The 144,179-nt window shown below is 44.3% G+C and overlaps 1 protein-coding gene across 1 annotated transcript; it reads right to left on the bottom strand.

Moving 5' to 3' along the window:
• Nucleotides 1-59,667: 59,667 nt before the first annotated feature.
• On the bottom strand, nucleotides 59,668-120,018 carry LOC147689120 (DNA excision repair protein ERCC-6-like). The gene is made up of 2 exons (XM_086940010.1): nucleotides 119,706-120,018; nucleotides 59,668-62,323 (listed from the first exon to the last, which is right to left on the bottom strand). Exons 1-2 carry the CDS (start codon nucleotides 119,879-119,881, stop codon nucleotides 60,202-60,204), a joined length of 2,298 nt encoding a protein of 765 aa, XP_086796136.1. The 5' UTR covers nucleotides 119,882-120,018; the 3' UTR covers nucleotides 59,668-60,201.
• Between the last annotated feature and the right edge of the window lie 24,161 nt (nucleotides 120,019-144,179).

The raw sequence follows: 144,179 nt of genomic DNA, 5'->3' as shown, positions 1-144,179 counted from the left end.
GGTGCTGAATGGAAACCCGGGTTCTCACCCACTCATCAGCTAGTTCCCCAACTCTCTTGGGTCTGTCAGCTTAGAGTCAACTAGATACTGGTATAACTTTTCTTCTGCACCATGAGTCAAAATATGTTCCTTCAAAAACAAATTATACAATCCCTCATATGTGTCAACTTTGTTACCAACAATCCAGCCTTCCAGTGCCTTTACTGAAACATCCATAGTCTACCCAAGACTTTGAACTCAATTTCTGTGTGCCTCTAAACTTCACGCTGTACTGTTATGGAGTCAGACCAAATCTCTTGACTAAGCAGGCCTTCATCTGCTGGTATAATTCTGCATCCTCTCCCTTCAGGGTCAGGAGCCTATCCCTCCCAGCTACTGGAATTAACTCCCACAGGAGTGCACCCCAATACCTAGAGCGGACCCTACGCATTTTAAGGGCCTTCTCAAAAGCTGCTAGCCACCTGTCACTGTCATCTCCCTCTGTGTACTTGGGCACTATTCCCTTGGGAAGTTTAGGTTCAAATCTACCACCCCTGGACATCTCAACATCTTCTTCACTTTTGCTGCCACCATTCCTCTTCTCCTCCTCCCTCTCCCATTTTCTCCTAGCCAATTCCAATTTCTCCAAGGCAATCAACTCTAATTGAGCCTGAAGCTGTCTCTCTGCAAGATACTGTAGTCATTCCTGAGTAATGTTAATGTTAGGTATGTTTTATATAGCGCGCGGCTACTCCGAGGAGTGTCCCGGCGCTTTATGACCTACAACAAAAACAACTGGGCAAGCGAGAAGAAAAGAAAAAAGACCTACTGCACAAAAAGTAAGGGACCCTTCCCCACTCCCACCACCACCTTGATTCACTTGGCTACCACTAGTCACAATGGAAGAGGTCTCATCCTCACCCCCCTCCTGGGTGAGGTTGGGGGGGACATCTTCCCACCCCCCTGGGTTTTTATCAGCTGCCTCGGCCCAGGCCTGTAGGGACTCAAGCAACCCTGTCTTCTTAATCTTCTTGGCAGAAGGCAGCCCCCTACGCCTACACTGTTCCCTAAGATCAGCAAGCTTGAACTGGGACAGTTTAGCCAGGTCCAGCTCCAAGGCTCCCTAGTTTTGGGTCACAAGAACTAGGCACAACAGACTTAGAACAATTTGTAAAAACCAAAACAATGGAATAAATAACAGTTCAGTCCAAATTCCAAATACCAAACTCAAAAGTTGTGTTCTAATGCAATTTAGAGGATTTTAAAAAATCTTAAATCATTCACTGAAAGATGTACTTTTTACACACAAGTCCTTATTCACACCGCTGAGCACCAAATGTTGGAAAGTGGGTAATTGGTAGGAGCAAATGTAGGTCTGCCACTGGCAAGAAGGCTACTAACACATGATAGGACTCAGCATAGGTCTTAGAAAATATTCCTATGCTCAACTCTTGCTAACGTGGCTGCGAGCAGACAGGCTTAACTTCAAAGACAGGTATGTAAAGCATTTAAAAACACCATTTCAGTAAATAATTCAGATACAACACAATAAAAATCCAACACCAATCTATAAAAATAGGAAATAGTGCTATCTTTAAAATGACACCAAACAACAAAAACCAGTGTTGGGAACCGGAGATTTGAATTTTCAAAGATTTAATAAAACATAGCTTGTAGAAGATTATAGCACCATATCGGGATAACTGCTCGCGAAAGACCGGGCCAAAGTCAAAGTTTCAGGCCAGGCGTGATGGAGCCCTGAGCGGCTACAGCTAGCGGGGCAGGTCCCGGTTTCAGTTTCTACCTTCACACTTTTCTCCTAGAGGCCCCTCGAAGCTCCCAGCCAGTCCGGATTCAGTGAGGGTTCGCCAGATTGACTTGTGACGAGGTCCTGGTCAACTTCCCTGGAGCGGACATAGAAAAATGTTCAAGATTGCTTCAGCGGTCAACCCAGGGATCCAGGCCGGCACGCGATTAAAGGCAGGCGGATTGGCATTCGCGGTTGCTCTAGGACCTTTTCTACGAGCAGACTGAGAAACTTTTCTGGAACTTTTTCTCGCGAGGTCTCTCGATGTAGCCGGATCTGGTGAGGGTTCACCGGCTTCAGTTTTCTTCTAGTCCCGGTCAAACTCTGGAAGTTGGGCCTATGGAGCTTTTAGCGGGACGAACCTGGTTGGCATGGCTGGCTTGCGGTTGAATGCAGGTGGCCTGGCTGGCGAGGTTGAGTAGGTCCCTCTATGGAGATTTTTTCTAAAGTTGCTCCAAACTTCTTGAACTTTTTCCTGAACTTCCTCAAGGGGTTCCAAAGTGTCTCAAACTTACTCCAAGGGGCTGGGAGCTCCAAGATGGACCTTGAAAGTTGAAGACTTCAGTTTCCACAATCCACTGGTACAAAACCCTTACAAATCCACTGGTAGTTCTCAAAGGTTTAGATTTAGTTGGTGATGTTCCAATTGATCTCTTTTAACCTGCAGCTTTCAGGGAGTCCACTCTTTAGGTCTTTTTCCGCAAAATAATCCACAGGGCTGTAGTTTCAGATGGTGCAGTTTTCAGAGGTCAGGTGTAAGAAATCTTTGCACAGCAAAACTTCTCAGCTCAGCAATATCTTGCTTCAGTAAGTTTCAAGCAGCAGATCTGGAGGGCTCTGCCCCTCTCAGATACTTATTCCAAGTTCTCTGGGTCAAGCAGGAGGTCACTTCTGACCAATGGGAGCAGGGTAACGCCTCGAAGATATGACCACATCCTGTAGAGTGCGGCATTATTTTGTCCCAGAGTTCACCAAATCTTCCAAATCCATAATGGCTGATTTTCCAGCAAGGAAGTAAGAGCTGGCTAAACACACCCATAGCATTGCTAATATACTTAGACTATCCCCCCTGCATCTGCTCATACCTTCCTTAATCCTGCCATCTGCATAGGGTGGGAAAGTCACAGTTGTAAATGGCACTGTTCTCTGCTCTCCTCTTTGAAGAACATAGTTTACGACTTTTCCCCCTGGCCTGGCATGCCTATTCAACAGCACACTGCCCTGCCAGCAGAGCTGGTCAATCCCAGGTGCTCTTTATCACCTCTACAAGGCAGCCTGGATAATCCACTTAACTCTGACCAATCAGGGAAGACCTCTGAAAGGATGAATTTGGACTTACAAGCAAGAAGGTCTAATAACTTCTTGTATGTAAACTTTAGGAGAAATTCAACAATATGATACTTTTGGATTTATTAATACAATTCTGTGAAGTCTTTGAATGGCATTTCTAGTCCTCTCCTATCAAGAGTTAATAATCAATAACTTCCTACCATGTTAACCTAAGTAACAGGAGATTTGCAATGGGAAAAAGAACTTGGGCCGTTTTTCCAGCACCAGGACTTACAAAAACATTTTATAAGTATTGTCCTTATATCTACAGGAACTCCACCCCTTGGGCAACTAGGGGAGACTTTAGGGGTTCTGAATCTGTAGAAATATTGCAGATCCTACCTCCACAGTGCTCCTAGCATCAAAGTCGAATTTGAGCAGCACTTTATTAGTATAGAGGCACTTTATTAGTATAGAGGCACTGGGATGTGCTAATTTTAATGTGATAGGAGATCTTAATCTTCACTTGGACTGCCCGTCTTTGCCCGCTATTAAGAGCTTTCTGGCCGACCTAGAGGCCCTGCAGCTCTCTCAGTTGATTGACTCTCCTACGCATAGAGATGGTCATATACTTGACCCTTTCTTTACGAATCTTGAGGGAGTTAGGGCTCACTGTCCTGCCCAACTGGTTTGGACAGACCATATGTTAGTGAAACTGACATGCCCCATGTTGGAATCTCCTTTTATACCCCATGACAGACTTGTTCTTAAACGACATTGGAACAAACTTAGTCTGGAGGATTTTTACCGTTTGCTCGAGATGGCACCGCTAGGCCCTTTCACTGAGGTGGATCATGGGTATAACTCCTTTTGCGAGTGGATTTCGGGTGCCCTCGATTCTTTGATCCCCATGAGGTGGGCTAAGTGTCGTCGAAATGAGCCTAGTCCATGGTATGACAGCGCCTTGGCGTTACTCAAAAGAGCTTGTAGACAGGCTGAGAGATCATGGAGGAAAGCATACAACCCTGATTTGAAGGTCTGCTATCTTGCCAAAATTAAAGCATACCACAGGGCTGTGTGTAGAGCACGAGCTGCCTTCTACGCCCATGAGTTCCAGAATAACCCGAACCCCTCAAAACTTATTTTTAAGGTGTTAAAAGATCTGATGACGAAGAGGACAGTGGGGGCGGAAATCTGTTCAGATTCCCACTGTGAAGGCCTAGCATCTTTCTTTCGGGAGAAAGTATAGGCCATCTATCGTTCTTTCTCTACGATATCCGCAACACTAGAGCGAGTTAGCTGCACTTTGAGAGACAGCGAGTGCCTCATGACTCTGCCTCCCCTGTCTATTGAGGCCTTTGATTCTCTTAGCCTTAAAGAGACGGCCCATGGTCGAACACCTGCGTTCTGTGCTTGATGCGGGTCGAACGGCAGCACTGTTGCTATTAGATCTTAGTGCCGCGTTCGACACGGTCTCACACAGGATTTTGCTTCAGCGACTCGAGGAGGTGGGGGTTACAGGCTCCGCCCTGTGCTGGTTTCGATCTTTCCTTGCGGACAGGTCATTCCAGGTCGCGATCCCGCCCGGGAAGTCGAAAAGCCATCCACTAGACCTGGGGGTCCCACAGGGGTCATCGCTTAGTCCCACTCTATTTAACCTTTATGTGAGGCCACTGACAGCGGTCGTCAAGCAGTGGGGCCTGATGGTCTCATATGCTGACGACACGCAGCTGGCGGTCACGCTGAGTGGGGACTCAGACACAGAGGCCCTCAGGTTCTGTGACGGCTTACGGGCAGTGGCCAACTGGATGAATACCAACTGTCTCCAGTTGAATACCAAGAAGACTGAGATCATGGTAGTTGGCAAGCAGGCAGCCCTGTGGGATGACAAGTGGTGGCCTTCTGAATTGGGTGTGACTCCGTCTCCAGCATCGGAGATAAAGAATCTGGGGGTATGGCTTGACCCGTCCCTCGGTTTCATCTGCCATACCAAGAAGGTGGCAGCTTCTTGCTATGGCATTATTAGAGGGCTAAGGCCAATTCTCAAATTCTTCAATGCTCCCACCAGGCAGAGAGGTCTGTGGTCAGTTTAAACACGAAAGTGAGTCCCAAACAAATATGCTGTCAACTTTTTCAGGGATCACACCACAGCAAAAGCCTCTCTCTCAATTGCACTCCACCTCTGCTTTATGGCAGACGCCTCCTACTAATAAAGGCAACTGGCTGATCAAGGCCCTCTTCATTTAGCTGTGACAATACTGCCCCAATCCCTTGCTCTGAAGCATCTGTCTGAAAAACAAATTATTTTGTGTAGTCAGGGGCCAGCAGTACTGGTGCTGAACACATAGCAGCTTTCAGAGTGTTAAAAGCCTTCTGGCACTCTGAGGTCCAATACACCTTTTTGGGCTTCTTTTTCGAATTGAGTTCTGTTAGGGGCCCCACAATGGTCCCATAATTTTGAACAAACCTTCTATAACACTCTTGACAGGACCAGTTATCTGGCCGCACGTGCTGACTACATGAAAACTATTCTGTCAGCCAAATCCAAGTTTTTCTGTAACCTAATTGAACAGTCAAATAATAATCCCAAGGAAATTTTCTCCATTGTCAAAAAACTTTCGAATCCCAGTGGAACGGAGTCCAAGCCTGTTGCCAATCAAGACTTCTGTAATACCCTGAATCAATACTTTCTAGACAAAATTGCCACCATTAAATCCAGTATTCCTATCACTACTCTTGCTCTGCCTGTCCCCGCTCACATCTCCAACACCCTATCTCTGGACCATTTTCCCTCCCTGGACGTCCCAGCTTTAACATCCTTACTGAATAGGGTAAAATCAGGCTCTCCTCGTGACTGCTGTCCCCCCTATATACTAAAGACGGTATTTGCCGCTTTTCCAACTCCGGCGTTAAGACTTCTCAACACCTTCCTGCTCCAAGGGACAGTACCCAAATCCTTTAAGGATGCAGTCTTGTTGCCCCTTTTAAAAAAGCGGAACCCACTACTCTCTCGAATTACAGGCCTATATCCCTGTTCCCGTACCTGGCTAAGATACTGGAAGCGCATGTCACCTCCCGTCTTTCGAATTTTATTGAAGTCTGACGTTTTACACCCTTCCCAGGCCGGCTTCCGTCCAGCCCATTCGACTGAGTCAGTTATCGTAGCGGTCTTTGACTCTATGCGTCTTAATGCAGATTTGGGAATCCCTCAGGCGCTGGTTTTGCTTGATTTGTCGGCCGCGTTTGACACAGTCGACCACAACATTCTTCTCGACCGTGTCAGATCCGCGGGCATCTGCGGCCTGGCCCATGATTGGATCAGATCCTTTCTCTGCGACCGCACTCAGGCGGTCGGCTTACCCCCTTTCTCCTCTCACAAACTCCAGACCACCTGTGGAGTCTCCCAGGGTTCCTTACTGTCACCTTTGCTGTTTAACATCTACATGCTCCCGCTGCTTCAGTCTCTCCAATCCTTTAAAGTTACCACTTTCAATTACGCAGATGAGTAAACCCTGCCACACTTATGGGGGCCAAAAGCGGTACAAAAGGGGGTGGTGATGGACGGAGCATCTGAAACAATCAAACACTCACACCCAGTCAAAAGATCTGGGTCCATCACCATTCTTTAGCCCACTCTGCCACCCGAGGTGGCAGGGTATGCTCAGACTTGAGTCCCTTGCTCACTTTGCCACTGGATTCAAGCAAGCCGGGCTGAAGACGGCTGGAATGCCAGAAACCGGTCCTCGGTAGCTTGTTTCCAGTCCAGGGAAGACATGGCTTGGCAGTTCGGGCTGGACTGTTCCCATGAGGCACAGCGTCAGACTGATTTGCATATAGCCATGTCTGAACTGGGCTGGCAGAGTGGGCTAAAGAACAGTGATGGATTAAACCCAGATCTTATGACTGGGTGTGAGTGTTTGATTGATTCAGTGCTCCGTCCATCACCACCCCCTTTTGTACTGCAGCATGGCCTGAGGCACTTCCATTAGGTGGCTTAAGTGATCCCCCCAGGTAGAACTGAATACAGCTACATCATCAGGTAAGCTGCACTGAACTGTTCCAACCCAGACAAGACCCTATTCACCAACCTTTGGAAAGTGGCAGGTGCATTCTTCAAGCCAAAGGGCATTACCTTGAACTGATAATGGTGTGGAGAATGTGGACCTCTCCTTTGCTCCATCAGTGAGGGCAATCTGCCAGTAACCTGAAGTCAAATCAAATGTACCCAGGTACTTAGCAGCCTCTAATGTTTCAATGAGCTCATCAGCTCTAGGTATAGGTTGTACTATTATCCACTGTTCTTTATAAATAGGTATAAGTTGAGCATCAGTCTTTGTGACTGCATTCAGTCCTCTGTAGTCCACACAGAACCTTAACTCCTTGGGTCCCTCCTGGGGATTAGGTTTAGGTACCAGCAGCACTGGACTGGCCCATGGAGACTTAGACAGTTCACTTACCCCCAATTCCAGCATCTTAGCAACCGCAGCTTTAATGCTGGCTCCGACATGGTCAGACAACCTGTACAGTTTATTTATGACAAGTAGGCTGCACCCAGTGTCAAAGTGGTACACACACCACTCTGTGAGAGAGTACAACTTCCTACACTGACCAATCTTGCACATTAGTGGAGAGGAGGTCGGGCACACGCTCAGTTTCCTTCTCCACACCCTCATCAGTGACCAGTAACATGGTCATATCTGCACTGTCATGGTGGGGTTTCAATCTATTCAAATGCAGGACCCTATGAGTGTTCCTGGGGGTGCCATGGCCAACCAAATAGGTAACCTCACCCTTCTTTTCTAAGATTGGACAGGGCCCACTCCACTTGTCATGGAGTATACTCAGGCATAGTAGCATTTTGATCATACCAGTGCTTCAGGAGCTCCTGGCTGGCCTCCAGTGTCCTGTTTGCCTTGTACATGTAATCTGCCATTCTAGATCTCAGGCCTAGCACATAGTCAAGCACATTGTCCTTAGCTTCTTTAAGAGGCTTCTCTAAAGACTCTCCGCAGGCTCAATAGCCCCCTCACAGGTTGTCCAAACACCAACTCAAAGGGACTGAAACCAACCCCTTTTTGTGGCACCTCCCTGTAGGCTAACAGAACACATGGGAGGAGAACATCCCATCACCTCCTGAGTTTGCCTCACAACCCATTTATCATGCCCTTCAGGGTTTTGTTGAATCTCTCAACAAGACCATTTGCTTGTGGGTGATAGGGGGTGGTGAACTTGTAGTTAACACCACACTCATCCCACATAGCAGTCAGATAGCTGGACAGGAAGTTTGCATCCCTATCTGACACTACCTCTTTTGGAAAACCTACTCAGGTGAACATACCAAGCAGTGCTCTAGCCACTGCAGGAGCATCAATGGGTTGAAGAGGATTACTTCAGGGTATCTAGTGGCATGGTCCACTACCACCAAGATATACTTATTCCCTGAAGCAGCAGGTGGTTTAAGGGACCAACACAACAATGTCCATCCCCACATGTTTAAAAAGAACCCCAACCCCTGGAAGTGGTATTAGGGGAGCCTTTGTCTTGCCGCCTGCATTGCTACTGGCCTGACCAGTGACACAGGAGCTGCAAAACTCCTTTACCTTTTCAGACGTATGGGGCAGTAGAAATGGTTCACCAACCTGTTCCATGTCTTTGCCTGCCCCAACTGTCCTGCCAAGGGGATATCCTGACCCAAAGTCCGGATGAACTCTCTGTACTTCTGGGACACCACCAACCGCCTGGTGGCCGCCTCCTTGAGGTTTCTGGCCTCAAGATAAAGCAGTCCATCTTCCCGGTAGAGTTGGTGAAATCCACTGTCATCCCTCTCCTCTTGCTTGGAAACAATCCGCCTCTAGCCCTCAAGGGTGGGAAAGTCTTGCTGTCCCTGACTGAACTCTCTGGAGGGTCCGCCTGCTCTTGTCAGTTCTACCAAATCGGACTGCTCTGGCAGGGATGGAGAACCTCCCTTAGATGCCAGATCCTACCCATAAGGGTTAGATTCTTCCTGCACCTCTGGAGTTCCCTGGGCTTGCTCGCCAGGCCCAGTACCCATGTCCTTGGGTGCTTGGCCCTTTGTTCCAGGGTCAAAGTGTCCAGCCCCTCCCTTCTGGCTAGTCTATGACCTAGTCACAGCCCATACCCACTCAGGGAACTCCAATATTTTCATATGGAGTCCTCTCTCCACCGCGGACCACACAGAGGCTTCATGATCATTGCTCAGTAAACACTGGACTGGGAGCACCTTTGACACAGCTACCTTCATAGGGCCAGTCACACCTCCCCATTCCAAATCCACCACAACCATAGAATGGAGCTTGATAGTGCTGTCTGTATAAGTCACCTGGTGAAACTCACCAGGTAACAACCCCTCTGGAGGTACCAGTTCAACCATGACCATAGTTACACTAGCCCGAGTGTCTGATAGCCTCAACCTCAGTCCCATTCACTTTAGGCCTCTGCCTGTACTTGTCCATGTTTGAAGGTAAGGCAGCAAGTGTGGCAACATTCACCCCGCCCAGGGACACTAAGGTTGCTTCCATCACCTGACTACCCCTCTTTGGGGCACCACTCTCTATACCCCTACACTGACACTGGCAATTCCTGTGGATGGCCCCTTAGGGGGAAGCTTCTTGGCGCAGACAGCATCTCCCTGCTTATGCCCTGGCTGGTTACAGTCAAAGCACTTAATCACCTTTGAGGGATCAAAGAACCTACCAGGCTTTCCCTGAAACCCCCTCCCTTTGAATTTGGGTTGGCTCGGGGTCCCCCCTCCTTTTGCAGGTTTTTGTGGGTCTTTGGAGGACTCCTTAGGTTTTTGACCTTACTTTCCCTGGTCTTTTCCTTGGGCAGGGACCGGTCCTCCTTTCTTCCGGTCAGCCCCCTGGTGCTGAATGGAAACCCATGTTCTCACCCACTCATCAGCTAATTTCCCAACTCTCTTGGGTCTGTCAGCTTAGAGTCAACTAGATAATGGTATAACTTTTCTTCTGCACCATGAGTCAAAATATGTTCCTTCAAAAACAAATTATACAATCCCTCATATGTGTCAACTTTGTTACCAACAATCCAGCCTTCCAGTGCCTTTACTGAAACATCCATAGTCTACCCAAGACTTTGAACTCAATTTCTGTGTGCCTCTAAACTTCACGCTGTACTGTTATGGAGTCAGACCAAATCTCTTGACTAAGCAGGCCTTCATCTGCTGGTATAATTCTGCATCCTCTCCCTTCAGGGTCAGGAGCCTATCCCTCCCAGCTACTGGAATTAACTCCCACAGGAGTGCACCCCAACACCTAGAGCGGACCCTAAGCATTTTAAGGGCCTTCTCAAAAGCTGCTAGCCACCTGTCACTGTCATCTCCCTCTGTGTACTTGGGCACTATTCCCTTGGGAAGTTTAGGTTCAAATCTACCACCCCTGGACATCTCAACATCTTCTTCACTTTTGCTGCCACCATTCCTCTTCTCCTCCTCCCTCTCCCATTTTCTCCGAGCCAATTCCAATTTCTCCAAGGCAATCAACTCTAATTGAGCCTGAAGCTGTCTCTCTGCAAGATACTGTAGGCCTTCCTGAGTAATGTTAATGTTAGGTATGTTTTATATAGCGCGCGGCTACTCCAAGGAGTGTCCAGGCGCTTTACGACCTACAGCAAAAACAACAGGGCAAGCGAGAAGAAAAGAAAAAAGACCTAGTGCACAAAAAGTAAGGGACCCTTCCCCACTCCCACCACCACCTTGATTCACTTGGCTACCACTAGTCACAATGGAAGAGGTCTCATCCTCACCCCCCTGGGTTTTTATCAGCTGCCTCGGCCCAGGCCTGTAGGGACTCAAGCAACCCTGTCTTCTTAATCTTCTTGGCAGCAGGCAGCTCCCTACTGGGACAGTTTAGCCAGGTCCAGCTCCAAGGCTCCCTAGTTTTGGGTCACAAGAACTAGGCACAACAGACTTAGAACAATTTGTAAAAACCAAAACAATGGAATAAATAACAGTTCAGTCCAAATTCCAAATACCAAACTCAAAAGTTGTGTTCTAATGCAATTTAGAGGATTTTAAAAAATCTTAAATCATTCACTGAAAGATGTACTTTTTACACACAAGTCCTTATTCACACCGCTGAGCACCAAATGTTGGAAAGTGGGTAATTGGTAGGAGCAAATGTAGGTCTGCCACTGGCAAGAAGGCTACTAACACATGATAGGACTCAGCATAGGTCTTAGAAAATATTCCTATGCTCAACTCTTGCTAGCGTGGTTGCGAGCAGACAGGCTTAACTTCAAAGAAAGGTATGTAAAGCATTTAAAAACACAATTTCAGTAAATAATTCAGATACAACACAATAAAAATCCAACAGCAATCTATAAAAATAGGAAATATTGCTATCTTCAAAATGACACCAAACAACAAAAAACCAATGTTGGGAACCGGAGATTTGAATTTTCAAAGATTTAATAAAATATAGCTCGTAGAAGATTATAGCACCATATTGGGATAACTGCTCGCGAAAGACCGGGCCAAAGTCAAAGTTTCAGGCCAGGCGTGATGGAGCCCTGAGCGGCTACAGCTAGCGGCAGGTCCCGGTTTCAGTTTCTACCTTCACACTTTTCTCCTAGAGGCCCCTCGAAGCTCCCAGCCAGTCCGGATTCAGTGAGGGTTCGCCAGATTGACTTGTGACAAGGTCCTGGTCAACTTCCCTGGAGCGGACGTAGAAAAATGTTCAAGATTGCTTCAGTGGTCAACCCAGGGATCCAGGCCGGCACGCGATTGAAGGCAGATTGGCGTTCGCGGTTGCTCTAGGACCTTTTCTACGAGCAGACTGAGAAACTTTTCTGGAACTTTTTCTCGCGGGGTCTCTCGATGTAGCCGGATCTGGTGAGGGTTCACCGGCTTCAGTTTTCTTCTAGTCCCGGTCAAACTCTGGAAGTTGGGCCTATGGAGCTTTTAGCGGGACGAACCTGGTTGGCATTGCTGGCTTGCGGTTGAATGCAGGTGGCCTGGCTGGCCAGGTTGAGTAGGTCCCTCTATGGAGCTTTTTTCTAAAGTTGCTCTAAACTTCTTGAACTTCTTCCTGAACTTCCTCAAGGGGTTCCAAAGTGTCTCAAACGTACTCCAAGGGGCTGGAAGCTCCAAGATGGACCTTGAAAGTTGAAGACTTCAGTTTCCACAATCCACTGGTACAAAACCCTTACAAATCCACTGGTAGTTCTCAAAGGTTTATATTTAGTTGGTGATGTTCCAATTGATCTCTTTTAACCTGCAGCTTTCAGGGAGTCCACTCTTTAGGTCTTTTTCCGCAAAATAATCCACAGGGCTGTAGTTTCAGATGGTGCAGTTTTCAGAGGTCAGGTGTAAGAAATCTTTGCACAGCAAAACTTCTCAGCTCAGCAATATCTTGCTTCAATAAGTTTCAAGCAGCAGATCTGGAGGGCTCTGCCCCTCTCAGATCCTTATTTCAAGTTCTCTGGGTCAAGCAGGAGGTCACTTCTGACCAATGGGAGCAGGGTAACGCCTCGAAGATATGACCACATCCTGTAGAGTGCGGCATTATTTTGTCCCAGAGTTCACCAAATCTTCCAAATCCATAATGGCTGATTTTCCAGCAAGGAAGTAAGAGCTGGCTAAACACACCCATAGCATGGCTAATATACTTAGACTATCCCCCCTGCATCTGCTCATACCTTCCTTAATCCTGCCATCTGCATAGGGTGGGAAGGTCACAGTTGTAAATGGCACGGTTCTCTGCTCTCCTCTTTGAAGAACATAGTTTACGACTTTTCCCCCTGGCCTGGCATGCCTATTCAACAGCACACTGCCCTGCCAGCAGAGCTGGCCAATCCCAGGTGCTCTTTATCACCTCTACAAGGCAGCCTGCATAATCCACTTAACTCTGACCAATCAGGGAAGACCACTGAAAGGCTGAATTTGAACTTACAAACAAGAAGGTCTAATAACTTCTTGTATGTAAACTTTAGGAGAAATTCAACAATATGATACTTTTGGATTTATTAATACAATTCTGTGAAGTCTTTGAATGGCATTTCTAGTCCTCTCCTATCAAGAGTTAATAATCAATAACTTCCTGCCACGTTAACCTAAGTAACAGGAGATTTGCAATGGGAAAAAGAACTTGGGCCGTTTTTCCAGCACCAGGACTTACAAAAACATTTTATAAGTATTGTCCTTATATCTACAGGAACTCCACCCCTTGGGCAACCAGGGGAGACTTTAGGGGTTCTGAGTCTGTAGAAATATTGCAGATCCTACCTCCACAGTGCTCCTAGCATCAAAGTCGAATTTGAGCAGCACTTTATTAGTATAGAGGCACTTTGTTAGTATAGAGGCACTGGGATGTGCTAATTTTAATGTGATAGGAGATCTTAATCTTCACTTGGACTGCCCGTCTTTGCCCGCTATTAAGAGCTTTCTGGCCGACATAGAGGCCCTGCAGCTCTCTCAGTTGATTGACTCTCCTACGCATAGAGATGGTCATATACTTGACCCTTTCTTTACGAATCTTGAGGGAGTTAGGGCTCACTGTCCTGCCCAACTGGTTTGGACAGACCATATGTTAGTGAAACTGACATGCCCCATGACAGACTTGTTCTTAAACGACATTGGAACAAACTTAGTCTGGAGGATTTTTACCGTTTGCTCGAGATGGCACCGCTAGGCCCTTTCACTGAGGTGGATCATGGGTATAACTCCTTTTGCGAGTGGATTTCTGGTGGCCTCGATTCTTTGATCCCCCTGAGGTGGGCTAAGTGTCGTCGAAATGAGCCTAGTCCATGGTATGACAGTGCCTTGTCGTTACTCAAAAGAGCTTGTAGACAGGTGAGAGATCATGGAGGAAAGCATACGACCCTGATTTGAAGGTCTGCTATCTTGCCAAAATTAAAGCATACCACAGGGCTGTGTGTAGAGCACGAGCTGCCTTCTACGCCCGTGAGTTCCAGAATAACCCGAACCCCTCAAAACTGATTTTTAAGGTGTTAAAAGATCTGATGACGAAGAGGACAGTGGGGGCGGAAATCTGTTCAGATTCCCACTGTGAAGGCCTAGCATCTTTCTTTCGGGAGAAAGTACAGGCCATCTATCGTTCTTTCCCTACGGGATCTCCAACACTAGAGCGAGTTAGCTGCACTTTGAGAGACAGCGAGTGTCTCACGACTCTGCCTCCCCTGTCTATGGAGGCCTTTGATTCTCTTAGCCTTAAAATCAAATCAGGATCTCCGGCAGATCCATTAAAACCGGCCCAGCTGATGAAGCTATCGCCGTCATGCCGCACTCCGGTGCTCTCTGTGATCAACCTATCGCTTACCTCTGGGAGAGTTCCTGCCAGATGGAAGCAGGCTGTAGTCACACCTATTCTGAAAAAACCTACTTTGGACCCTCTCAAGCCTGAGAACTACCGTCCTATCTCGCTGCTTCCTTGGACCACGAAAGTCACGGCGGCCCATGTGAACACCATTCTGGTATACCATCTAGCAAGGGCTAACATTCTTGACCCTACCCAGAATGGGTTCCGTGCGGGCCACAGCACGGAGACGGCCCTACTCTCCATAGTCGAACACCTGCGTTCTGTGCTTGATGCGGGTCGAACGGCGGCACAGTTGCTATTAGATCTTAGTGCCGCGTTCGACATGGTCTCGCACAGGATTTTGCTTCAACGACTCGAGGAGGTGGGGGTTACAGGCTCCGCCCTGTGCTGGTTTTGATCTTTCCTTGCGGACAGGTCATTCCAGGTCGCGATCCCGCCCGGTAAGTCGAAAAGCCATCCGCTACCCACAGGGGTCATCGCTGAGTCCCACTCTATTTAACCTTTATGTGAGGCCGCTGACAGCGGTTGTCAAGCAGTGGGGCCTGATGATGGTCTCATATGCTAACGACACGCAGCTGGTGGTCACGCTGAGTGGGGACTCAGACACAGAGGCCCTCAGGTTCTGTGATGGCTTACGGGCAGTGGCCAACTGGATGAATGCCAACTGTCTCCAGTTAAATACCAAGAAGACTGAGATCATGGTAGTTGGCAAGCAGGCGGCCCTGTGGGTGACAAGTGGTGGCCTTCTGAATTGGGTGTGACTCCATCTCCAGCATCGGAGATAAAGAATCTGGGGCTATGGCTTGACCCGTCCCTCGGTTTCATCTGCCATACCAAGAAGGTGGCAGCTTCTTGCTATGGCATTATTAGAGGACTCAGGCCAATCCTCAAATTCTTCAATGCTCCCACCAGGCAGTTGGTGGTTCAAGCATCAGTGCTGTCTCGGCTGGATTATGCCAACTCACTTCTGGCTGGAATCAACCAATCCGAACTCTCTTGACTGCAGCGAGTCCAGAATGCTGCAGCCAGAGTAGTGATGGGTCTACCTAGGCGTAGCTCGGTCGCTAAATCTTTACACTCGCTCCACTGGCTTCCTGTACACCAAAGGATTAAATTCAAGGTGTTATGCCTGGCGTTTAAAATTCTCAAGGGTACATCCCCCCAAATCCTGGAGAATTTGTTGATACCGTATGTCCCCTCGCGAGCCCTCCGATCCTTAGGCCAGAATTTGGCTGTGGTCCCGCGTTTTAGACTCAGTAGAACCGGGTGGCCGCTCCTTCCGAGTCGTAGCGGCAAATTGGTGGAACTCTCTCCCGGCACATGTTCGAGCTATGGACAATCTTCTTCAGTTCAGACGGGCCATCAAAACCATTTTATTTGTTTAGCTCCCTTGCTGTGTTCTATGGTCCCTCTAGTATTCTGTGGTGTTGTGTTGTTTGACCTTGTCAGTGCGCCAGGACGCCCCTTTGCTGGGGCAGCTGTGCGCGATACAAATAAAAATAACATAACATAACTTTACCACAACGTGGGGAGTGAAATGTGAAATTTCACTTTACCCAAGCATATAAAAACTAATTTTATAAGGGTGTCCCTTATAAATACCTGACCCCTGCCAACCCCTGGGATACATATGGGAGACCCTGGGGTCCCTAATATGCCAACACATTGTAGGTTATCCATTTTAAGTGCCCCAAACACCAACGTTGAGTTTGGGCACAATTTACTTTTTAAAAGCAGTCCTGGCACCCATGGCTGTATTTAAACTGACCTCAGGCTTCAGCAGTGCACACATGCAAGTGCAAAAAGAGCTGCTGGCCTCCAAGCTGCCATGCCATAGGGTATACTCTGGGCCTATAGGGGAGGTCATGCCAATTACAGGAGTACCCCACCATACCATTGTGTACCCCAGGGTATGTAGGTGTTTTAACTGTATTCTAATGTGTCTTTCAGCATAGACCTGGGCCTGATTAGGCAGAACCCAGGGTCAGTCAGTCAGTTACCACCAGTATCTGTCAGCAAAAAGTTGGGGGGTACCCAGGGCACAGGATGACTTTGGAACAATGGGCTTTTGAGACAGGGTGCCAGTCTAGAGTGAACGTTTCTGTGTTAGATGCATTTTGGGGTTTTCCTCCTGAGAAACAGTAGTCTGTGGCCATTCATTGCTTTGTGGGATATACACAGCTTGAAACAGAATCTTCCGGCAAATGATAACCAGTGAAGGACTTTCAGGCATATCAAACTTAGGGTGTGGTCTCCCCACAAACCTTTTGCCTTACTCCTCCATTTTTGCTGATTTTGTTTTTGTTGGCCTTAGGTCTTCACCCTTTATCACTGCTGATCAGCATTAAAGTCCCTGTTCTCACGCCATAAAAACACAGTAACATTGTTTTACACCCAAATGGCACATTTAATTTACTTTAAAGTCTCTAGGAAAGAAGTACTACATAAATTAAATGCCACTTGTGGACCCGCAGCACTCATTGTGCCAAGCTCTTAAGAAGCCTTTTAAACCTGCCTCAGACCTGCCATTGCAGGCTGTGTGCAGTTTTAAACTGCCATTTCAACAGCAAAATAAACCTTTTGCCAGGCCTTAAGCACCCTCTTAATACATATAAGTCAACCTTAGAGTAGACCCTAAACAGTCCATAGGGCAGAGTGCAGTGTATTTAAAAAGCTGGCCATGTACTTTAGGGGGCTTTTCCCTACCAGGACATATGAAACTTTAAAGGCTTACGTATCCCATAGGATAACATTGTTGCCTTATTACATTCAATGTGATAACTTTCAATTTCTTGAATAGTAAATTTGGATTTTAAGTTACAATTCTGGAAAAATAAAAATTGAGAAAGTTGGCATTGTTCTTATCCCAATCATTTTGTACCCGTATCAGATGCTCCGTCCTTCACCACCCCCTTTTGTACTGCTTTGTTTGCCATAAGTTGGCAGGGTATGCTCGGAGACGAGTCCCTTGCTCACCTTGCCACTGTATTCAAGCAAGCCTGGCTGATTATGGCTGTAATGCCAGAAACCGGTCCTAGGAAGCTTGCTTCCGGTCCAGGGAAGACATGGCTTGGCAGTTCCGGCTGGACTGTTCCCATGAGGCACAGGGTCAGACTGATTCGCATTTGGCCATGTCTGAACTGGGGTGGCAGAGTGGGCTAAAGAACGGTGATGGATTAAACCCAGATCTGTTGACGGGGTGTGAGTGTTTGATTGGTTCACATGCTCTGTCCATCACCACCCCCTTTTGTACCGCTTTGTTAGCCATAAGTTGTCAGGGTATGCTCAGACGTGAGTCCCTTGCTCACTTTGCCAATGGATTCAAGCAAGCCTGGATGATGACGGATGTAATGCCAGAAACTGGTCCTAGGAAGCTTGTTTCCGGTCCAGGGAAGACATGGCTTGGCAGTTCGGGCTGGACTGTTCCCATGAGGCACAGGGTCAGACTGATTTGCATTTGGCCATGTCTGAACTGGGGTGGCAGAGTGGGCTAAAGAACGGTGATGGATTAAACCCAGATCTGTTGACTGGGTGTGAGTGTTTGATTGGTTCAGAAGCTCCGTCTATCACCACCCCCTTTTGTACGGTCATGATATTCCCACGGCAGGACATCTGGCACAGGACAAAACCTTCACCAGGCTTGTCCCCCACTTCTATGGGCCCCGGATGAAGACAGTCTTGGGTATATTTTGTAGTTCGTTCCACCTACCAGGCCAGCAGGGAAGAATGAGTTTCCCTGGTCCCCTTGTCAGTCATTGGCACTTCCTTTGAAAGGGTAAGCATCTACATTGTTGGTCACTTGGACCCCAAAACAGCCTTGGGCACAAGGCTCATCCTGGTTTTGGTAAATCACGCCACATGGCACCCAGAGGTCATCCCTCGGAGGTCCATAACTGCACCTGTGGTGGCTAGGGCATTGATGGGTATTTTTATCTGAATGGGGTTTCCAAAAGATGGTGTCTGTTGGAGGCACCAACTTCATTTCCACATACATGAAGTCCATGTGGGATGAGTGTTGGGTAACCTACAGGTTCTCCACATGCCATCCCCCTCAATTAAAGTGTTTGTTGAGCGATTCAAAAAGACCCTGAGGTGCATGATGGGCAGCCCGAGCCCATGATGTGGAATTTGGAGGTCCTCTTGCCATGCCTGCTGTTTGCCTAAAGTGTGGGACCACAGAGCTATGTTTAGCCCATTTTGGCTGTTCTATGAACACCCTGTCAAAGGGCCTCTTAGCTCTGTGAGAGGGCTCCCATTAAACCCATCAGGATGTAGTCTGCTACATGCTGGCTCACCATAATTAGACGTAGTGCTTTGAGACGAAGGTTAAAAACAGTCCTGAGGCCAGTCAAGAAGTGATGAAACTAATAGGACCAGAAGGTCACCTTGGTGGAGTTTAAGTCTGGTTCATGGAGCCTGTAGAGCCCATAGCTCTCCAAGACCATACACACCAAAATGAGGTGAAGGAGCAGAAGGCGAACACAACCTACCTGGTTTTTGTCATGACCCCTAGAAACCCCCCAATGGTGCTCCACATCTACCGCCTCAAACCCCATTTTGAGAGGTCTGAGGTTACCATGTCCTGGTGAAAGACAGAGTGAACTTCTTTTTGACAACCTGTCTTCCAAGGAACACTCTGTGTCAATGAAGGGTATTAACTTGTCCCCTACTCTGATCTCAGAGCAGCAGAGCAACTGTGATCTGTTACTGGGATAGTTTACCTCACTGTTCTGCCTCACCCTGGCCTTACACCTTTGTGTAACCACAACAGATACTGGAGACAGTATGCCTGTTGAAAACAAAACTTACAGGTTGTCGGATAAGGTTAGAGCCAGCATCAAGGAGGTCTCCAAGATGCTAGCATTAGGCGTGATTGACTCCTCCAACAGTCCCTGGTCCAGCCCTATGGTTACCCAAGGCTTTCCCACTAGGAACACACCAGAACCTAGGTTCTGTATGGTCTACAAGGGACCCAATTCAGACACCAAGACTGACTCCTACCCAATCTCCAGAGCTGATGAGCTCATAGACAGGCTGGTTGCTACCAAATTCTTCAGTACTTTTGATCTCATATCTGGGTACTGGTAGATTGCTGTGACTGAGGGGGCCAAAGAGCGGTCAGAATTCTCAACCCGAGGGCCACTTCTAGCTTCAAGTAATTCCCTCTGGTTTGAAGAATGCCTCAGCCACCCTCCAGAGAATGATTAACTGGGAAGGAGGCATTCTGTGCTGCCTACCTAGTCTTCAGTTCCAAATGGGAGGAACCACTGTACCACCTTCAGGAGGTGCTTCAGGTTCTGCAGCAGGTGGGCTTGACTATCAAGGCCAGTAAGTACCAGATAGGGCAGGGTAGTTTGGTGGATCTGGGGCTCATTGTGGACAGGGCAAGTTGCTGCCCCTCAAGGGCAAGATTGAGACTATCCTGGTCTAGCAACCCCTTAAAACTCATACAGAGGTGAGGGTCTTCCTGGAAATTACAGGATGTTTGTTAAAAGATATGGCACCATTGTTACCCCCTTAACTGAGCGGACTTCCAAGAAGAACCCCAAAAAGGCTATTTGGACAGAGGCCTGTTAGAAAGCCTTGGACACCCTGACAGAGGCCATATGCACAGCACCCATACTCAAGAGTTCTCCAAGGAGTTCATTGTGCAGACAGACAGTCTAGAGCATGGTGCACTGGCTGTCTTAGTACAGCTAAATGAGGAGGCCCTAGACCAACAGGTAACCTGCTGAAGGACGAGAGCCACTGTGTCTCCTCTGTCTGAGATTATTTGGATATCGTCTTTGGCAGCAATGAGTGCCATTTCTGAACTGTTGTTGGGCTTGAATTCAGACTGCGTGGCAACAAGAAGCTGGTGGTTGCGGAGGTGGTCAGTGAGGTGTCGATTGGTGACCTTCTTCAGGACATTGAGGTTCTGAAAATTACGAATTCGTTCGTGCTCAGCCTCCATTTTGTGATCGCCGCCATTTTATGTTGTCCTCACTCAGGCAGCTCGGAGAACGCGATGTTTTTGTCGTTTCTGCCTTTGCGTGTCAGGTGGCTTCTTTGCTTATGTTTACTAACGAGTGTCAGGGTCTGGCCGAGTACACTAATTCCTGTCTGAGCTGATTAATCTCCGTCCGGACTACATGTTGGTTCACACCATTGCTTCCTTTAAGTTATCTTATCTGCTGTCCTTCGCTACATGTCCCATGCATTCTCCTGTTTCATGACTGTCCTTCTACAACACGCAGCTGTGTTTTCTCTACTTGTAAATCGAATTGTGTGGATTCATTTGTAATCTACTTAAGGGGTCGAGTGATAAATGGAACCGGGAACTTGAGTTGCCTTAGTCTTAAAACATTGTCTATAATGTTTGCCTATAGCTCATGCTCTTGTGTGATTGTATTTTGCATTGTATTGTATCGAATATAAACCTGTGCGCCATGGAGTTAAGTGGCAGTCTCTTTTGAACCTCGTTGTATAGACTACTTCTAAGACCACTGTACTAGCTGTAGCTAATAAATACCATCTTCTACGCCAGACGAAGTGTCCATGTCTCTGTTTTGACAAGGCTGGTGAATCTCGGGGATTTCAGGCGTACCCTGCGCCGCCGGGCCTTAAGGCTGCGGTTCTTTAACTGGCGCCCAACGTGGGGCGACTTCAGTGGTAGCGGTTGAGCCCGAGGGTCGTGAGGAGCCCCGCAAGAAAATTCCAGAGGGAGCGCACCACGTGATCGACCCCTGTATGTCGGAAGTGGACCGAAGGTCTTTGACAGCGCGGCTACTGCTCTCCAACGGCTGCTGACGACTGCTGCCCTGACTGTCGCCCTGCCTTGGACCCTTCTGATGATGTTCGGTAAAGCGAGACGATAGACGGACCTTCGTTGATGTAGAACGATCCTTAGTTAAGTATTTGGTGGGTCGCTCCCACAGACCTTTGTTTTGTTTTTGGGTTTTTATTCAGGTGTTGCAATAGCTGAAGCCATGGGGTAAGTACGATTGTACTGTTTCACAGATCTATACCCCTTGTTGTTTGTGGTCAGTCTAGAGAAGTGAGTGTGACGATGCCTGGGCTGAGTAAGTTTAAAAGAATTTGTTGTTTAGGTTGCACCAGGGATTCCCAGTTGGAGGAATCATGCCCGATCCCTCCAGTTGGAACTCCCACTTATGAGCTTTACTCGAAACACAAAATTGGTCCCATTACCTTTAACGAGACATGGGTCCGATATACGAAAAATAGTGGAGTTTTGAGATGGCCCCAGATGGTAGTTTTGACCCTGCTATATTAGACAATTTGGAAACGATTTTGTTTAAAAGAAAAGCCCGGCTGGCCATGTTTGACTCCTTTCGCCTTTGGCGTAAAGAAGCCAAACAGAAAGAAATCAAACAAGCAAAAAAGGATAAGAAAGCACAAGACATATCGATTTTACAGGCTGCCCAGCAGTTTAAAAATAACGAAGTAGATGGTGCGAATGAGGTACTAGAGAGACAACATCGTCTGGCGATAGATAGATGCTATCCGATGCTGCCTATTTCCTCTTCAGATAAAAATAAGGAATTAGAAGAAGATGCCCTAATGTCTTGTTTATTGAATTCCCCTCCGCCTTATGTCCAAAATGCTAACGCACCTCCGTTACCCCCTCCCGTTGCTCAACAAGTGGTTGCTCAACTGCCGATTGTCCAGCAACCGGCTCAGCCTATTAATGCTTCTTTGCCTGCTTCTGTTCCATCCTCACAGTCTGTGATTCAGCCCCCACCTTCTCCCGCTCTTACTCTTCAGCCTGCTACGTTTCAGTCTCCGTTGCCTTCTACATCTGCAATGCCTCCTATCCTCTTGAGGGATTCTCCTACTTCACAGAGGAGGATAGCAGATTCTGTTTCAGATTTCTTTTCTCCTCTTCTTGGGTCTTTAAATTTGTCTCCAGCTTTCTCTAAACGACAATCTCGTTGTCAACTTCCTCTTACGGACGAGAAAGTAGTTTTGGATTCTCTCGCTCGTAAATGGATTGAGCATGGACTAGAATATAGTACTGAAGATATGAGTTGCTTCGATCAATGGGTAGAGCCCATGCAGAGATATGTTTTTAATGTTATGAGTCAAACTCTTATTAGAGGTTGGGAAGATATGGAGTCAGATACAATACCTTCGGAACTACTGAAATTACAAGCCGATTTTGATAAATGTTTTATCGTAGGACATAGAGTTCACGAGGCAGTGAATAGACTCATTGCGTTTCGAACAATGTTTTTGTCCCTGTCCTTTTCCGTGACTAATCCCACTAATAAACAAGGTAGTAAGAATTATCTGATGCGTGAAGTTCCTCCCGTATGAAGAGAAGAGGTGATTGGTCCAGCTCAAGTCCCTGCTCATTTCCAGCGTATATGGGTCCACGAACCCTGGAAAAAGTCTGAAGTATTGGGTCTTAAGCAAACTCTTCCAGACCCCCGTAAAAATCCTGCTGGATATTACAAAGAATTGTCCCAAACAGTTGACGCCTGTATTATGAATTTGGACGACATTGATATGTTATTTGGAAATGTTGTTCCGCAAGGTATATGGGCACGGATTCGTAAGGAAAATCATGTGGCTGAATTAGGTGGTGATTGGGCTGCTATCAGAGCGGCGGATGCAAATCAGGTGGGTGGTACGAAACCAGAGGATTTGATTACGGCTCTTCCAGGTAGAATAATTGAATTGATGAAGACCATGATGCCTGCGGTGCGAGTAAATTGGGATAAGCTGGCTGCATGCAAGCAAAAGAAAGATGAAAGCGTCTCGGATTTCTTCACTCGCTTTGAAGAGACGGTTATTGACCACAGTCAGGATTTGAGTATAGAGGGTGGTCAGCGATTGATGGTAGACAAGTTTGTATATAATTTGCTTCCCGAGTTATCGAATAAATTAAAGAGTTCTGAAAGCGCATGGGCTGTCTCTTCTCCTGCTAAAATATTGGCTACTGCACAGTATTACGAGAATAGGGATAAGGAGGAGAAGGAGAAACAAGAGAAGAAAAACAGAGAATTAAAAACAAAGGTTCTTTTGCAGCAGGCGTATCCGCCTCGCTCGAATCAGCATCAGCAACCTTCCCAGTTTCAGCAGCCTCCGCAGTTTCAGAGATTGTCGCAGAAGCCCGAATATTTTACGACACGACCTTCGTTAGGTCCTAATCAATGTGCATATTGTAGGGAGGAAGGACATTTCAAGAATAGTTGTCCGGTTTTATTACAGCGTAATAATGGGATGTCCGCTCCCCGAGGTCATGGTAATTTTCAGACAGGATCTAGAGGTAGAGGACGAGGTGCGTCCTCTCAGGAGCAGCGTTCTTTTCCTCCCTCTACCTCGAATTACTTTGACCAACAGACAGTTTCGTCCACACAGTATTACAATGATGATCATCACGTTGAAGATAGGGCTGCCGATTTTCAGATTAAATAGGACAGCCATGGATGAAGTAAGGGAGTTGTGTCGATTCCAGTAGATCAAAATGGGCCGTATGTTACTGTCAATACTAAGGGTGATTCAGAACCGTTTCTTTTGGATACTGGTGCGATGAGAAGTTCTATCATTCATTCTAAACTCCCTGGGGCACATTTGTCTGGCTTAATGAATACCTCTGTGGGATTTTCTGGCGCCCCAGTCCGTAATCCGGTTTCTTGCCCTTTGCCTGTCTCGATTGGTCCTTATGATTCACTAATCCTGACAACCAATTGTGGTGAGAATTTGCTGGGTCTAGATCTGTTGAAAAGACTGCATGCAACATTGTATTTTTCTCCTTCTGGTGTGCATCTTACGTTGGGAAAGAAATTGACGTCTTCCATGTATTTGTCCCGAGACCAGTTTCCACCCAAGTTGCTTTCTCTCCCTGAAAGTCTTTGGGCCACGGACCCGAATGATGTGGGTAGTCTTGCGATCCCACTGTATGTTACAGTTAAAGAGAATGTTAGAATGCCACGCATTCCTCAATATCGTATTTCTAGTGATGGAGAGAGAGCACTGTTGGCTATTGTTGATGATTTTATTCAGAAAGGTGTGGTCGAAGAGACCAGAGGCAATGTTTGTAACAGTCCTGTTCTTCCGATCCTTAAGAGAACAGATCCTTCACAGCCTCCTGTCTATCGATTTGTTATTGACCTGAGAGAAGTCAATAAAATACTGGTGCCGCAGTTCCCTGTTGTCCTGGACATTACAGCCTTATTGACTATGATCCCTGCTTCGGCGACTTGGTTTTCAGTGATGGACCTCAAGAACGCTTTCTTTAGTATTCCCATTGCTGAAGAAAGTTGTGATATCTTTGGTTTCTCTCTAGGTGGCCGAAGTTTCAGATTTAAAAGAGCTCCTCAAGGCTATTGTGAGAGAGTCCCTCCATCTATAGCAAAGCTCTTAAGTCTCAACTTGATGCTTTCTCTTTGCCTCCAGGTGCTACGCTTATTCAGTATGTGGATGATTTGCTGGTGGCTGCTGATACGGAAGATGTGTGTAAGAGTGTGACTGTTGCGTTGTTGCATCATTTGTCTGCTTTGAATCATAAGGTGTCACCCTCTAAGCTGCAATATGCCCGCCAAGAAGTGACCTATTTAGGTCATCTTTTGTCGAAGGAGGGAAGGCGATTGACCCCAGAACGTATTCATGCTATTTCACAGATGTCTGTACCTAACACACAGGGAGAAGTGCGTGCCTTTTTGGGTATCACTTCCTACTGTAGACAATGGATTCCCAATTTTTCACTTTTGGCGAAACCATTGGTGGCACTAACGTTGAAAGATACGCCCCATCCGATCTCTTGGATGGATGAATGTCAGAAAAGTTTTCTTGAATTACGTACTGCCCTGTGTTCTGCTCCAGTGTTGGGTACCCCAGATTATAGTAAGTCCTTTACATTGTACGTTCACGAGAAAGAAAGTTGCGCGTTGTCAGTTTTGACACAGCAATTCGGAGATAAGCAGAGGCCATGTGCCCATTTCTCCACTACATTAGACCCAGTAGCTAAAGCTTTGCCCAGTTGTCTCAGAGCTACGGCAGCTGCGACAATTTCTATTAGACAGTCTGCCGGGTTAGTGTTGGATAACACACTTATTGTTGTGGTTCCACATGCAGTGGATACCTTGCTGAATAGAACCAAGACGCAGCATCTCACGAGTGCTCGTTTGTCTGGTTACAAGTTGACACTGCTAGAGAGCCATGTACATATCAAAAGATGTAACACGTTAAATCCAGCTACATTGTTGCCGCTCCCAGATGATAAAGACGATCAGGAAAAGCATGATTGTTTTCTTCGAACAGAAGAAGAAACGAAGGGTAGGATTGATTTAAAGGACACTCCGCTCAAGGACCCGGATGGGATCCTATGGGTGGACGGTTCTTGTTTCAAGCTTCCGAATGGAGAAACTACTTCTGCCTATGCTGTTACCACCTTATGCACAATTGTTGAGACGGCACGTATTGGACATAATTCAGCCCAAGCAGCTGAATTGATAGCCTTGACTAGAGCGGGTTTGTTGTCGAAGGGAAAGAGAGTGAATGTGTACACAGATAGTCAGTACGCTTTCGGTGTTGCACATAGTTTTTGTAAGTTGTGGAGGGAAAGAGGATTCTTTACCTCCCACGGGACAAAGATTCAACATGGTCAGTTAGTGACTGATCTTCTTGAGTCACTTACCTTACCTACACAAATAGCGATCATAAAGTGTAGCGCACATAAGAAAGTTACAGATGATGTGGGTCGTGGAAATGCGTTTGCAGACGAGGTAGTGAAAACTACAGCTAGAAACACCACTAGTCGAATGTATGTGACAGGTCCTGCAAATTGGGTTAGGGAAATTGGAATGTGTGAAGACACGGTTGAGTGTGAAAACGATTCAGGGAGAGGCTACTGAGAAGGAATTGAGGACGTGGAAAGAAAGTACGGGAATGTTAGATTCGATGGGTTGTTGGACGGAGTTGTCGGAACATCAGCGATGGTTGTTTCCGGACACTTATGTGTTACCGGTTGTGACTATGGCTCATGGTCCAGCCCACATTAGTGCAAAAGGCATATGTAAGCTCTTGTCTCCGGTATGGCAGAATGAAGGAATTCCGAAACGTGCAGAAAATGTGGCTAAGCATTGTATTGTTTGTTTAATGCATAACCCAGGAAAGGGTACCCCAACCCCGGCAGGTCATTTTGCTCCCAGTCATATCCCTTTGAAGTGTTGCAGATCGATTACATTCATATGGATCGCTGCAACAACCTCAAGTATGTTTTGGTGGTGGTATGTGCCTTTTCCTGTTGGATAGAGGCCTACCCCTTGAAAGTTAACGCTGCTCTGTCGACTGCTAAAGTATTGATTAAGGAGTTCTTCCCCAGATTTGGTTTGCCGCGCATTGTCTGGAGTGACAATGGAAGTGAATTTGTGAGCCAGATTATGGAGAAAGTATGTTCTGGTCTTGGTATTAGACAGAAATTCCAAGCGTGAAGAACCAAATATTTACAATACTCCTTCTCAGGGGTCTTACCAATAAGTAGTCCATTCAAGAGTGGCAAAGAAATCAACACAGAATCTGAAATATGAAAAGACATCTTTATTATCATTAATTGTGAGGCTCCGTCGCCCAGCCACGCTTAAAGCAACTGGATGAGAGAGTCTGCCTGCATGGCCTTCGCACAGGCCTTTTATACAGAATATTTCGCTTTAAGCACACATTCCTGCTTTGAAGTGCATTATGTTGGAAATTCCCAGGACGTGCATACAAAGCACCACTTTCAGGATAAGTCCAGGCTAAGAAAAGAATTGCACACATGCTTGGTTTCCTGTTCCATCAGGCCGGACAAACCCACCATAAAACCCTTCAACTAGATCGATGAACATGTCTTAAAGGAAAAGCAGCAACAGATGGGACGGAGATAGAAGCCGTGGGAATGGTGCCATAAAAGGTCGGACATGTCCTGCTCTTTGAACTTTATTGCGCCAGCTGCTGAACAAGGAACTGGCTTGGGACTGGCTTGGGAGGTTAGCCTCGAGCAACAGGGTCAGCTGTCGTCAGGTCATGCAGAAGTCAGCACAAAACCCATGCTAAGGTTATGTCCTTTAAATGCTTACTCTGCCATGGGAGAGAGCCTACTGTAAGGGCAACAAAATAACATGGCTGCTATTTACAAGATGAAACCCAAGTGTTCAATGCAAAACCTTCAAATGCACAGTGAATCCATTGGTGTAACATGACGAAAATACTCATGAATAACGCATTCATTATTTGCGGTTCACTGATACCAAATTCATAACAGAGTCATGACATTTAAAACACAGGTTCAGAATGCCAAGAACCACAGAGCATCCTTTTGCCCTTACATAGGCAATAACCTATACATGGCTATATTCATCACTAGCTGGTGTTGATGTAAATACTGTACCAAAAGGAATTATCAGTAAACTCTGACCTAACCAGTTCATGTTCAGGTAAAATGTGAAACTCATGTGAAGAAAAAGAAAGAGTATGTTGGGAAGTTGGTGCAGACGTCAATAGTGTAGGGGAAAACATACCAAAATATAGTAGCCAATAAAATACATAAAAGTATTAAATCGTCATTCCTCAATACAATCTCCATTTTCTAATGTCGCTCACGCAATCTTGGTAGAGTACATCAGCTGTGATTATTAGCAGGTCATAGGGACACTGCAGGTCCTGCAGGCCTACTGCCACTACTCAGGTCACAAACTGAACCATTTGTACTCCTACGTGACCCTGCAACTGGCAAATGGTAACCAATCAAAAATTTAATAAAAACCATAATACAATTCAGCAAGGGAAAAAGAACAACAAAAGGTCAAATGCGTAATACTTGCACAGTCCTAAGCAGACAGCAAATCCTAGAATTTTCTAATAACGTTTTATATTGCTTCCTACGCATTTCAGTAATTCATTATATGTTTAAGTGAAACAATGGTGTTCTTGATCAATGCTCTCAGATGAAAAAGGGATACTCTTCCACAGAGAGTGGACGTTATTCTGCTTTTACTAAACAGAAATACTTTAAAACAATGCCAGCAAAGCAGCAAAAATTATTTTCCAAACTTCAAGTCTATATAAGCTCACAGAAAATACCCAAAGTCCATCAGATCCGCTTCCAGTGTTTTCTTCGCGTTGGGCCTCTTCAAGTCAGGCCTTTCATGAGGAAACAATACTGTTTAGTTGTAGTGCTCTCCGGTCAAAACACTCACAGCTCACTCGAAAGTCTCAAAGTCTTAAAACAATGCACCAGTGTCTCTTCTTTGTGGCAGACACTACAAATGATGTGCTGTTTATTGATCAAGGGCACAAAGCATCTCGTGCAGATCCAAGCACTGTCAAGAAAACTCCTTCAGCAACTCAGCAGCACTTCCAAGCTCCAACACTCATCATTTAGTGTCAGAGGACGCTCAAGCTGCTCTCTCCTGGGCACCAGAATGTAGTGCCTTTTTCCAAACGTGGATCCTTGGGTGCACTGCCTTTCCACTGGTGCAAAGCAAAAGAGGTGTGAATGTGGCCAAAACTCGGGCCAATGGCTCAAGGGAATGTACACTGACAGAGGTTTCCAGCACATACCAGGTACAGAGCCCAAACAACAAATAAACGAATCAGCTCCTCCTTTCTTCTGCAACGCCTTTCGCAAATCAAATGCCTTGCCTTGGAGGAATCACCGATGTCGCGCTGATGATCGTTCGTGACTTTCTTGTTGTAGAGCCAGGAAATCTGTTCATCTTAGAGCGGTCACTGATGGGGTGTGAGCTTAGTGTTGATCACGGGTCTGCAGGGAATCACTCTTCCTTTAACTCTGGAAGATCTTAGCAGGTCCCTAGTGATGCAGGATATGTAACACAATTGTTAGTTTCCTTCAAATCAAGCACAAAAAGCAGTTCATGTGTTTTAACAAAAGGACTGGCAAGCAGGTGACCTACAATCTGCATGGGAGTGACAATGTGCCATGAGCATAAAATACAAGAGCAAAGGCAAAAGGGCCAATCAGTATCTTTAGAATCTTCAGGTATGTTCTTTTCATTATTCTCTGTCATCTATAGCTACACAGGAATTCTATCAAAATGAATTTCCTCACATAGTGGCATTGTCTAATGGGGTAAATACATGTGTTCCCTCAATGACTAAGCCTAGGTGTTCCTAAATTCCTTATCTAGAACATCTCGAATAGAAAGATAACATCATTCATATTATCAAAGACATGAAGAAAAGTCCCTTTAAAAATGTGCATTAAGTGCACTATGCAATACAAAAGGCTAATGATCAAATGTGAAGACAAAGAACAAACACTAGAAAGTCCTGGTATTTGCATGTTTAGAACACATCTAATCCCACCAAAAAAATTAAAGCAGCAGGAACACAAGAAAGCTGAAAAATTAAAAATAGACATTGGAACCAACCTATCACTACCTTGACAGTCAGTCTGAAAAAAACATTTTACATAACATGGGGGGTCCCTAATACATAACTACAGTCTAGAAGTGTGCACATAAACAATACACCCATAATAATAAATGGGCTGACTGGTGAAAGTAATATGGGAAAAGGGGAAATGGAATTAGGACACAACTAAAATGCCTAATAACTAAGCATAATGCGACATTGGTCAGGGGCATTGGTCAGGGGCGGAACAACAAAAGAAAAATCTATAGGAAGAACAAGAGTGTGCTTGGGTGCCTCAGGCATGTAACACAGCACCAAGAGAATGGGGAATACACAAAAGACCAAAGTTACACAAATTCTAATTCTATGTTCCTGTTTTCTCTTCAGGGAGAGGAAAAAATGAAACCTGGCTTCCTTTCAAGGGGACAAAAGCCATATGCTATTTGAGAAACAAAACATAATCAAATAACGCAATATAAAAATTAGATCACCGTGAGTCACAGATCTATAATTCTATCCTTAGGTCCAATCAAGGATACATAACAATTTAGGGCTGCCTATTCCTTTAAGGGAATGTGCAGTACGTAACATCAGGTGATACACTTTGAACCTGTTATATTTGTTTAGTTATTTACTTTCAATACAGCCAAATGTATAGCCAAAGGTAGGCATGCACTGGTAAAAGTGCTGCCATCCTTCCTCACAGTATGCAAACCATATCTGTGAAATTTATCATTATACCAAATTCATCCAATACAGGAGAACTTGTGATGGTAACAACATGAACAAACATACAAAAATGCAGCACCATGGCATGTGTATTTTATGCACTTTAAACCTGCAGTCAAAAACCCAATATTTGGGCCTGTCTAAATTGTCAGGTCCAAACTCCATACAAACTCTATACCCAGCGTTTGACATTTGAGCACAACGCAGTTGTAGATCAATTGTCAAAATATAATATGTCATGACAGCTGTAAATACCGCAAACAGAAACATGTACATTTTTTTTTCTGTTAAAGAAATGACGCAAAAACACATCTTTTGTCAATTAGCCAAACTCACGTGTCTTCTCTTCTTAAGAACAATCCATGAAAAAATCTGTTGGCAAAAACAGAAAAATACACAACACAAAAACATTGTACCATACACAAAAAATAACTGTGTATTACTTAACTGTTAATGAGCAAATCTGTACTGAACGTAGGCCTGTAACCTATAACCTTCAAAATTGTGTGAAAAAGGCTGCATGTTATTTTTATCTAACACTGGATGCATCATTTCGTTTTCTGTAAAATAAAACACAGCTAACAAACATTGTATCAAGCATTTAACACGATGTTTAAAGAAACCCCTTTTCATCTCCCTGTTTAAATCAAGGTCTTTCATGTTACCACGGTGAAACCAGAAACCAGAAACCTCATCCTTAGCAGCCGTGCAGAGAGGTCATTCTGCATTCCTTGGAAACAAAGGCCTAATTAAAAAGGCTGTAAATGGCAACACTTGAGGGGCCTGCTCCATAATTTATGGGGAAACACTAAAAGAGAACATCTCAGCGAGCGCGCTGAGCCAGCTGTTGCAAATTCTCCCAGCCCCCAGCTTCTGCCACAGTGGAGCTGACAAAGCCAGTAGGCTGGATCTAATCAACAATAATTCAAGCTATTTTAAAAAAAAAAAAATTCTCTTTTTAGGCGCTAAAATGATCACTATTCCCATATTATTAGACTACATTCACTGTCAATGTGTCTCAAAAGCTGAAGACACACAGACCAGTTTTTAGAGTAATTTACTTGTTGCAATCCTATGGCACACACTGCATCAGTGTTAAATAAGCAAACTGTCCGTAGGCCTAGCTTGAAAGTAGAACCTCCAATCCTGATATTAAAACAAGCCTGTGTACTGGCACATTAACCCACTGAATCACAAGAAAGCACAACCTTATGTCAAAACCTAAATGCATGCATTTGCTTAAGACTGAGACACTTTAAGGAAAGCAAAAATGCAGTTTAAACAGTGATTTTACTCAAAATCGACTTTCTTATTTTGGGCATTACAAAATGAATATTTTACAATTTTCTTGCAGAATATGTATTACTAGAAAGTCTATTACATAATCCAAGAGTCAGGTATCTGAAAATAATAATTTATACGTTATAAAAATGAGCTTGCTTGCGCCTATGGCAAGCGAATTTATACAAATGAATTCTTGTCATTTAAGTGATGCAACATAACGCAAATCACATTTTAATGCTAAGAGGTCATAGCATGAGTGTTAAGCTTTATGAATATTAGAAAACGATTTTGGTAGCACTAATTTTTATGAATTATTTTTCCATAATTAATAATTTTTGTCTTCTAATAAAACCCAATTATTTCTGTTTGTGATTGTTTTTACATATAAGAGCCCGCTACATCCCTTGCCTATTATTTAGATGCATTAACTCACAAACCTGAGCGCATATGCCTAATTTAAAAAAAAGCGTCAAATTCTGCGTCACTTTCTAGGGCCCCTTTAATGTAAAAGGGCCATCATGCAAAATTCCACCCGTGTTTAACTACAAAAAATGCTGGCTGAAAAAACATTCCTATCAAATATATTGCAGCTAAAAACGTTTTGCCTGTGAACATTTAATACAGTGCATTTAAGTGAAAAACGCTGTAAATGCATTTATTTCTGCAAAAACATGTTACTTCGTTTTTGGCTGGGGCCTAATTTAAATCCATTAAATGTGAACCACACACATTGAGCACATTTCAGACATAAACAGAAAGTGTGGAAAACATTTAGGACACACAATACAGCGCTCTCCAACCATTTCTTGTAAATCGCGTCGTCGCAATGTACAACAAAACTCACAAACAAAATAGACATGTAAACACACATTTTAACCACGCATTCAAACACACATTTAAACCCACAAATCAACACTCAGAACGAAAACAGGACAGTCCGGACTATACGTAGCTGTAAGTCATATTTACAAGAAACACTGCTCAACAGTGTAAAAACCAAAAATACACTCAATTCACTAGCTGCAGCTGGCAGAACACCAAAAATCGTTCTGCATATCCATTCATAAAATTATACAGAGTAAAGCATCCTTATTATGTATTATTACATATTTTAATTCCCTGCGAATACAAAATCACCAAGGAAGAAATATGTTTGTAAATCTAACCTATTTAGATAAACCGGCTAATTCAAACGTATACAAAGTTGGCCAATACAAAGCTTCAAATTCGCTAAGATCAGGCATCTTATAGCTCACTAATCCAGCATCAAACTTCAAGGGTTACGGGATTTACCAAGTCCCTGCAAAGAACAAATACCCTCGGTTTTTGGCGTCTGCAGGCGTCAAATAATACAACAACAACAAAAACGCTAGCAAAGTGTCACCGACAAAAACACTAGCAAAGCGTCAACAACAAAAACACTCGCAAAGGTGCATACGACAAAAGCACCAGCAAAGTGTCAACTACTAAGGACTCTGGGAGCGACCCACTTAAAATACTTATCACAGCTGTACCAAAGAAATAGATGTCCAAATTCTAACTGCCAATTTCTAACTGCACTAACAGTCTCTTTAAAAAAACTTGCGCCAAAAAGGGTTGCTCAGTCAGGAGTGACATCTTTTGGAGAGTTTTAAGTCAGAAAAATCAAAAATATGCCAGGCCGCAAAGACAGAGAATCCCCCAGAACCTCCGTGCACAGAGTACCTCTTTCAGTAGATTCCTGTCTTGCCTTCCCCAGCATAGTTCTTTTCTCTGAAAAACTCTCCTCCAGGTATTCACTTCCATGATGATGCCCCTGTTGGTTGCGCCAACTGAAGAACCAAATATTTACAATACTCCTTCTCAGGGGTCTTACCAATAAGTAGTCCATTCAAGAGTGGCAAAGAAATCAACACAGAATCTGAAATATGAAAAGACATCTTTATTATCATTAATTGTGAGGCTCCGTCGCCCAGCCACGCTTAAAGCAACTGGATGAGAGAGTCTGCCTGCATGGCCTTCGCACAGGCCTTTTATACAGAATATTTCGCTTTAAGCACACATTCCTGCTTTGAAGTGCATTATGTTGGAAATTCCCAGGACGTGCATACAAAGCACCACTTTCAGGATAAGTCCAGGCTAAGAAAAGAATTGCACACATGCTTGGTTTCCTGTTCCATCAGGCCGGACAAACCCACCATAAAACCCTTCAACTAGATCGATGAACATGTCTTAAAGGAAAAGCAGCAACAGATGGGACGGAGATAGAAGCCGTGGGAATGGTGCCATAAAAGGTCGGACATGTCCTGCTCTTTGAACTTTATTGCGCCAGCTGCTGAACAAGGAACTGGCTTGGGACTGGCTTGGGAGGTTAGCCTCGAGCAACAGGGTCAGCTGTCGTCAGGTCATGCAGAAGTCAGCACAAAACCCATGCTAAGGTTATGTCCTTTAAATGCTTACTCTGCCATGGGAGAGAGCCTACTGTAAGGGCAACAAAATAACATGGCTGCTATTTACAAGATGAAACCCAAGTGTTCAATGCAAAACCTTCAAATGCACAGTGAATCCATTGGTGTAACATGACGAAAATACTCATGAATAACGCATTCATTATTTGCGGTTCACTGATACCAAATTCATAACAGAGTCATGACATTTAAAACACAGGTTCAGAATGCCAAGAACCACAAGCGGCAAACCATCCACAGTCAGCGGGTTTGGTTGAGTGTTACAATAGTACACTCAAGCTTAAGCTGGCCAAGATTCAAGCCAGTATGGATCTTGCTTGGCCTGATGCTTTGCCCCTAGCTCTTTTGTCAACCAGAACTACTGCGCACTCTCGTATGGGACTTAGCCCATATGAGGTGGTATTTGGACGCCCAGCTAATGTTTGGGGCACCCCCCCCCAAAAGATACTCAGACATACCATATCCTCGGTTAATTGACTATTTGCATGATTGGACTACTAAATTAAGTGTTATTCGCCAACAGGTACAAAGTGTTTTGCCGGAGGCTTCCACAGACCCAGGTCACACCATCTTGCCCGGTGACTGGGTCTGTACAAAGAATTTTCAATGGATGAAAAATTTGGAGCCTCGCTGGTCTGCGCCTACGCAAGTTTTGCTCGTTACCCGCACGGCTGTGAAAGTGGTTGGCAAGCGTAACTGGGTACATGGAGTGCACTGTAAAAAGGTGCCACTGCCATTACCCTTCGACCAGTGGATTCGTAGTGGTGTAAGGTAATCGGACACTGCAGCGGTTCCTTGTTTTGTTCCTTTCAGTGATGCTCAAATTTATGAGACTCAGTCTGAAAAAGCAGATGATGATATTCTGCAAGCCGCTGTGCCTGTGCATCATCGAATAGACACTACCGATCCAGAACCCTTATTCAGAGACCAGACCGTGCCGAGCAAAACACGTTACAACTTAAGACCGAGAGCTAACAAACAGAATTGAACATTTCTTTTTTAACACTTCCTTTTATTACTTAAAGAGATTCCTTTTTTGGTCCTTTTTGCTTCCTATTTGGTATGATTTTAGTCTTAGATGTGCCATCTGTCTCCGTCGCAGGGTCACGGTAGGAGACTCAGACTGTAACCTGATTTTTGTTCTTTTAGTAAGTGGCTAGGGCCTCAGGATATACAGAAGTGAGTAGCTGAGTGATTAAGGAAGATTGCAGTGAGCGACATTTGTTTTAGATAAAGATGGATGGTACAATAATCGCAGGTAGGGCAAATAGGAAGCAGGAAATGAGATCAAAGTATTGTAAATTATTGCGTAGTCGATTTGGCGTAACTTTGTGTGTTCTTATGTTTTTGTGTATTTTATTAGCTTGCACAGGTTGGATCGTGCATGTTTTGCAATCAAGAAATGTTGCTAATTCTACAACTTCTTTGCCTTCTCGTTTTTCTGTCTTTTTACACAAAATGCATACTCTACCCCCTCATGAACAGATAAGGAGAGCCGAATACATGAATAATAAGTTTATTCAGTTGTTGCACCAACATGAGTTGGATATTAAAATGACTGACTTTTGGGTGTGCGGACTCATGCCACAAAATACACAAAAGGGAATGCCACATCTCGTTCTTCCTTTCTCATACGAAGGTTCAGCTTGGGCCTATTTGACAATGTTTTAAGCCGCATACCACAACAGACTTAGAAGTCCTGTAAGAACTCCTGGGAATGGATTAGATTTCAGTCACAGCTCTTGAATTAAAGGTATAGTGGTAATGGCTAAGATCATAGAGAAGAATAAGATTCCATTAGATGAGAAGAGAGCTTTTGATGGATGGAATGTTACCCACTATGTCTCTATTCTTGGTGACAAAACTAAGAAGGGTGAGTCTTCTCCAGTATGGACTGTACCCCATCAAGGTAATTTTTGTCTCCAAGTCAATAGCAAGAAAGCTGACATCAAGCAGAAATGTTTATACAAGTACATTTTTTCGTCCTCTGATTTCCCTCCTTTAGTTCTGTCTCAAGGAACATATTTTGTCTGTAATGACCGAGCTTATACTTGGCTCCCTTCCAACTTTTCTGGAACTTGTTACATAGCTTTTCTCCATCCCCCTACATATACGGCTCCGTCAGACCACCACAGAATTAGACAAAGCAGAGGTGTATTTGATGCCAAAGACACGGCAGAACAAGAGGGAGGAGATTTCCTTAAAGGATTCCTTCCCTTTTGGGGCCCGATGATCAACAGCAGACACATCAGGCAACTGGTTCGAGTGGTTGAGACCACTATTAATGTTACTGCAGGTGCGATAGGTAACATTACAGCAGAGCTTCATGCTGGACCGTCTTAGGACGGTGCAAAATCGAATTGCGCTAGATGTGATCTTAGCAGACCGAGGTGTCTGTAGATTGATCGGATCTAGTTGCTGCATTTATATTCCAGATGACGCCCCGGCAGTATACCGAGCCATTTCCAAATTACCCACGGTCTCAGAGTCGATTCATCAGGACAAAGGAGATTGGTCCTTTATGGGATGGTTTTGGGGAATATTGTCAACCTGGGGATGGAAGATCTTAACGTTCCTTGGAGCAATTTTGGCCATCATATTCTCCTGTTACCTATGCGTCCAATGTGGTCCTGCAGTTTGTGGCCTGTTGGCTACTTAATGTGTTCCACAATCTGCGACTCAGAAGACAGAGAATATTAGAATGATGGTGCAGCAACAGCTTGAGGATTTCTTGAACATCAGTGTTGATTCCGACTCAGATTAGCATGAGTTGGTTTGTTTTTGCCCGAGTAATGGAAAAAGGAGGGTCTGAGGTTCTGAAAATTACGAATTTGTTCGTGCTCAGCCTCCATTTTGTGATCGCCGCCATTTTATGTTGCCCTCACTCAGGCAGCTCGGCGAACGCAATTATTTTGTCGTTTCTGCCTTTGCGTGTCAGGTGGCTTCTTTGCTTATGTTTACTAACGAGTGTCAGGGTCTGGCCGAGTACACTAATTCCTGTCTGAGCTAATTAATTCTCGTCCGGACTACATGTTGGTTAACACCATTGCTTCCTTTAAGTTATCTTATCTGCTGTCCTTCGCTACATGTCTCATGCATTCTCCTGTTTCATGACTGTCCTTCTACAACATGCAGCTGTGTTTTCTCTACTTGTAAATCGAATTGTGTGGATTCATTTGTAATTTACTTAAGGGGTCGAGTGACAAATGGAACCGGGAACTTGAGTTGCCTCAGTCTTAAAACATTGTCTATAACGTTTGCCTATAGCTCATGTTCTTGTGTGATTGCATTTTGCATTGTATTGTATATAAACCTGTGCGCCACGAAGTTAAGTGGCAGTCTCTTTGAACCTTGTTGTATAGACTACTTCTAAGACCACTGTACTAGCTGCAGCTAATAAATACCATCTTCTACGCAAGACGAAGAGTCCGTGTCTCTGTTTTGACAAGGCAGGTGAATCCCGGGGATTTCAGGCGTACCCTGCGCCGCTGGGCCTTAATGCTGCGGTTCTCCAACATTGGCCTTTTATGATAGTACGAAGACTCGTCTGTAGTGGCAGGCATGGGGGGGGGGGTCTCTAGCGTGGCATGACAATGGAGAGTTTCCATGGGTCCGTAAAGGAGTCAATGGAATTGTGGAGGATGGGTATTAGTGCTTCTCTTATTGGTAGTAGTCCTTTGGTGAAGGTGTGGTGAGAAGAAGGGTCAAATGGAGCTCCTAAGTGGATGGACTTAATGGTGGGTAGCCGCTTGATGTGAAACCAACTATTTTCCTTGTGGCACTAGAGTGCATATGGAGGTGCCTGGCTCTCACAATGGTCAGTTCTATCACCAGCATCTCGGAAGGGCGTTTTTTACTTACATGCTTTAATGTTTGGGCCCTGTCAGTCTTGATCTTCTTGAGAACTCGAGACAGGAGTGGTATTAACAGAAAGGCATACAGGAGTTCAGAGTTCCACTCGAGGAAGAACGCGTCTTTTAGCAAGAGATTCCTTGGATAGTTCAGTGCACAGAAGTGCCAACTTTAAGTGTTCTCAGCATTAGTGAATAGATCAAGCCAAGGTTCTTTCTGTTTGCAGAAGAGACTTTGTGCCACCTCTGGGTGTAACAGCAACTAATGATTTGCTAGGCGCAAGATGGCTCGTCTGGCCTGGCATTCAACGATCCTGGCTGGTGGTTCATCAGTAGGATAATTCCCTAGTAGTCATGTCATTTTCAGAGGTGGGAAAGGGTCTGTGACCCCACCCGGTTTGATACCACATGACAATGTCAGCTGCTCTGGGTGGGAGAGGGTTCTGTTGATGACCCAATTGTGATCCAGCAACCGCCACTGCAGGTCTTCTGCAGTCTCCAAGATCTGCACATGGTCGGAGTCGTTCTTTTGATGTTCGACCCACTCAAACTTCAGATCCCACTCCAGTGTCAAGTACCTGTACCAAATTCTTTGACCTGCCACAGGAGCAGATGATAACTCCACAATTCCCAAAGTGTGCTGCTGTGAACTAAGCTCACCAGCAGCAAAGAGGGGGAAAGGGGATTGGGAAGAAAAGAGAACGCCACTTCTTCTGGACTGGTATTGCAACAACATTCCTGGCTGTCTTCCTGAAACAAAGAACACCTTGTAACTACTATACACTTATTATTTTTTCATACATTTCTGCTTCCCTAAATTACCTATCCATACTAAGTGGCTAGCTGCTCTCTTGTGTTTAAAGTTTAAAAAGGTTAACCTTGCGTGTCGCAGCTCCCTAAATGTGATGTAGACTTCTAGTAGGAATCTGTAAACGAGAATGGGTAATGAATACTGAGTATTGCATGTATTGGACACCTCTCTCCCTTTCTATATAATACCCCTAATTACCTGCTTTTAACCTTTTAAAGCTCCTAATTCAAATATTAATTTGTCCATTATTTCTCTTTATGCACGTAGATGAGAGATGGAGACCAAATATCCTTTCTGCTCTGCTGAGTGTGTGTGAATGTGTATGTGCACATATGTGTACATATGTGTGTGTCCCACAACACTTCACGCCAACAGTAACCTTTCCAAGGACGAGAAGGCAGATTCAGTGCATAAAACGGGTTTATTCAAAGAATGCCCGCACCTGGGTGATAAGGCGCTCTATAAATCCAATGTACAATACCTCCGCCATAACGCGTTTCAGCAGAGGCCTTGATCACATGACTCCATCCACTCCGGATCTCCGACCGACCCCTGCCCTCACCACGTCTTCAACAAGGCCGACGCTGTCATCGCACCCCACCTGCGGGACATCATCAACACCTCCTTCGACACCGCAACCTTCCCGGAGAGCTGGAAGCACGCCAAACTCAGCGCTCTACTAAAGAAGCCATCAGCCGACCCCACCGACCTCAAGAACTACCGCCCCATCTCACTGCTCCCGTTCCCTGCAAAAGTCATCGAGAAGACAGTCAACAAGCAGCTGGCCGCCTTCCTCGAGACGAACGGATCCCTCGACCTCTCGCAGTCTGGCTTCCGGGCCAACCACAGCACTGAGACCGCCCTGATCGCAGCCACCGATGACATCCGAGCACTGCTTGACAACGGAGAAACAGCAGCCCTCATCCTCCTATACCTCTCCACGGCCTTCAACACTGTCTGCCACCGTACACTAGTGCAGCGACTCCGCAACGTCGGAATCCAGGAGAAGGCACTGGAGTGGATCATCTCATTCCTCGCCGGAAGGACACAGAGTCCGCCTCCCCCCGTTCAGTTCTGAAGCCACCGAAGTCATCTGCGGCGTTCAAGGCTCCTCGCTCAGTCCAACCCTCTTCAACGTCTACATGAGCCCCCTCGCAGACATCGCACGCCAGCACAACCTCAACATCATCTCCTACGATGACGACACCCAGCTGATCCTCTCCCTCACCAACGACCCCGCCACCGTCGGAGCCAACCTTCACGAAGGGATGAAAGAGGTAGCCGAATGGATGAAGAACAGTCGCCTGAAACTGAACTAGGACAAGACGGAAGTCCTCATCCTGGGATCCTCACCCACCGCCTGGGACGACTCCTGGTGGCCCCGCCCTAGGCAGCGCACCCAAACCAACAGACCACGCACGCAACCTGGGCTTCATCCTGGACTCCTCCCTCTCCATGACCAGACAAGTCAACACAGTCTCCTCGTCGTGCTTCAACATCCTGCGCATGCTACGTAAGATCTTCCGGTGGATCCCCACCGAGACCAGGAAGACTGTCACCCGGGCCCTCATCACCAGCCATCTGGACTACAGCTACTCCCTCTACGCCGGAACCACCGCCAAACTCCAGAAGAGACTCCAGTGGATCCAGAACGCCTCAGCACGACTCATCCTGGACATCCCCCGTCGCAGCCACATCTCCTGACACCTGAGAGACCTGCACTGGCTCCCGGTCAACAAGAGAATCACCTTCCGTCTCCTCACCCACGCACACAAAGCCCTACACAACCAAGGCCAAGGATACCTCAACAGCCGCCTCAACTTCTACGCTCCCAAACGCCAGCTTCGATCGACCGGCCACGCCCTCGCCACCGTCCCCCGCATCCGAAGAGCCACCACAGGGGAACAGTCCTTCTCCTACCTCGCCGCCAAGACATGGAACTCCCTCCCGACCCACCTCCGCCTGACCCAGGACCACCTCGCCTTCAGGAAACAACTCAAGACCTGGCTGTTCGAGCAGTAGCGAACCCCCCTCCCCTAGCACCTTGAGACCCTCTGGGTGAGTAGTGCGCTATATAAATACCTTGATTGATTGAGTTTCTGAACCATTTTTAAAGTGACAGTGCAAACAATCTCACGTGAAAAATGCATGTAATAATGAACCTGATAACTCAGAGCATTTATAAAATTAATCCCAACTGTGGGAATACAATAAATATGTGCAAAATGAGCAACACTGTAAATATTCATGAAGTCATAAATATTTAAAAAGCATGACAGAAATAAATAGTTCATTGGGTTAAGATGTTATTACACAGACAGTACTAAAATCACTGGTATAAAAAGGACATAAAAAGATCATATCAATATATACAATTTTTTCATTAATTAGAGGCCATCAAGACCCTTCTAAAAAATCTGTCAAAAACCAAGTAATTGCATAATAGTACATCTGTTCATACTTGCTCCAGTTCTGCTTGAAAGCTAGATTGCACACTCTGTTAGTTAAAAATCCTAGATTCAAAAGTCCTGCCCCAGTGGGCCTATAACCATGAATTACTATTCTAATACAAAGTTCTAGTGATAAAAAAATGTGCTCTAACCCTCTTTGAATCAGTCATTCAAAGATGTGAAATTGTATATAAAGAAAATTATTTGAAAAAATAATTTCATTATAATGTCAGTGAAGCGGTACTGATGCCAGCTGAAAGATACTGGATGTGAGAACAGGGTTATTCATAGGCAGGTGAAAAATTCCTCACTGATATTCAGACCGTAAGGTGTTTTGCAGTTAAGCTCCACAATATATTTGGTTTCGAGTTCTCTAAGGAGAGTCTAACACTTGCCACCCCTTCTAAGGGGCAAGACAGTGTCCACAGCAAATTACTTCAAATGTTGTACGTTGCGGTCATGATGTTCCTGGAAATGTCTTGCCCCTGGATAGGTGGCATCTTTATTGTTTATGGCCCTCATGTGCTGGAGTTTCTGTTTGTGGACCTGCAGCTTCGTACTTCCCACATGGCACAGACCACACATACTCTCCAGCATGTATACTGCAAATTCAATTTGCAGTTCAGGGACTTGGTAATGGCAACAGGTTTTGGTTTAAAAGGAATGGTATATGTTTTGGTATTAAAACCATGTTTACAAGCTTTGCAAGTGGCCCACTTGTAAAATCCAGTCCTGCTGCCCTACCAATTTTTCGTCAGCCACCTCGGGGCTACTTTAAACCGGAGCATTGCTCATAGAGCAGAATTTCCTAGAGGAAATGCTTGGAGTGGCTGTCAAACAACTACCTAGTACTGGGTCATTGAGTACCAGTGGCCAGTTTTTATTCACGATTTTGCGGAGGGTTTTGTGTTGGCGATTAAATGTAAACACTAACCTAGTTGGCTGTGACATAGATTAATTATTCACCTTGGTAGCTTTAGATGTTAATGCTGCTGAGCGCTGTCATTTGTTGGCCTTGTCCATGGCCATCATAACCACTCCCTTTGGGTACCCCCTGGCCAAGAACCTCTCCTTGCTTTCCCTTTGTGCCTGCATGCAATCATGATCCGTGCTGCATATCCTTCTGATCCGCAACATCTCCCAGTAGGGGATGCTGTTGATCAGATGGCTAGGATGGTGACTGGAGGCATGCAGTACAGTATTACCAGCAGATGGCTTCCTGTGGGGACAGGTTTCTAACTTGTTGTTCTCAACATATATCTCTACATCGAGAAACATTATGATGACTGTTAGAACTAGGGGTCTCTAGTTGGCAGAGGTAGGTACCACTGTCCAAATAGGGACCCTTGATTCTAGTCAGGGTAAGGAGGAAACCCTCTGGGATAACCCCTGCTCACCCTCTAGGTAGCTTGGCACGAGCAGTCAAGGCTAATCAGAAGGCAATGTGTAAAGTATTTGTACCAACACTCACAGTAACACAGTGAAAACACCACAAACTGACTCCACAACAGTTTAGAAAAATAAAAGGTATTTAATCTAAACTACACAGGACGAAAACGACAAAAATCCAACATACACAGTTCAAGAATATGGTTTCAAAAGAGTTCTTAAGGTTGCAATAAAAGTTCATTAGGTTGCAATAAAATAATCCACAGTTGAGTGAAAAGTTCAGTTGCGTCATGTTTCAGACACAGTACCTTTAGTTGCGACAAAGTTCCAAAAGCAGAATCTGGTGCAGTGGAAAACAAGCGATGCGTTGTTCCCGAGACCCTGAGGAGGAGTTTGCGACAGCCCTACTGCAGCAGCGGGCATGTTGCAACGAATGGGGTCTGTATGAGGAGGTAGGCCACTTGTATGGATTCCGGTGTAGAGGTTCCGTAGGAAGTTTGTTCTCGCAAAGGCACGATGCGTCGATCTCGTAGGGGCTGCGACAATCTCCCGGGCGACAATGCGCGGTCCAGCGGCGATCTCGCTCTCGCAGCTCCTCGATGCGATGGCTTCGGCGAGGACTCTCGCCGTGACGTGATGTGGTCTGCAAGCAGGCGGTGCGGCGATCTCACCCAGCGACAACAGGCTCTGCGACGACACTCGCAGCGATGTAGGCTTCCCGCACCGATCGGGTGTGTCCTGCAAATGAAGGATGCGACGGCTCTGACAGCGGCAACAGGCGCTGCGACGATCTCGACCTTCGTAGCGGTGGGAAACTTCTCGCACTGTCGGGGATGCGCGCCGCAGCGAGCGATGCAATAACTTCTTTAGCAAAGTCTCTCAAGCCTAGCTTCCAGCTTCCCAACACAGGTACAACTACCAGAGGCACCACACATGGGCCAAGCACTCCAGGAAGGACAGAACTCGCTCAGTAGAGCTCAGGGGAAGCTGGGTGTGCAGTCCTTTTGTTCCTGGGACTTCAGAACAGGAAGCCAGCTCTTCTCAGGCCCTTGGAGATTCCTTCAAGAAAGGGGACACAGCACAAAGCAAAGTCCTTCCCCTCTCCTTGGCAGCAAAGAAACAGCAGGGCAATCCAGCAGAGCAACAGCTGGACAATCTTCCTTCTTCAGTTTCAGCTTTCTCCTTGAGAGGTTCCTGGATGATCTAATTTTCTGTTGTCAGGGGTCCTGTACTTCTACCCCTAAAAGTGTTTGTTCTCTTTGTGCATGTGGGCCCTGAGCCCGGTCTGAACCAGTTCTGAGAGTTTGAGTACTTTGTTTTCCTGGCTTCTCCTTTCCTTTCGGAGTGAGGGGCAGGGTCGTAAGCCGCCCAGCAGGAGGTGGAGCCAGCATTGTGGAAGGCAGGCACAGACCTATTCAGGCCCAGGTGCTATCTCCTCCCACCACTCAAGTTGCAAATGCAGTCATTCAGCCTAGGGCTGACTCAGCCAGCCTCCTGGGGAATCCCCAGCCCCTGTCACTCTCAAACCAGACAGTCAATACACAACCAGGCCAAGGCACACAGAAGGGTCAGACAAGAGAACAGCAACTTTCTAAAAGTGCTGTTCTCAAACACAGGATTTAAAAACAACCTTTCCTAAAAGGTGTTACTAAATTCTGAGTTCAGGGATACTAGACTCTTATGTCCTATCTTGTTCCTATGGGAAGAAATGCTGGTAGCCACTGTAGCCAGCATCCCCTATGTTAACCCATGGAGCAAGATAGCCATTTTCGTTTCACTATTGTAAGGCTGCCTTTCACTACCAGAGCATGTCACCTGCACCAGTACACGCTCTACCTAACACATACACTGCACCCTGCCCAGGGGGGTACCTTGGGCCTTCCATAGGGTTGACCAATGTGCACAAAAAGGGAAGGGTTAGGCCTGGTCAGTGGGGACACTGACCAGGAGGACATGGCAGTTCACAGACTGCACACAGGCACTGCAGTGGCAGGCCTGAGACACCATTTTGGGGCTACTCATGTGGGTGTCACAATCAGTGCTGCAGGCCCACTAGTAGCATTTGTCATCATCAGCCCTGGCACACCCAGTGCACTTTACTAGGGACTTCTTGGTGATACAAATATGCCAATCATGTACATCCAATCATCATAACAATTTACACAGAGAGCATATGCACTTTAGCACTGATCAGCAGTGGTAAAGTGCGCAGAGTCCTATTGCCAACAGCCACGGGTCAGGAAAAATAAGTGAGGAAGAAGCCAAAAGTTTGGGGATGACCCTGCAAGAAGGGCCAGTTCCAACAATGACTTTTTACATCTGAGCTGAGAATTACAGGTTCAAGTTATTATTGTCGAGTTCTGATACAAATATATGCGCATCATTCACTGCGTTGCCAAACTAAAAACAGATCGATGCATCTATATCAGCAAAGTACATGGCTACCAAGGGTCTCACTGTGTTTTGCCATGAGGGCCCGCTCCTCCCACATGCCCGTATGCAAACAGGCATAACTGTGAGAAGCAGGCCCCCATGGCAACACCCCTGACCTGCTGGAAGATCTGATTGAGGAAGAGGAAAAAATGATTCTCTAGGCATATAGAAATCATATCTAACATCCGATTATGTGCATAATATTGCTTAGGTCTTATATTCAAATCGAATTCAACTCCTTAATACATCACAGTTCTGTATACTTTTCTACAGCGAGGTAACATCAAGCGCTACAAGTACACAGTAATCTTCCCAGTTTATATTCTGTATTTTGTGCAGGAAGTCCCCGTGTCCTAGATGTACGATGTGAGCTTCCTGACATATTCCAGAAGGAAGATATCCACATATTTGGATGCGTTCTGCAGTTTGCTACCCTGGGCCGATATGATGGGCCTCCCCGGAGGTTAATGCATGTTTTTGTGCATTTTGGGGATAACATAAATAGCTGGTATAACAGGGTAGTCTACTTTCAAAAATTTGAATTCTTGTGCACTTAGACCCGTAGATCTCCATGCCAAAAGTTTGCTATTGAATTCACCACATGCACATTTGACTGCTTGTATGGTATTCCTTTTGTAGCAGTTTTTATCATGAAGGTGAGAAAAAGCCTCATCCATATATAAGTGGATGGGTAAGGAATACTGAGAATTGCATCTATTTGACACCTCTCTCCCTTTCTATATAATACCCTCAATTACCTGCGTTTAACCTTTTTAAGTTCTTAATATTTAAAATATTCATTATTAATTTGTCCTTTCTTTCTCTTTATGTACAAAGATAAGATGGAGTACAAATATCCTTTCTGCTCTGCTACTGAACTCAATGGAAGAATTGGACGTGGAAGCGGTGTGTGTATATATAACCATAATTACTTGATGAAATTCTGTGTAGCCCTTTCTTCCAGTATTTTGAAATGCATACGTAAATTTCTTTAGCAGTCTGAGAGAATAGTTCTGATAACTGGAAACAAAGAATTCTCGCTCTTAAATAAGGTAACTCCTTTAAATGTCTCTAACCCTGTATGAGCTGAAGAACAGAATTGAGTAATGCTAGATAACTCTAGCCCTAAACTGGACTTCTCAGGAACCAAAATATAGAATAGTCTTTTAAAGAATTCTCAGATGCTATCCCAAAAACGAACTGGGAAATTAAGAATCCTCTGATAAACTCATCTTCAGCAAAATGCTGTAAATGGTCTAAAAAATAACTTTCCAATAACCGCTGAAAAACCTGCTAGGTTCCTGCTTGAAAACCGCAAGTTTCTTACCCTACTGGAAACAGGAATATTCGAAATATGCCACCACAGGTGAAAAACTCTACAGCTCACAGCAATACCTCAGTTGAAGTGAGCAATGAGCAGCACGAACGAGCACAGCTGCGCTGAGAATGCTGCCAAAGACTAGACTGCTAACCTACCAGGCAGCCATCTTAGAAATCCGCAATGAGATGGAGTGCAAGAACCGGAGTAAAAAGGAAATCATGCAACAAGACAGGACTCTACAGAGTCTGGGGTAGTAACTCTTGCGCCATCTAGTAACTACAGAGCCTAGGTGCCTGAATCTTGGTGCTCTAATCTGAGTGGATCTGACATCCAGAGCCAACATGTGCCATCTGGCATGCTAGACCAGCAGAATGCAGGAGGCTTTCTCCCTCCAGCCTCACTGAAATCCATGACTGAGGCTTAGAGGTCGAGGTCACAGGTGAATGTCGTGACAGTACCCCCACCAAAGCTCCCCTCACCACCTCTTTAAGGAGTTCTTAAGACTCATCCAAGTAAGCCTAACTAGCCTTGGAGCATGCAAATTGTTTTTAGGTTCTCAGGATCTTTCTTCAGGGCCAAAATCTTTCCAGTCCACTAGATAGAACAGCTTTCGCTTCTTAATCTTTGAATATAGAATTCTTTTAATCTCAAACTCTTCTTCAGACTGAATTAGCACAGAAGTCGGTGGCCCTTTACCCTCAAATCTGGGGGACTTTTCTTCAGAAGATAAACATTAAAAAGTGAATGTGTTTTTAACCTAGGGGGAAGATGAACCTTCACAGTCACTGCATTAACCATTTTCTCAACTTGAAAGAGACCGATATATCGAGGTTGAAACTTTTGGTTTCCCTTTAACCGCAGATTTAGAGTCAAAATCCGCACTTTATCTCCCGAATCATAAATCAGGTTAGTACCCCTTTGTCTGCTTCTTTCTTATAAGAATCTTTTGCCTTAATGAAATTGTTAGTTGCCAACTGATAAGCCTTTTGGAGTTGCTGAACCATTACCTCAACTGCTGGGAGATCACTCTCCTGATCATTTGGAATGATGAGATTTCCTTTGAAATAAGGCCTGGCACCTTAATTTCTCTTCCAGTATCTTCCTTGACCCACACACGGAGTTCAAAATTGTTGAGCTCGACGCAACTGGTCTACAAATTCAGGAAACAAGAACTCCAATTATCTTTTCCTTTGGAATGATCAACTCTCTCAATTATCTGCGCATCTTCAGCAGTGTCTAAACGAAACAAGGCGTTAGAACCAGGCTTATAAGTCCAGTGCCAGGGGGCAAGTGTACGTGCTGATTTTAAAAATGTAAGATTCCTGTGATCCGTAAATACCGTCACTTCTTGCCTGGCACCCAACAAATAGTGTCTGCACTCTTGAAAAGCATCCTTAACACCCAAAACCTCCTTATTAGCAACTGAATAGTTCATCGGCAGGAGCCAATTTATGTGATCGATAAGCCACTGGTTGAAGCTGACCTGTGCTTCTGTGTGTCTGCAACAATATTCCCCCAATGGTCAAGTTGGAAGCATCTGCTTCAACAAAAAAAGGTTCTTCAGGAGTTGGATGAAAGAGAATCGGAACCAATATAAATGTTTTCTTCAAACCATTAAATGCCTCCTCAGTATCTACTGTCCAAACAAACTTGGAACCTTTCTTTAAAAAGGCACGTAAGTGGGGAAACCTTTACTGAAAAGTTTAGAATAAAACGCCTGTAGAAATTAGCAAAGCCAATGAAACTCTGGCCCTCCTCCTCCTCAGCATAATCCATCGAGACTCCTTCCGGACACAGTACGAAGCCCAAAGATTCCACTTGAAGGGAATTAAAAACACTTCTCCAGCTTCACAAACAGTTGATTTCCCAATAATTTACTCAAAATTGCTCAGACATGCTGGATATGTTCCAGCATGTTTTCAGAGGAAAAAAAAGAATATAGTCAATGTGGATGACTACAAAACGGTCCAAAAACTCCTTCAAGACATCATTTACAAAGTGCTGAAAGGCAGCAGGAGCATTACACAGGCCAAAGGGCATGACCCGATTTTCAAACAAACCTAGACGAATTTGGAATGCAGTTTTCCATTAGTCTCCTTCTGCCATGCACACCAAAGCTCCCCTTAAATCTAATTTCGTGTACACCCTTGCTCCTTTAACTTGCTCTAACAATTTCAGAAATTAGCGGCAGCAAGTATCTGTTCTTGGTGACCAAATTCAGGGCGCGATAATAAATGGTTCTCAGATTTCCATCTTTTTTAGGAATAAAAAAAAAAGTGGGGAAGAAACTGGTGACTGAGAAGGGCGGATAAATCCATTTGCTAGATACTGATCTAAATACTCTTAAATGCTGGTTCTCTTTTTTAGAAAGAGCTTAGATCCGACTGCAGGGCTGCGAAGCTCCTGGTTCCAATTCAATTTTGCAGTCATATTCGATGAGTAGGCAATTTATTTGCTTCCTGCTCACCAAAGACAGGGGCCAAATCTAAGTATTCCAGCGGAATCTCTTGTCTTTCCATAACACAAATTGATTTGGAATGATCAGCCAAAAACTTAGGTGGAGAGGTATTCGGAAATTCGGTACTCCATTCATAACAATGTTTAGTACAGTAATCAGAGTCCATAGCAATTGATCTCTTGGCCCATTCAATCCTTGGATTATGTTCTGTGAGCCAGGGTAAACCCAAAATGAGCTGGAATTGGGGGTGCATCTATGAGACTGAATCTCAAAATGCTGACATGACTACCTGGCCCTTGCAACAAAACCGCCTCCGTATCATGAACAATGGGCCCCGAGGATAAATTGGTTCCATCAACAGCACAAACAGATTCTGGTCTTTCTTTCTTGCCAAATTGGATCCCCAACAAATTGGCGAACCCAATATCGCAAAAATTGCCAGTGGCTGCAGTCGATCACCACCGAAATTCCATCCAACTCAATTTCCAAACTTAATCAAGCCTGCAATAATTAAATGAGGAGCTAAGAATTGTAGAGTATTGGTATTGAGTTGAGAATCGGGAGTCAACTTGTCCAACGCTTCCACCAGGGCAACCCCTTATACTGGTGGATCCAGTCTTTTACCCAGTAATTATTCTTGGGTTTCTTGGGACATTCATTGACAAAGTGCCCCAAATTGCCACAATACATGCAAAGTCGGCCAACCAGTCTCTTCTCCTTCCTCCTTTTATAAAGGGCCTCAAACTGAACAGATTTGCATAGGTTCTTCCTCCGATGAGGTTTCCTTTGTCTTTGCGTTATCGGACCTAATCTGGTCAAAACCTGGAGGGAAATACTTAACATCCTTCCGTCGCTCATTCTTTGTTTCGCTTTGACACTGATCAATTTCAAAACTAGATCAATTAATTCAGAGACTTCAGTAGGTCATTTGGGGTATCTGTGCCAAACAGTCCTGTAACTCTTCTTTGAGTCCCCTATAAAAAAATGGAGGCTCTCTTGGCTTCAAGCCAGTTAGTTTCGACAATTCATTTATTGAATTGTGCTAAGTGACAAATCTCGATTGCCTTGCTTCAAATCTAGAAGTTCATTATAGGTAGTTTGAGGATTTCAAAAGCAAATTTTGGATAGAAGATCCATTTCTCAAACTCATACAAAATGTGATTGTTATTCACTAATGGCATCGACCAGGCTGCAGCGTCACAGCTCCGGTAGGACAATATGAAGGACACCTTGGACTGATCCTCCCTAAAAATAATGGGTCTAAAAAGAAAGAGTAAGGAGCATTGAGTGAGAAAGATCTGGGACATTGGGGATCCCCACTGAACCTTTCTGGAGCTGCCAAAGGAATAGTGGGTGACATAGCACGAATAACCTGAGTCATTAATTCTGCAGTCTAGGGAGCAGGAGTAAATGGCAGGGGACTTATTTTCCTTGGAACCAGAGATTGAATTAGTTGGGAATTCTTCAAATCTTTGACACAAAAACTGGGCTTTTGGACTAGATTTCCTAACCTCCTCCCGAAGAGATTTATTCTCCGACATGTTACCACTCAATTGTTTTTGTATCCCATCTAGAACGGTCGCCAAGGCCTTCACATCTATCACCCTCTGCCATTCTGCTCAGGCAGAAGTATTTAGTTGGCACTTCAATCTGTCAAGTACCTGTACCAAATTCTTTGACCTTCTGCAGGAACAGATGACTCCACAATTCCCAAACTCTGCTGCTGCGATCTAAGCTCACAAGCAACAAAGACGGGGAAAGGTGATTGGGAAGAAAAGAGAGACCGCCACTTTTTCTGGACTGGTATTGCAACACCGTTCCTGGCTGTCTTCCTGAAACAAAGAACACCTTGTAACTAACAAACTTATTTTATCATACATTTCTGCTTCCCTCTAAATTACCTATCCATATTAAGTGGCTAGCTGCTCTCTTGTGTTCCAAGTTTAAAAAGGTTATTCTATTTCTATTACTTCTATTAGGAATCTGTAAAAGAGAATGGGTAGTGAATACAGGGACTTGCATCTATTTGACACCTCTCTCCCTTTCTATATAATACACCAAATGAACTGCTTTTAACCTTTTCAGGCTCTTAATTCAAATATTAATTGGTCCTTTCTTTCTCTTTATGCACGTGGATGAGAGAGATGGAGTCCAAATATCTTTTCTGCACTGCTACTGGACTCAATGGAAGAATTGGACGGGGAAGCTGTTGGTGAGTATATATATTATTTTTTGAGTGAACATCGCTTGAAAACTGTAACCATGTGAATGAAAACGTGACAATACTCTAATTGTTTAAAATATGAAATCAGTTTTCTATGTGCCAATCACTGAAATACTCTAAATAATTACAATGCACTGCAATGATAATTTGCACATTCCAATATGGCACTTACGAATTACTTTGCACAGTCCTAGGTTTGTTTTTATGAATTTGTAGATATTTACTTCCGCCTCAAAGACGGCAAGCAGACACAGACTAAAGCTATGGCTATGGCTGAAACTAGTGTTTTATTTTTGTGCAATAAATCTGTATCGAGATTAAACCAACGAGAGTGCTGGTCCTTACTGTTCAACAGCAGCGGAGCTATATATCTATATCTATAATAACTTGACGAAATTCTGTGTAGCCCTTTCTTCCAGTATTTTGAAATGCACACGTACATTTCTTTAGCAGTCTGAGAGAATAGTTCTGATAACAGGAAACCAAATATTCTCTCTTAAATAATAATATGCAGGTAACTCTTTTAAATGTCTCTAACCCTGTATGAGCTGAGGAATAGAAGTGAGTAATGCTAGATATCTCTGGCCCTCCAGTCCTAAACTGGACTTCTCAGGAACCAAAATATAGAAGTCTTTTAAATAATTCAGATGCTATCCCAAAAACGAACTGGGAAATGAAGAATCCTCTGATAAACTACTCTTCACGAAAATGCAGTTAATGGTCTAAAAAATGACTAACCAATAACCGCTGAAAAACCTGCTAGGATCCTGCACCAAAACAGCAAGTTTCTAACCCTACTGGAAACAGGAATTGCCGCCGCGGGTAGAAAACGCGACAGCTCACAGCAATACCTAAGTTGAAGTGCGCAATGAGCAGCGCGAGCGAGCGCGAGCATAGCTGCGCTGAGAATTCTGCCAAAGACTAGACTGCCAACCTACCAGGCGGCCATCTTAGAAATCCGCAACGAGATGGAGTGCAAGAACCGGAGTAAAAAGAAAACCATGCTGCAAGACAGGACTCTACAGAGTCTGGGCTAGTAATTTTTGCACCATCTACAAACTACAGAGCCTAGGTGCCTGAATCTTGGTGCTCTAATTTGAGCAGACCTGACATCCGGAGCCAATATGTGCCATTCGGCATGCTTGACCAGCCGAATACAGGAAGCCTTGTCCCGCCAGCCTCACTGGAATCCATGACTGAGGCTAAGAGATCGAGGTCACAGGTGAATGTCGTGGACTGTCGTTACTGGGTGAAAGACACGGAACCGAACAAAGTCCAGTGTGGCTCAGTTGAAAGAGAGAATCAGAAGAAATCTGGTGGTACTGGTTCATTAATAGTGAGCCTCAAAGATGACCAGAGGTTTCCCATCACCTGGAGGTGGTGGACGACTTTATATAGTGCAAATTAGACCTGAAGGTATCAGTGTTTTACATATGTAACAGTTGAGTTACAGATGCATACATTCATCTTTTTTTGTTAGGCACGTAGAGATTAAGGGCCATATGTAGGTAAATCCCAAATACAGTTTCTTAAATACCGAATTTTACAGATTCGGTAATAAGAATTCGGTTTTGGGATGTAGCTAATAATTCGGTAAATACCGAAATCGGCTATTCAAAAACAGAAAAAAGTTAGGAATCAGCCAATCTGGTGCAACCACCCCTCCTTCAAACCAGGAAGTGGCCATACCCATGCAGGTGCAAACAATCTGAAGCTGCTGGGAGAGCAGAGCCCTTGAGCCACTGGGAAACTTTCTCATTGAAATTTGACAAATGGCAAGCAAATACACTGAAAGGGAAGGAGCAGAGCGAAAAAGGAAGATTAAATTCAGCAGCATAGAGCTGCAGGTCCTTGTGGAGGAGGTAGTGAGGAACCACCACAAGTGGTTCGGGAAGCAGTCCCTACAGGTGGCAGAATCTGCCAAAAGGAAGATTTGGCTGGTAATACAAACTAAGGTAAATGCCATAGGAGTGACTCCACGGGACATTGACGACCTGAAGAGGTGGTATGACCTCCGGAGTGTGACAAAGCCCAAAATGGCTGAGCTCCAGAAACAAGCACATCTGTCAGGAAGAGGGAGGAACAGGGCACCTGCCCTGACTGAGCTTGAGGAGCTGGTGGAGTCTACCATTGAACCCGACAGAGTCTGTGGGATTGGGGATGCAGACAGCTCAGACCGAGCTGCCCCCATAAAAGGTAAGAGGCATGCACAGCAATCACCCCCACCCCTTCTCCAATGTGGTAGTATGAACCCCACTCCAGTACAGGTTTTAGTATACACCAGCAATGCATTATGGGAGATGTAGGCAGTGAAACACCTACCACGTCAGATAACACACCAAACAAGGCATGCAACACACATCAGTGATGAGCAAGCTGAGGCAATAGCGGCAGTGTTTCAGAGATGAGAATGTAATTGTATAAGCAGGGCTGGAGGACCAAATAGCTAATGTACGATTTTCTGTCCACAGGCGAGACATCTTGCAGGCGTCCTAAGGACAAGGAAGCTAATGCACCACGGAGGGAAGGCACACATGAGGCGAGTACCAGTTCAGGGAAAAGCACACAGGCAACAGCGGCAACTCCAACACTGCCAGCCTCCCAAGACCTGCCAGCGTCACCACAGCTGCTGGCCTCCCCAAAGCGTTTGGACTCGCCACTACTCCTGTCCTCATCTGAACTGGTAGCGTCACCGGATGCAACAACACCTGCAGTCCAAAAAAGCAAGAGGCGTGTCGTGCCCAGACTCAGGGAAATAGAGTCTTCCGCAGGAGACACAGTGGGGGCGTGACACTTCAACCGTGGCAGTTGAGGACAGCAACGCCAATCAGCAGTCCACCACTGAGGGGTCCCACACAGGTGCCAGATTGCGCAGGACCAGGGACAGCAGTCAGGTTCACCATGGCGAGGTTACTGGTGTCTTCTGCGGAGTGGAGGCCAATATGGTCAAGGTGCAGCGCATGCAGGGGAAGGCCAGCCTGTCCAACGTCAGATGAAGCGCCTAAATGACAATGTAAAAATCGGGGATAACAGAGATGGCTGCAGGCATGCGGGACATGTCACAATCAGTGCTGCTGCTGTGCAGCAAGCTGGACGAAGACAGGGCAACAAGGCGCAAGGAGAGGCAGAGATTAGAAAAACATACAAGGGCAGTGAACCGCCTAGCCACTGCTCTGCTTTGCAGGCGCTGCGTTAACTTGCAGGAGGGACTGGCACACAGCAGCAGTGAAGTCTCCAGGGGCCTTGTGAGGGTGACAAGTGCAGTTGAGGTGCTGCTGACTGCTCAATCGGCAAATACTGTTGCTCTGGATGTAGGGGGGGAGCGAGGACACCACTAGAAGCAGCACGACTATCCCCCCTGTTCCTGACACAGAGGAGCAGCAGGCTCCATGGGGCTGGCACTGCCCACACATCCAGTGAGGACAGCCAGCCAATGGCATCCAGCACCAGTGGGCGTGCCGCAAACACTGATGCTGCCCACACTCCCTGACCTTGAATGGGTGAAGTAACCCAGGACTTATATGATGGATGGCATCTGTTGGACTGGGACATTTGTGCCTTCGTGTACTGGCGCAGTGCCTAAATATTAAAACTACGTCATGTACATAAAACTGGAGGTGTCTCCTTACTTAGAAATAGTTGTGTGTAATCTCTGCCCGTCTTTATCTCCCATCTGTTGCTGGCGCCACTCCTGCTGTGTTGGGCTCAGGCTGTGCAAAATCAATATCCTCAATATGTGTTAATTCTACTGCTGTTCCTTTCTTGATGGCAAGGTTGTGCAGCATTGCGCAAGTTGCAATGATTTTACAGCAGATGAGGGGTGAGTACTGACGTGGGCCTCCGCTTTTGTGGAGGCAGCGGAACCTGCTTTTTAACAACCCAAATGTGCGCTCCACGACGTTGCGTGTAGATTTGTGTGGCACGTTGTAACGTCTCTCCCTCGAGGTTGATGGGTTCAGGTAGGGAGTCAGGATAAATGGGTGGACAGCATATGCGCTATCGCCTATGGGGAAAAGAGCCATTAATCACATGCACAACGACACCTACATATGCAGTAACTATCAGGGTGTGTCACAGTGTTTTACCTAGCACGTATCCCTCTCAGAATTCCCCCGCTGCCAGGCCTGTGTAGATGCCACTGTTCGGGAAGATGTAGGAATCATGGGTGCTTTCAGGTAATTTGGCCACAATGTCTGATTGTGTTGGCAGCATCAGAGATCACCTGCACAGTAATGGAGTGGGTGGACTTCCTGTTCCTGTAGATGTACTCTGTTGCTGCAGGTGGGCAGATTGGGATGTGTGTGCCATCAATACAGCCGATGACATGTGGGAAGTTCGCCATTTGGTAGAAGTCAGTCTTGGTCTTTAGCAGTTCCGCATGTGTGTCAGGGAAGCTGATGTAATGATCTATTCTCTGCATCATGGCCTCCAGGAACTTCCTGAAGAAACAGGACAGGCAGCTCTGGGACACCCCACCTATTGCAGCTATCACCCCCTGATAACTGCCAGATGCAAGCAGGTGTAGGCTACTGAGCACCTGAACATGTGGTGGTATGGCGTGCGCCCTTGGTGTTGGGTGCAGATCCCTTATCAAGTCCAGGATGGTGTAGGGGTGTACACTGTACCCTTCATGGATCTCCGTCTCAGTAAGTTGAAAGAGTGTGATCCGCCGTCTGTAGACTTGCTCCTTCCGTCTCCAGATCCTCTCTTCTGCTGCCTAAAGCCGCCTTGCTATCACATAGAATGCTGCCATTCTGGTCACACTGTTGCATTTTGGGGACTATTTTATGGCCTGCACCTGGTTACAACCTGCTTTCAATCCATGGTAATTACAGACTCTTAAATACCGGTATTTTAGAAGATATCTACATCTCTATTCTCATATTTTCAGTTTCTTATTTACCGATTCGGTAAATATGAATTCGGTAAATACAGATTCGGTAATTTCGGATTCAGTAATGATGAATCGGTATTTACCGATTCATAATTACCAAATCCTTATGTTTGGCCCCCTACATCTCAAATGCCTAAATACCGGTCGGTAACGGCAAAAATACCAAATTTCGGCCATCACTGACCGGTATTTGGCTACCTACATATGGCCCCAAGTGATTTGCCCAGAATCACAGGATGGCGAGTGTCCCTGCAGAGACTCAAACCCGGTTCACCATCTTAGAGGTAGACCGCTCTAGCCGTAAGGCTACATCCTCTCCCCCAGTTTTCATTTACTGGATTCGTATTAGTTTAAATTTTACTAATGCCTTGCTTGCATGTAGGCTTATGAAATCCTTCGACTTTGCAACGTACCCTCATCCACACTTCTCCTCCCTTTGATACATCAATTCAGTTATTCAGGGCATCACAGCCTGCCCCCCAAACCAGACCTCCCTCTCAAACTATTTCACCAGGCTAAAGGTTTTCCTGTGCCAGATTCCACTAAACCCATATCAGACAAAGGCTTATCTATTTTTCAACGCTCTTTCACTCTGGAAAAAGTTGTATTCATATCCGAAATAACCAAACCTCCCTCTTTTTTATCCTTACTTTCTCAAACAATCACAACAAAGTGTTGCCAGCGTCCTTAGTGTATGAAACATACTAGCTCGCTTGGATCTGCTTCTACCAATCAGAGAGATCAGAAAATACCCCAATGGGAGATCAACCCAATATAGCAACTGGGTGTGTGGAGTCTACTATCCAAAAAGGACCAACGTTTCACCTTTGAAGCTCATGCCACTAGTGGAGACATACTGCAGCCAGAAAGAGAAACCTTAAAGCCATAATGATCGAGGGCTGCTCACTGCTTCAACATTTCCACCTTCCTTACCATCTACGTCAAACCAACTGAACATGCAGCAAACTGCATTAATGGTGCTTTAAACGCAATCCTAAGATAACATTTTTGATTCTTACCTTTCGACAAGGAAATCATGATTTCAAGAAAGGAGGTAGATTTATATGTCCACACTGTCCCTACTCTTAAGAGCTCATCTGATAGTATATGACATTATTGCACTATTATACACTGCCAGTTACCACACAATACTAATGTACAACATTTGACCTTTTAAGTTCACCTCGCTTTTTCCAGTTTAATAGCTCAACATTCTATGCTTCCCTTCTGGCTTTGGTCGCCTCATCTGCCCGATCCAGAAATATTCACCCTTTGCCCTCCCAGTGAGAAATATAGACTTTTGTTCTTCGCTTTCCTGTTGTCTATGCTTCAGGACTCCAGGTCGTGCAATCCAAAGAGGAAACTGCGCTTGGCCTGCGTATTTGAAGGCGCACCATTGAGTGAAACATTGGTCAAGAGGTCATTATCATCAGTCACTCCAGCGCAGGATGCAAAGACAAATGAGCGGTCCGAAATGAACAGCCTGCGTTTGAAGAGGCAGAACAAGAAACTGCAGGTTTATAGTAAGGTTTTACCAAGCCTCCCATTTTCAGTCCACCAGAGCCCAATTAAAGGGCAGGGGATGCTAACCTGAAAGTATTTTTAAAAAGAGCTAGATGTTGGTCGGTTAGTGTGCAACTGGACCACCTTTTTCCATGACTACTGCGCATTAAACCTGCTAAACAGTAAATGGGCCCTTTGGGATTCGAAATTTACATGTAGAATCTTGCCCACATTCAGCAAGTGTAAAAACTGAAGTTTGAATGCATTTTAGGAAGCAGGGAGTCTGTTGTAATATTCACCCTCAGAGTGAGGGATAAGAGGAATCTGAAGTACATTAAGGTCAAACCCCTAAAGGCCTGACATTTGGTGTAGCCTCTGGTGTCCTGACCATCAGCAGATTTTGTTAATACAAATAGGAAGATGAAAAGTACTCAAACCCGCAGTCTTAACAGGTTAAGCTGGCAGCAGTAACTCTGTGGGATGTGCAGAAATAGTCTACTTTTAGTCAACCGATTGCCTTTCAAACTTTGGGCAGAGAACACCAGAGCCAAAAGACCAAAGCGGATGATGCCACAGCAAGGACTGGAAGCACAGCTGATGCCAGAGTGGCTTCAAAGGGTGCACCAGGAAGTAACTGGGCAACAAACGGGAGGAAAACAAAAACAAAAAACCATTCCAGATATTTAAAAAGCCTCAATCTGGATGTGGTAAGTGCCACTTTTAGGGTTTCGAAGCATGACGGCCAATCTTTTACGAAGGAATCCGAGAAAAATTAACATTTGGTAGCTTCTCTTTTTAGCTATGTGACCAGAATGCCTGTTCTTGTAATATTGCTTGTGCTGCTTAAAAAAACTTAGATGAAAGACCAGCTTCACCTTCCAAGGCCAGTATCAATGTAAGCTGCCGCTCAAAATGCCTTTGGTACAAACTCCTGCCACACCCAAGATGTAGCATGATTCATCAAAGCATGAAAACAAAATCACTGACACCAAGCTCAAGGGAGTGGAACTCACCCCAAAAAATCTAGCCGTTCACGTCCAAGAACGGAGACCTATCTTGGTGACTGGATCCCACCCCTTTGGGAGCATAATGTAAAAGAAAAGAAAAACACAACTGAGGTTAATGTGTTCATGTTCCTGCATTCTTTTACAGTACAGCATGAGCTACGTCAGTAACCTTCCTGAAGACATTTTCTAATGCCTGGGAAGAAAGATCTAAGAAATCTGTAGCGGCAAAAATCAGTTTATTTTGATGCAGATTTATCTAGCGCAAACTCTACCCAGAGGTATTGGAGCGCTTTTTACATAAGCCCCAGTTACGTTACACAAGGACATTCATTGTTTTATTAGGGACAGGGACAGTGATTTTCCCAGAATCACAGGCTGTGGAGTCAACTCAGAAGCTCGAACCTTGGATTCCCAGCTCCAAGGTCAGCGGTCTAGCCGGGGGACCACATCCTCTCCCCAGTAAATACTAGCAGGGCAAGAGTTCGCAGCGTAAGCATGAAATCCATTTCAAGGCATTTCCATTGTTCTTCCTTCAGAGAGTATGTGATATGTGCACAAGCTCTAGAAGCAAGTAGCTCTTCTGCCTTTTAGGATTGGGGTTCATTTACCTCTATTTTAGTTCTAGTATGATGTGAGGGAAAAGGTTTGTCTTGACAAGACTAGGACAGCCACCAGCACAGAATGAAGACTATTTTGCATTCCTTGCCCCTACACAAGCCAGTTACAAAAGGACACATCCCTTCCAATTAAAAATAAAACAAACTTTAAAATTATTTTAAAAACACCCCCACGCCATACCAGATGCTTCACGGGTATCCACAGTTCTCCCCAGCGTCTCTTCCCATTCAGAATTAAAATCCGGTGTAAAACAATCAAAGGAGTAACATCCAGTCTGAAAATCTGCTAATTAAACACCAGTCACACTGTCTGAATTAGATACAGCGCAAATGAGGAAATTTGAAAACGGATTTCTAGCAATGCTTTCTGAAAACAAGAACACTGAAAGCTACACAGTAATTCATAATTACATGCAACCAATTTTGTAAATGTATTCTTATTTACAAATTGTACACACTATAAAGTGAACACAACTTTCCATTCTACGCAGGACTTAAATCAATGATAGGCAGAATATGTATAAAAATATTACTTTATTTTCAAATATATATGCTCTAAAGTTTATAGTTAATGACAGTAATAAATTATCAAAACATTTGCACAAGCACCAGACTGTGTGGCAGGAGTTGGTCTGAGGTCCACAATCATGCAGGTGACTGAAATATTAAAACCACTATCCACAATGGATTTAGAGTTTACTGAGTCCCATTAGCTTCAGTTTGCCAAATTGGTGATAAAAGCAGCTGTACAACGGATAGTGTTCAATAGCAGCACTTGACCAAAAACAGCGGGCCAATGGCAATTAGGCTTTGAAAAGAATCCAACAAGCATTCCAGTTTATACCAGAACCATTTAATTTTGATGGCCAAGCCCTAGGAGAGGCTTGTACGAAGAATATGGCAGCGATCAGTTCAAAACTAACTTCATCTGATGACATCCAGAACATTTAAGTTACAATTTAGGTTACTTGCAGATTTGAACTGGTTGTTCATCCTACGATACACAGGCTTTATTCTGTATCAAAATACCAATTTATTTGTGTTTTCTATTGCTTATCATTCTTCATTTCCTTTCACCACACCTCCACGTTTGCTTTGTTCATTCATTTTTTCATACAGCTGAGATTCATATTCCACGAGCTCTTGAGCTTGCTGAACTCGCTGTTCTATATACTGCTGCTCTCCAGCCTCAGCACCATCACCTTCCTCTGCAGCATAGGTATACATGAGGTCATGATCCGAAATACCAAATATCTCCAAGCTATGAAGAAACGCAATATGCTCATCCAGTTCTGGATCAGACTTCCTTTCAGCTGAATGCATGTCCTGCAGTTGAATCTGTGTTGCAGAAATTGTAGTGTCATCCAAGATAAAAAGCTCCTTCAGCTCTTGTTTACTAAAGTATCTGAAAGGATTCTTAGTGTCACCAGTGGTTTGCCTTATTAATGAATCTTTGAATACCTGTCTTCTATAGATCTTCTCTTCCACTGTGGCACAAGTAATCAACCTGTATACAACTACATTTTCAGTCTGGCCAATTCGGTAAGCTCGATCCACAGCTTGAGCATCAGTGGCAGGATTCCAACTAGGATCGAAGATGATAACTCTGTCTGCTGCAGTCAGAGTAATACCAACACCACCAACTTGAGTTGTTAGTAGAAATACGGAGTAATCTTTATTATTCTGAAAAGTGGAGATTCTCCGCTCCCTTTCGGTAATACTGGTTATTGTTCCATCAATACGAATTATCTTAAAACCCATGTTAGTCAAGATCCGATCTATAATGTCCAACATAACTCTTGATTGGGAGAAAACAAGAGTTTGATGTCCTTCGTCACTAAGCCTTTGTAAAAGTCCTATAAGAAAGGCCAGTTTCCCAGATTCTTTAATTAGGGTCTCATCAGAAACGTGATCAATTCTGGTAGGTTCTGATTCACCAGGAACCTGAATGCCATATTGTTGATCATCGGGTCCTTCGAGCCCGAGTTGGGTGCAAGCACGTGCAGGTAGTAACCTGGGGTGATCACAAAGTTTCTTTATGACAGTCAGTGCAGCTAAAGGCGATCTTGTGGTCATCAATAGTTCCTTAATCTCATCCAAATCAAGAAAGTTTCTGTAGATCTCTTCTTGCACCTGTGCCAAGTGCACCCAAATAATGAAGTCATTTTTTCTTGAGAGAGATGGCATCTCATTAATTCCTGGTGCAGATTTTCCACTGTTTGACAAGCGATTCTTTTCAATTTCATCCTTTGTCCTTCTGAGGAAGTATGGGGTGATGAGCTCTGTAAGACTTTCTGCCATCTTAGAACCCAGAGCCATTTCACCTGCTGTAGCATCCTTTTCCCTTGCTCTAGTTATAGGGTTTTCATACTCCATTTTGAATGTTTTCAATGTCCCAAGCAATGTTCCTTGACAAGCAAAGTCAAACAGCGCCCACATCTCTTGGAGATTATTTTGGACTGGTGTCCCTGTGAGGAGAATACAATTATTTGAATGGATATTGCGTGCACATTTAGTAGTCTTCGACGAGGGAGTCTTAATTTTGTGAGCTTCATCAAGTATAAAGTAGTCCCACACAAAGTCATCGCCATCATAGCTAGAAACTTGCTCCCAGTTATTAAGGAGCATTTGGTAAGTTGTAATGAGGATGCCACCCTTCCTTTGTGTTTTTTCCAAACACTTGGTTCGTTCAGCCTTACTTGCACCATGAAACTGATTTACTCTCATTCCAGGAGTCCATTTTGCAAACTCCCTCAGCCAGTTGCCAATTAGAGTTGTTGGCATTATCAAAAGTACTGTTCTAATCAACAGGGCATCAAACATTCCTGAAAGAAATGCAATGATCTGAATTGTCTTTCCTAAGCCCATATCATCTGCAAGCAGCCCACCTTTTCTCTTATCACGATGTAAGCTGTATAGAAAGGCAATACCTTCTTTCTGATGCTCAAAAAGTTCATTGTATATGTCATTGTGTAGCATCAGCCCACTGTTTAAAACTTCCACAAACTCTTTTCCATGGTGTTCAGATCCAAGCTTCACCTTCGAAAGAGCTGCTTCTAGCTTGACAATTCTGCTTTCCAGCTTGTCACTATATTGAATTTCATTTGCCAAACTTAAAAGTGCTATTGACTTTTCCAGATGGCCCAACTTGGACTCTTCTTTTGCCTGGTTTAAGTAGCTGTAAAAAAAAAAAAAAAAGTTTAAAATAAGTTTAAAGGTTAAAACTTCACAAACTTACCACCCTCCCCACTAGCGGCTTTTTAACATTTTGTATAGTAACATCTGATCAATTATGCATTTAAGTATTGTGTTTTGAAAACCGAACACAGCTACCCCTCCAGTTTATGCAGGACTATTTTCATCATTTGAGTCAAGACCAAAGGGTGATCATCAATGCTGTGGAACACAGAGCAACAATAATTTGGTACTTGTGAGCAAACACATAGATCAGTTCAGTAACATTTTACGTTGCCTGCTTACATCAACACTTGGTAACGTGCACTCAATCAGGAGGAAAAAAGGAAAACAACGTAATTGATATTAATTTGCTTGGAGCGGGTCCTACTGCAGGTGACTTCAATTGAGCCAAAGAAAATATTGGGGTGGGAACAATTTCAGTTAGGATAACCGGAGACTGCATTTTCAACACAGAATCTGTCACTATGTATTCCAGTCAAATACGGAGGGAAGGTCTGACTCAGGAGCAGTAACGAGTCTAGCTAATTACTGTTAGCTATGACAGTTAATCAAGTAAAAAGTTTAAGCCCTAGAATATGAACTCTTCCATAGGGTGTTTGCCAGCCTAGAAGGCACCCCAGATTTTCCCTAATAAAAGCAAGCACTGCATTGTTGTGGTACAAAACATCTCACCAGTCTATTTACCTTTGGAAGGACACTAACAATAGTTCCTCTAAATCTGAATATCAACTCTACCAAGCGGTCAAGTACCACAGATAGCCTCATCTTTTATCAAAAAGGCAACATCAACCATTTATTCTAAACAATGCATTTATACAGCCTTTTAAATAGTGGCTTTTGTTAGATTGTTATAAGGTAAAGTTATTTTTTTGAAATATGAAACTTCAGTTTAAAATGTGTGGAAAACGAGCATTTAGAGGAAGCTACATTTTATCCCTTTGCCTAAAAGGGGAAGTCCGAGTAGCAGATTTGGCAAGCCTATTTTAAATCTCAGGATTAGAGTTGGCTGATTACAGAGAACGACCAAAATTAATTGACAGATTCAGCATCACCACCATGATTATAAAGACTGAATGGTAATGGCACGTGGATATGCTCATCTGTCGAGTATCAGCCATCAAATGTTGAACATCTGTCAACTCTGCAATCGATCAGGATAGTCAAGGGTGGGTCTATAACTATCAAAACAACTTGTCAAGGGAAAGCGCCAACGAAAATATTGGGGGTGGGATTAATCTCATGGCTGATGAGAGAAGGAACATGTCCTCTTAATAGGTTCAGTCACTTTTGTAGGCCCAGCCTATAAAATCTGTCATGGGAAGTTTTATATTATCCTACAGCAAGAAGGGAAAAACAGCAGCTTCCAATGACCAGTAAAACGTTTTCCTGGGAGGGACATTTTCCTGCATTTAGTACCTTTAGCTCAAATGGAGTTGAATTGATTACATTTGAGGGCTGTAGCTTACATTTTCTTGCTATGGACTTAAGAAACAGCTGGGTTCTCCAAGTGTAGAACAATTAATGCAGCAAACAAATGATCTGCACGTCATGATGTTAAGGCCCAATCCTTCACATTCTGCAAAGAAAACAGCCAAAAGGTTCCCTTTACCAAATTCTCAATCAGCAGTACACCTGCACTGTTATGGAAGTTGCGTGTGTGGATGAAAACAAAAGCACGGCGGAAAGTGAGAAAGAAACAGAAATTAAGCTATTTCGCCCATTTTCTTAGGGACAGGGAATCATTTGTTGGCTGGCTGAAAACTACACTAAGATTAAGAAAACTGAGCACAAGAGCCTACGTGGAGCAAGGTGAAACAACATTGGGAGCTAAACTGCGTATTGGCACATCTCTTGCACTCTGTTTAATTGAGCACGGTTTACTGCTACAATACTGTTCGATATTGAGCCTGCTGATGCTCTGAAACTCCAGGAACCAATCAGGAATATGTGGATGGAGTCTGTAACTTCAGGAAGCCCATCTGCTCTGGAACCCCCGGTCTTGTTCCCCCCAAATCAGAAGTATTAGATTAGCTCCTTTGGAATAATACCCCAAGTAAGTACTCCTCATGCAATAAACTGGAGTTAAATAAGGGACACGGTTTTTCCGGTCCATTGGCCCCTTTACGTGTCAGATGAGTTCTCAGCTGTCAGCCCACATTAAACGGCAAAAAGTATACTGACCCCTTTTCTAAGATTCATGATTAGTCCTTTAACTGTACCTGTATTCAGCTCAATAAACTATTTGTAATTAAGCACAAATATGAACTTTGACTATCTAGATACCCAGTTTTAGGCTGAGCCTAGCGGCAGCCTGCATGCACTGCAAAGCATGCAGTAGTAGAGTATGCTGTGTAAGCCTCGCCTTCTCTCCGCCCATGTTTTTGAATGGCTGGTGTCATGGGCCTTGGTAAATGCTGGGTTTCCGATAGATAATTAGGCTGGTTAGTCCCTCCTTGTTACCGATCTGTCGCCATTTGGTACCTCCCATGAGGACTGGATCTTTTACTTGTCTCCTTCATAAGTCAGTAAGCATTCATTTGAATTTTTATTTGCAGCACGGGCCACTTTAACTTTAGCGGCTGCGCTAGTTTAGTTTGCCGCGCGGGCCTAAAGGGAGCGTTTCCACTCCGTAATCTAACAAGCATTTGCAATGCAATAGGTCTCGCATTTACACTAGTTGCCAACAATGCTTTTTATTTTTGTTTTTAAAAGGCATGGTCATTTACAATGCCAATAGCCTAAACTCTCGTAAATGCGAGACATATTGCATTGCAAATGCTCTTTCAGATACAGCCTTCCTTACTGAGACCTGAGCAGACAAGGCTTGGGATCCAGATTTAGCAGCTGCAGTTCAGACAGGCTACATTATTTTAGGATTCATCGTGCCATCAGATGGGGAGGGGGCACCGCTGGCTTAGCGGTGATTTATTGGGAGCACCCAGAGTGTTACTTTTAAATGCAAGTTGACCAATAATCACACTTTTAATGGATGTCTGATCCACAGGCTGCCTGGTCCAAGAACTAATTGTCCACTATAAAGGATTTCATAGAATACTGTATGCAATACCCCAACACCATTTTCGGTGATATCAATTTTCACTTAAAATGTTTCTACCAATAATGAAACTGACCAACTCCTTGATAACTTGAGCAATTTAATCTCATTCAGCTAGTCAAAACTCCCATACACTAAATTTTTACAAGCAGTCACATTTGCAGTTGGAACCCATGATCCAATCATTTAGCTAGATCACAGGACTATCAGTTTCAGTTTAAATCTCAGTTGCAAAATCAATAGCAAATAAAACCATGCAAGCTATAAAATACCAGGCCTGGAACAAAAATACAGAATTGACAAATATTTTAACTGCTACTTCACACCTAAACAGAAGATTCTAATATAGCCACACAAGTATTTCGATCGGCTTAACTCAGCCGTCATGAAACTGGCTCCTTAAAATCAGCCCAGGGTTTCTTAATTGCAGGGCCTTTAAACTAAAATGTTGCAGACCACAGAAAAAGTGGAGAGCACTCAGTTGAAGAGTCTATGCCCCCAGGGCTGCCTCTGGTTGGTGTTCAAGGCCTTCCTCAGCCCATTCCTTCTGCCTTCTGTCCTTCTGCCAGTCTCTTGCCCTTTTTTCAATTTTTTTGCATTGGTTCTGCTTTGCTTTTTTGCATGGAAATTTTTCGTTTTGCTCCTTTTCTGCATCCTTGTTCTTTTTACTCCTTTCACCTGCCATAACCTTCATTCCCTTCCCCTCCTTTTTTCTTTCCTCCTCCCGCCGCTGCCCCCGCATGTTTCCGCTCCCCCTTTCCAGCTGCTCCAACTCCCCTCAACCCCTAGTTAATGACAGCCGCACCGCTGTCATGCCAAAGGCAAGCCTGTCTGCACCAGTCTCCAACCCGACCAGTGCCAGGAACCAGCCTTGGGACCAGACATTGCAATTCTCATCATCCCTGCCCACAAATCCTACCTCCAACTGAGCACCCACATCGATGAGCCCACAAACCGAGGGAACACCTACACTTCAAGATACAGACCAACCAAACCATCGCCCTCTGCTTGACAACTCCCGGACCATGCGCACCTTTCAACGACTTTATCACCCCACAAGCAATCACCTCCACTGACTACACCTTGCTGGGAGACCTCAACTTCCACCTTAACCTCTAAGATCCAACTTCTCCTCCCTTCTGGACAACCTCCTTAACATTGGAATCAAACAGATAGTACCAGAACACACACTCAGGACACATCGTTGACCCCACCTTCACAGCAGGAAACTCCATCACCTTCAGCAACACCTCCGAACTCCCATAGACAGACCATCGTTGCATTCACTTCACCTTAAAAACAACCATCACCGCAAAACTCCACACCAGCTCCCACACAGAAACAGGAACAAGGTCTCAGATGGCCAGCTCATACCTCCCTCAACAGCTCCACTTCAACCACCAGTGACGACTACCAACAGCGTAGCCCGAACCCTGCACATATGGATCACCAACTGCGCCAACACCATTGCCCCCTCAAGAACAGCACCTACACACCAAGAGAGCTCGCTGGTTCTCCTCCAAACTCCGAGAATCCAGGCAAAGCTGCAGACAGCTCGAAAAGAAGAGAAACTTAAGCCACAATTGTCCACCACCAGCTCATCAGAAACACAAGGAAGAAAGCACTCCAGGCCAGAATCTCCACTCACACACACAACAGCAAGGAACCATCAGCATCAAAGAGTTTGCCCAACCAAACAGTGAAATAGACAACCCCGCCTCCCAGGACAACAAACTCCGCTCCAACTTCCACCACAAAATCAAGATCTCCGACAACTTTGAGGACTAAAACCCTAAGGCGGAACCTACACCTCCTGCTCCCTACACCACGTAGCCAACACTTGACAGCTGGACCATTCACCACCAAAGACACCCTGAAGACAATGAAGTCAATCCACTTTGGGGCCCCAACATACCATCGCCCCCTCACATCTACCACAGAGCTGCAGACAATTATCCTGAGCTTCGAAGAACCATCAACCTCTCCCTCAAGACCGCCTCCTTCCCAGACTGGAAACACGCGGGGATCAACCATCTCCTGAAGAAACCCTTGGTAGGCCCTATCAACCTCAAAAACTTCAGAACCATCTTTACTCCAATTTCATCAAAAGTAATCGAAAAAGCTGTCAGCCAGCTCGCCTCCTTTATTGAAGAAAACATCCTTGAGACATCCCAATACAGCTTCAGGAAAAACTACAGCACTGAAACTACCCTCCTGGCCACAACAGACGACATCCGCTCCCTCAGAGAGGATTTTGTGGCCCTCATCCTCCTGGACCTCTCTGTAGCCTTAGACAGTCTCACCGCACCCTAGCAAGCAGCCTCTAAGATGCAGGGTTCCAGGACAAGGCCAGCGACAGGATCCACTCAGTCCTCTCTGACAGGTCAGACTCCAACCCTTCCTCTCGGATCCCACACTGATCACCTGCAGAATTCCCCAAGGATCCTCCATCAGCCCTACCCTGTTCAACATCTACATGGCCTGCTCGCCCCTATTATCAGATCCCACGTACTCAACATTGTATCCTAAGCAGACAATACCAAACATCCTCTCCCTATCCAATGAAACAAACGTATCCAAAAATAACTTTCAAGAAGGAATGGAAGCAGTTACCAAGTGGATAAAGAGAAGCTGCCTACAATTCTACATGGACAAAACCGAAGTACTCATCATTGGACCACACCCCAACACCTGGAATGATACCTGGTGGCCCCCCCTCACCCTTCGGCCTCGGGAACCCGCCAACCCCCACGGACCACGCACGCAACCTCAGAATCCTCCTGGACTCAGAGCACAAGATGGACCACCAAATCAACGCCGTCTCATCTCCTGTTTCCACACCCTACAACTTCTACGAAAGACCTTCAAATGGATCCCCTTTGAACACAGGAAGACATTCAACCATGCCCTCATCAGCAGCAGACTCAACTATGGCAACGCTCTACACCGCAATTAAGAACCTCACCTGTAAACTACAGAATGTTCAGAACGCTTCCGCCAGACTAATCCTCAACCTACTACACCACTGCCACATCACCAAACACCTGCATACACTACATTGGCTCCCCATTGAGAAGAGAATCACCTTAAAGCTTCTCAGCCACACCCACAAAGCCCGACCAAACACAGGACCTGCATACTTTAACCACCGCCTTACATTCCACGCAGCCCAAAGATCTCTGGTCAGCCTAGCTCTCCCTCGTTACGGTGCCTCGTGCCAATCAGTACAGGATTACGTTCTTTCCTCACGACCAAGGCATGGAAAACCCTCCCGCTTCACCTCAGACAAAAACCAACACTCTCCAAGTTCATGAGGGACCTAAAGACCTGGCTCTTCGACAGATCTCCTTGAACATCCTGGCCCTGTGCTCCCCCCCCCCCCCCCCGGCGCTTTAAAACCCCATGATTGATTGAACACTATAGCCCAGCTGAGACAGAAATGCGAACAACTTTCCAAAGAGTATAGAGACCCAATTACACTTGAGAAAACTAACAATCTTCGTGAGAAAATCAATTTAGTAAATAATCCAGCTTAAAAGCTTTAAAACTTAGGTTTTTCATGCCCCAACTTTATTAATGCCTTAATGCCCACTCAATCCTTTTCTAATCGACTAGCCAGTTTAAAAAAAATATAAAGTTGAGGTAGTCTATAGTGAATTTGATTCCTACGGGATGCAACACTAATTTCAGACACCAGGAAACGTGGACTGCCCCTCTCCCTTCCGGAGGGTCCCTCAACGGGTCCTCGTTGTGTCCCATGCTCTTCAATGTGTATTTAGTTCTCTTTGGCAGGATGATCCGCTCTAAGCTTTTCTACTGTTTGCGATGCTTTAATAGCTTTGAGCCAAGTCTCCCATTGGAGAAACATCATTTCTTCAAGTCGATAAAACAGATGTCCTACTCTTTAGGAAGATTTCTCTGGAACCCCTCTTGTCAAAATGTGGGCACCCATCACAAAAGTAAAGAACTCGGAAGTGATAAGTCGCACATTTTGGGATCAGACCAATAAGCTGGATTCCACCCATTTCCATTTCTTAAACACGCGGAGAAAAGTTCTTGTTCGACCTGCAGAAAGGTGATCATGGCCCTGGTACTTTCCAGTTTGGATCTGGGGATTCAGCAACGCTTCATGAATAAACTCCACACATGACAGAATGCAGCTGCTCGCCTCCTCAAGAGAACACCTACATTTAAATCAGTTTCTCTCATATGTTCGAGTAGGTGTGCTGGCTTCCCAGCAAAAAAGTAGCTTTTAAAGCACGCTGAAAGGCCCACAAATTTCCGCACAACTCCGGTCCGGAGTACCGGAGGAAAATCTTCCTATGGTATACAAATGCCCAGGAGAGCTGCTGAGGCCAAACAGTGATAATACCCAAATGTAATAGGGTTTAATTGGGGTGGGTGGGGGCCATGAGGGGCCTTGGCGGGGATACGTTTAGTTTACATGATGTGCAAACTCTGGAATAAAATTCCTTACCAGTTAGAAGCCAAAATAAAATAAATAAACATTAATAAAGGGGGAATATGACTAGTTTTAGGACACTGAAATCGTGGCTTTACACTTTGGTCTTAATTTTCGGAAATAGCTCACATTGTGTCTTCTAGTTAGTCTCCTTGGTCGCCAATCTTGCATTTACTAGCACCTAGACGTCCTTGGGCATTCATGAGCTCCATCTCTGTAAATACGATCAATGTTTTTCTTGCAAGTGTGTAGACACCGGACCCCTTCCTTGCGCGCACGCACGCGCACACACACACCTATTTGCTACATTTTAAGAGTGCTAATATTTGACATATAACTAGAGATTGACGTTTTTCTGGAGCTGAAAGACTGGAATGATACAATTTGTAATAAAGTAGGCACACTAGGATTAAAGGAAAGCAGCCCCATTTACTAGTAAGCGCTGCACCTTTCCTTAAATACATCATCAAAATCAATTTGCTTTACTCCACTGAGATTTATATACAAAAGCAATTCAGAGTATGTAAACGGTGCAAAGGTGCCAAAACGGAACCCAACAAATGGGCACCTTTTATTTCTGGAGATGCGGGTTGTGTTCACTGGCGGATCAAAGCTTTGGTTACGTGGCGTTTAGCATAGAGAAGGCCACTTCGGCTACAAAGGTATTCTCTGGGCCTTGCAACAGAGCAAGCTCCAAGCGTACGCAGACTGGGAGTAAGCGAAGGGCCCGGACCTGAAAACACAGAACCAATGTCTTGTCCGCAGCCATGCTGCTATAGTATAAACAATAGTGTAGAGTAGTAAGATGCTAAAAATATTATTCCTAACTTTTCTCCCATCACAGAAACAAATCCGAGGGACGAACCCACAATTGTGGATAAAGGAGCATGGTTGGGCAGCAAATCCCATCAGGGGAGTAGTCTAGGGAGTAGTCCAGGGATCATTCGATATGGTAATGGAGGGGTAGAGAGCAGTGATAACTTTTATTACCTCCCTCCGTCATCCATACTCAATTCTTGCTTCAATAACAGGACAGCCTCAACAGCTCCTTCCATTATATTGCTCTTTCAATTAAAAGCAGCACAGCAACAAACTGATGCAGAAACCAGAAATGGAGGCATTGGGCCAACGATAATTGTCCTCAGCAACTTTCAAACCCTGCCAGCAGTACAGACAGTGGGATAAAGCAGGTAAGAGGAAGATTAGCGGGGAAAAAACGAGTTTAGATGGCCCCAAGTAAATGAGGGAAAACCAAAGCCACTGATGTCAACAGCTGAGATATGGTAATCACTAAGCCACTAAGCAGGAAGGTGAAGAACAATTAAGATTCACTGAACCTTCAAACCTGCAGCACAAATGTGAACATCATGAGACTAAAATAGGGAAGAGAGGCAAGAAGGTACAGAAGGAGTAACAATGACGAGAATTAGACACCGGAGAGTGATTGAGCAATGGAAAAGGCAAAGGGCTAGAGCAAAATGTGGATCATGGTCAAAGCAGGAATCTGGGCGGACTACTCAAGGGAGCAGTAGCAGAGATCCACCAGAGGCATCCATAAACAAACAAAATTTAGCAAACCAGAAATGCCACGTCTCCAATCAGAATGCATACTTGGCTGAACACACGCCCATCCATTCAAGCATGGAGAAACGGATTTCCAATGGAAAACAAAATGCAGGGGATTTGAAGGAGTTTCCTGCACACAGATCATTTGTCTGCAAATCCATACAGATCCGATGATACAGCATACAAAACCATGTGCCTAGAAAACTTCAACCTGCTATTATGCTAAGATCTGGTCCACATAAAAAAACACTTGTTCATAGGGCAGGATAAGAGAAAGGTAATCTTCAGCACAGCCAGAGAAAGCCTCAACCCATTTATCTGTATTTTAAGAGCAAACTGTACCAGCTACACGTTTTGTGCATGGAGTAGTGTTTTCCGCCTAGTTAGTACACATTTCTTGCATCAGTACGGATTTAAAGTAGGATTTGTGTTATTTGCACATTCAACCATGTAGAGTTTTTACCGATGCTCAGTAAAATGAAATTTAAATGGATGACGACTTTTAGGTTTGAAAGTTGGCAAAGTAGTGAGATTATAAAGCACATCAGCTGGTATGTTTTTGGTTTTAGGTTTGAGGACTACTTGCACAATGCCTTCCCAACAGAGGGTAAGCAGCATTTGATCACAAATATGTTTAGCTTTTTTGTGTAGTTCCTATAGAAAATAAACAGGACCTGCTTATTTAGACAACATACACAGTAGGATTGGCGCCATACGAACTCTGATCACCCTTACCGGGTATGTTAGCCTTTCTGTAACAGCTAGCTCACAGTGCCACTATAATCTCCTCTTACAAAGGAGAAAACAGTTTCTGGCATCCTCAGAACACGGCAACCCTGATCCTTCAGGACTGTGGAAACAATGTACTACCTTTAGTTCAGTCACTCGTGCTTACTTACTTTCTCTCAGAGATACACAGAATAAAACAAGCTGGTCATTTTCAATGATCATTTATTGAACAGCTGTTATTCTGGAGTAGAATAGATTTGCTGCAACAACTGATACAGTATAGGATATATATGATTAACAGTACTCTGAAAGTAAAAGGATGGTATAGTTCTACCATCTTACTAAAACCATGAATACATTCAAGTATATAAAACACATGATAAAAGATGTGTACTCCTATGGTGCCTCCCTATCTAGCTGTACCTAAATGTACCTAGCATGGGTGTAGGTGTCAAGCCAAGAATTTCTCTAGGATCTAGTCAAGCCCATTACCTTAAGTGAGAGTGCGGGACTCCGTCCTGGTCTCTAGTTGGACACCCCACAAGGGATTTTACACCACTGCGAGCTGGAGGGTCTGCATGCAGGAACCTCAGATTCTCTGGTCAGTGTGTTGGCCTGGGAAGTCTCGATCTTCTCTCGCTATCTTAGCTAGATGGGTTGTATATTTACCCATAGGTCTCCCAGGGGTCTTACCTTGATGTGTTACGGTGTCGGCCTAAGAACGATGTCGGGCCTGCACTTTATACATAGATTTTATACAGGAAATGGCAGCCCTGCTGTGGTTCCAAGAACCCTCATGCATAAATTGTATGAGATTTCGAACTAGGGAAAACCCACATTCTGAATGCAGAGTAAGATTTAGGTTAAAGGTCAGTCCCTGTAAACCATGAAAAGTGTTATGTAGGGAAATAATATAGGTGAAGGGTAACCGGTTTACCGAGGCCTATATTATAGTACCTATTTGGAATAGAAAACCCACTCCTCTTCAGATTGGACAAAAGTTTTAAATTCGACACGTACTGCTAGGTGTTCTAGATATGTGTACACAAATAAACAAAACAGTTTGTCATGGTGTAAAAAACATTAGTTTAAAAAAGTTTTCCTAAAATTCTAAAGCGTGAAAAAAAAAAAAGGTAAGTATTACAAATTAACATAGGCTACTGCTCTAATATGTCCGTCGGTATAGTCCGAACTACTACAAGCATTTTGAAAGCCATACATGTGTGAAGATAATGTCAATTTTGATAGAGTGTTTTTATAAAGTCGAATTTCTTTCCAGCACACGACGGGACAATTGAGTCCTGGCTGGTAGACACAACATTCTTGTTGCTTGCTTCCACAGTTGGCAGTCCCTGTAACACCTAGCAGATTAGGTCTATTGAGCACAGATGTCCACAGCTGGTGCTGGGGCAGCTTGAGCATCCTGTGCACCATCCAAGGCCTGGGTGTCAGCCCAGGAATCGCCTCTTTCTATTCTAGCAAAATGTGATGTATATATACACCCAGAGGTCGCCCCAGGGGTCCTACCTTGCTGTGTTACTGTGTCGACCTATGGATGACGTCTGGCCTGAACTTTGTACATAGATTTGATACAGGAGATGGAAGTCCTGTTGTGCCTCCAAGAACCCTCATGTAGACTGTATGACATTTCGAACTAGTGAAAACCAGTGTTCTGAATGCAGTTTAAGGTCTAGGCACAAGGTCAATCCCTTTAAACCGTGAAAAGTGTAATGTAGGGAGAGAATATAGGTGAAGGGTAACAAGTTTACAGAGGACTATTTTATAGTACCTATATGTTATATAACAGCTACCTAAACAATTTTGAACACTGAAATTGCATTAAAAAAACGACACCAAATTAACATTGGTTCACACTGAGGCTTTGTAGCCATCATGCTCTTCAATTCCCCTTACAGACTATAAAACATAAGATTTAAGCTGGCTCAGTGAATATGAAGCTCACACTAAAACATCTGAGATCCAAAGTTCAAATACTAGCAAGGCCAACTTGACTCTCCATCCTTCTGAGGTTAGCAAGTCTATTACTATTAATTTGGATACCATCACTTGTTCACAATGGCACAAAACCGGTAAAAACTGGGAGTAGGCTGCCACATAATTTTTAAAAAATTACTTTTTGGGATTGTGCTTCTCTACTCATAAGTGGTGTTTGCGTGCTTTCCTTACAGTATTACACCAAGGGCAGTCATCTTAACTACCACAATGAGTCCACCCATCATGCTCAACAGAAGAGATATTAATAGGGCAATAAGAACACTGGGCTATGGGAAGCAAAAAAGGGGGAATGAAGGAAAGAGGTAAAAGGTGGGGCAAGAGTCAAAACTATTTTGTAGTTAATTTCATCGCTAAACAGGTACGTTTTACTCTGCAACTGAATGGGAGTAAATGTGCATGAGGTTGCGACAATTAGTTCTGCAAGAAGGTTGAGATTAAGTCAGGCGCTTGAGATGCGGGTGGGAGGTGTAGGGTTGTAGTGCTACATTGTGAGACTATGGTGACCATTGACAATGTTTTAACTTACTCCATTTTGAAAGTACAACTTCATTTTTTGTGCGCTAGCAGGATTTAATTTTGTGCCTTCTTGCGGCTTCAGAGTGGGCTGTTAACTTTCTTCTCAGCACAGAGCAAAACAGCCTTGCTGGAAAACAGCCTTGCTGGAAAAGAACGTGGGGAATGAGAGGAAGCGGGAGAGAGGAATGTACCTCTGTGAGTCAAAATATGGAGGGCTGGCCAACTTCTGTCTTGACCCTGAAACATACTGGTACGGTCAGCCTTGAATATGCAATAGATGAAGGGTGGGGGGAATTTTAAGGATTCTCTCTCCGCGTTAGTATAAACGTATTAAAGACAAGAAGTTTTGGCACTCACACAGAAGCGCACTTGTGAGGTGGACACAGTCACAAGACGTTTTACTGTACCATTTAGACTTCCAGTGACTGAAAGGGCTTCCTGTGCGAGCGGACCATAGTGTTGTGCTTAACTCAAAGGTGGTGGATGAGCTAGGAGTTTAATTGCTCTGATGTTTCATGTGTATATTTGAGTCGGTCATTTGATGGTGTTTATTTCTGACATGTGACAGTGCTGGTTTCTTGCATTGGATGCCCATTATTATATGGTCATGTTTTGCCTTCTTATTTGACTTGTGAATGAATGTTGGAAGTATCTGCTTGCGTTTTATCCCATGCATTTGATTACTTTGGAGTTTTATTATTACTTGCGCAAAACATGCACAACGAGGCCCTGACTGGGTGGAATGGAGGCCAGACCACAAGGACTTCACCGCAACCAGGAGGTGTCAGTGGACCAGCACTTACGATTTAGCGCATGTGAGACACTGAACTGCGGCTCAACAAGTCGAAGGGTGTGCGGACAGTACCCTTAGGAGGCTAAAAGTGGAAAGTAGGACAGAGTCAAGTACCCTCACACAGGGGAGTTCGGCGTGCTCATTTCCATACTTCAAGAGAGATACCAACATAGATGTAACAATCAATGACACAGATGCATAAGAACAACTGTTGTGGGTGGCATTATTAATCAGTATTTTACACTAACGGTGGCAGTCCTCTTTATATCACTATACAATTTCTCCACTGGGAGTCGCCTGCTTTGCATTTAAGGACTGGTAACTGACACTCCAGCGGTAACCTGCATGGAGAAAGACTGCAGGGCCGAAACACATCTGCATGGTATTGCAATAAATCTTGGATAGTAAGATTCCAGAGTCCTGTGTTGTGGACACATGCTTTTTTTCAAGTGATCTCGCGTTGTGTCGGGAGCCTGCTTGTATTTGGGAAGTCAGTTGTGTGTGTGTGTGTGTGTGTGTAACACACCCATACATACACTCATTTGACATCTGGGAAAGAGTGTTGTATTAATAAAATCCCACGCTTTATTTTCAAACTGCCTTTTAATTTGCCCCATTTTATGACTGCTGAGCCTCTTTGCCAGGTGTTTGTTTTCCCGAGTGACGCTTCTTGGGAGTGTTGAATTTCTCTTATTTGGTGGTGCTAAGAAAGACAAGGGGGAGTGTGGCCGTTGAGTGTTGAACGTTATCTAGGCATATAGATTTCTTTATGTGAAGCAAAAGCAGGTGGAGAAGTTTCACAATGTTTGTGAGAAGTAGAAATAGACACTTAATACCCAACTCTCCATTGCAGGCCCTTTAACCAGTGATAGTGGCCTACAGTAACTACCAGAACCACACACAGACAGCAGTGCACACATTTCTAATGCTGCAGCACTAGAAAACACAAACTGTGAAATTGAGGTCTACTGTAAGGACTAGTACGGAGCATTCTAAAGGTAAATTAAACTATCCCACAACTATAAATCAGATCTGGTAATCCTGTTACAGCCTGGTCATGGGGACAATAAGTCGCCCTGTTTTGGCTAACCTCTCACCTAATACAGTCTAGAACTCTCCTAGTCAGCAATATTGTAAACATATACAGTTTATATCAGGGGTCTGGTGACATTTCTTGCACAGAAAAGCACAGCAAGTCAAATAAAATGAGGTAGGATTCAACATGGCAACTTTACAAGACTTGTGATCACAAAGACCAACTCTTTATTTCCAACACCCCATTGGAAGCACCATATCACGGTACACCCAATGCCAAAGTCAGGACAATTGTCCTCTATGGGACGATCACTTCGAGCAGACTACACATCATGGACTCTTGGTCAGGTAGGAGCACTGTTCACTTATACCAATCAACTATTGATTTTTGTACTATTCAATTTAACTGTACATTGAAACTCCTCCGATCTACACACCTGCCTCTTTAATCCCATTTTCTTTAAAATCATACTCCCTTATCCACCTTAGTGGATTTTTTCGCCACTACAGTTTGTCAACTCATCCAATCAGAACTCCTTTTTCGCTCTCTTCAGTGGCCACAGATCTTCTCACATTTTTTGGGAATCCCTGCAATACATAAATCACATCTGACAAAATGCACAAGTCTACACCCACCTCCAAGTGGGGGACACTAAGAATATTGGGCTGCCTCATTTCCTTGCAATCTGTTATCTGCACCATCAGAGAGACGCTGCAGAAGGTAGGAGTCCCTGTGTACCAGCATTACTCCACATCCAGAGTAGAGCTAGCTGGACCAACATCTCTACTACCATACCCACGATCCATTTAATCATATTTCACTTCCGACCAGCATGTCCTTATTTGTGCAGAGTCCCACAGTGTGGAAAAGGGTGGCCCTCTGTTTGCAGCCTCTGAGGCACATGTGGTCAGTTGCTCTGCCAAATTGCACCAATTACACCTGCATATGGTATACAGGATGCAGTACTTCTAACTGGACCAACTGGAAAGGTGTTATTGCAACTAAAAATCTTCTGATTTCCTGAAAAACTGATTGAGGTGACGGGGCTATACAACGGGAGAACATAGGACACCATTTATGAACCCCACTATCGAGAAGAGATCAGAGTATAAGACAAGAGGGAGATTTCCCCCAAATAGGAAAAACCAGGACAATAAAGAAAAGCCTCTCTTTATTGTATTTTAACATGGATAAACTAAGTATTTACCAGACAGTAGGCAGGCTAAATAGAGAGGGAGAGAAACATCCCACAAAAAACAAGCAGGGTTGTGATTAAACACATAATGGATAACAAAAAGATCAGGACCACATCTGAAAGATAAACGATAAAGACTCCCACATTATGCAAGCGAGAAGCACAGCGAAGGGTAAGCGGGATAAGACAACTCCTTTTGATGAAGATGTAGTTTTTTTTTTAAATAAGTCCTGAAGAAGGCGGGGTGAACCAACCGAATACCATCGAAACGATGGGGCGACAGTTTGTGATGAAATTTATACTCTAAAAATATGGTCATGGTTCGTTTTTTGACTATACTGATAAGAGCAATTCCCTTTTTTAATAAGGGACTTGTGAATGTAATATTGAGACTTTGGTGTATGATATTTTATACATAGTATGAATATGGTTTTAAAAAAAGTTTAGAACACTGCATTAACCCAATGATATTATATACAATATGTTTTAACTCTGAAAACTACGTGAAGATTGGATTAGAATGAATACATTGGACATTTTTACATTAAACAGCTAAGTGTCAAGATAGTATTGTGCATGAATGTGAAGGTTTAATGTCCTTTAGGAACGTAAGGCATCTACTAGTACATGGTGTTTACAGTGAAAGTGAGACACAAAACGGAACAGTTCTTATTTTAATTGGTATTCAACCCAGTTTCCCTTTTGTGAGAAGGGTATCTCTCCCATATTTGTGGAGTTCTTATTGTAACCACACTTGGGTACATACAAGACTCATCTCACCATCTAGATCATGGATATCATTCCCATTTTGCTTTTAGGGACGTCAGAGGTTGCTGCATGTTAGTAATAAGTGTTTGATAAGTGAGAAATGGCACTTTAAAAGTGGTGTTGCCAATGGTCTGAACTCCAGACATTGGTGGATAATGCAATTCGAGGCAGTCCTCCATCCTACAAGGTTGAAGTTAGTCTAATTCCTGAAAGGAAGTATCAGGGACCAGGTAAGGGGTATTCTGAATGACATACAGGAACTTGGGGCGCATTATTCTGTAAAGTGCCCCATAGATAGTGTAAGAGTTTCCCCTAGTGAAATTCGTAAGATTTAAAATTTCTAGGAGCTATATAAAATTGTTGTGTATAAAGTCATTTCAGTGTTCAATGAGAATGGATCAGATAGGGCGCCATTGGTATTCTCTCTGGCTATACGTTGCATGGGGAAGAGTGAGAAACACAATTAAAATCTTATGCCAAGAACCACTCAAGTAGAGATAGAAGAAACTGCCAATAAAAAAAAACCTTTAGGCATTAAAGAACAGTATCTTTGCATATTCTTCAGATTCTTGCTTTTATTCAAGCATTAGTTCTACGTGATGTCTGGGAGAGGTCTGTTGCATAAATGCATATTTGTCTGAATTGATCACTTTGTTTACTACTGTTTAGAGCCTATTAGACGGAATTATGTCTAGCATTTGAACCTCTATTTTAGAGAGAAAGGGGGCTATGAGACGCAGCGCTACATTGGTTTACTCCAATTGTGTGCAATAATTGTGAGCATTCTGAGATCTCGAGATCGGGTTCCTTCCTCTATAGCTTTGATAACTATACCTCCAACGTGCCACAACTTAACTTGATACCAGTTTATATAGTTCTATAGGTAGGGATTTGGGGGGGACCAGCATTTCCACACTTTTTAACTGCTTCAATGCATCCTCAATTTCACCCACCCTAATTTCAGTGTCTAGGGTTTACCAGTTGTCGACTGGTAGGGTACTTGAAGGATAGATCTCAGATGAATTACAATTCCTTCCACATAACTTTGGATACTTGCAACGATTTCAGGTGAGGCGCAAATGCTATAGCTGGTGTTCCTCACAACTCTGATCTCCATCTGATTAACCTTTGTACCTCCTACTCACTAGACAACCACGCCAGTATTTCCCCTGCCTACTTCATAGGACCTATATTGAATATACTCACTTTGGTTACCATTCTGTAGTCTTCTCCAAGGAGGACAAATGTGTTACAAAGATTACCTCTAAAGATCAGCAGCGGGACTCCAGGTTATAAAATTTTCCCATCTCACTATCTTGGAGACTGTTCGCCCTCTAATAACAGACTTCTAATCTTACCAAAGTCTTACACTGCATCATAATCTGCCCTGTGAAGAAATAGTCTGTTGTCTTAGAGCCTTTAACTACACAGGCATTTAATCTCCATCCGGACTGTTTGCTTCAAGGTCTTCCGGTGATCTTCACAACAGTTTTGCAGCTACAGATAAGTATCCTAGGCTGGAATATTAACCCTTCTCACCAGAGCAGAAGGAATACTACCTCTACAATGTGAACCTGCTTTCAAACAGACATCTACCAAGCTCATGGCTTCTGGGAATTCCCACCAATCTCTTGTAAGACTTTTGGCAATTACAGCATTTATTCTCTGCCCATGGTCCATAGTTGGACTGCCCAGGGGCAGGTATATCAAGATCATTGCAAACCTTTCTCCTTTGAAATCCTTTACTTTGGCACTGCATCCTCTAGAGCCTCCCTCACTGTATAAATCACCCCCCAAACAATTTGTAAACACCAAATCTTTAAATGTGCCAAGACTAGTAGATGTGGCTCTTTGAGCAGTACAATCCCCAGCCCGTGAATTTTCAGAAATTGTGCAACGATTCAATTCTTCAACTTATGCCCCACACCAGTGGTTCTTACCCTTTTGACGTTTGTGGACTCCGAATCATTACTGAAGACTGGGACCTCCACTAAGTCATTACTAGAAGCTAGGGACCCACGCCTAAAGGTTTAATTATTTCAGCAGCAAAATAGACAAAAAAACTACAGAAATAAGCTTCAAAGAGTGCAAAAGTATTATTTAAGTCTCAAACAAATGTAAAATAAAATTCAATTGAGGCCACTGAGCTGTACTATATTCTGTTTAATGCACTTGCCCTGCTGCTCATGAATCAATCGGAGGATACCAACCTAATCTTTAGCCTCCAATTAAATTCCTTCACAATTTGAGAACTGTTTAAAAGTTTCAATGTTACTTTTGCTTCTTACTTGTATACAGTTGATTAATACCTTATTTAATTTTCTAAGCAGTTGTGGCCCTTGAGTAGGCCTTGTGGATCCCTGACCATATGTTAAGAGCTGCTGCCCCACACCATCGACATTCCAAGTTGTCACATTGAGGTGTCGATTTATGTGGACTATATTCAAAACGTCAAACTTCAAACCTTGGATCCACACTCTCCGCCGTCACCTGTTTGCACCTTCTGTTAAGCGGACCTTTGAACATGTTTAACCTATGAACTTCCTCCATCAAAAGCACCCCGTCGCAACAGGCTCCAAACTACCAGTCCTTAAACAATTTGAGGGGTCGTCCTCACATAACCTGATAAAACCCTCTCCCACTATTCAAGATTCAATACTTTAATGTAGGATTAGCTAAAATAATTTACAAATACAATACGTATTGAGTCATAGATTACATTTGATTGGTTAAAAGTCTAAAAAGATTGTAAGAACAGCTGGTAGTATTTACATCATAAATAAAGCATTTTTGAGTGCATCTAAAAGGTGAGACATAATACGGAGTAATTAATAAGCAAACTATACAGAGTGATCCTGCAAAAGCGTAGGCTACAGCCACAGTTAAAGGTATGTTGCTGGTATATTCTGCGGTTATCTTCTGTTCTTGCGTTGGGAATAGAGTCTTCCCAGCTACCGCCAAATACTTCCCAATTTATGCAAGCTCCATCGGCACTGTGGTGGTATAGATAAACATTAGAGCCTCCTTACATGATCTTACTCTGTTTTGGAGGACCACAGTTCTTAGATATAGGCGCCTCAGGGTTAACTAGACTGGGCAACAGCAGACGAAATGCTCTGCAGATTCTGTGAGATATTGGCACTGCTTCCTGTTGGTGTATTTTTCCAGTGTGCCCGGTAGTCCTGTATTGGTAGGGTTAGAAGCTTGGTCCTCAATACGTTCTGTAGGGCTTACCTGCTCAGTCCCGCTTTCAGGTATGGTTGACATCGGATAGCTTTGTGTGAGTAGACAAGGCCCTCTGCACCACAAATGGATCTAATCCATTTGAGATTCTGTAATCTTTAAGTGTTCTTCCCCTGCTTCTTTGGCAGGTTTTTTTAAGGTCCTCAATCTCATTCTTGTCGGGATAGTTGCCTTCTGCCTCCATATTTTTTACTGTGGATTTGTATCGGTCGAAATATAGCCTTGTTGAGTGGGCTGCCCATTGGTTGGCAGGTACGGCCTTGTGGGTATGGCTTCCACCATTTAGACCATTAACATAACTCAAAAATTCCCCGTTCTTATTGGGAGCCAGCAGAGCATAGATCTATTTCTAGTTATTATCTGTGATGGTTTGTTTCAACTGCCAAACAGTTTTTTTGTGCAGTCTTCTAGCTGTTTTCAGAAGTGTTTGTCCGAAGACCCTGCTCTCTCATACACTGCTGCTCTGCCAGACGGCACAGCTTTTTGCGCTCTCTAAATGATTTTAAGTCAAATAGGTTGACTGGCCCATTTCTGCTATGTTTGCCTTTATATGTGGGTTCTCTTCCTGCAATCAGTGTTAGATAACGAGGAGATTATTCCTGGGCAACTTTTCTGAGGGCCAGTTGTGCATATGGCTCGATTCACTTGTTGTATCTAGCTTACCTCATGGGTCCCCATTTAATTTGTTTTATTAGTGGTGTATCATAATTTGGAAAAAGATTTTTACCAGCATTACGTGTTCAACATGAATCATTGTGCTTATATTAACTAGGATGGATATTGGATGGTGATTGCTAGAAGTAGTGTGTGACATGTTGTATTCTTCACACCTCAGTACATTGCTCAGAAAGATGTAATCTAGCGTGGAGATGTTTTTGAATGTAGGTGGTTTCATATTTGGCTGCCCCACTTGGTTCACGGAATCCAGCTTAAATTAGGTAATGCAGGCTCCCATGATGTTCCGACCATTATCTCCTAGGCATCGTTCCAGCTGGAACAGGTCTCAAGTTAGTCTCAAGGGAGGATAAAATCATGACCTCCCGCCAGAGTTACGCTTGGAGTCATCAGAACTCTGGTTTAGAACAAAACTTAAGACTCACTTATTCAGACGGTAGACGGTTGTGCTGGCTGCTTGGACTGCTTACCCCAATTTTCATAGCGCGGGGACACGCGTGTAGGCGTACCCAAGGCGCTTTACAAATTCCCCTAATATTAAAATAATAATTTGGTGTCGTCGTCCAGGTTTCCTGTAGGTATAAGATATCTCCTGTTTTGAGCAAATCTTTGGCTTCCTTATTAGCTAAGGTTGATTTGAGCCCTGCCACGTTCCAGTTTATTACCCTGAGCTTAGTTCTTATTCTTGATGCTTAGTGCTATGGATTTGCCTGCCCATTGGTATGCAGTGCCATTGAGATTCAGGCCCAGTCTTCTGATGTGATGTCCCGAGATGCTCTTATCTCCATGCAGTGTCTGGTAGCGTCGCCCTTCTTTAGCTTGATTTTAATGTTATTATCGTAGTGTTGGCTCGGGATCTGTTATGCCCCTTAGAATACTTTTCTGTGGTGCTGTTGCAGCTTTTTTGAGCAGCCTCTGTAGTAATATTGGAGGATACTTTTCCGTTGGACATCTGTCCCCAATCCTCAAGGTCTTTTTCTGCCATGTTCTTGTTGGTCCATTTTGTAAGGGTTGACTCCCTGTTACTTATCCAGGAGTAAGTTTTGAAGTGCACAGATTTAAGAAGGGTTGATTTTAAGTACGGCGGTGAGGGTATACACGACAGGAGGTATAGGATGTTTGAAAGATATATAATATGTTGCCCGGGCCTCTGGTCTCAAATTCAGGAGTGAGGATCACTGTATATTCTGTATCTGACAGATATCCATTTCCGAAGTTATTTCCCTCAAACTCATTACTCTGCCCATCGCGCGTGGTTGTTCGATCTGAAAACTCCTTGCAGCAAGGAGTGACTTGTGTTTTCCCATCTGGTTTATTATTAAGAGTGCTAGCGGGTCTGGTCCCTTTGGTCGTCCAGTGCAGTCTTCCTGGTCAGAGCCGATCGCTCCACCCGCCGCGTGGCCCATCCCTGGCGTGACCGGTCTCCGCCGCTGCCCGTTGTGCCTCTGCTGTGCCCTGATCTCGCCTGCCTACAGTATAGTATCTGCCCTGTTGTCGTTTTTCGTTATGTGCCAGTAATCTGTTTTCTCCCCGCATTGCATCTGCCCTGTTGTGCTCTGATCTCGTTTTGCCCGTTTCTGTCTGTGCCAGTAATTGTTTGTGTCCTCGCCATCTTGTTGCCCTCCACCCCGCTCCCTGCCGCTGCTCCCGCGGCCCCACCCCTGTTCCCTCCAGCATCAGCGCTCCGCTCCCCTCCCCACTCGCCACCCCGCTCCTGCCTCCCAGCTGCTCCTCCCTCACTCCGCCCCGCCCTCCCACAACGCCATTTATGGCGGAGTCCACGGGTACGCGCAGCAGGTGCGCCAAAGGCAAGCCCGTCTACGCCAGTCCGCACCTGGACTGTGCCCAGCGCCAGACCCCCTGGCCCCCGCCGATGCCATCCTACCCGCCGGACGTACGACGCAGCCACCCTCAACACCGACCGCCTCCCTGGCTGCCACCGAGCCACTCCAGGACACACCCACGGACCCTTCACCTCCCAATCCTGCAAGTTCTCCTGCATCCGGACCTGCAACTCACCCGCACCCAAGCCGAGCGCTAACAGCAACCACCTGAAGTGCATCCTGCTCAACACCTGCTCCGTCCACAGGCACGCCGTGGAACCATGGAACCTGCTCGACACCACTTCTCCGGACATAGCCTTCCTCACAAAGACCTGGATGAACGCCTCCTCAGCACCCGACATCGCCATAGCCATCCCGGACGGCTACAAGATCATCCGGAGGGACCGCGTCAACCAGACTGGAGGAGGCATCGTCCACAAGAACACTATCCGCATCAAGACCAACTCCGACGACACTCTCACAACGGCCGAACACTTTCACTTTCAGATATAAACCGATCCCAAAACCACACTCTGAGGCACCCTCGTCTACAGACCCCCAGGACCCCGCACACAATTCAGCGAAGACATCGCAGACTTAATCAGCCCACACGCCCTCTCCTCCGCTGACTACATCCTCCTAGGGGACCTCAACTTCCACCTGGAAAACAACAACGACAACACCACCAACCTGCTGGACAACCTCGCCAACCTCGGACTCAAGCAACTGGTGAACACCCCCACCCACTACGCCGGACCCAATCTTCTCCTCCAGCAAGCACATCTCCTTCAGCCACTCCACCGGACTCCACTGGACAGACCACAGCTGCGTCCACTTCAGCTTCAGAAAGACCACGACTCACCACCTCCCACAACAGGTTCCCCGCAGGAACTGGAACAAGATCACCACCGACCAGCTTACCACATCACTAAACCAGAACCCTTCCACCAGATCAACGGACCCCAACCAAGCAACCCTCAACCTCGCACAGTGGATCACCAACTGCGCCAATGACCTCGCACCCCAGAAAACCCATCCCAGCAAGACCAGAAGCAAGATAGCCCCATGGTTCAACGACCAACTCAAGAACTCCAAGAAGAACTGCCGCACCCTCGAGAAAGCCTGCCGAAAGAATCCAAACCGCAGACAACATGACCGCCCTCAAGCACGCCACCCGCAAACACCACCCGCTGATCCACACCACCAAGAAGTCAGCATTCAAGGAACGACTAGACAACGCACACAACAGCAAGGAGCTCTTCAGCATCGTCAAAGAGCTCTTCAACCCCAGCGCCGGAAACAACATCACGCCCTCACAAGACCTCTGAGACTCACTCGCCTCGTTCTTCCACAGCAAGATCGCAGACATACACAACAGCTTCGGTGTACAGTCCACGCACCCAACCATACAACCAACGCCCCCCACCACCACCCTCCGCGCCTGGACCCCAGTCAGCACAGAAGACACCATCCACATGATGAACACCATCCACTCTGGATCACCAACCGACCCATGCCCCCACCACATCTTCAACAAGGCCGACTCCATCATCGCCCCTCAACTCCGGGACATCATCAACTGCTCCTTCAACACCGCCACCTTCCCGGAGAGCTGGAAGCATGCCGAGCTCCGCATCCTCCTGAAGAAACCATCGGCAGACCCCACCGACCTCAAGAATTACCGCCCCATCTCGATCCTCCCCTTTCCAGCCAAAGTCATCGACAAGACCGTCAGACAGCTTGCCGCCTTCCTCGAGACGAACGGATCACTTGACCACTCGCAGTCCGGCTTCCGAGCCAACCACAGCACCGAAACCTCCCTCATCGCAGCCACTGACATCCGAACCCTGCTCGACAACTGGGAAACAGCGGCCCTCATCCTCCTGGACCTCTCTGCAGCGTTCGATACTGTCTGCCACCGCACCCTAGTACAACACCTCAGCAACATCGGAATCCAAGTGAAGGCACTGGAGTGGATCATCTCGTTCCTCGCCGGAAGAACCCAGAGAGTCCGCCTCCCCCCGTTCAGATCAGAGGCCACCGAAGTCATCTGCGGCGTACCACAAGGATCATCACTCAGCCCCACCCTCTTCAACGTGTACATGAGACCCCTCGCAGCCATTGAATGCCATCACAGCCTCAACATCATCTCCTACGTCGATCACACCCAGCTGATCCTCTCCCTCACCAACGACCCGACACCGCCAGAACCAACATACATGAAGGGATGAAAGAAGTAGCCGAGTGGATGAAGAACAGCCGCTTGAAACTGAACTCAGACAAGACGGAAGTCCTCATCCTTGGATCATCACCGTCCACCTGGGACGACTCCTGGTGGCCCCCGGCCCTAGGCAGCACACCCAAACCAACGGACCACGCTCGAAACCTGGGCTTCATCCTGGACTCCTCCCTATCGATGACCAGACAAGTCAACGCTGTCTCGTCATAGTGTTTCAACATCCTACACATGCTCCGTAAGATCTTCTGATGGATCCCTACCGAAACCAGGAAGACTGTCACCCAGGCACTTGTCACCAGCAGACTGGATTACGGAAACACCCTCTACACCAGAACCACAGCCAAACTGCAGAAAAGACTCCCAACGCATCCAGAACGCCTCCGCACGACTCATCCTGGACATCCCCCGTCACAACCACATCTCCGGACACCTGAAAGTCCTGCACTGGCTCCCCGTCGGCAAAAGAATCACTTTCCGCCTCCTCACCCACGCACACAAAGCCCTCCACGACCTAGGCCCTAGGTACCTAAACAGCCGCCTGACCTTCTACACTCCCACCCACCAACTACGATCGACCAGCCAAGCCCTCGCCGCCGTTCCACGCATTCGAAGAGCCACCATGGGAGGAAGATCCTTCTCCTACCTGGCAGCCAAGACCTGGAATTCCCTCCCCATCCACCTCCGTCTTACCCAAGACCACCTCTCCTTCCGGAAGCAACTCAAGACCTGGCTGTTTGAGCAGTAGCAGTAGCAGATCCCCCCCCCCCCCCCCCCCCTCCCCCCAAAAGTGCCTTGAGACCCTCCGGGTGAGTAGCGCGCTATACAAATTTCTTGATTGGTTGACTGTTTTGGCCTTTGAATTGAGTTTCCGTTGTGGGTGAATGTGCCTTCAATAAGCAAGGATCTTCCTCATGTGCGGATGTCTACTTCTCGCACTGTTGTTTTTCCGGGGACCTATGTCCAGTTATTGGACGTGTGTTTTTGCTGATCTTGGCTGGTGCCTTTGCCTCACAACCTTCTGGTATTGCGATGGCGTTTGTTGTTGTCATTTGCCACCTCAGCATAAGATTGAATTTGAGGATTGATGGCAGTGTGGGTATTGGGCAGCGTAAAAGTCTCCTTGAGAGGACCTTCTGTGAGCTTCACGTTTAGGTGGTTTGAAATGGAGGTTTCCGGACTGTTGATCACCAGTGAAGCTTAAACTAAAGTGTGGCTTCTCATTTGGAAGATGGGATAGTTCGATGGGCCCTGGTCGGTGAAGGCTGTCCCGGTGTCAGGCTGGGTGCCGGCTTGACTTAATACTGTTGTAATTTCATCCTTTTTTTGCGTGGATCTCATCCCGCTTTTCCTCTTGTTGTTTCAGAGATTTCCGTATTTTTTCTTTTGTCATCTAGAGAGCTACCCTTCAGTTGGATTTTGATCAGATTTCCGGTTTTGGTGTCAGACCTTCGAGCTGGTCACTGGACTCCCGCTTTTACCCGGGAGCATATTATTGATTGTAACTGCTGTGTCATGTGTTACTTCTTGGGCGTTATTACTGATTAGAGATGTAGTTCCTCCTTTTCAGGGTTTTTCCTGTTTTGTATGTTACTTTGCCAGGCTGGACTGCATTCATTTATTAAGGTTGTTAACAAGTCAAGCAGGGTGGCTAATTTTTCCACTATTGCTTCACTAATGTTTTTTATTGGACTTGCAGTGCACCCTTTGCATTTTCTCTGGTAGTCCACTGGTCAATTTTAGAGTTTATCATGTACACCTTTTTGTTGATTGTCAAAACACTTTGTGCAAGTATGTGTATTAAATTCACATGTATTTCTAATTTGTGGGATTGCCAGGTGCATGCCTTTACTGCTGCCAGCAGTGATGATTGTGTTTAGAAGGAGTTCCGAGCCATCTTTATTTATTGAATCTTGAGCGTCATGCTGTGTTCCAGGGTATTGGCCAGTGGGAGCTCCTGTGGGTGGGTTCCTCTGTGGATTGCTGTTTGCTGGCTGAACTTGCTTTTGTTTTTAATAACTCATTTAATGATGAATCTGGGGTACGAAGGTTGCCACATTTTTGTGGTTTGTGCCCTTTCAAGATTGTTAGCGGCGTGAAGCAATCTGTTAGTCCCCAGGCCACAGAATAATAGAATCTTCCAGTACTTCCTGGTGCCAGTCGTTTATGTGATGGATAAGGGCCTCCATTTCGGTGGCATTCTTGTGAATGTGACCAGATGTTGTTGGGCCCTGCGATTTGATTAATGCTTCACCATCGTTTAACGTTGATAAGATCTCAATGATTCCAGTTTGCTCTGACCAATATTCTACCATGTTGTGATTTTTGTGTTTGCTGGTGATATTTAAAATATCGTAACTGTCCATGACCGTGTCTGCGAGTCTTGCAATCTCTATGATTATGGATTCTCCCAGGCTGTCCTAGGCGGTTTGGTTTGGGGCAAAGGGGAGGGGGGCTTCTTCCTGAATTGCTGCCTCCTGGCTTGCTAGCAAGGGGCTAGGGCTGGTGGCTGATGCAACTCACTCCTCCATACAGACTATGCAGTCAACTTGAGAAATATTGATGTATTGGGAGGCTCCCTAGTGAAGGTTTACCCAAGTCTAGCAAGTTCTTCAGTCCTCTTATTGGTCCCTGCTCTGCTGCATTGGTTTACTTTTTGGCAGATCCTGTGCTCCTCATTTTCCTGGAGGAGGTCTTGGCAGTATTCCAATGCCTGTGTGCCACAAATATTTTATGCGAGAATTTCCAATTGTTGTAGAATGCTGATGTCTTCAGCCTTACCCTACTCGCCCAATCTAGGTCTCTTGACTTCTGCTGCCTCATTTGGCTGTGACTATGTCGAGTTCCTATTTGGACTGATTCCTATTTGGCTGCCCTGGCTGTCCTTCCTGGTGCTTTTATCTCATTGGATTCGGTTTAGCTGGTGAATAGGTCCTTCTATCCAGTGTGATTTAAGCAGATATTGGTAATGAATGGAGCTATTGATATTAAAGGGTTGGTGTTTTGAGGGTTGCTCTTTAAGCTGTAGGAGTTTTAAACGTTGTAAGCCCTTTCCTGGGCCTCCAAACCCCTTAGATGGGTCATGTCCAGAGTTGACCAGTGAAGGTCCATTTATTGAAGTGGAGGCTCCAGGGTGGCAAATTGGTCCAGTCTGGGTAAGTGCAGGTAAAGTAGGGGAAAATAGAGCAGTGATGGAGCAAGCAGGGCTCAATGCCAGGATCGCATGCTGCACCTGATCAGACCGCCTACGCGATTCTGCCTAGGGCAACTCTCACTGCGGCCGACCGTGCTAAAGGCAGCTGTGCTTGCACTCACTAAACCCCTTTCCTACTAGAGTGCCTTCAATGACACCCTCTAAAAGGCAAGTCCTGATGTGCACCGGTGATCAAGGGTCAGGACTGCTGAGGGTCTGCGAGCTAATGCGGTTTCCTGGGGGGTTGGTGCAGCGCCCCCTCACCTTGTCAACAGAAAAGAAGGGGGTTCCCCGTTGGGTTTTTATGATACTGGCAGGAAAAGAGGGGTTAATCAAACGGACAAAGAAGAACAAGACCCTGCCAGAACATATGTATAGGTCCTACAAGAGGATCCTTCAGTTAGAAACTAGGGTGACCAACTCCAGCACATCGGAGACAATTACTACTCCGCACCATTTCATTTTTTATACATTTTTTTTAATCAAAAACAAAAATATTCCTAAAGGACATTTGATATTAGAATAATCTCATATCAAGTTAAATAACAATATTTAAAAGACATAGGCGTCCCACACAGACACCCTTTCATCAGAACAAAATGCACACAATTACACACCATAAAAATTTGTCAAACTCACTCACATACCATTTTCACTTTCATACTGGTACAAACAAGCCTACAGTCTAGATGGAAATAAGACTATAAACAAAAATAGGGAAGGTGAGATGGCAGAGACACGATAAAGAGGTTTAGCCATAGTGAGGCAGCTTCTGCCGCTCACAGGAACCACGCCAACGCGTTTTGGTAGCTGAGTATTTTCCTGGCCCTCCACCACACAGTCTTAAGAGTCACTGGATGAGTGTGGAACAACGAACCTGCAATGTGGTCAGACGCCGTCACTCGATTTGCGCCTCTAAGAACTGTTGTAATGATAGAGGTTGGTGGAAGAAAGTAAGGGGCACAAAGACGTTTTAATTCGCATCAATTTCCCTAACTCACTGCACCGAGGCATCACCTTGCGGCATTATGGGACTGGTAGTCCCCTGTTATTTGCAAGCGGAAGGCACGAGGTGTGGGAGGGCCAACCACCACTGGGTAAGGAGGAGACTAACAAGAAGATTTAAACAAAGGAAAAATGATGATGGGACTGATCAGCATTTGAAAAAGGCATTTCGCCGAAACCAGTCATGCAAGTCAGACAATAAAATTTGAAACAAAGCCCCGCTGTCTCCTGTCATTTCGAATCCTTACTGAGGAGATGTATGAATTGATATAGAGATATAGTGATATATATATTAGTTTTCTTCTCCCTTTCAAAACCGGCAGAACCAATACCTGATGTACTGTGCAATTCTCTTCCACCATACAAACAGCGATGAGGTCCATCCCCTCGAACTACTTTTTGTTCTCTTCGCCACGTCTGTCTCATTGACGACTATCTAGGTATGTAATGGAACTCTCATTGAATGACCTATTCTAAGTTAACCACCTCTCTCTTGGAGATAGGAACCAGTCTTGGTTGCTCCTGTATATCTGATCTTTTTTTACAGGAATCGCCTCAACCTCAGTCACCTAAGCGGCCTTTCAGCTGGGTATCTGAAGACAGTAGATCTAAGCCTTGCATAATATTCCGCCTCTACGCGGAAACCTATCAGGTAAATACCCCTGTTGAATATCTCGATAGGCTAAAGTTAAGTTTTTGAACCGCCCAGAGATAGAATAATTACATCTAACAGCACTGAGGCTCTGTTTTATATACCCTTTAAATAGGTCAGTAACATCTGTGGTCATACTTCATGCCCTAAACCAGTTTGTCTACAAACTGTGGCTGTTAAAAATGGCAACCCACTTCTGAACTAAAACCAGTCTTTGAATGTTTTTGGGCCACTTTTCAAATGCGAAATGCTAGAATGTATGAATGTAGTATGATGTGTCTGGCTGCCCCAACTCCGCTTGGTCGAAATTCTATGACCGCTTTCAGTCCCATTGAGGGATAACCATGAGTGATTCTCCAACATCAGAGCCAGCACACTTTATTCATTGAAAAATGTAATTATGTAAATGATGAACTTTGCTTATGAACATGCATGATTGTGTGTATATATATATAATATATTTTTGTATTTTCAGTTGTGTGTCCCCTACCCCATGGTACATCCCATCGCCCTGACGAAGGTGTGGCCCGAAAGAGTCTCACACCGAAACGCGCGTTGTGTGGTTCTTGTGAGCGGTAGAAGCTGTGTCACTCTGGCTAAACGTGTCTCTGCAATCTCACCTTCCCTATTTTTGTTTATACAGTCTTATTTCCATCTAGACTGTAGGCTTGTTTGTACCAGTATGAAAGTGAAAATGGTATGCGAGTGAGTTTTGATTGACTCATTTTTATGGTGTGTAATTGAGTGTGCATTTTGTTGTGATGAATGGGTGTGTGTGGGACGCCTATGTCTTTTAAATATGGTTATTGAACTGGATATGAAACAATCCTTGTTTAAACAGAACTGTATTCTAATATCAAATAATGTCCTTTATGAATATTTATGTTTTTGATAAAATAATAAATGTATAAAAAAGAAAATGAAATGGTGCGGAGTAGTAATTGGCTCTGATGTTCTGGAGTTGGTCACCCTAGTTTCTAACTGAAGGATCCTCTTGTAGGACCTATACATATGTTCTGGCAGGGTCTTGTTCTTCTTTGCCCCCTCACCCTGTGCCTTTGCCTCAGACTCCTCCTGCGTCCAGCACCCGACTCCCGCTTTGTTTCACCGCCACCATGCCAAAGCTGCAGGTGCAGGCTACGAGGGCCGTGGAAGCCCCTTGGAAGCAGCGGGGGCCGTGGAAGCCCAGATGCTCACCCTCGGAGGGCAGGGTACATTGGGGGAAAAGCGGTAAAAACAGTGAAGCAGGATAAAAAGAGGAGAGACGGCGGCCTATGACTGCTCATGCTTGCCCTCACTCACATGCTCTAGAACTGTACCCCTTAGCTCTAGTCCTCAATACCACCCTTTGAACACCTCTACTGAAAGTAGGACTAAGTTACCATGCTATGGTGTTCTGCCCTCGCCAGCAGGTGTTCATTTCAGCAGATAGCTGAAGCCCATCATGGCTAGTTTCATTCACTCATTTATCTCCATGTGGGTTTCAGGCACAGTAATGCCACCGCTAGGTTTCTTCGCAAGATGGCCACTCCAGACCAACATGCTGGGGTCTTGATTTCTTGTGCTGATCTTTTCTTTTTAAATCTCAACCCCAGGATGTGTACACTGGTAATTCCAGTTTTTTTAGTGGCTAAACACTGAATTCAACCTTTGGTTATTGTGGGGTTTCAATTAGACCTCCCTTTACTACGCCTCTGTAGCATCTGTCGCATCTGAGTATCTCTGGTTGTTCGGGTTGGCACTGCTGCAGCACACTTGTCTCCAACCATGCACTAGCCCCATTGTTATTCTTTTTTTAATGTATTTTTATATTGAAAGCTGTGTAGTGCATGACATTTCACTGTTTATGCACACAACTAAGACTTTACAGACATACCAATGTTTGTGGCTTAACGGGCGACTCCACCACCTCTTCCCAGACATGACAAACCGGGTTAGGTGTTGTGTTGGTACACCAACCCAAGACAGTGGCCCCAGCAGCAGCCAGTGATAAGTCATGGTTACACACTTATGAAGTCTTTTGGTATTACCGAGGCTCTGTTATTTCTAGTGAATAGTACTTCAGCCATTTGACACAAATTCTACGAACTTTTCTGGGGCCACCCCTGCTGGTATGTGACATTTCGACTATCATGTACAGATCCATCAGTCTGCTCCTCCTCTTTAGTGAGGCAAACCTTCGACCCCCAATACCTACTCATAAACCTTTTAGCCAGGACTAGCCCAAGACTACAGAATCGCAGTAGCGTGGTCTACATCGTTGAGTAATCCCTAGGATTAAGAATTTGGGTTTAAGTGGAAGGTATATCGCTAGGACCCAACCCAGTTCACCCAATATGGCCAACCAATAATTCGGAATTTTGGGGCAACTCCAAACTGATAGAAGGAACCCTCTTTGCCCCGACATCTAAACATTTGGGGTGTCTGTGCTCTGCCCATAGCATGGAGGCAGCGCTTATCATAGTAGACCCTGTGAAGTATCTTAATTTGTAGTAGATACAGCAGAAATTTGTTCGCCACCTCACTCAGATACATCAGTGCAGCTTCCCAACAAGTGTCCTCTTATTCCACCCCAGGTCTCTCGGCCATGCTGCCCTCCACTTGGAGTGTATAAGGCATGCTATTAGGGGTCTTATAGATCAGTGAGATCACCCCTTTACCCAACTCCTCGGTCAGGAGCCTGTCCTGAAGTGGAGACCACTCTGGGACGCCCTCCCATGGACGTCTCTGCACACCAGGCATGTGGTATTTGCGCATATTTTTTAAATTTGATTAGCGTTAATCCCATATTCCCTCTAGAGTGACAAACAGGATAAGATCACATCCCTCCAACAAATCAGTCCCTTTGGATATGCCCAGCAAGTCCCAACGTTGAAAGCCCTGCCGTTTTCCCATCTCTGAGAGTCATTTTGCCACCCACAGTTGTGTTTCTCTGGTTTTCCCATACCAGTCGATCCTTTCAATGCCCTGTCCCAGCCAGTAGAATGACATGTGTCCCCAGTAAAAAATGTCTTGTCCTACTATCCCTAGTAGATGCAACCCCTCCCTCCACTGAGCCTGTTCCAGCCTGAATGTGGAGTGGTTGTTCGGGGCAAATACCCAGTCGTTTAGAATACTAAGATGTGCTGACCAGTAACATGCCTGTATATCTGGCAAGGCAAGCCCCTTTGTATTTATTGCAGTGAAGGGGTTTTAATGCAATTCTGGGTTTGCCACCAACCCACAACTGTTTACACATGTCGCCCTCAATAGATTGAAATACCCTGGGGGGCTCTTCTAGTAGGAGTTGTAGGACGTAAAGTAACTTGGGATGGGAGAACTTGAACATGGCTTCTCTCCCCAAGAGCGTGAGACAGCTTGCTCTATTGTTCCATCTCCTACTGACAGGATAGGCATACCCTCTAGAGGTTGCAAGTGTAGCATATTTCTCGGCGAAGCGTCAAACACTGCCAGATATATTTAAATCCCGGGGAGGTGTAGGATGACTGTAGGGGCGGGGGATCACCACAAAACCCCTTTTTAGGAGAAAGGGCACTAACTTATCCTGGTTGACATAGTATCCAGTGTGTCTCTCATACGTCTCAAACACTTGAAACATCACAGGAAGGAACATGGAAGGCTCTGTCAAACACAGGAGGATATCATCTGCATATAGCGCTACTTTTTATCAAGCTGGAATCCCCGAATGTCAGTATGGGCCCTAATCACGCATGCTATAGATTCTATATGGGAAAGGGAGGGTGGGCAACCCTGCCGCATGTCTCTCCAAATGGGAATTTCCCTTTAGGTTACTCTGCTCACATGAAGACACATAAATAGGGCCTGATATAATACATCTAGATCAAATTCGAATTTGATCATCAGAGTACTATCTAGGAAGGGCCAACGCACTGCATCGAACCCCTTCGCTGCCTCTAAAGCAAGAAATATATGTGAGGCCTGGCTCCAATGGACTTCATTAAGCCAGTAATGGGTCCTACGGAGACTGTAGTGGGTGGATCACCCAGGCATGAATCCAGATTGGCTTCCAAGGACCAATGGTGTTATGACTCACAGCAACCTAGCTGCCAAACTGGTGACCATGATTACGACCTCGATGTGAAGTAGCAACATAGCCACAGCAGTTTTTAAGGTTTTCCCTCTTTTGGGACAACCACTAGAACTACCAAACGCAAATCTGAAGGAAAAATGCTCCGGTTGCCCACTTCTTGAAACATGTTAAGGATATGGGGATCCAGTAAGCTAGAGAATAGTTTGTAAAATTTGTGGTAATGCAGTTAGGGCCCAGAGTCTTATTTGCCTTCAGCTTCAAGAAAGCGGACAGGATATCTTCTAGGGTAATTTCTGCTTCAAGCAACTCTTTCCTCAGTATCAAGGTTCGGCATTAGTAGTGATTGCATAGAATGGTCAATATGGGGCAGGAGCGGTGGAGACTCAATTTCTCTTAGTACTTCGCAATCATTGGAATCCACAAGAGCCCTGCCACACCGCAGGAGTCAGAGTTGGTGTACCCACCCGCTTCCAGCTCTCGTCTACCAAGCCAATCAAGAAGTTCACCTGCTTTATCTCATGTTAGTGACATGTACTCTTCCATCAGAAGTGACAGTTCTGAGGGTAGAGGATAGGTGTCATGGCTAAACTCATCTGCGGCCGCCAAGAGCTTATGCAAGACTTCGTCCAGGGCACACACCTATGCCCTTCTACATGTTAAGGTTATGTTAAAATGGGACTTTTATAGCGCAACGGCTACTCCAAAGGAGTGTCCCGGCGCTTTGAGCTCCTGACCATGAAAAAGAGCAAGAGACATAACAATAACAGAAAAGGGGCACCCGGAGGGGAAAAATTATCCAGCAAACAACCAAGTTTTCAAGTCTTTCCTAAAGACAAGCAGATTAGAGGTGTTTCGCAGAGACAACGGTAGCGAGTTCCATAGCTGAGGAGCAAGGAAGCTGAAAGACCGGCCGCCTAGCCGAGCCTTTTTAATGCGTGGTACCCGAGCCAAGGCCAAGGTTTCTGACCTGAGGGATCGTGCAGGTCGATCGAAGTCCAGCCTCCTCTGAAGATACTTGGCACCAGTGCCATGTAAGGCCTTATGGGCAAGAGTCATGGTCTTAAACAGTATCCTCTTCCGCACTGGAAGCCAGTGGAGGGATACAAGAAGATTAGAGGCGCTAGTGCGACGATGAAGGCCAAAAATGGCACGCGCAGCCGCGTTCTGGGTGATCTGCAGACGTTGGAGGAGATATTCAGGCAGGCCCAGATATAGAGCATTGGCATAGTCCAATCTGGACCCTATGAGAGCCTGAACAGTGATCCTCCGATGTTGCTGCGAAAGAAGGGGGAAAAACTTGTGCAACATTCTGAGGATCCCAAAACAAGTTCCCGTAAGGGTAGAAATCTGGGATTTGAGCGACAGCTCATTATCAATTTTGACTCCCAGGTTCTTGGCCCACTTAGAGGACTGTGTGGGAGGGAACATGTCGGCAGGCCACCATCCTCGCCAATCTGGTTCAGAAGGGCATCCGAAGAATAGTATTTCGGACTTGTCCGAGTTGCATTTGAGGCTGTTTTGTGAAAACCAGCTGAAAACAGCCCCAAGGCACTCGCGGATCCCTTCGCCATCGAACTCTTCACCCTTGCGACAGGTGAAGAGGAGCTGAGTGTCGTCAGCATAAGAGACGATCCGGGCCCCGTAGGACTCCGCCAATGTCGCCAGAGGGGTCATCAAGATGTTAAAAAGAGTGGGGCTCAGGATAGAACCCTGAGGCACTCCGACTCCCAATGGCGGCATCTCGGCGGATCCGGGTGGGACCCAGACCGTCTGGCGGCGGTTGGCCAAAAAGGAAGAAAACCAGTTGAGCACCGTCCCCCCTAGCCCGATGTCATGGAGCCTAGTGAGGAGGTCCTCATGGGGGACGGTGTCAAACGCCGCCGACAGGTCTAGCATGACTAACAACACCCTGCCTCCCGTGTCCAGCACCTCTCTAATGATCTCCGAGACTTCCAAGAGCGCCGTCTCGGTACTTAAGTTGGAGCGGAATCCCGATTGGGATTCATGAAGCAGATCATTAGACTCCAAAAAGTTGGAAAGCACGCTGTGCACGTGTTTTTCCAAGATCTTGGTCAGTGCTGGAAGGAGCGAGATTGGTCTGTAGTTGGAGGGTACCTCTGGGTCAAGATTGGGTTTCTTGATCAGAGGGATGACCATGGCTTGCTTCCAGGTCTGAGGCAGAAAGCCTTCGCTCAAAGATAGATTAAGGATGGGATTGGCTATAGGGTTTATGGCATCTGCCACTTTTGCCAGAAATTTTGCCGGGCAAGGATCTAATGGTGAGCCCGACTTGAGGTTCCTCATCAGGGTTAAAGATGTAGCAGCCGAGAGAGGAGGAAAATCGAGCAGAGCTGGGCCCGGGGGAGACCGAGACGCTGCCTCAATCGGCATCTCAGACACATCATCTGGGTCTCTCTGCGGGAAAGAGACCTGGATTTGCCTAATTTTGGTGGTAAAAAAAATTGGCAATAGTGTTAGCCCAGGTCTCTGCCGGAGCACCCTGAGTAGAGATGGACCGGGGGCTAGTGAATTCACGCACGATTGAGAAAATCTCCTTACAGGAGTTAGCAGCATCGTCAATCCTATTGGCAAGATACCGTTTCTTGCTCTGAAGGACAAGTTCATGGTATGACTTCATCGTTGTTTTATATCGTTGTTTGGCCTCGGGCTCATACTGGGCTCTCCAGGCACGCTCTACCACTTTACATTGCCTACGGGCAAGGGCTAGTTCCTCCGTGAACCAGGGGGCAGAAACCCGCCGAGCAGCGGACCTGGGTGGCTGTAAGGGAGCGAACTCATTTAGTCTGGCAAGAAGCCAGGATTGCAGGCTCTCCAGATCTTTCTCCAGATCCCCAGTGCAGACCACAGGGTGATCAGTCAGAGCATGTGTGAGCATATCTGAGGTCACCCGGTGAAGTGTCCTATAGCTGCTGCCCTGCTGTCTCGTGGCGCTAGCGAGGGGGGCCGCGATAGAATGTATTTCGAAGTGGGCCAGAAAGTGATCGGACCAAACGATTGGCAGAAGTGTAACATTCATGATAGGTATGGTGGAAAAAACCTGATCGAGTGTGTGGCCTTTCTCGTGGGTTGGACCAGAAAGATAAGGGGAAAGACCCAGGGTAGATGCGATATCCAACAGTTTGATGGCATTTTGGTCATCCATATGGAAGTTGAAATCTCCCGCAATAAGCATTGCTCCGATCTCAGGACAAGGACCGACATGACCTGTTGAAGGTCATCAAGAAAGGAGCCCACAGGGCCCGGGGGTCTATAAACAATCATAGACATTGAGGTTCTGGGCGCTGTCCCAAAGGACTGTCTTACACTTCCCAAAGCGTGATTTTGGACATTACAGGGTGTTCATTTTCTTGAAAACATAGCTCGGAGTCCACCCTCAACCCCTCAGATACCATGTGTTTAGTTTCCAACCCATTACCCTCCTGGGAGTACGACCTAGGCTCACCCGCAGAGAGGAGTGATCTGACAGGCCCCTGGTAAGGTATTCTGCCTGCCAAATCACATCCACTTCACCTATGGGAGAAAAAAATATTGTCCATGGGAGGAAACACTATGGGTCCCTGAACAACAGCAGTATTTTTTGGGTCAGACTGATTGGCATGTTGCCACAGGTCGGAAGGACCTAGGGTGGCCCCAAAGAAGGCAAGCAAGGTGGGACATGCTTCCATCCGGCTATGGCCACACTTGTCTTACTCAGTCTGCAAAACATTGTTAAAGTCACCTCCCATAATATGCAGTTGGGAGACTGCTTCCAAATGTAACTCAGTTAGTTTTTCCAGGGCGGCTGCCTGCAAGTGAGCAGGAGCCTAAACACAAGCCAGTGTAATCTCACAGCTTCCCGAAAACCCCTGCACTCCCACATCTAGTGCCTTGAAAAAATTGGATCATGGATGTCAAACTGCAGGCTCAAGTTGAACGGAGACAAAACAGAACTGATGGTTCTGGGTAACATTAATCCGATATTGGAAATTTTCTGGCCAACAAGCTGGGGGCCATCTCCTCCCCCCAAAGCAGCCATCAAAGATCTAGGCATTTGGCCGGACCAGAACTTAACTATGGAGGTTCAGGCTAATAAACTGTCCGGGATTGGTTTTGGGATGTTACGTCTGATTAGAAAAATCGTATCCTTGCTCCCAGAGGATGCAAGGAGAACCATAGTCCAGGCCCTGGTTATATAGAGACTGGACTACAGCAACTCCCTCTTTCTGGGATCGCCCAAATAGGTCATAAAAAGATAACAAATTGTTCAGAACGCCGCTGTTCGAATGTTGCTTAGCATACCCAGACGTCAATCAGTCAAGCAAGGACTGCGGGAATTGCATTGGCTCCCGATCCAAGCCAGAATTAAATTCAAGTCTTTGAGTCTTGCATACAGGGCCATGTATGGGAGAGGCAATGCTCTCATCCAAAAGTTGATCACTCACTTTTCACCCCACCGGCACCTTAGATCTAGCTCAAAATTTATGATGAAAGCGGTCACAATTAAAAAAGCCAGATGGGGTGGAAGATTTTTCACACATCTGGTTCCCCACGCTCTGGAACAGCCTGGATCTGGAGATTTGACTCATTGAAAACAAATTGTCTTTTAAAAAAAGGCTCAAGACATTGCTTTTCCCGCTGGACTAAGTGTTGACTGTCCTCGCCTCTGTCTTCCAGCGCTGAGATGCCCAAGGTTGGTCATGCGCTTTACAAATCCCATAAACATCTTTAAAAAAGCATTAAAGACCCATCTCCAGGATGCCCGTCGGGTGACAGTGACAACGCTATACAAGAACGCCTATACATAGATGAATCTCCCCAACGGGTCGGTCCATTGTTTTAATTGACAGAACAAAGGGCTTTTCCTGATCAGGAAAGCTAATCCTCTTGACCCGGCAGTGTACCCCGCATGTGCAAATATAGTGTATGTCCCACTCCCCAGGAATTTACACTGAGTGCCCTTGAGGTGGGTTTCCTGTAAAAGTATCAAAGCTGGGTTTTGACACTTGATGTACTGAGTTACCAGTCCTCGCTTAATCTTGTACTCTAGCTCATTCACATTTCAGCAGAGAACTGAGGGCCTCAGTGTCTGCTTGTGTAGTCCAATGTGAGCGATGCAGCAAAACCGGACAGCACCCATCCCATACTCCTGTTTGGTCGTGTGGCACTCGCAATCTTTGTTGGGGGGATGGGGGGGGGGGGGGGGGGCGGGGAGATCGGGGAGGGAGATTTAGTGTACTGCTGTGTCTGCGATTGTGTTGTGACCCAACTTAAACTGAACCATATGAACAAATAACTCTTCCCCCCCCCCACCCCCAAGGACCCCCGAACGTGCAGACTCCCATAACACAACAAGAACTACTCTACAGCTCCTCAAACTCTCAAAAAGGCGGGCAGCAATCTTATTTTTTTATGATGAGGAAGATTCCCATACCGCCACCAGCACCTCTCTCAAGGACAGCACTCCTCCAGCACCTGGTCCAACCTGCCAATTAGTCTGCTTCTTCAGGGGCATCTGGTTTGCTTTTCCAGCCCAGTCAGAGGGCTCAGTTTTTTCATTCTTCCCCATGTTTATTTATTATTCTGCACACTGAATTCTAGCCCTGAATTATATCAAGTGCCAGGAGCATCTGCCCCGGTTTTAAGTCAGTGCCACCTTGGGCTTCACAATCTTGTACAGGCATAAGTGACCCTTGTGTCCCTGAGCAAGTTATCTTACTGACCGAACGTCACAAGTTTCCTGGTTGCCAAGATGGTCTTCAGGCAGCACAGGATCTACAGACAACTGCCACAATGGCATTATGGCTAAGCAACCTGCAGTGTCCCAGTCAGGCCAGACCAAGGGTAAACACAATGTGTTCCTCCAGCACCTTCTCCCCATTTACAACCATGCATCTGTTCCAGTGCACCTCAATGAGATTTCAGGTACCTTTCTTTTTTGGAATCGGGGTGGGAGGAGTTAGGTAGGGGGGATAGGAGACTGGCCCTTTCAATGTCCCTTGGGTCACTAATTAGTCTAGGCCAGTGTGCTACACTGTTACACCGGCCCTCAGGAGTTACTCTACCAAGAGTTCTGCCCACCTAACCATTTCCATTTTCCCACTCAGGTGGGCATCAGCTGCACTGCCCTGTGCCTTGGCATATGGCACAGGTTGCAGCCATCACATCCCTCTACCGTAGTCTCTTCACTGCCCTTATTTCCCTAGGCACCTTGTTGCGTTTCTTTATAAATGCCATTTCCCTTTGAAGTTCTCTTTTCCTCCTTTGTACATTTCCCCTTTAAGATCCTGTATATCTTCAATTGTGGCACATGCTACTCGGTTTAGAATTCTATTTAGAATTGTGTTCCTCCATTCATTGTAACTGGAGATCTGCAGCCTGAAGTACTGTGCTTAACTTCATTAAATCTACATATTTTTACATTGGCTTCTTTGCTGTATTTTGTCTTGAAAAGGGATTTTAAAATTTGGCGACGAGGACTAGTGCTTGCTACTTCATCAAAAGCACAGGAGCAGTACATATTCATTTTAATTAGCTTATTTTGATTTCATCGCAATCTGTAGGCTGCATTTGGACCTGCCTACGTTTTCTATCTACAGAAAACCTGGACTTTATACGTATTTTCTGAAAAGATTTAGACATTTTTGATGGTTTGAAGCTTTGACGCTTTATTTGAACTTATGCAGAATTAATGCCTTTCACAATTTAAAATTGGGTCTGTGCCAGTGTGGAAGATTACTACAAGCAAATATTACATGATCTTCCAAATCAGAAGTTTCTGGACTTTTCTGAAGACTCTGAAGAATTTTTTATTATTTCTCCATTTTTTAATCTACCGCATCTTTCACACATACAACTGTCTATGTATGCATACAGAGTGCCACGATCGCCTACCTGGAGCCTGAAGAGTCGTCATCATCATCATCTTGGCAACCCAAGGCATTCCATTGCAGAGACCTGTATCTTCGGTCTTCACAAGGTTTCTCTGTGTTGTGTGATGGTAGCGTGCGGACGTCATCAAGACTATATTACGTGAAGACGCAGCGTAATGTCGTCACGTCTTCAGGGGCCATTTGGGGATTTGACCTACTGTGTAAATAACTTCCGAGGTACGTCAGTTTCAGTTAATTACCAGCACTAGCAACAATCCAGAAAATTATCTTCAAGTGCAAAGGGTACAAATACAAAGAAGGTATTTGGAATTTTTTTTATTAACTTTGGAACTATTTGCGACGCTGTGCACAGCTTTCACAACATTGGTCTGCACATCACGCTGATTATTTTCAGGGCTCGACAAATCTAAAAATCTTACTTGACCTGCAGGTCGAGTGAGTAGACTTTTCTACTCGACCTAACAGCAATGCACTCGACCCACAAATTGATCGCATAATGGACTTTTTTCAAAACATTTGCAGCGCCAACAACCCAGGAAAACTTTGGCCAACCAAATGAATGGCAAATTTGATTAAGTTATCACCCATTTAATTTAGCGGTCACACAATCTGCACAATCCGCACCTTAGAGGTGATGGTGACACTTTCTTGCGAGCAAAATCAAGCAATGAAGGTGAGGAAACATACAAATATTCTTATGCAGCAGCTCGAGATAGCATTTTCAAGGGCACAGTTTAGGACTTGCTTGACAGTACAACTGTCATTTGACCTTACTACACCAATGTCATTCTATTATACAATTCTTTGCTTCCACAAATGCATATAATTCTATTTCTCATGCTATTAATTGCACGCAACGCTTTACATTACAACATTCTTGTAAAGTCACCTAGTCAGATCTACTGGCATTACAGTGCTGGTGTATTAGTAAATCAAATCAGATTTATACTAAACAGAAAATTAAACTTTACGTCGCCCAAAGTTTACAGCAGTCACTTAGTTAATCTTGAAAGTTAACATATCTGTAGCAGACCTAAGTGACCGAGGAGACTGATTGAGAACATGTACAGAGAAGACTCACTGAGATGGTATGCAAATGGCAGGCGTCATATATACTGCGAGAAGACAGACACGGACTAGTTATCGTTAATTTGGAAAAATTACCATGCTAGAGAGGCTCACTAAATGAGATGCCAAAAAACTGCTATAAAAAGTCACGTTTAGTAGCAAACATGAGATCACTAACTCTCCATTGAGGTTTGTGGATACCTAGGCACGTTAGTCCTAAAGCAGGGAAATACTTAAAATTTAAAAATATTTTATTGACAGACCTTACTATGTTGTTTTCAAAACCACCTCTATTTGTATACAGGAGAATTAAAAAAAGCCACACATCAGTAAAAAAATAAAGCGTCAAAAGGGACAGAAACTCAGCCCCAGATCGGCCAGCAGGTACTGTAGGTGGCCTAATCTGTCTCTGAAAAAGAGAAAAACGAAGACAAATCCATGTATAAGACAATGTGCAGGATAGAAAAGATTTTCGGGTGTGGTAATAATAGTAAGATAGGCTGTGCCAAGGGTGGAAGGTAGAGAGTACCGGCACTTCATTTTAGCGACGGGAACTTCTTTTTTGGTCATCAGATCATGACCCAGCACAAAGGGGAAAAGTTGGCAGAATAGAAAGATAGTTAGAAGGTGACAAAGAGAAAACACGGACGACAAGTATAAAAAACAAGTGAAATAAAGTGAAAGGAAATGAGGGGGTTAGGGCCCAGCTCCCTCCTATAACAGCTGTACAGAGACCATCGGAAGACATTCAGAGACCATCGGCGATGAAGAGAGTGGAATCGTACCAGCTAGCCTTGCACCAGGTAACTGCCATCCAACTGTGCAGGAGGAAGCAGGTGCCCGAGATTTATTTAGAGCAACTTTACTTAAAGTTATGAAGGTATTAAAGAGCTGCATTTGTCAGAGAGTGCACTGGATAAATCTCACTTGTTTGGGCTGCTAGGCTCATCCAGGTTCTACAATGGGGAGTCATACCAATGTTCAAAACTCACAATCCATTAATGATTCTTCACATGAAATATCTCATTATACTCAAGGACCAATAAAATACACTCGGAACATAACGTGGCAGGAAAAGGCAAGCTGCTACAAAAGTGGACAGAGGCTGAACAATAACAAATGCTCTAATTAAGGAATAAAGATGCAGCGCTCCACAACAAGATAAACAGGCAGGATAACACCACTCTGCGCCACTCCCTTAGTGATTGCTGTTATACAAATGTTCCGGACTAATTTGATTGGCAGCGCCGAGGTTCTTTCAGCGCCGAATCTCTTCTGACTGCTATTTAAAAACAAGCGGTAGCTCTGGTCATTGCCCATATAAATCAGCCACCATCGTGGGGGTGGAGGGAGGGAGCCGGAGCAAGGGTGACTGACATGTACACAAAGTGTGGCGGTAGCTCTGAACACATTTGCACACATGATATAAATCAGCTATCGTCATGGGGGTGGAGGGAGTGAGCCGGAGCACGGCCTAAAGACAGCCACATTTCCTTTGCGGACTACATGACAAATTAGCAGGGAAGAAGAAAATGAGCTTGCTGCCTAGATGCTGTGATATGTCTACTATAGGCAGCAAGCGACTGGGCGCTAGATGTTAAAAATGCCCCTTAAATGTTACATTCACACACCATTGAAAACCACGATGTTTGTAAGAATAAGGTCATAATAAGACAGAAATCATTGTGTCTGTTGTTTGGACTAGCTAATCATAGGTATGCGTGTGGCTCACTTGAGCGTGTTGTGCAAAATATTTAATGCCAACACGAGTATTCAGTGAGGTAGCAGTTCAGGTGCTCTGTTTAGTGACGTGTTTTACATGTTGTCTAATGCGTGTATCACAGCACTGCATGGCAATTCAGAATCTTTTCAGGTCATGTAGCAAATGGAATTAGGCAGAACATATCAGGAATGGCAAAGGGCAACGTGGCATGACACAGCACAACGTAACTAGACATGCCATACGATAAAATGGCATGACACAGCTTAACAAATTAATGCATAACACAACATGCCGTGACGCTGTCTAACAGGGCGCACACAGAGGGAAGGATCTTAAGCGTGCCTCTCTGCGCTAGGTTGTAATGCATTCCCGGCGCTGCCTCTCCGCTCTGGGTCACGTGCGATGAAGTTCAGGCACACTGTAGTGCCCCCTCCCTGATAATCCTCCCGCGTAACCTTGCTCCATCGACAACTTAACACCCCATTACCCTGGCTCTGTGGGGGTTATCAAACCATTCATAACTCCAGCCCTTCGCCGCTCTTATTTATCCAATTAATCGTGCACTCAGGTTATTAAATCGTGCATGGTGAGCCCCGTCACGCACGCAGGCCGCACTCGCAATATCACTGCAAAATGTAAATGTGTGCAGGGCTGTGCGATGCGTGCAATAAATACAGATTAGCGCTGCCGGCAGCTCCAGGAGCGGGAAATCACCCCATCTGCCACGTCCCCGCTGCCGGGGACCCCACAAAATAGAAGCCACCACGGGTGTGCTTGTTGGTGTTATCACGTCAGGGGCCGGAAATGGTTCTTACTGCAAACACACAATCGCCTTTGTAGGGTGACAAATGTACACAAAGCGTGGATACTCCACTCAGCGGATCGGATCAGTCAGCTCAGCCTCGTTTGACGAAAGGATGTAAACGCAAGTTGTCGAAATTGACTCACCTCTGCAGGCCAAATCGCCCTGCACCCTGTCCAGAGTCCCAACTCCACCGAGGAGAGCGCGTGTGGTGGCGTGCTACGTCACTGCTGCATTAAGCAGCACAGCGCAGGGGAAGGACAGGGCCGTCATTGGTAGCGCTTTCGCGCGCTACAAGATTGACGGCCGTGGCCCCCAGTCAATAGGCAGTGCGTGCATGATGCCCCCTAAAGCCTTTCACCGCGCACAGCACTACCTGCACTCCACCTATCGTGCGTGCATGAACATGCTGCCCCCTAAAGCCTTTCATCGCACACCGCACCGCAATGCTGCCACCTAGAGCCTTCCACATGCTACTGCACCTACCAGATAGCACTCGCCAGGCCGGTCAAGTAGGCCTTGAAACTGACTCGACCTACACAAAATTCACTCGCATTTGCGAGCGGGCACATTTGTCGAGCCCTGATTTTGCACATAAAGCTAATGTGCACAGCTGTTAGAAATAGAATCCATATTTGCAATAACACTGATGTGCACAGATTAAGAGTTATTTATTCTGAAAATAAATTTTACCCACACTTCCAAAAGGATTTGACATTCTAGGAGTGTGGTACTTTTCCAGCTAATATCTCTGTACTGCATGTATAGTTGAGTGAGTGGTTATAGACAGATGCAATTTGATCCCCCTTGGAAATGTCTTCAATGTAAAGGTGACCCCCCCCCGCGCCCCATACTGTGGAGTGATGGAAAGAAGAGTTCATTACCTATGTAAAAGCAATTGATGGTGAGAGAATGGGGAATGAAAGAAAAACAAATGTTTTCCTTCACTGTTTGGGATCAGAGGCACAAGCTGTACTTAGAACTTTGCCCACAATACCAGGGGATTTGGGTGTATTTGATGAAGCAATGTTATGTGTTGAAACAAGATGTAAACCCACAACTAGCATAGCACTCAACTGATTCAGATTCTCTGTGCTCTTGTGTAAAATTTGTATCTTTCGATGATTTTGACTGCACTAAGGTCACTTGTTCTCATGCAATTTTGGAGCAATAAAAGATGAAATGATTAGGGACCAAATTATACTGAACGTAAGAAGTAAAAAAACTCAACAGTTGTGGATTTTGGGTAACCCTAATTTAAACAATATTATTGCAACAGCTAAAGCGTTTGAGCAATCGGACAAATGGATGAAAACTATACAAGATGTTGGAACGAAGGGTGAAGTGATAAAGCTTGCGATGAAGTGTGTGCTATGAACAACATGACTAAAAATTCTCAGTCTAATAGGGTAAGTGTAAAGGGTGTTGTGTGTTACAGGTGCGGGTGTAATCACGTAGCCTCTTTTTTAGATTTTGTCCTGCAATAGGAAAAGAGTAACAAATGTGGGAGGATCAGTCATTTCTCTAAAGCCTGTACGGATAATAGGAAGAAGATGGGTGACAAAAGCAAGAATAATAATAGGAGTGGTGAATTTTCTTGTGTAAGGATGGATCCTACTAGGGAGATTACATGTGTGAATTGTGAGCATTTAACTGGTACTGATTCAGTTAAAGAAAGAGGAATTGTAGTTTTTGATAAATGCAAGTGTAGTTGAGGGCGAGGTATTAAATTCCCCTAAATGTGTAGTCAGATTCTTGGATGAGGATCTTGAGTTAATGGCAGACTCTGGTTCTCCTTGGACCATTGTAACGGAAAATTACTACAATGAAAAATATGGTGCTCGTAAATCTACTAAAGATTTGTGCCCTCCAGATATTGTTGCCCATGGATTTGATGGTTCTACTATTGATTTCATAGGGTATGTTATTTTTCAGTTCAATTTAAGGGAAGGTCTGCACATATTAAATTGTATGTTGTAAAAAAAAGGGGTTAACGTGTTGGGTTGGAGAGACCAGTGGAAGAAAAAGATCATATTGAACCCTCGCAAGAGTGACCCGGTAATGGTAGTAGAGGAAGATGTGGAAAAGATTGATTTAGCTAAAGAATTTCCTGGCGTATTTTCTGAAAAGCTTGAAAATCTCAAAGGGTTTATTCATGCTATGAAACTTAAACAAAATGCCCTACCAGTCAAACAAAAGTTAGGGAATGTTCCTATTAATGTCAGGGAAGAATTGGGGGGGGGGGAAATGCGTTGAAAGATGTTAAATTCTGGTAATATTGAAGAAATAGAATCATCGGAGTGGGTTTCTCCGGTGGTTCTTGCAAGAAAACCTGACAAATCTTTAAGATTATGCATTGATTTGAGAGCTCTGAATGCTAATATAATTATAGATTGTCACCCATTACCAAACACAAATGAGGTTATAAGCATGTTAGGAGGAGCTAAGGTGTTCTCCAAGCTTGATCTTAGATCAGTGCATCACCAAGTAGAACTGGCAGAAGAGTCAAGACATTTAACAGCTTTTACTACACCTCAGGGTCTTTTCCAATTAAAGAGGATGCCGTTCGGTTTAACATCTGCGGCACCGGGTTCCAACGTTCCATGTGTCACATATTTAATGATATGCACGAGTATGTCAAATGTTTCCAGGACGATATATTGGTGTTCTCTAAAGATGTAGAGTTTCATACGGAACATCTCAAAAATGTGTGTGGTGTGTTGAATGATTATGGACTCACTATCAAAAGTAAGAAATGCAAGTTATATCAGGACTCTGTAGAATATTTGGAACATACTGTATCCAAGGAAGGTGTGTCGCCAAAAAAGTCACCGGTGGATGCCATTTTAAAAGCACCTGCTCCTGATTCCAAGGATAAATTACTTTCATTCTCAGGACTCTGTGAGTACTAGAGTAAATTTATCAAAGACTTTGCTACGAAGATGTAACCGTTGAGAGAATGGTCTAGAAAAATTTTTTTGTTTGGGGGAAAAACAACAAGAACATTTTGAAATTATTAAAGCTTAAATGGTGGCTGCACCAACTCTTAAACCATATTGTATGAATAAGTTGTGTGCTCACGGTTGATGCTAGTCTGTATGGTTTGTGATGCGTTTTGTCTCAACGTGCTGGAAGAGAGGAATGGAATGTTGCATTCGCTTCCCGTACTCTCAGCAACACCAAGAGAGGTTTGCAATAATATCTGGGGAGCGAGGTTTATGATAACTGATCACAAGCCGTTGGTTTCCATTCTTTCTCCAGGTGGTGGTCTTAGAGCTACTGCTCGCATTGCTAGATTAAGGTCACATCTACAAGAGTACAGTTTTGACAGTATGTTCCAGGGAGAATTAATGTTATGTTATGTTATGAAATCATTTATTGAGCGCACTAACACGGATTAGTTTCTTGGCGCTAAATTGACAGTAACACAATCAGAGGTAGAAAAGGTAGATTAAAAAGCTTGTCTAAAGAGCCAGGTCTTCAATGCTTTCCGGAAAGGTAAAAGGTCTTGGCAGGACCGAATTTCCAGGGGAAAGGTGTTCCATAAGCAGGCGGCTAATGTAGCAAATCTTCGTCCACCAGAACGTTTGAGTTTGAAAAAAGGGGTCTGGAGAAGGCCTAGATGGAGTGACCGAAGGTTACGAGAGGGAACGTATCTGGTGATCAGTTGATTAATGAATTTAGGGCTTTTGCCGTGTAGGGACTTAAAGATCATACAACCTGCTTTGAAGGAACAGCGTTGCATGACCGGAAGAGGAGTTGCCGCCTGCCATCTTGGTTGCTTCAGGATCAACCTAGCAGCATAGTTCTGAACCATCTGGAGGCGCTTAAGTAAATAGTTTGGGAGACCCAGATAGATGGCGTTTGCGTAATCCAGATGAGACAGAACAGTGGCGATCACAACCTGAGTAATAGCTTCTGGTGTTAATAGTCGCCTGACCTTCCTTATTTTTTTTACTGGTAAAAGCATTTGGAGACCACTTGTCCCACTTGTGCTTTTAGTGAAAGATCACTATCCACGATGACTCCGAGCGTTTTAGCCGAAGGCGATGGTTGCGGTACTTGACCTAGATCTGAAGGCCAGTAGTGGGGACCCCAATACTTAGCACTGTCCCCAGTCAGTACCAGTTTGTTTTACCTGGATTTAGTTTTAACTGATTTTGATCCATCCAGGATTTAATAAACCTCATGGTTGACTGGAAATGACATAGATTCTTCAGAATTATCAATGGCGAAGAGTAACTGCAGATCATCTGCATAATTGAAAACTCTCACCTGTTTGTCCCTCAAGGTTTGAATAAGGGGGAGGATATATATGTTAAAAAGATGGGGTGACAGGGAGGAGCCCTGTGGCACTCCACATGGGATGGACTGTTTAACACCAGTCAAATCCCCCAGACGCACCGCTTGGGATCGTTCCTCCAGGAAGGACCTCAGCCAGCAGGCCGCCACGCCCTGAATGCCTGTCTGTCCGACACAGTCGTCCAGGATGTTATGGTCGACCGTGTCGAACGCGGCCGACATCCAAGAGCACCAGGGCCTGAGGAGACCTTCTATCTGCACAATCTCGGTGTGTGTCCAAAACTGCGGTGACCACTGCCTCCGTAGAATGTGCAGGCCGAAATCCAGCCTGATGAGGGTCAAAGCAGGAGGACTCCTCCAAAAAATGAGAGAATTTTCGCAACGTGTGCCTCTAGAATTTTTGCCAGGTAAGGCAGTAAGGAAATGGGCCTGTAATTCGCCTTACAACCAGGATCCGCCCGGGTTTTTTTTAATAGCGGTATAACCGTGGCTTCTTTGAAGGCGGATGGAACTATACCTGACGACAGGGAATCATTTAGAAGGGCAAGAACAGGGGCTGGGTGAGTGGAAAAACATTCTTTCAGAATACGAGGGGGACAAGTATCCAGTGGGGAGCCAGATTTGACTCTCGTCATTAATTCCAGAAACTGGCCATGGGTTATGGGTTGAAAGCTGGTAAGGGTGGCATGTCCAGTCTTTATTGCCATGCCTGTTGTGATTGGGGTCTTTGATTGAGGAATGCTAGCCTTGATGTCGGTGATTTTGTCACTAAAGTAAGAATTGAGTGAATCACACAAACACTGAGTGGGGATTACTTTAGGACGGACATTCTCCAAGTTGGTCAGTTCATTGAAAATAGAGAAAACCTCTTTAGATTTGTTTGTAGAGTCTAAAATACGAGAGGAGAAATACTCCACCTTAGCTGCAGAGATGGCATTCATATATTCCTTCCTTGCCCTAGTATATTTAATTTTTTCCTCAGTGTCATAGTCACGGCGCCACATGCGCTCAAGATGACGGAGAGCCAATTTCTTGCTTTTCAAGTCGGCAGAAAACCATCTATTGGCATCCGTGCGCCGTGCAAGTTTAATTCTTTTGTACGGGGCATGGAGATTGCTGGCCGCTTGTAGCCAGTCGGTTAGAGAGGAAACTGACAGGTTTATGTCATTATCCAAAGGAGGGACATCATTAGCTAGTGACTGTAAAAAAGCAGTCTTATCCATGGCGTTCCAATTCCTAGCTAATCTGCCGGCAGTTGGCACAGTGGGTCTGATATGAGGAATACAGATCTTAAATTTCAGGATAAAATGGTCTGACCATAGGCAAGGCAGGATTAGCGGAGAGGTCACGCAAGTGGTATGTGACCGCTGACTGTCCAGACTCCCTTGTTTGAGTGAAGATAAGTGTGAGAGTGAGGAAATAGTAGCTGGAATAGCAGAAATCATTTCAGAAAGTTTGGTTTCATTTCTGAAGAGAAGTGGAAGTATGGGTGAAGATGAGGTGTTGAGAAAAGTCTTGGAGTATATTAGAACAGGTTGGCCTTCAAAGTATAACATTCCTGTTGATATTGTTCCTTATTGGAACGTTTCTGGAGAGTTGGTCACAGAAGGAGATCTTATTTTCAGAGAAGGAAAGTGCATTCCACCATCTTCAATTTGTGATATTATTTTGTCAACTAGCCATGAAAGTCATTTAGGGAGGTCATCCATGAAAAGATTGATCAGATCGAACTTTTGGTGGCCTGGTGTAGATGGGTTCGTGGAGAGGGTTGTTATAGAATGTCCAGACTGCATCAGGAGTGACAAAATGTGTAAATGTGATCCAGCTCCTTTGATTCCTGTAAAATGGCCAGATCAACCATGGCAAAAGTTAGACCTTGACATTGCAGGTCCATCCAATTTTCTTTCGCAAGAGTGTAGGTTTGCTATTGTGGCTCTGGATTATCATTCTAAATGGCCGGAAGTTAAGTTGATACCACATCCTACCACTGAGAGTGTGATACTGTTTTTGAAAGATTTTTGCCAGAGAGGGGTATCCAAAAGATCTTATTACGGATAATGGTGTACAGTTCAAATCTAATGAGATGTTGGAATTTTTAAAATTCTATAATATAAGGCACATCACAACAGCTTTGTATGAGCCACAAGGAAACGGCCAGGTGGAGAGATATTATAGGGTGCTCAATGTTGGTCATCAATGGAAGGAAAAGTTGAGAGAAACTTTGGTTGTATAGAATTACACCCCATGCTACTACTGAAGTTTCGCCTTTCCGCTTGTTAAAGGGAAGAGATCCTGTGTTGAAATTGTGCCCATGGTGGTTCAAAAAGACCAAAGATATTAATCAATCGGAAGGCTTGGTCAGTGACATAGCTCGAAAAGTGGAAGTCAAACAGAACAAAAGTAAATGTGATTATGACATCAGGATGAACGTTAAAATACATTCTTTTACTGTTGGTGAGTGGCTAAGAATTCAGAAATCTGGGCATGTTTCAAAAGGAGAATATAAATTTGGAAAACCTATTAAAATTATTAAGGCCAATCGTAGTAGTATTGTCACGCAAGACGGTAGAGTACGGAACGTTAGGCGTGTTACTAAATGTGTTAATTATACTTAATTTTCCTTAGGGGAAAAATGTGTTTCATTGTTGTGTTTCTTTATAAATGCCATTTCCCTTTTAAGTTATCTTTTCCTCCTTTGTACATTTCCCCTTTAATATCCTGTATATTTTCAATTGTGGCACAATTCTATCTAGAATTGTATTCCTGTATTAATTGTAACTGGAGATCTGCAGCCTGAAGTACTGTGCTTAACTTCATTAAATCTACATATTTTTACTCCCCTCTTCTAGGAACTAAGCATTGCCTCAGCAGCAGCATTGAGAGAAACACCCAACCAAGTCAGGGTAAGGATGGTTAATTCATAAATATCTCCAAAGATGTTGTCCAGGCGAACTGTGAGATTCATTTAAACTGCTATTTCAGTTCTGCGCAAGCCACATCCCTGCTGCTAAACAGTATTTAAACATGTTAAACATTTATAGAATACGTTATGTCCCACAGCATACTTAGTCTTTAGGGTCTTCCTATATTAGTTTTGCTGTTTTTCTGCATACAATTAAGTGTGTAGCGTTTAATAATATGAACCTGGTTTACAAGTTGTTTAACCCCTTGCGTGCAGGGCGTATTCCCCGCCTGTGCTGACTCCGCCTTGCGCGGGCGGAGTCATGACGGAACGGTTCCATCATCAGCACAGCTCAACCGACGCCGATGACGGAACCGTTCCGTCATCAGCATGTAAGGGGTTAAAACAGGGATGTGACATTTCCACAGCCAGCCACCCTGGACATATTGTTAGGGGCCAAGGACAAGGTTTCATTTTTGTTTTGTCCACTGGACAAGTGCCCAATCCCCTCCTCTGCCAGTTTACAGTGACAATATGGATCTGCAAAAGAACATTTTTGGCGACTAAGGCAAGGTTTGTATCCATATCTGTATGCTGATCAAACATGCACTTATGATTTATTACCACAAAGCCTTTAGATCTAAGGAAATTCAGTGAGCTGCGACCTCAGCCTGCATGACTTACAGTGACATCTACACTCTGTCTGGCAGACGCTTGTAATACTTCAATGAGCCATTTGGTCTTCAAAAAAATAGTAACAAAATCAACTAAGATCATATCGGCTATCGAGGACAAGAAATCGGTATCCAAGAGAGCTCATGGCTGGTTCGTGCTGGACTATAAAGACTTAAAACCTCAGCCCTATCTCGAGGCTGGAACCAAGCTGGTGACCAAAGAAACATTTTTAAGGCAACGGCTGGGTGTCGGCCCGATCAACCTGTTTTTGCCACCGTGGGAAAGAGGGTCTGATCAGTTTTGCTGTCTGTGCACGAATGATACTGAGACTTTGATTCATATTATATGCATAAGCAAGAAGTTAGATGACATACGGAGAAGTCTGTTAATACCAGCTGCATGGAGTAAGGTCCTGTAGGCAGGCAGTAATGCTGCGTTTTAATCCTCAACTGATGCAGCTAAACTGTCGCCTAACAAAATTCAGATAGCACTGAGACTGAAAAACTCTAGCTCTTCTCAGTAGAGATACACTAAAGACTACAGTAGATACTGAACTGGACCACTGTCTTTAAAAATATGCAGCTTATTAATAACTTTAAACAAACCAGAGTCAGCAGTGCTATTATAATTGGACTAATTTAACGTCTATTGCAAAACAAAGGTTTTGGTTATCCTGAATCTATTTTCTAACTGTTTTATCTAATGCCATTCTTTTTGATAGCCTGTAATGTTTTGAATGGAACGGTTTTAATTAATTAGGATTAATAAATTGTTACACACACTTTCAAAGCTTAACCATTTGAGGCAATGTATGCCTTCAAAAAGCTCACTGCTTATATATATGCAGGTAAATGCATAAGCATAAAAGGTCATTTGTTGATCGTCTGATTTAAAAAAAAATTGTTACCCTAAAAATGTTTTGCTATACAATTGTGCAAATGTAAGCACTAGTTCAGAGACTTCATTCAGTAAACCATGGTTCATGCAACCCGATATTTAAAAAAAAAAGCTTGGTGCGCAAAACCATTACAGACAACATGTAAAAATATAGGAACACTTATTAAATAATGTAACAAGTCAACTTGCGTAGATGGTCCTTGTGGTGACGATTTACCACTTTCGGGCATTCACAAGAGTTCACAGAAGTAGGCCTTAAAATCGTACTCCTAGCAAACATTTGTAAGCTCCATTTTCACATGAGCAAATATATACCAGTATATTTTCTCATGTGAAAATCTGATCTCAAATTCACTTTCCTTACACTAGCCTTTGCGCCAACCCACCTGCCAAACAACCCTTTCAACCCCCTCTCCCTCCAAGCAGATAAAGGTTCTACACCAGTCCTCATCGGGAACGCACTATACCATTTATTATGTTAATTTTGCGGGTCTGCCAAGATGAAATTGGTATTCCAGCGCTGGGACTACTGCTTCCTACCTACTTCCAGGCCCTGGATTTATATTTGCTGAAAAGTCGCAAAATTATAGTCTTGCTAGAGTACAAACCCTGATATCATATGAGCCCTAACCTAATAAGATACTTATCAGACCTGTAATATTAAAAGAACACGGCGATAATTTGACACCCCACAGCAATGCACCTAATGGGACATGTATATTATTTTTATTATAGAAGTAGATTTTAGAAGCATTCATTCCCTCGGGAATGCATGTTTTAGTAAATTCCACATGCTTTCGAAAACACGTGCATTCAACAGAACGTAAATATTACCCTCAGCATTGTGTTATGACATGCTTCTGCGTAATATTGGAAGATGGGATCAAACACATTGTGAGGTCTTCCGCATGAAGAACACCTCATCTACAGCCAGTCTGTTTATTGTGCACATACTTCTGCAAACAATAGCAAAAGCAATGTATAATAAAAACAAACAATATTACTCAAGAAAGGGGAAAAACACATAGTAAAGAAAGTGTTGTGTTACAGAAGTGCTCCGTATAGACTTGAGTCAGACGAACCACCAAGGAGAAAGAAGGGTATACATGCATAAACAAGTTCAATTGTTCGGCAATATTTTTTGGGGCTCACTTTGATTTTTGAAAAAGTAGAAGACCCTCGTTATTCAGAAATACCGTTTGGAGGGAGTACAAGATATTAAAAGCATAAATTGGGCAGTAAAGGGAGCTTAACAAATTCGAGCTGGCCATGGCTTCTGATTTGCTTTATTAAACAAGCATTTGCAATGCAATAGGTCTCGCATTAGGAAAGTTTGAGCTATTGGTCTTGTAAATGACATTTTATTTATGTGTTGGTTTTGAAAATGGCTAAATTAATAGCTTTGTCATTTACAATGCCAATAGTTAAAACTTTATCAAATGTGACACCTATAGCATTTGTAATGCAACATGTTTTGTATTTACGTGACTTAGATGTATTGATATTACAAATAAGAAAGGCTTTTATTTTCTTTAAATAATTAATACTTAAATAAAAGTGATTGTAATTTATAATGGCAATAGCTTAAACTTTTGTAAATAACTTTTGTGAAAATTATGTTCAGTGTATTTTATTGTGATGAAAATCCAAGACCAGAAGTGAAATATTAACATCTTTGTGACATTTGTAATAAAGCGTGAAACATTGAGAGAACCTATTTGAACCAGTTGTTGAATGGTTGCACATACTGATGCCGCGGAGGCCCTGAGCGATGCCGCGGAGGCCCTGAGCGATGCCGCGGAGGCCCTGAGCGATGCCGCGGAGGCCCTGAGCGATGCCGCGGAGGCCCTGAGCGATGCCGCGGAGGCCCTGAGCGATGCCGCGGAGGCCCTGAGCGATGCCGCGGAGGCCCTGAGCGATGCCCCGGTGGTGCTGAGTGATGCGGTGGTGGCCGGCAGTTTCAACAGGTTTAAGTTAGATAGTAACACATGGGCTTAATATTCCTCTTGGGGAAAGAATAGAAGCTGGGGATTCCTTACTTGATGCAAAATTGGATCAAGCCTCTCCTCATTCTGTGACTATACTGATCTTACAACCAATCTATATTCGGGGACGGTTTTGATGAGCTCTCCTTTGTACCACCATGCTTGGTACAAAAGCATGGGAAGAAATACAGTGCTCCAGGCAGGAAAGTCAGCCAGAACACCTACGGTCTGAAAATACACAAATATAGTAAACAATAGGTCTTTGTAATCCAAGGGAAATGCATCGCCCATGTCTTTTTATAACTATAATGAACATTGTTGCATGCAGTTTCAACAGCCATGTCTTCTCAGAAAGAAGAAAGCTCTTTATTCTTGAGGCCATACAAGAAGTACATTATTCAAGCTGTGAAAAAATAAACATGCACACAATTTTTAAATACGACGCCAATCTATATGAATTGTGAAATGTTATTTTGGCAGTTTCATCCGCATTGTCCTCGTCAAACATGTAGTCAATAACAAGGTTAAACTACAGTCATCCCAGGTATACCTTTCATAAACCTTGGACAGCCACATTTAGTCTATGAACCTAAAAATCGGGCATCCCTAAGCTCACACGACATGCTACTATAGAATACGACACCAGGTGGCGCTACTGATATTCGTTCGACTGTTTCTCGCTATAAGCTACAAGTTCTCAATTTTTGCAACACCACTTCCAGTGAGGAATCAAACGAACACGATTAGTAGGTTTGCAGCGTTACAAGGTCGTAAAATATTATGATGTATTATATCTTGACATTGTGCCTCCTGACATATACGTTGGATCATTTCTTTGATCAGGAGCCCTGTATTTTATTTTCTTCTACTGACAGCAGATGCCTTTTAAATTCCACTAGACTATTTCTAAACCTCTTGGTGGCTAAATTAGAAACACAAAGGCATTCACTTTCAGATGTATTGGGCTGGACCACTTCTGGAAAAGCTCGGCTACAAGCGCAAAATAACTTTCTTCCCTTTCCAGAAATACACTTGGCCTTGTATGTTCTAGCAATTGGACATAGCACAGCAATGCCATAAATATGTAAACCGATGGGGGAACACTAGAATTTTCTTTTTCACAACAATTTAACTTACTTCCTTCCTTTTAGACTATTAGGGACACTCTCCCAGCTGGTTAGCTTATTCAGGTGTGTAAGTATATCCTCTTAAATTGCTCTGAGACTCCTATGGATGACTGGCACTTAGTTTGATAACATATCTAGTTTATCTTTAACGTATGCTTATTATGTAACGTGCATATATGTGTTTTATTAGATATTTTAACTTATTTTTATTATGTATTGCCAGTTGCACTTTTATGGTCACTGGACCGAAATAAAGTCTATTGATTACGACTCTAGCCCCACTAATCATCCAAATGAAGAAAAGTATTGACTTGCTATAGGGAGTTTGCCTTTGTCAACTGGTCCCCCGTTTAAGAGCACAAATTGGGATATCAAGGAATAGTTTTACACCACAGTCTCACCTCTTTGGAGATACGCTCCCACTGTCGTCCATCAGAAGGAGGTCTTCCATTTCTCTGTAAAAGACATCCAACAGATGTCTTTTATAATCTCTATCGCGCAAGCCAGTTTGCAACTATTAGCTTCCCTCGCATTTTCTCTCCAAACATACATTCTACTGGAATAGCCTCTAATAAGCCTACTCTCCTTAGCCATTTGGGAGTGTAGTATGCCGTTTTAAGCACACAAGTGGCCTTAGGTCGGTTTTAGGAAAATCACAGAAACCGCTGAGAAGTTTCTGTTGGGAAAACAAATGTAATCTAGAGTGTTTGAATGACTACAGCTGAACAGGCAAGGACGCCTTTAACTAGTCTTACACAGAGGTTATTTGCAACTGGCTGTTAACTCTAGGCATATCAACAATATGGGAAGAAATCCTGGTTTCATTTAAGGATAATTGATTAGTTGGCTGAGATTTCGGTCCTGAACGTGTACTTTTTACTTTTAGCCTTTACTTGTTGGTTTCCACCTGAACTGTATATGGCTAAGCCCATTTTAACTCGCACTAAAAGTAAATTGGCCATTTGAAAATATTATTCTTTGCAAAGGCAGAGATTGAGGTAAGAGGCCATTTGCCAAGAACATTCTGCCCAAAACAGTACACAGCAGGGGATATCAGTCATCTACTAGTCAATTCGATGCATCTTTAGAAGAGCACCCCCACGTTCTACAGCTGAATTCGATGTCTACTGTGGAAAAATCATCAAAACATGAGCACTTGGTTCAAGTTAGGGGTCATGGCATGGAGCCCATTAAGGTCTCTTAAACACCTAGCCCTTCTTCATACCACTTTAAGCCTAGAATATTGGTCTCCTACTGAATCTGCTACTACACCTCTTCTAAGGGGAATCTGATTAAACCATTCAAGACTTACTCTACGCCACAGTTGTCTATTACCAAAATCTCACAACCCTCTTCATCACCTTATTTTCACTCGCTCATGTACTTTCTTGCACCTCCTTCACTTCAATGCACCAACACAAACCATGCACGACCCGACACGTAAGAGCGTCATTTTCTTATACTTTTACCCGATCAATATTTTTGTAGCTGTGTTCCTCCTTATCGCACGTTCATGTACAATCACATTCAAAACCAAATCACTTGACTATCGCTTTCTGTACTCTATAGAAGGACCAATATTTGGATGGCATGGTTTCCGAACCGCGTTACACCCCACTGACTGCTACTGTGAGAAATTAGCTAAGTTGGGCCAGACTCCACAGCGGGTAATCGCGGCCCACTCACAACCTGAACTCATACATAATGAGAGAACTTCAAAAACAACATACCAGAAAAGGCACACACGAGTAAGAACATCAAGGCGGTTCTCAGGCTCAGAGGTTTTGGCGAGCAGCGGAGGGACACAAGGGCATGATGACAACTTCTGCTAATAGCTTCGCTATTGAAAGGGGGTCGGGGGAGAGGGGGGGGTCGGGACCTAGGCGATCAGCCACCGAGTTCCACAGTACATAACTTAACCCCTTTCCCCGTTATAGTTGCAAAGTGCACCCAAAAAATCAAGACCCAGTAGATCACCTGTCATATTGATTAGCCTGCTTGGTGTCGATCCCGCTAGTCTGCTTAGCGGTTTTGGATTTTCTACGACTAGCGCCTCTGTCGGCATCCTCATCTTGTTCCTCCCCGGCGCTCTTTCGAAGCTGCGTATCCTCCTTTTCATCACTATTTTTAGGACCTTTGCCTCGTCGCAACATATTTAGAAACCGCAAAAACCAATACTTTCACTGAAACAGACGAAAGCCCGACACCATAACACACAGCAAGAGAAAATAGTTCACGACCTTCCCGTCAGCCTCTACGGCTGCCCTTTTGTAAACGTGCTCACCCGCGCGCTGCTCCTAGGCGGAGCGCGTTTTGCGCGTCTTTCAGCTTCGCGTGGGCGCGGCTGCGTCATAGCGTATTTGCGTAGTTGAAGCGACTGTTTTACGGTGTCTAGGGAACCAGTGAGTTGTGCATTTCATAGCCAGTTGTAATATTTGGGAAACAAATTGACTCTAGCAGGAACCCACAAATTGGTAGGCAAGGTATGGCAGAGGAAAGGGGATGGAGGAGTCACGAGGGGTACAGCTTGGAAAGAGATTGCCAGTCGAAATATAAGTACATAAAAAAAAAAAATAATAATAAGCTGCATAGAAATTGACAAGAAAAATGTGACGGTGTTCTAGACCAGGGTGTTCCAAGCTGGGTGTTGGTTCCGAGCCGATTTTTAGTGGGTTGCCGAAGTACAGGCAGTAAGTAAAGATGCCTTTAAATAATTTTTGGTGTAACATTTGCTGCGCTTCAAAGATAGAGGTCAAATGTCCGGCTATGTATTTTGTTGCTAACTTTGTAATATGGTACCAGTGTTTAAAAACTCCTATCACTTTGCAGTCAGCGAAAGAAAAGTAAAGTGAATTATGTGACAATCCTGCTGGGGTACACCAAGTGTGAAAGGAAAGTCTCATTTTTTTAAACATACAACACCTGTAAATGAAATATAAGCATTCAGCAGTTAGGAAAGCAAAATTAAGCACATTTTTCATTGATCCTCTGCAAAACCTGTTGCAATCTCTTCTGGTGGCTTTTGGCACGACCACCAATTGCCACTACTTGGTACCAGTGGCATACAGAAATGATGGCTTGTTATTGGTTTTTGTATGTGTTGGTCTCTCCTTTCTGTATCTGTTCCCACCCTGTGTTGATTTCACTAGTGGCCGGTTTTGGTCGGATGCAATGCTCCTTCATATCGTGCAATGGCCCCTCTTCCCATCTGGACATTGGTGGACACGGGGTCACCGGTCCACCTAGGGTAGCCTAGCACCAAGTGGAAAGGCCTAACTCCAGGGCATTTGTGTTGTACTTGCGTCACACTCACCACAGCAACTCAGCGCACCTCCACTTAAAAATGACACCACACCGTATTTAGAAAAGGTAGAAAAGCTTTATCTTTCCTTTCAGTTAGATTTTCAGTTGCCTCACAATTTGATAAATCTACATTCTAGACATTACCATGAAATTACATTCTTCTGTAAACTCATGACATAGCATAAGATCTAGCTGCAGTAGCGAACCTTACTTAATCATAACATTAATAAGCAGGTTAGGTGTAAAAATTACATTACCGTAAAGGACACATTTCATTACAACGAGAGAGGTAAAGGTTCCAGAGGCTGCTCCGCAGTAGTTACACTTTTGAGCTGAATCGTGCAGCTGAATGCCTAGAATGACGAAGGTAGGCCAATACAATAAATCACATGAGCATTGAATTTGCACTGTAAGCAACACAGGGTACAAACCTACCTACACTTCAGGGAGGTAGGTCAATATTTTGATTCAAACAGGCTTTAAATTGTATACATAACACACTTCCTTAAGGTAGGCAGGTCTCAGTTCCAGCGATGTTGTAGGGTTCCTACTCCTAGTCAGGCGTGGCTATCTATTAGTTCCAACCAGTATCCATGCTCTCAATCTGTTACTGGCTTGGTGCTATATCTAGGATGGCTGTATATGAACAGAACAATAGCTCGCTGCAATTTTATCAAACTAGGAAACCCTTGTCCGTGTTGCAGTTCTGCTGCCACTAATTCTCAGGGCCCTCCAGTCACGATTCCACTTCTCACAAAATGGCCGACCCAGCCCTTCAGTAATTATAGCCTGGGCCCAGAGTGACAAGAGTGGACCAGAAGGTTCTGGAACCCCTCTTGTCATCCTATGGCCCAAGGCTCTGAGGTGACAGTTGACAGGCCACCATTTTGTAAATGAGCTCACACTCTTCCTCATTATTAATTAGTAATAATGAGGCACCCAGAGACCTACGGTCAACACCCAAAAAAAATCACAGTGGACACAAAATTAGAAGGCAAAAACAGAGAAAAAATAAGGAGGGACTACCCATAGGGCTGACAGGTCTAACAGACATGACTATCCAGTTTTGTGCAGATCCATCGCATCACAGTCATCTCACCTGGTGGGGTGGGCCAGGCTTCACTCTATGGCCCTCGTGTTTCTTTTGTGTTTGGTACTTCCCCAGCCATCACTCCTTGCCACCCCTGCTCCGTTTTAAGGGTCCCTGCAGCCGTCCCGAAATGGCACAGGTCCCAGCTGTGCCTGCTCATTTTTAATCTCCAACAGGGTGCTTGCACAGGCAGCCTTTTCTCTCTTAATTGACCCGCAGTATTTCCCCCGCTGAACTTGGACTTCCAGGTTGACATGGAGAATGCTCCACGCATGCCACCCAGCTGTAATTGATTTGCTGGAAATCCTGCGGTGGCTCCAGGGAGACAGCCGGTGAGTTTTGCCGTGCTAGTCTGGTGGGTGCTCCAGCTCTCCCCCGTGGCTCATTTTTAATGTCGCCCTTGTACTCTTTTTATCTGATTTATAGTTTAATGTAATACAGTGTTTTGAAAAGGCAGTTTGCCTATTATGTTGCTCGCCTTTCCCCATTTTTCTGTTCTGTTGTCTTTCTTGTTTCTGTAGCCTAATGTAGCAACGATAAACAACTTCAGCAGCTGCTTCTCGAAAATGGCAGTGGCCGGCAGCAAGAGGTCAGACTCTGCCGCTCTTCATGTTAAATTGTTAACGTTTGGCCTGGATTCCGCAGAAACGGTACACTGCATATCTTAAGCTGCTGGGAAAGCACATGAAAGGTGTTGAAATGCACCCAAGAGCTTTTCATCGCCACTTCACTGAGTTTCAAAACATTGGTGTTGGGAGAGGATTTGTTTTATTCCTATTCAATATGAGGGATCACGTGATAATAATGAGCCTCGACAAGCTCCTGTTCTTTTTGGAACAAGATGTATACTAGTAGGACAGTGTTAAAAATTACACGTCTTTCACTGGTGGACAAATATTGGCACGTCTATCACAGACGTGGACTTTCCTTGTGCAGTGTTAGAAAATGTTATGTCCTCGCATGTACTCTGTTGCATAAATGTTTTCACTACGTTTCTAGGATAATGTTCAAATGGAGATGATTGTTCTTAGTTTTTTCATTATTTACCAGACAGGAGAATTGCCTGAGTGAGTGTAAGTGAATGCAGTCTGTAGACTTCTGTCGTAGCCGTACCTGTTCTTGCTTTGCTCTTATTAGTTTTGGACGTTAGGTTTGACGGATCCAGGGATTTCTGAATAGTAATTACCAAAGCTCTACAGTGAGCATTGGATAATATGTAACAGCTGCTCCATACAGTGCAACTTGTGTTCAGTTTTTGGTTCTATCCAGTTCAAACAAATATTATCTTCCTTCCTTTACAATTATTGCAGTATTTGTTATTTACTTTAAAATAACGAAGAAAAGTGTATTAATGCTAAAAAAACAGGTATGGAATCCAGGTATGCCACAAAAGTTCAGATAGGTGTGTATCTACCTAATGGGTGCTTTTCACCTTGTTGTTTTCAATGACTTCATAGCATAGCATGCCATTTTGACATGTTAGATTGTGCCAAACATTAGCAAAAGCCCCAGAAGTTGTATTTTTTTCCTGCGTGTACATACCACTCCAAAAGTAAAAAAGTTTTTTGACAGGTATTCTACAAATCACCTTACTATTCCTCACATGTTTATGTAAAGTGTACAGCCACCCTCAGCGGTCTCTTGATGGTATTGACACACAACAGCAATCCCAACTTAACTCAGTAATCTTTTAGTGCTATTGACTCATGACATGTTTCTTGTCGGCCAACTCAAAGGTTCTCATTTCATTACCTCAGATGAAGGGCCAAATGGGCCTTGGTATCAAACCCAGACCCCTTTACTGGATGCATTAGTCAATTAATTCAGCAAACATATGCCATAATAATAGTGTGCTAGGACACCCAAAACATGTTTTTGTTATGGGATGCATTGTGTGGCCTAATAATTCAGTCAGATGTCCAGGTATATAAAAAGCTATCATATGTATAAATGAGAGGGCTTGATGCGTATAGGTGCTGCACCAATAATAAGCCCACAGTGCTTTAGAGGTGATGACTCGCCTTCCTAAAGTAGTTCTAAAATCATAACTACTACCCCTAATAAAAAAAATTACCTGCTAGTTAAGTACGAAATAGCTATGTATTGGATTACTGTTGGGAAGTGGGATCTTCTTTCATGGTTACCCCCACTACTCCCACTAGAGGCCCCGGATCATGGCGATTAAATCCGGATTGAAGTACTTTACCCTGCAAGTACATTGGACCAAGTTCTGATGACCGACTGATCTTATTTTAAACAATCTCAAACCTTGTATACTACCTTCATTGAACACCCAAATTACTTGTAAGTGAGCCCGCACCCCGGAACAATCATAAAGGTGTGGAGGAAACCCAACCAAACCCAATCAGCCTTCTAGTAAGAAGACATTATCCTTCTATCAAAGCTCGGATCAGTCCTTATAGCTTTTGCCAAGTGGAGTTGACGTCTTGCTTTGTGCCTAATCCTAGATCTCTTACCCCACCTTGATTGATCCAAAAACCAGGCCGGCAGTTCCTCCAGAATTCCCACCAGAGTGTTCATCACACTCCCCTTTTCCATTGACCTGGTTCCCTTTTTTCTTTTTATGCAAGGAACAGACAAGATACAGAGACAATAAACAATAAACAATACAATTGCGGCAACAGCGATGCAGTTAACTCATATGAGCACATCAAAGGGTAACAAATAAAAGATATAACAAGCACCAGAATTTATAAAAACATAAATGGCAAAATAAGAGCAGTACTACATTCAAACATTTAAATAATTAAATCCATTCCGATATAGGGGACCATATTTTTAACCCTCTGCTTCTCTTGCGAATACTCTTAGTTTTTAATATAACAACTTCAATATTATACATAGATCATAACTGGGCCCTCCATAAAGAAAATAACGGGGGATCTGGAGATATCCAATCCTTAGTAAAACAGGCATGCAGAACTTCCATACAAATAAAAAGAAAAGCAGCACGTGCCTCTGGTACAGTTGGTGCATTTGAATAAGTGCCTAACATGACCAGCTCTGCAGAAATGGAAATTGGCGGGCCTAGTATTTCTATCAAAAACTGTTGAATAGAACTCAGTAGATCTATGAGCTTTGGGCATAAAAAGAACATATGTTGCGCTTCAGCTGCATTACAGCCACATCTGCTGCAGCTCGCCCCGGCTCCACTACTCCATTTGGAGACTTTCCTGGGAGAATAATACAAATCTACAAAACCATATAATGTTGTGCCGGCATCCTCCCAGAAATCAAAACATCATTAGCCAAAGAAATAGAGGTTTGGAGATCGATTGTCACTACACCCAATTTAGTTCTTCATGTATCTTAGCATTGCTCTAAATCCTCTGGGAGTATCAAAATTAAATTGGAATAAAAAAAACAATGGGGAGTCCTTTTCCCATCCCCTCTATCAGAGAGAATATCTTGAACCGAGTGTTGTATTGCCCCACAGGCCCATAATAGCTCCGAATTTGTGGAAATTTAAAAAAAATCCTTCTTATGTACACCAACTTTCAGTTGTATCTCAATGAAAGACAATCGTTGAAGATCTTGAAACAAGTCACATAAGTTACTAATACCTAGCTGTTCCAATTTCCTAGTTGTTGCATCTCGAAAAATACTGGGGAAGATTCCCGAGGCCTCAAAAGGAGTATAACGGTTTATTTGAGGAAGCCCTAAATAGCGCTTGATTTGCCTCCAAATTGAAAATGCAACAATCAAAACCTTAAACTTGGTTTTTTTAAAATAACTTGGTTCAATTATTTTCAACAAACACCCATTGGCCTCCTCTCCAATAGCAAATGTGTATATTAAAGGGTTATGACATGGTAATAATTGAGTTTTTTTGCTACAACTAAAGGCGAAATAAATTGCAAAACACATGCCCAATAATAAAATAAAAAATACAGAATACCCCATCCCCCACTGGATCTAGGAAGTGCCATTTTTTTAGGGCCCTTCTATGCTGTTTATAGCCCCACAAAAATCTTGAAGAGATATTTTCAAGTCTTTTGAGACAAATTGGAGGAAATTCTAATGGGATGGGTCTAAATAAATAAAGACATTTGGGGAGAACCATAATTTGTAGGACATTTGCTCTTCCATGTAATGATAGATGAAGATGATTAAGACGCTCTAAAGTGGACCTGACTTTATCTAGAACTGGATTGATATTAATCTCAGGTATTTTACTAACTGGTGAGGTAATTTTAATCCGTAGATATGTTGCCTCTATTACCACCTTTATATCTCTCGGAAAGTTGTAGTGTAGTTCCTATATTCCCAATAGGCTCTACGCATTGGAATAACATAAACGATAGTGTAGACGTAGGACTGAGGTCGACTAGGTCTCTATTGAATATGTTAGACTTAATTGTGTGTGTCAGCTAGCTCAGAGGCCACTACAAACTTTCTCAAATACACAAGAAGGGATTAGCTTCTGACAACCATATAACATGACAACTTTGTCCCCCCTGAAATAAGGAATATCTCCAGAGTCGCGGAAACAATAGATAGCTATTTCACTCAGTCAATTGTGCATGCTTCGTTTCACCAGAAGTGCAGAGAAATAGAGAGACGGGCGTTTTCAATAAAAGGGTTATTTATTGAGCAGTCTTCTTTCTCATGCAAGAGAAATGAATTGCCACAATTGCAATACTTGTCATAAAGTACAGTGCGTACAGTAAAATGAGTATTATGAAATAATACTGTAAAAGCATTTATATGGTTTCTAAGCCATAAGATACTTAAAATGGATAAAATACATACAATGATAAAATAATGACTAAACGTACTCAACTGGTGTTTCTAAGATACGCCTACCCCGGTGTACCTAACCTAAGCCTAGTACGTGGGAAGGAGTAGATGAGTTACAGTTTTTGCCAACAATCTGAATCAAGAATTCTCTAAGGGTCTAATCAGCTCCGTACCTTGGGTATAGAATGAAGGAGGTCTTGTATCTCTCTCTCAGGACTCGATCTCCCAGCAACCTGCGAGGTTGTCTGGGAAACACTGGAGCTGGATTTCTCGGCAGGAGAAAAGACAGCGTCTCTCTCAGTGCGTCAATAGGGAGAGTCGGCTTCCTTCGGCCCTCGCATCAGCAGGGGGTCGGGCAAGTAGATAGCCGATCTGCTACAAACCACTGTGTGTTGCTTAAGGCAGATGTTGGTATATTTATACCTGGAAGGTGCCGAGTTTGACGAAAGGTTCGACATAAGACGTCACTAAGAACTCGCAGTTCTTTCAGGACTCCAGGAGTTCTAGGACAAAGCAATACCGAAGCAGGGGGAATTCCCGAGCTGCTGGAGGCTTGGTTTGTTTAAGAACGCGTTGTGCTTTCTAGGAGTCTATGGGAGTAGCCTTGCCGTATTTGGACTGCATTGGCTATGACCTAATATGGATACGATGCTTTATAAGAATATGATTTGATATAACCACATAAGGGCATACATCGGGAATGTTTTAATTAGGGTCCTAGATACATTCACAACACCGACTCCACGTATAATGTCCATCATTACTAAATACTAAGCAATACTAAACATATAACGATGCATGTGTTTTCTAGCCCACCCCAGAATACATAGTAAGCATTTGAAATGGTATATACACGAAAAATGAGTATAATACTGTACGTTTTTTGTAATCAGTGGTGTCATTCAGATAATGCATATTTTGTACATTTAGAATGTTGACTGAATGAGTCACGAAATTTACATTTATGAAATGGCTCTTAATACAGAAGAGAAGGTCGAGACCATTTCATCACACATTTATACAAGACTGTACATGTGCTAGAGGCTAAGTCAAAACACTGTCTCTAGATATTTTTAAAAATAGAAAATCTTCTTCTCTAAGAATAGTTCTACTTTAAGCAGAATATCATGTGCCAAAAAAAAGGTAAATATTTTGGGAACTGGAGAAAAAATAATTTCGCTTTGGGAAGAAAAATAGTTCCAATGCTTTTTATCAAAACTGAAGGCCGAATTCAAAGTTCTGGGAACGCTGTGTGCTCGCTATTTCAAAAGTTATTCTCGTTGTTACGAGAGAACATTAACTCAGATAGGCTAGTAAAAAATTTGTCTACAACAGTAGGTGAAAGTTGGACGAGGTCCGAAAAAGTAGAATAGTGCATATGTGCGAAGCATTGCCTTCATCGGTCTCTAGATCAGCAATGGTCACGGAAGGTTGTACCTGTGTGCCGCTTTCATCTCCTACCTCACCACCACCTAATCGTAATGGTGAGGTCTCAACGAATGCCGTCATCAGAATGGGTAGCCGCTGGGGACAACACGTTGCATGAGCCGTTACCGAACCAAGCAAAGTATCGACATCCATAGGTACTGCTGATGGGAGTGTGAGACAGACCTCTAACACACATTCTTCTCCGCAAAGCAGGCATCGTAGAACAGGTAAGATGCAATCTTGCCAGATTGGTCTGAATGAAAGAAACCAGGTAGTATTCAGATCCCTTAGCCGAACCAAGCCGAGGACTTTAGTAATCCACTCTCGGTATTGCATTGCTAGGATCGTGTCTTCCATTTTAGCCTAAGTTTTGTCTGTGACTTGACTTGCCATATCAGAGCAGAAGGAACAAAAATAAGATTCCTGCTACGAGTCCCAAGATGAGAGGCAGGCCGCCGAACACAGAATGCAAGAAATTCGGGAAGATGCTCATGACTGCTTCAAAGGGTGCTAACAGTCCCGAAAAAATTGTCTTAAATACATGTGCAATGCCACTGGTATCGGACATGTTTAAGATTTGACTTAGCATTACTACGAAATGCACGGGGAAATTTGTTGATAATAATGCATGTACCTCTGCTGCTGTCCTTGCAACTTGTAGATCATTCGTTTCTCTAGACGAGGTTAAAGGCACAGTTGTTTGTAAAAGAATAAACTTCATTCTGCTCAAAGTATCAATTCGAATAGAAGAGATATTCAAAGAAGGCCATATTGCCTCCTCCATGTCTGGTTTGCTGTTTGGATACAATACTTGCATACAGCAAGTGACCCTGGAAGTAACGCTCACGAGATAGGCCGTTCCTGGCACCATGCCACAACAGCTGTGGTCACTTATTATAACATAGCTACCATTGGAAATCTGCCTGAAAAAAGGCTCTATCTGTGTAGCAGGGGTGCCGTGCAGGTGGCATGAAAGGTTATTTGATGAACCTTCGCAGGCTCCATGCAAGTTAATTCCTTGACACAGAAGTGTACCGCTTAGTGAATTTTTACAGTTGTTACCACTAGGAAATACTTCTTTCTTGCCCCCACTCCAACATCTATGTGTATAAGGCAAATTCCAGGTTGACTTGATGTACCCTTTACCCAACCTTTCATACAGGCCTGCTGGTACATACTTTTGGCTGTATTGAAACTGAAAAGTCGTTATCGGAATTGTAATGGTGCCATGTATAATCCATTCAATGACAGATTTTTCGGAGACTGTCAATGGCAATCTTTCTAGTTTTTCAATGCTCAGCACCGTATAGTCTGCCCCTCTTTGTGCCAAAGAGATTGTTTATCAGTAAGGTTAAAGATAGAAAATATTGACGTTGTGTTGATTAGACGCCATGGCACGTAGCCTGAATGCAGATTTTGTAACGTCCAGTCTAATTGTACAATAGAACGTAATTGGGACTGGCCATGTTGTAACATTAGCATATCCTGTTCTATTATATCAATAGCAGATGATACAATGCTGTCCAGTGAATACATTCTGGAGGACAGAGTCGTTAACCCATTGTCCACTACAGACAGTGATTTTTCCAAATTAATACGATCAATTTCTTGTATTTTTTCAGCAGTTTCAATTTGTGTTACTTTCCAAGCTTCGTTGTAAGCTGCGTATATACCGGAGTATATGAAATGTTTTTGACGCTGTTTGCAAGGTCCCAGTAAGAAATCTAGCAAGTCAGCACCTTCTTTAAGTAAAGTCAAGTGTAGCTTAATTTCGGGTAGTGTGGATTTCTGTAGCCATTCGAGGCATAGTTTTCCTACACTGTATGTTGTTATTATCCCTGGATGTTGTCTCTGGGAATATCTTGGGTCTGGCCTGTTCTGTTTGAACCCCTGTATTTTGTTAAGTAATCTATCTTGACAGTTATTAGTGTCTGTGGGCCAGATCAACCATTTTTTCCAATCAGGATTAGTTCTGTTTTGTTTTGAAATATAGGACACGTCTAACCCCTCATCTGTAGTGTTATTTCTATCAGGCATAGGCTTTGGTATAGACGGGTTGTTTAAATCTTTTATCTTGGCTAGACCAAGACAGGTTGTTTGTTGAATGGTGTCATTCAGGAACATTATTTGTTCTGATATCATGCAGGCTCTGAATAATGATTCTAAACCTTGTACCTGCCATTCTTTTGAATCCCAGAGAGTTTTTGTCTCAATGTTACTTTTCCAAAATTCAAAACCAAATGTAGACATTTTTTCATAATTTGATGGACCTTGTAAATAATCATGTTCTGTAAAATTTGCTGACATTTCTAAATATGACATCATATTATTAATATTTTCAAAGTCCCAATCATCAGAGAAAGTACTAGGTGATACAAAGTCACTTAAAGAAATTTTGAACTGATGTGGATATTTCAAGAGCTCAACCGGGCCATAGATTTCATAATCAGTATTGTCCAATGCTACACCACCAGGTAGAGGAATGGCTGTGATGTTCACTGATGATAGTTCTCTTTTTTCAATGTGAGAGGATCTGTGAGGTTTTAGAACCAAGTTGATGTTCTGACTTGCTGTGTCCATTGTACTGTATTTTCCATCAATCATTCTTCCCAAACTTAAAACTAAAATGAGCCAGAGCAGGAGGAAAAGTACACCTAACACAATCCACAGTTCAATCCAGGGTGAAATCAGATATGTTTCTCCAAGTTGATGAAAGAGTTCTGTAATTTTGTCTTTGAAAGTTTTGTTCCCTGGCTTGTCTTCATATTCACTTGGATCATCAGAAAAGTCATCAAAGTTGATAAAGTAGCCAGATGCAGTTCTGTCAATTGTTGGAATTGCTTCCGGATTCGCATTAATCTTTGGATTTGCTTCTTTATTTGCCATATTAGTATAGTCAGAGGCTACATCATTGTAGATAGGTGTTTTATGACGAACTGTTGCAATTTGGGTTTCAAGAGGCATAAGTTCCATGGCTTTGTTACATAGTCCTTTTTTATTCACTGCAGGATTATTAAGCATGGGCGAATTTTGCGAATTCGCGATCCGCGAGTTTGCGGATTTGCGAATTCGCGATCCGCAAAATTCGCAAATTTGTGCGAATTTGCGGATTTTTGTTTTTTGCGTGTTCGCAGGGTTTTTTGCGTGTTTGCGGGGATTTTTGCGTCTTCGCGAGCCGCTTGCATAGCGAAGTTACCCATGCAGTCGTTTATGGGAGAGGGAGAGAGAGATAGATAGATAGATAGATAGATAAATAGATAGATAGATGGAAAGAGAGAGAAAGAGAGGGAAAGAGAGAGGGAGAGAGAGAACGAGAGAGAAAGAGAGGCCGGATCTCTGAAGGGCCAGATTCCTGAGTTGCCCCTACAGAACATACAGCTTTTTATTTTTAGCAAAATGCATATGAAAATTGTGCTGTAAAGGTCTCTTTTAGTTTAACCCCTCCTGACAACTCAAAATGGGTGTATTTGCCATCCTCTCCCTTCTTCCTGTTTTTTTATATCTGTAAGCGCTTCCTGATGAGGTTTAATTCCTTGGACAGGTGCCTCGTTGCCTACTTGTAACTATTCTCTGACCCTGCTTCAAGGTTCAGAGCAGGGTCAGAGAATAGTTGCAAGTAGGCAACGAGGCGCCAGGAAGCAATTAGCAGCAGGTGTCCAAGTTGAAGTTAATTTGTTTGTAACCCTTTTGTAAAAGGTTACAAAGAAATTAGGTTCAACTTTTGCACCTGCTGCTGTAACCCTTGCTTGGCTGAAAATTCGTCCCCGCCGATTCGCAGATTTTACCGCAATTTCGCGAGATTCGCGGATCGCGAAATCGCAGAAAATCCGCAAATTCGCCCGCAAAACGGATTTTACGCCCACCCTTAAGGATTATCAAATGTGATTAGTCTTTCAGTTTGAACCTCTTGTATTGTAGCAAGGTTTGGTCTTCTGCTACATCTTGGGAGTCCACTGGGCCTACTAATTATTATTGGCCACATGGTTGTGGTTTTACCAGGTCGATCGATACAACTCGGTTCCCCTTTTTACCAGCAAGGGGCGGTAGTACTACTGATCTTGTTCCGCTGATAGCTAAGACAGGTACTGCTTTTCTGTAAGAAGGCTCAAATTCCTTCTTCACCGCAATCTTTTCTCTGACCAGATCCCCAATCTTTGGAATCCAGACAGGTCTTGCTGGGACTGGTGGTTTTTTCTTCAGTGGCCGTTGGCTTTAGCTTTGTGTTACTTAGACTGCTTCTTGTTTCATTCACGTCCTGTGAAACAGCCAAACGATCTTTCATATCAAAAGCTTTTTGCTCCACCACTGAAGTCTGACAATCGATGTCTTCGATTATCATTCTTGTACCAAACAAAAGTTCATACAGACTGATTCCACCCAGAGAATTTCTTGGCAGATTATGAAGACTACGTTGGACACTTATTAGATGTTTGACCCACCCATCACCCAAGCCTAATACCCTCGCTGTTATAGATTGCTTTATGTCACGCTTTTTTCTCTCCACTACCGCATTTCCCTCAGGATGGAATGGATTAGAGAACCGCAATGCAATGCCCAAGCTGTCCATGGCCTCCTTGTAAGCTCGAGAGCTAAAAGCAGGACCCTGGTCAGAATGGAGCATGCCAATTGCGTATGTGCCGATAAAGACTCGCATATCTTTTATAACAAAGTCAAAGTCAAAGTCAAAAACCACTTTATTCGATTTAGTTAAAAATCATAAAAGCATTCTACAAGCAATTTAAAAAGGGACAATACAAATTCATGAGCAGTTACATACATTAATAACAATTTATATATACACAGTTTAAAAACAGCTAAAAGAAGAATAATTAGAACATTGGAATGCTGGGAGCTCCATTGAAAACAATGGAGTGCTCTGGGCTTATAATGGCTGGTATAAGCCTGGAGCTCCAACATTCCAATGTTTCTTTGTTCACAGCTCTGGCTGTGGACAAAGGCTTCAGGGAACCTGAGGGGATTCCATGCCCCTCACGCTCCCAAAAGGCTTTGTTTTTTTTGTTAGAACATTCTGTCCTCTAGTGATAGAATGTTCTAATAGCCTTATAGCCCTTCGTAGATGGGCTATACCGCTATTAAAGTCCCTCTCCCTTGTTAAAGGCCCTCGCCTTCGGCTCGGGGCCTTTAACGCTGGAGAGGGCCTTTAATAGCTGGTATAGCCCTCTACGGCGGGCTATAAGGCTATAATATTTAGCTAAAAATTACAGGTACAAAAAATACATTTCATCCTTCAGTGCAAAGCCCCTATATTACATTTTAAGTCGTCTCCTCCTGATCCTAACAGCAGCAACAAGATAATTGGCCACACTAAACATAACCAAAGCTGAATCCAACAATTGGAGATACAGGAGGGCTGGTTTTGCCTGACGGAAGGCTTTGTCCTTCAATAAAGGTACCAGGTATTTCTGTCTGGGCACAATATAGAAATGACAGAACAGCATAAGGTGCATATTATCTTGCGGTGAAAAGTTGTCGCAGTTACACACAGGTGCATCCTCCTGCTTATACCAACCTTGACTATCACAAAGGACCGTGTAAATCTGGTTAAACCGGAATTTAACCAGAAGCCACCTGTGAAAAGGGATGTTAACAATGGCAAAGTACGGTTGTATAGCAAGGCAGGTAATGGTCAAAAAATGGGCTCTAACCGTGGGTTTTGTAAGTTGGCGTTCCTCCCTCTCCACGATTTTCAATTTAGAAAAGTTGAGCTTGACCCAATCTAAATCAGATTTCTTTAGACCTTGAGGGGCAGAAAAAATCTCAGGACGACCAAGGTCCAAAGAACACTTATGGATATATGATAGCCAAGCAATATTTTTAGATTTATCCAATTTTAGACAGTCCCCCAGTATTTTATGATTCAAACCTAGATTGTTATTGGTCCAGATACTAATCCATAACAAAATAGGTGCCATTAGAAGGATATCAGTGATATACCCTAAACCAAGTTCCTGGTGAACTGAAAACATGGCTGTTGATTGGGGGAGCCCTAGTATAGATCGAAGGAACTTATTTTCTTCCGTTTGAATAGATTCACAATTCACATAGCCCCACAGGCCCGAGCCATACCTGGCTATTGCCACAGATTTTGCCCTATACAAGCTTAATAAAGCACCAGTCGGCTTCCCACCCAGTCTCCTAGAAAAACTTAAAATTGCATTAGCCGAGCTCCTAACTGCTTTAGTTTTGGCTGTAATTTGAGGAGCCCAGCTACCCTTGGTATCATAGATTACACCAAGGTAAGTAAATATTTTGACATTAGTGATCACATCACCATTACAATAGAACTGTTTGGTATTATTTTTAACAGCCCCAAATACCATAACGTGAGATTTGGAATTGTTTACCACTAAGTCAAGTGAAGACATAAAATCACTAAAAGCATTTAAGAGTCTTTGCAGACCTAAATGAGTCCGAGCTATCAAAGCTGCGTCATCCGCGTACAGGAGAACAGGGATGCGAGTATCCCCTGCACGCGGAGTGTCCAAGATAGCAGTTAAAAGAGTCTTCTCTAATGAATTTATATAAAGAGTGAACAGCATGGGAGCAAGAATGCAGCCCTGCCGCACGCCCCTACTCGATTTGAACCAAGCTGTACGATTTCCTTCTTGGTCCATTCTAATTGATGCTTTTAAATCCTTGTGGAGTTCTGCCAAAAAATGCACAAGGGGAGGGTCGAGTCCCAATTTTAACAACATGGTCCACAGCCGTGCTCTATTGACCAAATCAAAGGCCGTAGACAGGTCCATAAATGCAACAAAAATTGACCCCTTTGTTGCCGTTTTGTATTTTGAAATTATCAAATGAAGATTTAAGCATTGGTCCTCTGTTCCTCTGCCTGAACGAAACCCATACTGGGCATCTGTTAAAATATCATTATCTAGAGACCAACTGTTAATTCTTGCTAGCAAAACTTTGCCCAGGACCTTCATGGAAGAATCCAATAAAGATATTGGTCGAAAGCACTTGGGGTCGTTTCTTTGGTCCTTTTTAAAAATGGGGACTATGATTGAGCATGCCCAAGTTTTTGGCAAACCCCCCTCAAGCACACAGTTAAAAACATTGGCTAGGATCTCTGCCCACATCTCAGGGTTTAGTTTGTAGAGATCCAAGGGGACCCCGTCTGGGCCGGGAGCTTTATTAACAGCAGAGCCTAATATCGCAACCTCTACTTCGGATTTACTAAATTTTAACTTAAGAGGAGAAGTTGGGGAACAGGGCATTGCAAATGCCTCAACTATTTCATTTGAGCCACATATATTAGAAAAATGTTTAATCCACTCTGCTTCAGGGATGTTTATTTCAAGATCCATGTTATTTGATTGAGCAAATAAGGGGTTATTAATTATGGACCAGAATTTGGAACTTTGTTTAAGGGTGGTGGAATCCATTAAAGAGTCCCAGGCTTCCTCTTTGATGGCCTTTTTTCGCGACTTGCCCGCCATAGCATATTCTTTTCTCAACTGTGCCACCAATGACCTATCTCTAGGGGATTGTTTAAGGGCTTTCAGCAAAGCCGAGTGTGCCTTGGAGCAAGTGCGATCGAACCACCCAAAAGCTGGAACAGGACCCCTCCTTGGTGTAGCTGTAAGCTCTTTTTCTACTCTGGCAGAAATAGCCTCAAAGGCACTAACTACCTCCTTCCCCCCCCCTCTCTAAGTCCCTACATTTCTCAAATTCTACTACCATGTTTTGCTCAATTAGACCAAGAAAGTCCTCAGGGCAAACTTTACACCATTTAAGGCGCCTTCCCTGGTCTCTACTCCTTACATCCCTTGCAGAGGTGACCCTCAAAGCCCCATTTGCTCAAGCCAGAGAAAGCGTCCAAAACTAGCAGCACCGGGTTATGGTCACTGAACCCGCTTACAATTGCATTATAGAACAATACATGGCGTAAGAGCCCCGGGGACATAAAAAAGTAATCAATGATCGATTCACTTCCCCTTCATTATACGTGACCACACGCTTTGTTAAGACTGAAAACCCTAGTTCAAATAAATCATTAGATGATAACAGATTTTCCATTGCCACACCCTTGGGGCTATGCTCAAAATGTGGCAAATATGTATGATCTGGACCGGTATCATCTACAATCTGGCAGTGTAACCCACACAAATGAACATTCAAATCTCCCATCATAATTAGTTGAACAAAAGTGGTTTGTTTTGACATATAATTGGTTAAAAAAGAAGATAAGCCTTCTAAGACAAAATTAAGCCCCCCCCCCTGCATGGAGTTATAGCAGTTTATTAACACAATCTTGTTCTTATCTGCCAAAAGAATTTCCATCAGCTGAAAAAAGTAAGAACTGGGGATTTCTTTGACAGTGCCTTCTACTTTAACTGAAACTAGAAGTAGCAGACCCCCTCTATCCCTTCCCGCCGTGGAACTCTGCGCATTAACAAAGAATGAAGTATAGCCATATACCCAGAAACCATTTTCTTTTGACCAAGTTTCCTGTAAGGCAACTATATCATGTTCCTTCAGCTTTAGTAGCCATATCGGGTCCTCCTGTTTAGCCCGTAGGCCCGCGATGTTCCATGATAATAACCTGATGTTCTCCCTGCCCAATTGTAAAGGGTCATTTATGGAAGTACTAACAGTAGTACCTGATGTAACAAACACTGCATTATCCAAGCATGGGACAATCAGGCTATCATGCTCAGGCTCTAGTCAGTCAATATCTATTCGATCAGCTAGAGCCGTGAACCTATTTGACAATGGTAAGTCATTAGAAGGGATGTTCCTTACAGAATTAGCTAAGCCACCGCCCCTAGGTGGCTTTGTCACCCATTCATTAACAGACAAAGGCGAAATAAGTTTGTCTTCAGCCCAAGCATTTTCGGTAAGATGTGACATGTTGTTCTCACCATCACCTGGCCTATAGACTCGAGGATAAAAAAAGCCAAGGGGCATCGCTCGAACACCTTTGCCTACAGGGTCCAAAGGGGAACCATCCCAAAAGAGACGGCTGGCAACATTTCTAGATTTAAAATTAACAATTACACAATCTCCAGCTACCTCTTTCTTGCTTGTGCCCACCCAGTTAACCCTTCTACCTGTTACAATATTGTCTGCGATGTTGCTTTCTCCCGTGCAGTTCGCATTACACCATTTTTTAACATGCTTAAGAAGCGTATCATGATGTTCTACCACCCCATCTGCAAGTTTAGGCACGTTAACCGGAATTGCTACAAAAGGTGTTGCATCCGGAGGTAGATTCACTGGGGGTACCCTTCCTGCCCCACCCCCCTGCGGGCCTCTAGGCCTTACTGTGGGATTTACACTGGGAGCAGCCTCCGTCGCGGGAATATATATCCCTTTATCCACTTTCCCTTTTTTTTTAACAGGGTTATCAATGGCCACTTTAGAAGTGACGGTGGGTCTATTTGTAGAAGGACCACCAACCTTAGGGGCAGAAACCTGCACAACTGTAGGTCATGGCGCCATAGGTGTAAAAGAAAAAGGGGCCCGGGTATTAAGGACATCATTGATGCGCTCACATTTTGCCACAAGGCCCTTGACACAATCCTTCAAAGTCTCAGTGATGTCAGAAGCAATCTGGATTAGTGCGGCTTCAAGTCTTTCTGTAAAAAGTTTTTCTAATAAAGACGAGATGCCCTCCTCAGTGACGTAAATTGGACGTTGAGCCCCAGGCTGGTTAATTGCTGTACTTCCTAAATCCCCCGAGGTCACAGGGAATGATGGTATCACTGTTTTAGGCAGAACCGGGAATGGAAGAACTGTAGGAGATTGTGGCAAGATGGGTCTACAAGACTCAATGATGACCCTAGGTTCCAGCGGGCTACAGTTGATAGTAGAAGTATTAGATGTGTTAGCGGCCCCTGGGCTAGTTGCAAGACCCAGCTCACGCTCTGACTCTGCAATCTGTGTTGATAGTTCACCCACTTTCGTTGTTAAGTACGTAATGATACTAGTGGTATACTTAGGCACCTTAGCTTTTGCCTTGCCTGCCACCGATGTCACAAGTTTGCGCTTACCCATGATGAAAGGGATATGGCCCGTCCCGTCCCTGGTCGTCCTTGGACGGCCTTAGACGGCCCGCCCTCTGCCCGGGCTCCGCCCGGCGCTGCCCGCGCGCGTCCGCAACGCGGAGGAAGCTGTCTCCTTTTGAGCGCCTCCTGGTGCTGTGAGCAGGAAGTGGGTGGTGATTTGATCCGGGCAAGCTGGGAGTTGTGGTCCGCTCCGCTCCGCAGCCGTGTGATGGTGCTGCACGACGGCGGGGGCAACCACAACGTCAGGGACCCAGCGGCGCTGTGGGTGCTAGTAGGTGAGAGCAGCGTGCTGCGACCCCTCCTGGAGCCGGTAATAGATCCCTATGCCCCCCGCTCCACTCCGGGAGCTGTCTCCTTTTGAGCGCCTCCTGGCGCTGTGAGCAGGAAGTGGGCGGTGATTTGATCCGGGCAAGCTGGGAGTTGTGGTCTGCTCCGCTCCGCGGCCGTGTGATGGTGCTGCACGGCGGCGGGGGCGACCACAACGTCAGGGAACCAGCGGCGCTGTGGGTGCTAGTAGGTGAGAGCAGCGTGCTGCGACCCCTCCTGGAGCCGGTAATAGATCCTTATGCCCCCCCGTTCTGGTGTCAGCCGAGCGCTGGGGCCACATCCAAATGAATCTTGTCTTAATATTTATGGGATCGCATTTGTCCGGTCGGACGCCTGCGTGTAGATAGTCTAATGCTGTCTAATAGAGGTGTCTGGGCTGGTATTATTGTGCTCGAATCAGATATCTGGTCCGGTTCATAACTGCGATCTCAATCCATTGCAAAGTTATAAACTTGCACGCTCATTCCCGGCCACCAGTATTCTGATTGCAATTCTATAAGAGACTTCAGTGTCTCTTGGTGCCTCAGACCCATTCCCATGTGTGCTTCTTGAATCAAGTAAGCCCTCCGGTTCGTGTTTGGAATTACTCTATCCCCCACTCCAGGGATTTGAGAATACTGACCGGAGTTCGCATCAATTATGTATGTATTTCCGAGTGGATAGTTTAGAGGTAACGCCGCATAATTGCCTTCCATTGAGGCTTTTACTGCTAGCAGTGTTTCTCCATCTATTTGTTTTTTAGAACGCTTTTTTATAGCTACGGAAGCCGGTTGACCAGCTGCCGCTGTGGCTCTATTAGCCAATGAATTCCCTGCAACGTGAACGCCATCACGTTTGAAGGCTCTGCGTATGTATCATGTGAGTCTTTTGTAGTTCTTTCTGCAAAATAACTACCTGTTCCCATAGTTTTTTATGTTTTATTGTGCCACCTGTCTCATCTTTGTAACCGTTTTTAATCCAGGTCTGCATGGAATTATTGTAAGATTCGACGCAGAAATGCGAATCCCACACTATTAGTGTGGGGAATTCGCGATCTGCACTTTCAAACGCCATCTTCAAAGTTCGTAGTTCAGCTCGCTGAGCTGTACAGTTTCTGAGTGATTCAGTTTTAGTGACCATTGGTATGAATTTACCTAAGCGCCAGCGACCTTTAACAATTGCACACCCTCCATTGTAAACTTTTTTATCCACAAGGTAATTATGTGCAAATCTGTCTGTGTAGATTACATAGGTGTACTGTTCTAGAGGTAGAATTTCGATCGACAGAGGACATTCTCTTTCGTATTCTAGATGTTCTAGCTTTTTCATTTTGGGATCAAATGCGTGTATCACGTCAGTTGCAGCAAGAGAATTAACCCATTGTATCCATTTTGGATCTAATGCCATAGCATTTGTAATGCTCGGTCTTGTTACTGCTTCAAGGCTGATACTGCTGTTAAAACTGATATCCTCTTCCCATGAGCTTGGGCTTTTTCTTTTGCTGCAGCCGTTTGAACCGCAGTTAGAATTTTTTCAGTAAAACTTAATTTCATTTCAGCTTGTGTGTACACGTGTGATTTGTAAGCTATTGGCACCGTTTCTCCCTCATTAGAGGTCAGGTTTGTAAATCCGCATCTTCCTGGGATGACTCGGATTACAAGGTTGCTTACGTTTGCGCGTGTTTGCAGTTTTGTTTTAGTTAACATGTCTGTTTGTAATGATCTTAAAATTTCTGTGTGTTTCTGAGTCCAATTAATTGGTTTGCAATCAGGTTTTATTAATTCGTAGAGTGGTTTAACCCTCTCTGCATAGTTTAGAATTTAAGTTCTTCTGAAGTTCAGGAAACCTAGAATTGATTGTAAGTTATTCAGCATTTTTGGAGCTTGGGGTACTGCACACTTCTCTAAGACGTTGTCTGCTTGGCTTTTGCCTTCACTTGATAATTCATATCCTAAAAATAGGACAGTCTGGTGGGCAATTCGTGACTTTTTAAAGTTAAATTTGTACCCTTCAGATGCGAACCCAAGTATGATGGTGTTCACTCTTTTCAAGTGTGTCTCCAGGTCATTGTCTGCAAGATAGATGTCATCGACATAAGATAATGCCTCATCATCATATATTTGTAGTAACTCTGTTACCCTGGCTGAAAATAATCCTGGGTTGTTCTTGAATCCCTGTGGGTGATGACAAAATTGCTTTTGGACCCCCATGCTTGAGAAAGCGGTTAAATACCTGCTTTCTGGTGCAATGTTTTGACAGAACAAACCATTTGAAATATCTAATGTCGTTTTATATTTTTTGCTCACAATATTATTCATTAGTGCTGCACTGTGTGAGTTTTGTACTGCAAATGTTTTGCAACAAGAGTTTGGGTGTCTGTAGTCCAAAACTAGACGATATGAATTGTCTGGTTTGGAGACAGGAAATAAAGGATTGTTCATTTGTGAGGGTCTTGTTTCAATCACCCCCTGATATTCAAGTTGATCTAAGATCTCTCTGACTTGTTTTTTAGCTTCATGCTTAACAGGATACTGCTTCTGTGCAGTAGGTTGATTTCTTAACTGGATTTTATGGTGAGGAGAATCCTCATCCCATCCTACATGATTTTTATATAATGCAGGGGGTTGGGCCACTGCCCATTTTCTTGCATATGTGTATTTTTTATGAATTGGAATATGATTTGAGAAGGCAGGCGTAATCATTTCTTCGCCATGTGGGCACTCCCTAACAAACTCTGGTGGCCAGTTTTTCTCTACTAGAAGGATATCATAGCCTTTAAATAGATTCTCCCAAAAGAGACCTTTTATTTTCCTAGTTTTGTCCCCCTCTATACGTAATGTTATTTCATATAGTTTATCGGGCACGCTAACTCTGGTGTCTGCAGTTTCCACCTGAATGTATTCATTCGTGTCCATTTTCTCCAGAAGATTCATCAGGATCTTGCGAGCTATGGTCACTTCTGCTGCACTGTCTAGCAATGTTTGGGCCCACTCTCTGTTCTTGAGTTGTGTCCTCAGGATCCTCGGCATGTTTTATTTTAATATTTGCTACCTTCTTTTTGGGAAATTTTAATTTTTTACTTTGATGAGCAGGTTCTTTGTCTTTGGACTTGACACGCTCTTCTTTATGTTCTGACCGTCTTCTTCTTTCCGATTTCTGTGAGGAAGTCTGAAAAGATCGAGAGGGACGTGTATCAATATCTTGATATCTGTCAGGTTTTCTCAAATTGTCCCTATGTCTAAGGTTATATCTTTTTTCAGAGGGCTCCCGTTGTGGAGACTTGCCCCCCCCCCCGTTCTGGAGATCTATCTCTTCGTTGGGGAGACCTTCCTCTGGTCTGAAAATGTTTTTCTCTGGGAGCGATTTGCTTCTTACCCTCCCACTTCTTCTTTTGAGAATTTAGATTATTTTTAATAAATGTTTTTTTAGGATTTTCAGTTAGTTGGGGTTTTAGTGGTTTCCCACCCATACTATCTCTTCCTAATTCTTCATAGGATTTTTCAATTATTCTGGCAAGTTCAAAAGGATGGTCTGTTATATCTGCTTCTTTTAATTTTTGGCGGATTGCCACGGATGCTGCTTCTCCTTTTATGTTGGCTAGTAGTATAGCCGAGACTTGCTTAAAGTCTTTCAGTAATTTCATACCTAGATTTAAAGCAGGCTCTGGACCGTATTTATTTTGAATCTGTCTCAATACGTCTGGTATAACTGCCATGGACGGAACACCATGTGTTTTTGTGTAGATTGAAGCAAAGACTGCTCCCCAAGTATCACAGTCCTCTACATGTGGTGCAATCCCCATTGGTAGGCAGATTGTCAGAACTCTGTGTTTTTCGTAAGGTGTAGTATCAGGAAATACTGCCTCTATCTGAGTAATTATTTGAGCTAACCAGAACGGAATTTGTTCCCGTTTTGTGGGTAACTTGCCAATGACTGATTGAATAGTCTGTGGTGTGATTTTATTTGTGTTCCCCTGGTGAGGGGTGTGTTGTGGAATTTTTATTGCTGGTTGGACTGTTAAAATTCACATGACATATTGTACCAATTGTCTATCTATTTTAATTAGTTGTTTTAGCTGAACTAAAAGTTCTCCGCTTGAAATTTTTTCAATGTCAGGATGTGGTGTATAGCTGGCTAGAACGGCCATGTGGCTCTTGGTCTACCTAGTGGACTGAGCCTGGTAATCAGGGCTCGACAAATCCACTCGCCCGCTCGCATTTGCGAGGGAGAATGGATGAGGACGAGCTATTTTTAGCTCCTACTCGCCCTTTCTGGCGAGTAGGAAACAAACTAACTTTTTCCTCTGCCTTTGAAAACGGAGCAAAAGTGACAAGATAACAAGATTTAAAGGCATTTTTATTGCTCATAAAGGAACTAAGCTATAAAGATGCCTTTAAATCTTGTTAACTTGTCACTTTTGCTCTGTTTTCAAAGACAGAGGTCAAGTAGGTTGCAGTTGGGTCGAGGGGATTTTCCAAGTTACTAGACCTGCAGGACTAGTACAATTTTTCAGATTTGTCGAGCCCTGGTAATGTGATTTTTATGTTTTAGGGCGCCATTAAACCAGAGCTCATGCTCTTGGTAAGTTAGTGGAATTTCAACTTCCTCGAAAGGGGCGTATTCCTCTGGAGATTCCTCTATTTAGTAGTAGTGGAACTCACGTGTCACAGCATTTGCTACTGGAAAAGTTATCCATGAATAGAATACCTCTGTCTGCGGATATTCATGTGCCTAGACAACAAATATGACTGTACCACCTCTTGATGGTACTCCATTTTCTATAAGTTTTATAGTTTAGGTTTTTCTTACATTTAACGATATGAGTATTGCATCCGGTTCATTTTCTCGGAGACTGGTGTCTTCCGCCAAAAGTTGAGTTGCTAGTCTAGCTCTCTCTCTTTCTTCGTCACTTTCCGCGATTTTACTGACTTAAAGTTTGCAGATCAAGGTTCAAGGAAACAAAGATTAGGTGCACAATATTTTGGAACACTGTATCCTTCAACGTTGACTAAACCAAAAACGAATACATAGGAATCTCTTCCTACTAAGTTTTTGCGGATATTAACTATTTACCCACTCGAGACGTCTATTGGAGTTTTTACGGGAAAAGGGGTCTGTGTGAAAAGCACGATTGAGTTACTCTAGTATCTAGCATTAAATTATGGCCTTACCAAACGTTGGGCGCCATGTAGTGTAGTTCCTTTATTCCCAATAGGCTCTGCTCATTGGAATAACATAAACGATAGTGTAGACGTAGGACTGAGGCCGACTAGGTCTCTATTGAATATGTTAGACGTAATTGTGTGTGCCAGCTAGTGCAGAGGTCACTAGAAAGTTTCTCGAATACACAAGAAGGGATTAGCTTCTGACAACCATATAACATGACAACTTTGTCCCCCCTGAAATAAGGAATATCTCCAGAGTCCCGGAAACAATAGCTATTTCACTCAGTCAATCGTGCATGCTTCGTTTCACCTGAAGTGCAGAGAAATAGAGAGACTGGCGTTTTTAATAAAAGGGTTATTTATT

This window comes from Lissotriton vulgaris, chromosome 10 (genome assembly GCF_964263255.1).
Source record: "Lissotriton vulgaris chromosome 10, aLisVul1.2, whole genome shotgun sequence".
Taxonomy (NCBI): Eukaryota; Metazoa; Chordata; class Amphibia; order Caudata; family Salamandridae; genus Lissotriton; species Lissotriton vulgaris.
Note: the sequence above shows the minus strand (reverse complement) of the source record. Positions and strands in the feature narration are given on the sequence as shown.

Excerpts from the sequence above, each read along its gene's own strand:
- LOC147689120 (XM_086940010.1), bottom strand. The coding sequence starts at position 119,881 with ATGTTGCGACGAGGCAAAGGTCCTAAAAATAGTGATGAAAAGGAGGAT. Across the intron at positions 62,324-119,705 it reads CAGGCTAATCAATATGACAG|CTACTTAAACCAGGCAAAAG; the intron begins GTGATCTACTGG and ends TTTTTTTTACAG.